General features: G+C 31.1%; 13 protein-coding genes and 1 non-coding gene across 18 annotated transcripts; 8 read left to right on the top strand and 6 right to left on the bottom strand.

Moving 5' to 3' along the window:
• Positions 1 to 14,664: 14,664 nt before the first annotated feature.
• Positions 14,665 to 15,327, bottom strand: LOC113874162. Its single transcript, XM_027512383.1, has one exon. It carries the CDS (start codon positions 15,325 to 15,327, stop codon positions 14,665 to 14,667), a length of 663 nt encoding a protein of 220 aa, XP_027368184.1.
• A 1,236-nt stretch (positions 15,328 to 16,563) lies between these two features.
• LOC113848656 lies at positions 16,564 to 16,670 on the top strand. The gene has a single exon (XR_003501920.1). It is a non-coding gene; the product is annotated as a small nucleolar RNA R71 (small nucleolar RNA).
• A 20,367-nt stretch (positions 16,671 to 37,037) lies between these two features.
• Positions 37,038 to 38,389, bottom strand: LOC113847319 (lon protease 2-like). The gene has a single exon (XM_027476335.1). The coding sequence runs from the start codon at positions 38,203 to 38,205 to the stop codon at positions 37,414 to 37,416; it is 792 nt and encodes a 263-aa protein (XP_027332136.1). The 5' UTR covers positions 38,206 to 38,389; the 3' UTR covers positions 37,038 to 37,413.
• Positions 38,390 to 38,755: 366 nt separating this feature from the next.
• On the top strand, positions 38,756 to 41,413 carry LOC113847042 (thioredoxin H1-like). Its single transcript, XM_027475881.1, has 3 exons — positions 38,756 to 38,930; positions 40,790 to 40,912; positions 41,034 to 41,413. The coding sequence occupies exons 1-3, from the start codon at positions 38,841 to 38,843 to the stop codon at positions 41,187 to 41,189; spliced, it is 369 nt and encodes a 122-aa protein (XP_027331682.1). The 5' UTR covers positions 38,756 to 38,840; the 3' UTR covers positions 41,190 to 41,413.
• A 764-nt stretch (positions 41,414 to 42,177) lies between these two features.
• Positions 42,178 to 47,699, bottom strand: LOC113874387 (beta-galactosidase 5-like). The gene is made up of 18 exons (XM_027512610.1): positions 47,305 to 47,699; positions 47,078 to 47,173; positions 46,847 to 46,959; positions 46,659 to 46,725; positions 46,466 to 46,558; positions 46,124 to 46,267; positions 45,875 to 45,963; positions 45,640 to 45,745; positions 45,452 to 45,539; positions 44,934 to 45,052; positions 44,658 to 44,822; positions 44,336 to 44,514; positions 43,975 to 44,084; positions 43,769 to 43,878; positions 43,527 to 43,637; positions 43,320 to 43,433; positions 43,027 to 43,229; positions 42,178 to 42,724 (listed from the first exon to the last, which is right to left on the bottom strand). The coding sequence occupies exons 1-18, from the start codon at positions 47,473 to 47,475 to the stop codon at positions 42,580 to 42,582; spliced, it is 2,223 nt and encodes a 740-aa protein (XP_027368411.1). The 5' UTR covers positions 47,476 to 47,699; the 3' UTR covers positions 42,178 to 42,579.
• A 9,386-nt stretch (positions 47,700 to 57,085) lies between these two features.
• LOC113847883 (GTPase HflX) lies at positions 57,086 to 70,158 on the top strand. 2 transcript variants are annotated; one of them, XM_027477191.1, is made up of 13 exons: positions 57,086 to 57,741; positions 57,823 to 57,962; positions 58,533 to 58,649; positions 59,792 to 59,906; positions 60,422 to 60,559; positions 60,805 to 60,900; positions 61,023 to 61,136; positions 61,498 to 61,566; positions 61,755 to 61,825; positions 61,941 to 62,034; positions 68,915 to 69,043; positions 69,358 to 69,447; positions 69,603 to 70,158. In XM_027477191.1, exons 1-13 carry the CDS (start codon positions 57,364 to 57,366, stop codon positions 69,699 to 69,701), a joined length of 1,650 nt encoding a protein of 549 aa, XP_027332992.1. In that variant the 5' UTR covers positions 57,086 to 57,363; the 3' UTR covers positions 69,702 to 70,158. The 2 variants fall into 2 exon arrangements, with proteins under 2 accessions (XP_027332992.1, XP_027332991.1); XM_027477190.1 differs by having other exon boundaries at positions 57,259 to 57,741; positions 69,358 to 69,957.
• A 2,351-nt stretch (positions 70,159 to 72,509) lies between these two features.
• Positions 72,510 to 74,449, top strand: LOC113847887 (peroxidase 9). Its single transcript, XM_027477196.1, has 4 exons — positions 72,510 to 72,767; positions 73,027 to 73,218; positions 73,789 to 73,954; positions 74,037 to 74,449. Exons 1-4 carry the CDS (start codon positions 72,510 to 72,512, stop codon positions 74,447 to 74,449), a joined length of 1,029 nt encoding a protein of 342 aa, XP_027332997.1.
• A 1,494-nt stretch (positions 74,450 to 75,943) lies between these two features.
• Positions 75,944 to 79,287, top strand: LOC113847885. The gene is made up of 6 exons (XM_027477192.1): positions 75,944 to 76,558; positions 76,751 to 77,022; positions 77,118 to 77,272; positions 77,861 to 78,123; positions 78,460 to 78,522; positions 78,711 to 79,287. Exons 1-6 carry the CDS (start codon positions 76,139 to 76,141, stop codon positions 78,957 to 78,959), a joined length of 1,422 nt encoding a protein of 473 aa, XP_027332993.1. The 5' UTR covers positions 75,944 to 76,138; the 3' UTR covers positions 78,960 to 79,287.
• A 762-nt stretch (positions 79,288 to 80,049) lies between these two features.
• Positions 80,050 to 83,573, top strand: LOC113847886 (26S proteasome regulatory subunit S10B homolog B-like). Of its 2 annotated transcripts, XM_027477193.1 has the most exons (10): positions 80,050 to 80,309; positions 80,470 to 80,589; positions 80,852 to 80,988; positions 81,139 to 81,300; positions 81,471 to 81,557; positions 81,649 to 81,735; positions 81,819 to 81,956; positions 82,559 to 82,750; positions 82,825 to 82,923; positions 83,041 to 83,573. In XM_027477193.1, the coding sequence occupies exons 1-10, from the start codon at positions 80,210 to 80,212 to the stop codon at positions 83,113 to 83,115; spliced, it is 1,197 nt and encodes a 398-aa protein (XP_027332994.1). In that variant the 5' UTR covers positions 80,050 to 80,209; the 3' UTR covers positions 83,116 to 83,573. The 2 variants fall into 2 exon arrangements, with proteins under 2 accessions (XP_027332994.1, XP_027332995.1); XM_027477194.1 differs by lacking the exon at positions 82,559 to 82,750 and having other exon boundaries at positions 80,066 to 80,309; positions 83,041 to 83,453.
• Positions 83,574 to 83,751: 178 nt separating this feature from the next.
• LOC113847888 (transmembrane protein 136-like) lies at positions 83,752 to 89,002 on the bottom strand. Its single transcript, XM_027477197.1, has 5 exons — positions 88,701 to 89,002; positions 88,445 to 88,585; positions 87,791 to 87,910; positions 84,149 to 84,244; positions 83,752 to 84,048 (listed from the first exon to the last, which is right to left on the bottom strand). The coding sequence occupies exons 1-5, from the start codon at positions 88,917 to 88,919 to the stop codon at positions 83,890 to 83,892; spliced, it is 735 nt and encodes a 244-aa protein (XP_027332998.1). The 5' UTR covers positions 88,920 to 89,002; the 3' UTR covers positions 83,752 to 83,889.
• Positions 89,003 to 94,010: 5,008 nt separating this feature from the next.
• On the top strand, positions 94,011 to 97,503 carry LOC113848199 (protein YeeZ). The gene is made up of 8 exons (XM_027477603.1): positions 94,011 to 94,195; positions 94,283 to 94,375; positions 94,472 to 94,550; positions 94,667 to 94,745; positions 95,688 to 95,727; positions 95,820 to 95,954; positions 96,155 to 96,292; positions 97,165 to 97,503. The coding sequence occupies exons 1-8, from the start codon at positions 94,023 to 94,025 to the stop codon at positions 97,439 to 97,441; spliced, it is 1,014 nt and encodes a 337-aa protein (XP_027333404.1). The 5' UTR covers positions 94,011 to 94,022; the 3' UTR covers positions 97,442 to 97,503.
• A 1,117-nt stretch (positions 97,504 to 98,620) lies between these two features.
• LOC113846035 lies at positions 98,621 to 102,718 on the bottom strand. Of its 3 annotated transcripts, none has more exons than XM_027473843.1 (6): positions 102,270 to 102,710; positions 101,592 to 101,664; positions 101,136 to 101,471; positions 100,447 to 100,478; positions 99,381 to 100,337; positions 98,621 to 99,247 (listed from the first exon to the last, which is right to left on the bottom strand). In XM_027473843.1, the coding sequence occupies exons 3-5, from the start codon at positions 101,464 to 101,466 to the stop codon at positions 99,393 to 99,395; spliced, it is 1,308 nt and encodes a 435-aa protein (XP_027329644.1). In that variant the 5' UTR covers positions 101,467 to 101,471; positions 101,592 to 101,664; positions 102,270 to 102,710; the 3' UTR covers positions 98,621 to 99,247; positions 99,381 to 99,392. The 3 variants fall into 3 exon arrangements, with proteins under 3 accessions (XP_027329644.1, XP_027329646.1, XP_027329645.1); XM_027473845.1 differs by having other exon boundaries at positions 98,804 to 99,247; positions 101,622 to 101,664; positions 102,270 to 102,718; XM_027473844.1 differs by lacking the exon at positions 101,592 to 101,664 and having other exon boundaries at positions 98,804 to 99,247; positions 102,270 to 102,718.
• A 2,490-nt stretch (positions 102,719 to 105,208) lies between these two features.
• On the bottom strand, positions 105,209 to 106,420 carry LOC113847135 (bZIP transcription factor 11-like). Its single transcript, XM_027476025.1, has one exon. It carries the CDS (start codon positions 106,028 to 106,030, stop codon positions 105,539 to 105,541), a length of 492 nt encoding a protein of 163 aa, XP_027331826.1. The 5' UTR covers positions 106,031 to 106,420; the 3' UTR covers positions 105,209 to 105,538.
• A 29,087-nt stretch (positions 106,421 to 135,507) lies between these two features.
• Positions 135,508 to 138,082, top strand: LOC113874161 (fatty alcohol:caffeoyl-CoA acyltransferase-like). The gene is made up of 2 exons (XM_027512382.1): positions 135,508 to 136,084; positions 137,147 to 138,082. Exons 1-2 carry the CDS (start codon positions 135,653 to 135,655, stop codon positions 138,080 to 138,082), a joined length of 1,368 nt encoding a protein of 455 aa, XP_027368183.1. The 5' UTR covers positions 135,508 to 135,652.
• The last annotated feature ends 6,097 nt before the right edge of the window (positions 138,083 to 144,179 follow it).

The following is a 144,179-nucleotide window of genomic DNA, read 5'->3' as shown; positions in this document are numbered from 1 at the left end:
CATACTTTCTCAGTAAATTCTCAATGGTTTTATTGCAGAAGTGGGTACCCTGGTCACTAATCAAATCTTGAGGTACTCCAAACCTACAAAACAAATGAGTACGCACAAAATCTGCAACCACTCCTGAATCATTAGTTCTTGTGGACTTAGCCTCTACCCACTTAGAGACATAGTCCACAGCAAGCAAAATATATAAGAAACCAAAGGAAGGAAGGAAAGGACCCATGAAGTCTATACCCCAAACGTCGAATACATCACAGTATAAAATGGATTGTTGAGGCATTTCATGCTTCAAGGTGATTACCCCTGTAGTTCTTTGGCATCTCTCATATATAGAACACATTTTCCAAGAGTCCTTGAAGATTGTAGGCCAATAAAAACCTGCATCCAACACTTTCCTTGCAGTCTTTTGGGGCCCAAGGTGGCCTTCTACAATGGATGCATGGCAAAAATGCAAAACTGATGCAGCTTATTCCTCAAGAATGCACCTCCTAATCACTTGATCACTACAGAACTTCCACAAATAGAGGTCATCCCAAAGGTAATGCTTGGCATCATTCTTGATCTTTTCCCTTTTAATCCTTGGTGCATCAACTAGAAAAACTCCTGCAACTAAAAAGTTTACAATGTCAGCAAACCAAGGCAACTTTGAACTATACAACTCTAATAGTTGCTCATCACGGAAATCATCTTTTAGAGGAGTGAGTTCAGGGACTCCCTCTATCCTGCTCAAATGACCTGCCACCAAATTTTGTGTTCCACTTCTATCCTTTATCTCCACATCAAATTCTTGAAGTAGAAGTATCCACCTTATCAGCCTTGGCTTCGAATCTATCTTATTCAAAAGGAACTTAAAAGCAGAATGATCAGTAAACACTACAACTTTTGACCCTAGTAAGTATGATCTAAATTTATCTAAAGCAAATACTATGGCCAATAGTTCCTTATCAGTTGTAGTATAGTTACACTATACAAGATCCAAAGTCCTAGATGCATAATAAATGACATGTGGATCCTTACCAAACCTCTATGCTAAGACAGCACCCACAACAAAATTGGATACGTCACACATGAGCTCGAATAGGAGTGTCCAGTTTGGTGGCTGAATGATGGGAGTTGTGGTCAGGCTGTCTTTAGGCAATCAAATGCCTCCTTGCACTTGGCTCCAAACTTAAAATAAATATCTTTCTGCAGTAACTTGGAAAGAGAAAGGGCTATCTTGGAAAAATCCTTGATAAAGCGCCTGTAAAAACCTGCATGGCCAAGAAATGCACGCACCTCTCACACACAAGAGGGGTAAGAAAGCTGTGAAATGACATTAAGCTAGCAGGATCTACCTCAATTCCCTTCTCAGATATTATATGTCCTAAGACTACCCCCTGCCTAACCATAAAATAGCATTTCTCAAAGTTTTGAACAAGGTTAATCTCTATACATCTTTGTAAAACTCTATCCAAGTTTCCTAAGTATGCAAAAAATGATGACCCATATACAGTGAAGTCATCCATGAAGACTTCAATACAATGCTCAACATGCATCTTTGAAATGTACCGGGAGCATTGCAAAGCCCGAATGGCATTCTCCTATATGCAAATGTACTGAATAGGCATGTAAAAGTGGTCTTCTCCTGATCCTTAAGAGCTATGCATATTTGAAAATAACCAGAAAACTCGTCTAGGAAACTGTAGTGAGACTTACCTGCCAGGCGCTCCAGCATCTGATCAATGAAAGGTAGAGGAAAAACTCTCCAACTGTTCTGTACTCTAGTGGACAAGAGCTCATCCTTCTCAGTCTTCACCACTGTAATCCTTGACTTTTTGGGCACCACCTGCACTGGACTCACCCATGTGCTATCTGATATCAGGTAGATGATGTCTGCCTAGAGTAGCTTGGTGATCTCCTTCTTCACCACCTTTAAAATGATCGGATTTACCCTCCTCTTAGGCTGTCTTACTAGCTTGGATCCCTCTTCCAACAAAATCCGGTGCATGCACAGGGAAGGGCTGATTCTAGGGATGTCAGCCAAGGTCCATCCAATAGCCTTTCTATGCTTTCGAATCACATCAAGCAACTGTTCCTCTTGGTCCTCATCAAGCTCAGTGGATATGATCACAGGGAGCTTCTCACCTACTTCCAAGTAAGCGTACTTTAGATGCTCAGGCAAGGTTTTAAGCTCCAAGGTGGGAAGCTGTTCAACTAAAGGAAGTGATTTAGCACTCTCATTTGAAATGATCTCTACAACATTTAAATCATAAAGGTTAGATTCAACTACACTTGTTGTACTCAATGAACCACATTCTATCCCTTTTGACTTTTCAATGTCATTAATGTCAGAAGTTGCAGAATTTATATCTAGAAAATCAGAAATACAAATATCACACAAAGATGAATTAGTACAATATTCACAAATTTTAGTATCTATGGTATCTACACAATCAGAAAAATCAAAGAAAGAGTCTCCTAAAAATTCAACAAAACTATCATCTATCAAGCTATCAAAAACATCAATGTGAAAAATTGAGTGCTCCTCAGGTGAGTGCTTCATAGCATCCAGTATATTGAAGCGAACCACACTATCTCCAAACTCTATAGTGAGAGTCCCAGCATGCACATCAATCTTGGTCTTGGCTGTCCTCAAGAATGGCCTCTCCAAGATGATAGGTGCAGCTCCTTTTATTGGCTCTTCTTCTTGCATGTCCAAGATGTAGAAGTCAGCAGGACAGGTCAAGTTATTCACTCTCACTAGAACATCCTCTACAAGGCCAGCTGGATTAGTGGTGCTCTTATTTGCTAGCTGGATGATGACACCTGTGGGCTGCAATGGTCCAAGAGACAAAGATGTGAAGATAGATAAAGGCATAACATTAATAGATGCACCTAAATCAAGCATGGCATTATCTATCCTATTGTTGCCTATAATGCAAGGAATAGTAAACGTCCCTGGATCTTTGCATTTCTCAAGCATGGAAGTTTCTGCCTCTCAAAAAGGGCTGATACATTCCTCCCCATGTTCACTTTTTCATTACCCTTTAGCCGCCTTCTATGAGTGCACAAGTCCTTAAGAAGTCCTTAAGGAATTTGGCGTACTTTGCGATTTGCTTGATAGCATCTAACAAGGGGATATTGACTTCAACCTTTCTGAAGGTATCAAGAATTGCTTTGTCAACCTCTTCTTGCTTCTTGCTGGGCTGAGCCATTCTTTGAGAAAAAGGAATAGAAATAGATCTCTCTGCTTTGTCTACCACTCTTGGTTGATATGGTGTGGGCGTAGGTGCAGGCTGCTCTTGGCTCTTAATCTCTCCTCCTTCATCTTCTACAGCTAGAGTGCAACTAGGATTCTTCTCCTTAGGCATCTTCGGCTCTTGCATCACCTTACCAGATCTCAAGGTAATGACACTCACATTCTTTGGGTTTGTTATAGTTTGTGCAGGGAGATTGCCTGAACCTTGAGATTGAAGTTAATTCAGGGATGAAGCAAGTTGACCTATTTAATTCTCCAAGGTCTTGATACTTGCTTGAGTCTATTGCTGGAAGGCCTGACTCTGTTGTTGGAAATTAAGATTACTCATAATGAGTTGCTTCACAAGGTTTTCAAGGATGAGTCACTCTTTTGAGGTGCAGGAGCCAGTGAAGAGGATGCTTGATGGTGCTGTTAAGATGAAGATGATGGATGGTGATGTTGCTTGGCTGGATATGGCTTATTTTAAATGGTTGTCGGTTGGTTGGCTAGAGCTGTGATGCTGTGCATTTCCTCCCCACCTTAAGTTAGGATAGTTCCTCCAACCAGGATTATATCTATTAGAATATAAATCCCAGCTCTGTTATTGTTGAGACTGCTGAAAAGAAAATTTATTAGCAGCATAAGCTTAAGGATTACCTTCCAAAGATTCAGTTTCTTGCAATGTGGAGCAACTATCAGTGAAGTGATCCGTAAATGAACAAATCCCACAAAGCATGACTGGAATGGGTGAAGGCGGAGGTGTATATGCAGCAGAATTCTTTTGGATAGATGCTAACTGTTTTACCATAGGAGCCAACTCATCTAGCTTATGCTCCAGCTTGTGTGAATCTGAAGTTTGAATTTCATTGACACTCCTGGACATGATGGAATTTTGCCTTGTAGCAAATTGTTGAGAGTTAGCTGCTATATTCTCAATAAGGTTTCTAGCGGCTGCGGGAGTCTTATCAACTAGGGCTCCCCCGCTAGCTACGTCAATCATGCTCCAATCCATTGGGTGTAACCCCTTATATAAGTATTGGATTAGCAGCTGGTCACTTATCTGATGATGGGGCAGCTAGCACATAGTCTCTTGAAACACTCCCAATATTCATACAAACTTTCCCTCTCCAGCTGCCTAATACCACATATTTCCTTTCTTATTGAGACAACCCTTAAGGCAGGGAAAAAAATTTTCAGGAACAATCTCTTGAGGGTGTCCCAACTTATAATAGAACTAGGTGGAAGATAATACAGCCAATCTTTAGCCAAATTCATAAGAGAGAACGAAATAGCCTTCAATTTCACATGCTCTTCATGCACACCTTGTGGTCTCATTGTAGAGCAAACAATATGGAATTCCTTGAGGTGTTTATGTGGATCTTCACCTGCAAGACCATAAAATTTAGGCAAAAGATGGATTAGGCCAGTTTTAAGAACAAAAGGGGCATCCACATCCGGGTATTGGATACACAAAGTTTGGTAAGTCACGTCCGGTGCGGCAAGCTCCTTAAGTATCAGGTCATTTTCTGCCATTTCTAAAGGTTCAGAATTTAAAGAATGCACAGAAGAATATCTAGAAGATGGAGAAGATGGTTCCTCAGTATGTACAGAGTTTTGTCTATTTGTCCTAAGGTTCCTAAGGAATGTCCTATTAATTTCAGTATCTAGAGGATATAAATCTCCCGGATTTGATCTGATCGTTCATTAGGAATTAGCTATGGGAATTGAAAAGAAATTAAATGAATGAGGTAACTAAAGTACAGATTATGCAGGAAACTACTATGCAGAAAAATTAAATACAATGTGCAGTGAAAATGAAACAACAAGTGTGCAGTCCTATTGATTAAATCCTGCAGAATTATGCAGCAGAAACAGGGCAATTGTGCAGCAAACGAAAATGCAGTGCAACAAACTATAGTGCAGAAATTAGAATTCACAAAATGCAGAAAACAACAATTGGTTGTACCTAAATGCAAGATATCTCTACTTACCTATGAAACTACAACGATACTAAAGTATTCACAATGCAAAAGTTCAAAGAGAATTCACTAAACATGCAGAAAACGAAAATGAAAATAGAGCAAATATCATGTTTATGAAAAAATCAACACCAATTTTCCCCGGCAACAGCGCCAATTTGATGATTGCATTTTCATGTTTTGTTAAAAAGATTTATTGCAAATCCTCATCAAAATTTAAACAAATTAATGTAGTACTAGGGTTACCCTAGATTGTCTCCCATGAACATTGGTTATTAATCTTCATTAAACATGTTGAAGGTATTAATTGAACAAGCAATTAAAATAGGGGGTTTTGTGGTTTCAAAACAATATAAAGAGCAGCAAGCAAACAAGTTTAATTAATTCAAACAATAGAAAGCAGCAATCCTTAGTTCATCCACATAGATTTTATCCTCATTTCACTCAAGATTTAACACCCATCCTCTCTCCCATGAATTAGGTTAATTTAACAAGCAAAAATTTAACCGTATGGTCCTAGTGAAATTACGCAATTTGTTAAGCTCTAATCCCTCATCCCAAGATTACACAACCTTAGAATTAAACCTAGGATTAAGCAATCCCTAGTTTAGAATCTCTTTAAAATGAACTAGGGTTAATTAAGCAATGTCCCCCTTATTCACCATTAATTCAATTCAAGAGGCAAGGAAGAAGTAATTCATGAAAAGAAAGGAGTTATATTATCATTAAAATCAAGGAACTCAAGAATCCATGTGAACTCACTAAGGATTACACAAAAATTTAGCCCTCCATGGAAATGGGGGTCAAAAACACAGTTTGAAAATGCAGAAAACTCATTGGCATTAATGTGAAAGTAAGAGAAATGAGAAACCAAACCTTAGGTTGGACCCTTGGCTGTCACCCAAGGTTACCCTAAGCTCTGAAAAATGTCCTAATTTTGTAAAGAAGAGAAAAGGTATGAAAAGTGTAATAGCTCTTTACCCTAATTTGGCAAAAATCTATTTATACTAAGGTTGGCGCCCTCCAAAGTGATTACTGTCATTCTTTCATAGTAGACACGCGCAACATCAGTTAGGTTTTTCCTTTCTGTAGTGTCCACTATTAACTTTGATAGTAAACACTCGCAGCACTGGTACATTTTTTGCTCTCTAGAGTTGTCACTATGAACTTTAATAGTAGCTACGCGCAGCACCTTCAATTTTGCACGCTCTGGAGTGACTACTATGAACTTTCATAGTAGTCACGCACAGGCTTATTGGATTCTGGGCTGCGGTAGTCGTCACTTTTAACTTTGAAAGTGAACACTTTGGTCCCTTTGCTGGAAGTAGCTTGCTGTAGTGGTTGCTATCAATCTTGAAAGTAGTTACTTTCACCTCAAATTCCACAAAATCCAATAATTCTTCAAAATAAGCTTGGGGATTCCTGCCACATTATTCAAATGATCAAAACATGTAAAATAAACTATCTAAACTAATGTAAATTAACCAAAAACTATGAAACCTATATTATTTAGCCTAATTGAAATATTCATCTTATTTACACTATCTAAGTCTATTCTTTTCTATAAAAAGTAATAAATGATGTATAAAAATTTAGTAAAATGTGGATTCATCAGTCTGCACAAAATATCACAATTGTTTATCAATTATTAGGTAAAATTCAATTAAAACTGAGAACTAGTAAATATTTAAAGCATAAGTGTTTACAACCAAAGCTTAATCAAAATGTATTTAACAATTGCAAATTGCAAAAGTCTTGTGCCTAAGTAATATTATTTTACAAAAGATGAAATGCATAACAAAAATTTTAAATTCCTAAACTACTCTTCTTCATCCTCATCCTTTGAAGTTTCCTCTTCTTCTGAATCATCCTCTTCTTCATTTTCTTCTTCTGCCTCTGCTGGTTATGGAAAGTGAGTCTTATAAAAGGGAGGGTCTTTGAATACTGTTGATCTGAGACATTGAGCATTCTCTTCCACTTCTGGTCTATTATATTGTTCATCCTTGGTCATTCCCAGCTTTTGTCCAATGTTTATCAAAACACATTCCAACAACATTATTCTGGCTTTTAAGCTTCCATGTAGCTCATTTTGTCTTTCATTCAATGAGTTTTGTCTTTCAGCTAGAAATTCCACTCGATCCTTCATTCTCATTGGATTTGCTTCCTCGAACTGTGATGTTATTGGAGCTACTGATGTATAGGATATAGTAGCATAAATTTCTTTCAGTTCTACTACTGTGATTGAAGGGGTTGCTCTAATCCTTTCTTGATAATCACCAAAATTTACTCTACAACCTCACACAACAAGGTTATTAATGAAGGAAAACTAAAGAGTCCCTTTTTCTTTTCAGAATATCCAAAATACATCCATTAATTACTTCTACATTAATGTACATTTCATTCACTATAGCAAATAAGAGTTCAGCTCTCTTTACTACTAATGTAGAACTATGTTTTACTGGCATGAAGGAGCTGAGTATAAAAGCACTCCAGACTTTGGCAAATGGTAGGAGATTCTTTGTAGTTATGCATTTTGATTTTTCTCTTATGTTCAACTCCCATTTGGTCCTTAGTCTGCCAATTCTATGTAAAATCTCATAGTAATCCTTGTCCTGAATAGCTTTGAAAGTGCTGACATCTTGCTGTCTAGGTTGTTTTTGGACATTGATGTTGAGAACCTTATTAATGTTGGCAGCAGAAAAATCTATCATTACTCCCCTGACCATAGTATGAAACTTAGTAGTTGCTCTCCCTTAAAACGCATGGCATTTGCATAAAATTCTTGAGTAATTTCCTTCCATCCTATTCCAGCCAATGAACTAAAAGATTCCTAACCTCTTTTCTGAAGTTCTTCTTTAAACTTTGGATAGTTGTCTTCAGCAATCTCAAAAGCTCTGTCTTGGACCACTTTCCTCCTTAGGATATTAACTTTGAAATAATTTTCATGAGCTATACTCCTGAATCTGGGATCATCCTGAGATGCGAGTCTTAAGGAAGAGGCTACTCTTGCCAATCTGCCTCTCTTAGTCCTTGGAGTCCCTCTTGAAGTGGTTGCTCTTAGAGTGTTGGTGGGAGTGCTTGCCATTTCTCAAATATCTGCGAGAAAATTCAGTTATCATGCAAAACACAATCTATCCCATCATATAAAACACAGATACATAACAACTATAGGGAGACAAGGAGCAATTGTATCATGTTTGTTTAACGAAAATTTGTCAAACTCAGCTTTTTATGGAATTCTAATGCAAAATGAAATTTCCATGGTATTCAATTAAACCAATTTCAGTAAGATAGAATTAACACCATACTTTGAAGATGCAAAATATAGATGCAAAGTACTATTAATCATAGTAAGGAAAAATTCTACTTGTACTTTCATCAAACACATAGTATCCTCATTAATGCACAACAAACTCAAAATCAAATTAAAAAATTCCCAGCTTTCAGTTTTAGCACAGAGTATCAGTACAATGTAGTTTAATCTAATTAGAAATTTCAGAATAAATTTCTCATTCAAATTCACTTACTACAAATGTCACGACCCCTTTTTGTAAGGAATCGAGAACATTGTTTCTACATCACATACTTATTTAAGGTAAATAAATAATAGAGAATATAAGTATAAAATTCACTTCTCATTCAAAATAAAACAAAGTTTCTTACAACAAATATCCAATAAAACAACACAATATTACATTTAGTTCATAATATTCAAAATAGCCAAAATTATACTACGTAGCTCCCTTTACATGAGGTCTCAAAATATAAGGAAAAAAGACTTTGATGCAATATTACTCGAATTCAGCTTCTAACATTTCTCCACTGGCCCCTCAGCCTGTGAAGTAGATGCAACACCTGCTACATCTGCTCACGTACCATCGTACGATCATCGCAGTACACACGCACACAACGACATAGAAAGAAATGCAAGGGTGAGCTTACAAAAATAAAATAAAATCATATATATAGAGCAAAATATTTCTCACAGCAATAGCCCCATGCATTTCCAGCCCATCTAATGCACAGCATGAAAACGGTTTCCAACTGGTTTCACAGCCTAAGTAATCCAGGAGGAACCGAGCTGGTTCAGGAGCAACCCATTCCGGTATCTGGATCTAGACAGCACAGCACAGCAGCTCAACATGAACTTACCGTTACACGTCTACCCACCTAAACATGTAACTCAGCTCTATAATGATGCAAAACATATATCTCAGCATGATGCACACCGCCAAAATTATTTTAACAGTTCAGCTAAGGCAAGTTTATAATAGATCAGCCAAAATATCAGCATTTTAAATCAATTAACAGCAGTTACAGCTTAGAAAATAGCTTTTATTCAAAAGATCTAACAAAATCATATCAAAACATCTTGAAATAGCATATTAAACTGTTCAAAACGTAGTTCATAGGTTAAAGTAAACTCCTCTTACCTCAAAATGATGATTCACACTAGATCTACCGAATATTACTTGTTTTAAGTAAGATTCACCGAAGATTTGGCTTTAGAACGGAGTTTCTCCTAAGAACACTATGAACTTCTATGAGAAAGAGAAGAAGAAGAGAAACAAACGGTAAATCTAGCTTCAAACTTAAAGAAACTTACTTCAAATCCCTCAGAATAGACGTAGAATCTCAGATCTGGCAAGAAATCTAAGTTTAGGAGGGTTTAATATGAGAGAAAATGGTAGTATACGGCCTTAGAACCTTTGAGAACCTTGGAGAGGAATGAAGAAATGAAAATTTCGTGTGAAGCCCCCTTTTTATAGAAAATTTTCAAAAATTACTGTTCATCGCTGGAATCACTGTTCACCGCCTTGCTGTTCATGCCAGAAACACTATTCAGGGCACTATTCACGCCGAAAAATACTGTACACGCATACTATACATGCACTGTACGCGTATGTGACGTAGCCATGACGTCATGATGATGTCACTAATGACGTCAGCAGTCACTGTACATACGCAGTTTTTTACTGTTCATACACGGTTTGTACTGTTCATACGCAGTTTGTACACAGTTTTACTGTTCACAAGCAGTTTTATTGTTCATTGACACTGTTCATACGGTACTGTTCACTTTTTGTTTTTAAAAACTCCATCTAAATCTATTCCAATACCAATTAATCCTTCAATTAACATTTAACAAGTAAAATATTATAGATTACTCAATAATAAATCACAAGCCTAACAGCAAAAGGATTATTCATGCATTTATTCATAATGTAGCTATGAATCTTCAACTGAAACTATCAAATTAAATAAGAATCTAGCCACATTGTCCCTTAATTGAATATTCAAATCAACCAACTCAGAAATTTTTTTATCAATTTCCATATTCAGATTTTTCCCAAAAATCTACCCACAAAGAACCCTATCATAGATTGAAGCAATGGGAAAGAAATTACTTGGAATAGAAGTATAGAGAGTGCAAATCTAAACTTGCCAGAGACAGAGATTCACTTGATCAATGTGCAGAAGTAAAGAATCAAAGGGGAAGAATTTTTCAAATGGGAATTAAGAGGAAAATATGAGTTCAGGGTTGTAAAGGTGTGTGCGTGATCACTCTTTTCTAATTATATAGCCACACGAATGCATGTGACCACTTTTAAAAGGAAAAGTGAGCGTTCTAAGGGGTAATATGATGTGCGTGTTCACTATTTTCAATCGTAATGAACGTTCCAGAGAGCAAGTCCCTCTTTGGCTTTTAATTTGAGTGCACGTTCTCACTATTTTTGAGAAAAGTGATAATGCCTTGTGCGTGACTACTATTTTCAAAGAAAGTAATAACGCGTAACCCTTAATGTCTTATTACTCATGCGTGTGACTACTTTTTCTAACCAAAGGAGTAACACGCAAGCTCTTACCTCAATTATGCCTGCGCATGATCACTTTATCCAAGAAAAGTGATTGTTCCATAGAGAAGTTCCATTCTTGATCCTCTGCATGATCACTTTTTTTAAGCAAAGTGATTATTCCAGAAAGCAACTTCTTTTCTAGGTCTCTACGTGGCTCATTTACTGAAACATAGTGGTCACTTTCATTTATCAAAACTGTTTAAAGCTCACATACCTCACTTATTTACTCATAATCCTTTCAACATAACACCTACAACACAAAACTTAGATTGTTCAAATATATTCACATCAAAATACAAAATTATGCATAATTAAAAGAGATAAAAATTTAAAGTTATATAGAATCAAAATCAAAAGTGATGAAAAAGGTTCAGAAATATGAGTTGTCTCTCACAAAGCGCTCTTTTAATGTCACTAGCTTGACATTACATGTTTCTCACTGCTAAGAAACCAATTTGATACAAAAATTGTTTTTGTTGACTTCTTCTCATTGATAGATTTTTAGCCTTTGGCCATTGACTTTAAATTCTCTCCCTTCCTTCTGGTCTTCAATTAACACTGCACCAAAAGGAGAAATTTCTTTTACCATGAAAGGTCTGGACCATTTTGACTTAAGCTTTCCTATAACTAGCCTTAGTCTTGAGTTAAATAATAGAACAAGCTATCCTGGTTTGAACTCTCTTTGCATAATGAATCTATCATGAATTATTTTAGTCCTTTCTTTATATAGTTTTACATTCTCATATGCAGCTTGTCTAAATTCCTCCAGCTCATGTAATTGAAGTATCCTTTTTTCTCCAGCACTAGTCAAATCAAAATTTAACCATTTGGTAGCCCAATATGCCTTTTGTTCAAGTTATACAGGAAGATGACATGTCTTTCCAAACATTAGTTGGTATGGTGACATACCAATTGGTGTTTTGAATGCAGTCCTATATGCCCACAAATTGTCATCAAGTTTCCTTGACCAATCCTTCCTTCAGCTATTGACCACTTTTTTCAAAATTTTCTTGATTTTTCTATTGGAAATTTCAACTTGTCCACAGGTTTGAAGATGGTAAGGAGTTGTTATTCTGTGTTTAACTCCATACTTTTCTAGAACAGATTCAAGATATTTATTGTAGAAATGGGATCCTCCATCACTTATCAAAATTCTGAGTACTCTAAATCTTGCAAATATGTTCTTTATAAATGAAATCACAATTTTAGCTTCATTTGTCCTGGTTGGTATAGCTTCCACCCACTTAGACACATAATCCACTACTACTAATATGTATTCGTGAGCAAAATAAGTTGGAAAAGGTCCCATAAAATCTATCCCTCAAACATCAAATAACTCCACCTCTAAAATGTTGTTCAAAGGCATTTCATGTCTTTTAGAGATGTTTCCTTTGACATTTGTCATAGCTTTCTACATAAGTTTTTGTATCTTTGAACAATGTAGGCCAAAAGAAACCTGCTTGTAAGACCTTACTAGCAGTCCTAGAACTTTCATGATGGCCTCCATAATCTGAATTATGGCAGTGCCACAAGATATCAACTTACTCTTATTGTGGAATGCATATTCTCAACAGATCATTTACTCTAATTTTGAAAAAATGAGGATCTCCTAAATGTAGAATTTTCTGTCATGAAGGAATTTCTTTCTTTTTTGCCAACTCATTCTCTTTGGGATGTGCTGAGTGGCCTTAAAGTTTGCTATATTAGCAAATCAAGGTAATTCTTCCATAGCTAGCAGTTTTTCATCAAGAAATTCCTCATTAATGTCAAAGCAATCAGACTTTAAAGTTTCTAAAAGTATACTAGATAGATGGTCTACAACACCATTATCTTTCCCTTTCTTATCTTTGATTTCCAATTCAAATTCTTTGAGCAGAAGAATCCATCTTAACAGTCTTGGTTTAGCATCCTATTTAGAAAGCAAATATTTTAAAGTAGCATGGTTAGTATATACTATAACCTTAGAACCTATCAAATAAGATATGAACTTAACGAAAGCACCTACTATAATTAGCAGTTCTTTTTCAGTGGTTGTGTAGTTAATTTGTGCAAAATTTAGAACCTTACTAGCATAGTAAATCACATGCAGCTTTTTATCTTTTTTCTGTCCTAATACAACACCTACTGCATTATCACTTGCATCACATATTAACTCAAAAGGTAGAGTCCAATCAGGTTTCACAAGTATTAGAGTAGAAATCAAATTTCGTTTTAAAGTAGAGAAAGCATGCAAACATGATTCATCAAATATAAATTCTGCATCTTTCACAAGTAAGTCACTAACAGGTTTAGCAATTTTAGAAAAATCCTTAATAAACCTCCTACAGAATCCTGCATGGCCTAAGAAATTCCTAATTCCTTTTACATTCACGGGTGGAGGTAATTTACTAATCACTTATATTTTAGCTTGGTCAACCTCCATCCCTTTCACGGAAATCTTATGGCTAAGCACTATGCTTTCTTGAACCATAAAGTGACATTTTTCTCAATTCAACACCAAATTAGTGTCTTGACACCTCTGCAAAATAGTAGACAAATTAGATAAGAAATCATTAAATGAATCTTCAAATACAAAAATATCATCCATGAATACTTCAATGATTTTCTCAACTAAATCAGAAAAAATGGAAAGCATACACCTTTTAAATGTGGCTGGAGCATTGCAAAGCCCAAAGGGCATCCTTCTATATGCAAATATCCCAAATGGACAAGTGAATGCAATTTTTCTTAGTCAATTAGATCGACAGCAATTTGGTTATAACTAGAATATCCATCTAAAAGCAATATAATGCATGACCAGCTAACCTTTCTAACATTTGATTTGCAAAAAGTAGTGGAAAGTGGTCTTTTCTGGTTACTTCATTCAATCTCCTATAATCTATACACATCTTCCAGCCCGTAACGGTTCTTGTAGGAATTAATTGATTCTTCTCATTTGGTACCACAACCATTCTCCCTTTCTTAGGTACCACTTGGACAAGACTAACCCAACTAATGTTTGAAATGGGATATATAATTTCAGCATCCAATAATTTCATAACCTTTTTTCTTACCACCTCTTTCATGGAAAGATTCAGTCTTCTTTGAGGCTACACAATAGGTTTAAAGTTCTCCTCAAACAAAATTCAATGTTTACAAAAAGTTGGGTTGATGCCTTTCAAATTCGATATACTTTATCCTATTGCTAACTTGTGTGCTCTCAAAATCCTCAATAACTTCTCCTCCTCTTCCTCCCTGAGTTCATTGCTAATAATGACTAAATTTTCATAATTTTGGTTCAGAAATATATATCTCAGGTAAGAAGGTAACTGTTTGAGTTCTAAATTCTAAGTATTTTCTTCTTTCACTTCCTTTTTCAGTTCTTCTTTTACTAGTTTTTCTATAAGGGCCAAAACTGGCAAGGCTTCCAATTACTACATATACTCCATGAGATGTTCTTCTTTGTTCCTAACAGATTGGAAACTACCTAAAACTATAGTTTCTCTCAACATAGAAACTTCATCAAATTTATCAAAATGATAAGGAGTAACAAGAAAATCCAGTACATCAACTCTCATACACATATTATCATCGCTAGGATACTTGAGTGCTTCAAAAACAATAAATATCACCTTTTCATCTTGTAGTTTAAGCATGAGCTCACATCAATAAGAGCTCTTCCAGTTGCAAGAAATGGTCTACTCAGAATTAATAGTATGTTCGTATCCACTTCCATATCAAAAATAACAAAATCTGCAAGCAAAATAAATTTGTCAATCTTAACTAACAAGTCTTCTACAACTCCATATGGATATATATAAGATCTATCAGCTAATTGTAGTGTAATGTTGGTTGGTTTCACTTCTTTTATTCCCAACTTCCTTATGATAGCTAGAGGCATGAGATTAATGCTTGCCCTTAGATCATATAAAGCTTTTTCCACAGTGCATTTTCCAATTTCACAAGGAATGCTGAAAGATTCTAAATCCTTGAGCTTTTGAGGGAGTTTTCTTTTAAGAATAACACTGCATTGTTTAGTTAATGGTACTGTCTTGTCATGTTCCAACTTCCTTTTCTTAGATAGTAGCTCCTTCATGAACTTGGCATAAGATGACATTTGTTCCAATGCTTTCGCAAAAGGAATATTAATCTGCAGCTTCTTAAATACATTTAAAAATCTCTCAAATTGCTCTTCTTGTTTAGGATTCTGCACTCTTTGAGAATAGGGTAGCCTTTTGTATTTTTCTGTGTCAACTGGTCTACAATCTTCCTCAAAAAATTGCTTCTTCATTTTTCTCTCAGAATTAAAAAAAGCTTCATTTTCTTAATGTTCTCTTTTTAACAATTTGAAATTCCCTTGCTATAAATCTCCCTCTACTCTTCCTTCCTCTGTTGGACTGTTAACTCTTTTTTCTATAGGCTTTGGGCTAGCTACCACAGCTCCATTTCTTGTTGTTATGGCTTGGCACTGCACTTTAGGATTAATCACTATGTTGTTAGAGAATCTCTTCTTATCTCTATTTGTTAATTGTTCAGCTAACTACCCAATCTGAGTTTCTAGCTTCTTCATGGAGGCTTCTTGATTTTTGAAGCTAGCTTAAGTGACTCTCATAAACTGCAGCATAGTCTATTCCATCTCATTCATTATTTCACTCATAGGTTTTGGAGAATTTTGAGTTCTTTAAGGTTGAACAGAAGAATTTCCTTGAAAAAATTGTTGTTGTTATAAAGTTCCTGCACTTGAAAAAGGAATAGATAAATTAGTAATTTTCACAACTGAGTTTTGAAGGTTTTATTTGTAAAATTGTTGACTTCTACTGGTTGGATATTGAAAACCAGGAGGAAAGGATTGCTGAGAAAAAGACAGTTGTTGTCTTTGATAATTTCACACGTAGTTGACCTGCTCTTGTGGTTCTGGTGCAAATATATCACACGCACCATTAGCATGGTTGGCTTCACAAAAATCACTGATTAGTTGAGTGTTTGCAATATTTCCAGCTTGTAAGTTACTGATCTGAGTTTTGAGGATTCTATTTATAAAATTGTTGACTTATATTGGTTGGATATTGAAAACCAAGAGGAAACGATTGCTTAGGAAAATATTGTTGTTGTCTTTGATAATTTCCCATGTAGTTGACCTGCTCTTGTGGTTTTGGTGCAAGTACATCACATGCACCACTGTCATGGTTGCCTCCACAAAAATCACAGATCTGCTAAGTGTTTAAAATATTTTCAGCTTGTAAGCTGCTGAACTGCTGAGTTAAAGCTACAATTTGCTCAAAAAATAATTGATTTTGCAGTTGGTTTTGTGCAAGAAAAGTCTATAGTTTTAGCTTCATATCCATTATTTCTTCCAGAATATCTTGAGTTAGAATTCTGATACATAGAGGAAGTCATCATCTCAATAATTCTTTGAACCTCTTCTAAAGATTTAATGTTTAAGGAACCTCCTGCAGCTGCATCTACCATGGTTCTGATTACAACATTCATCCCATTGTAGAAGGTTTCTAGCTGCATCCACTCTGGAATACAGTGGTGTGAACATTTTCTCAAAGGTTCTTTGTACCTTTCCCAAGTTTCATAAAGTGATTCTACTTTTTGCTGCATAAAAGATGTGATTTCTCCTCTCAGCTTGGCAGCCTTTGATGGAGGAAAATATTTAGTTAAGAATTTATTCACAAGATCTGTCTATGTTGTGATACTCCCTTGAGGTTGTGCTTGCAACCAACACTTGGCCTTATCTCTCAAAGAGAATGAGATTAGCCTTAATCTTATAGCATCTTCACTTACTCCATTCATCCTTATTATGTCACATAACTATAGAAAATTAGAGATATGCAAGTTAAGATCATCAGAAATTCCACCAGAAAATTGGTCCTGTTGTACTAAGTGGAGCAAGGCTGGTTTGATTTCAAAATAATTAGCTTGGATGGTAGGTCTAACTATTGAAGAGTTATAACCTTGCATATTTGGTATTGCATAATCTCCTAATCTTCTCATTCTATTTTGTTCTGCCATTTTAATTTCTGAGGTGTCTATTCTAGAGGTGTTTTCTATGGAGGCGGAGTATATTGAACATCTATGAATCTTTTTAAAGAATGTGTAGCTTCTAGTTCACTATCTCCTCCTAAAGAACTCTCTGCTCTAACCTCTTTTCTTAATCTTCTTAAGATTTTATCTATAACAGGGTCAAAGACAAGAGTAGCCTTATTTTTATTTTTGCCTCGTATATACAGCCAAGATTAGATAAAAGTAAGAAAAAGTAAAGAATCAAAAATCTACAATATAACAATGCAGAATTTCTATCAACAAAAAATGTACAACAAAAAAAATTGAATACAATTCTGATATTGCAGAAAAAATAAGAAAACAATTGCTCAACCTAGTTATCTTCTCGTTACTAATGATATTGAAATTAGTTATTCCCTGGCAGTGGCGCCAAATGTTACTTTCTCATAATTTGCAATAAAATTAAATTCAACTAGCAAGTGTACTAGTATAGTTGTAGCAAGTTCTAAAATTTTGGAATCAAAGTTGAGTCTCAAGTATAGTCCTCAGGGAATAGTTTTCTCAATTATCACTTCACAATTCAACAACTAATTGAGTCTAACATAATTTGAATGGAGTTTGTAACATTTGGAAGCAATTTAATAAGTGTGAAAAATAGAAAATATAATAGAACAAAAGCCACAAATTTTGTATTAAAATAGATGTATGAAGCATAGCTAGGGGTTTACTTCACCAAAATTTCAATATTAACTCAATCATGTTCTGAACATTCAAGCATTTGAATTGATTGACAATCAGTTTCACATATTATTAGTTAAAGGTTAATTCCTTAACTTAATGACCCTAACATTCAACTCAACCACCCTAATCCCTTAGGTGTGATTCAATTAAGTGTTGCATTAAGAATTAGGAACCATAAAATTGCAAGATTAAGATGACTTATCCCTAAGAAATCATAATCTTGATAATTAATTCAGATCTGAGAAACAAATTGAACTTCCATTGATAAAGGCTTATCTTTGTTTGGTCAATTGAATTTGCATCCAACAACTACTTTATTAACAGAATTAACTACTCAATCCAATCAAATACTCAAAGTTCAGATCTAAAATCAAATCATACTTCCATTTCAGATCCATAAATTCCTAAATACAAAGAGTTTAGAAAGTCATTACAAAGTGAAAGAGAAAGAAAGAGAAGAAGGAGATAAGCAAAGAATCATCTTCAATCCAATCTTCAATTTGATTCCTCAAGATATGAAGCTTGGTGTTTATCCCCAGTCTTTCTCTCAGACTTTCTCAAGACAAGAAAATGGCATGAAAATGAAAAAAAAAATTGAGAAAAGATGCAAAAATTATGAGCTAATCTCATATTTACAATTTTTCCGCCTTTCAAGCGTGGTTACTTTTATAACATAAAGTAACCACGCAGAAGGCTTTCTGGTTATCTTCACAGCTGGAACAACCACTTTTGTAGACAATAGTAGCAACACAAAGATGAATTGCCTCAAATATCATACGCGTGTTCACTTTTATTCACGATAAGAGTCACACACAGCTTATTTTCTGGAATGCTCTCTGGAACGATCACTTTTATTGACAAAAGTAAAAACGCGCAGCTTGTTTTGCTAGAATGCTCTCTAAAACTATCACTTTTATTGACAAAAGTAACAACGCATAGCTTGTTTTGCCCTTCGATCATGCGCGTGTTCACTTTTTTCAACAATAGTTATCACGCGTAGCTTATTTCTTTTACCCAGACTTGCGCATGTTCACTTTGCTTCAAAATAGTGATCACGCGTAGTTGATTCCTCTTACCCCAGTTCTGGAACAATCACTTTTATTTGTAATAGTGATCACGCAGAGCCTTTCTTCATGGGCGTAGTTACTATTGTTGGAAAAAGTGTTAACGTGCAGGATAGCCTCTGAACTTAAGCTCTGGAGTGATCACTTCCCTTGCAAAAAGTGATAACACCCAGCACTTAGCTTCATTATTCTTTGCTCTGTGTCCAAAATTGCTATTTTCTTATACTTTTTCTCTTGATCCTCCAGCCTTATGATCTTAGCTCAAAGTTTCCTCTAAAATATGTTCTAATTAGTAACTTTTATACAGGAAATTCATAAAATCTAAACAACTAAGCTATTTAGAAAGAAATTAAACATTCTATCATTTTTATAAGTTTTCCAGCTTTCTCAATCATATTTTCTATACAAAATGTATTACAAAGTAAAGTAAAATATGAATTTATCAAGCTCAATATGTTTAAGTTTAAGAAAGTAGTGAACGAAGATTTTGAGCTGCTAGAAATGTAAAATGTTATGTTAAACCAATGTAATTAACAATGTTTAAGAAATTAGTTGTGCATGTAAATTGATTTTCTTGTAAACCATTATGAAAAAACAACAAAGAATATATGAAAATAGCAATAAAAGCTTAACATAAATAGTACCAAAGCTTTCTCATGGTTGCATTATATAAGCAACAATATTTATAAACACCCCTGGTTTCATTCGTCATTATGCTAGAAAACAGCAATATTACAACACAAGTATAAATAACAACAACACCTTTTAGCAGCAAAAAAAAAAAGGTATCACAAGGGCTATATATTGAACAAAATAAAGCCCTATACAAAATAAACCCTAAAGCCTATACATTATTATACATTCCATATGATGTTCCTTAGATGCTGCTTAGATGGCTCCATTGATATTGTAGTAAGTGCATGCAGACTTGGAGTTGTAGTTGGTATATGCATACTTGGATGAATAGATAGAGGCATTGGTGTGTTCATCACTTATGGCCTTATAGGTGGTGGCCTAAATGCAAGACTTGTAGGAATTATACTAGGAACATCATCCTAAAAAAAATAAAGATATTATATAAATAAATGACAAACTAAAACTGGAAATAACATTAGTAACATGAGTTAGTTCACAACCTGAAAGGGTTGTGTTTGTGTCTTTGTATACGGATAAGATTGAGTTAAATCAATTTTAAAAAATGCATTCTCATGAGGTGGTGCAGGAGATGCAATCTAAAATTTCTTACTTTTTCTTACATCCCTTACTTATGTGTCTTTCACCTCCACAGGTAGAGCACATAAATTTTGGACACTTCCTCTTCGTTATATTAAGGTTGCCTCTTCATTTGCATCATTTCTTCTATTCCTTTTTGGCCTTCTTATTCTCTTTCTCCTTATCTCATCAGGGTTTACATGCATCAAGACACACATAGAATCTTTCAAATTGTGGTGAAGAATTAGGAATAGAAATCACACCCAACTTCATAGTGAATTCAGGGTTATTCTTTTTCAGCTCCCCACTATAATCCCACAACAACCTATACTACTTCTTCTCATCCCTTTCTACTATTGCCCTAACCTATTTCATTGACCTCTATAATGTTGCTTTACTCAAATGAACCTCACTTTCTTTGAATGTAATCTAATGCCTCCCATTCCTTCAGTGTGGGATTTTTTCTCAATTTTCTTACAAGCTTATCAGTGAGCTACCTTCTTTATTCTTATTTGATCTAATACAAGTGTGCTTCCCCAACAAAAGTTTTACTTTTGGAAAATGTGGGTTACATTGTTACAAGGGTAGTAAACACAACACTTGTAACTAGGGTTCTTACACTTTGCTTTCTATAAGTTTCATTTTTCACCAATTTTATCTATCTTTCTATTTGAATTGTGTAGTCCCTAACACCTTTCTTAAAACTTTTTATAGTTAAGAATTCCATGGATAATTCTTACTACACATTACCAAATGTTGCATTATCATTAAATTGTGGCTAAACACACTTGTTGTTACCTTCATCATCGAAGGTGACAAGTGTCTTTATTTTCTCGGAGATCCATGAGTTGAGGTCACCACCATTATTTGTTATATGCATATTGTTGTTGTTTTTTTTTTTTTACTTTCAAAGCAAAATTTGTCTTAAAAAAGAGTTACATGCATGTAAATAGGATCACAAACATGAGAAAACAAGAGAAAAGAAAGATGGAGACAAAGTTAGGAACAATAAGACCACACACATTAGTAAGAGAGACCATAAATGCACCAAAATAATTTTTTTATGTAAAGCATGATTAGAAAAATACCACTATTACCTTTGAATCTCAATGTTTCAACCCTCAGCCCTATTAACATTTTGCTAAAAAAATATAATGATCCAAATACGAATGATATTGGGAATAAGATTGGTGTTAAGATTTCTAATTTGGTTTGAGATTGAGGGTTCGATGAAAAAGAGGAGGGAGGTATAGACAAGAACGTCGGAAAAGAGAAGATAAATGTCAATGATGAATAATAGGATTTAGGGACCAAATTGAAATGAAATTAAAAGTAAAAATGAAGCAAAATTTACAATTTGCCACATCAGTGCCACATTAGCATTAACTACAATGCCATATCAACACTAGTTAAAACAAATTAATTGGAGCAATTAACATAACAAAATTTCAAATTTCAAGGACTAAATTGAGATTTTTATAATTTTATGGGTGAAATTGATTTCACTATGTAATTTCAAGGACCAAATTGATACTTACCCCAATTTAAGGCATGTATTGAATGAGAAATTGAATACAAAGGTCTTATTTGCCTAGATGTTGAAATGCAAGATATGAAGGTGCTTTGAAACATCAAAAGACATCTGAAGAGCTTGAAATGCAAGATAGGAAGTATACTAAAGAGTTAAACAAAGAGAAGAGTGTTCCTACAGGTGAAGATTGGGACTATGTAAGCTCAATCTTACCATTTTTGTAGATTTTTTATAAAGTTATTCTGTATATTTCAGGTTCAGCTTATGTGACAAGTAACAAGTATATGTTAGAGGTCCTTGGAATTGGAAAGAAAATCAACCAAATGTGTCATCATTCTAAAGCTGCAAGAAAGAAAGAAATGGCTATAAGAATGAAGAAAAAATTTGTTAAGTAGTGAGGAAATCTCTACAATCTAAATATGTTGTTGTTTATTGTTATTGTTTTATACCCTATATACAAATTGAAGTTCATAAGATGGTTGATTTCTCAAGCTTTTGATGTTAGTGACACAAAGATATTGAATGAGAAATTAGAAACTTGTTTAGAGTATTTTTTGAGGAATTCAAAGCTAAGGAAGTAGGATCTCAAAGTGATTCGCATGAAATGATATTGAATGATAATTGTTATGGCTATAGTAAATTTTTTCAAGGTAGTAGTGATGATCGTTATGATTATAGTTGACTTCCAATCCTTGCAAGAATTGCAAGGGAGGTGTTAACAATACTTGTCTCCACTATAGCCTCTGAAATTGCCTTTCATACTAGAGGAAAGGTACTCAATTCTTATCACACTTTCCTAAAACCTAAAATGGTAGAATCACTTTTTCCACCCCCAATAAAGGATATTTTTCACCATTACTTTTAAATGAGGAGTTTGAAGAGCTTGAGAAATTTGATTAAGGTAAGAAATTTCATCATGTTATTATTATCTATCTTACGACTTGATAAGTAATTACTAATTAGGTATATTTTTTATTTTGCTGAAATGGTTTCTTTGCGTGATATTACTTTTATAACCTCTATGGCGCTTGACAATGATTAAAGATTTTTTGTTTTAGTAGTTTCTGTTAAATTTTATAATTTTTATATTGAGCATACTACACTCATTTTTATTTGAATTTTAGTAGTCTATTATTATTATTTATATGCATCTTTGATATTTCACTTATGCATTTGGTTTCCTGTTGGTCATTCCTCTATTGCTGGTTATTGTTTGTGCCGAAGTGTTTGTTGTCCTCATTTATATGTTTAATATTGCTTGATGAATGCTTTCAAATCATGCATAAAGATACTTTGGTCAAAGTGCGACTAGAAGCTCATGCCTCTTATTTAAAAGTGGTTATACACATTCCTTGTCTTAACATTTATTTTTAACTATGAAGTACTTATATGAGTTTTTTTGTTGATATGAATATACTTGGACAATAACTCATGTACAACTTTATTATCCAAATCTAAATATTTCCATTATTTAGAATTATGAATATACTCTTCTCTAATAATGCACTTCATATCTTCATTAGTTAGAAGTACAAATATAAATGCACTTCTCTTAATTATCTGTTAATGCAGTGTTTAACAAAGTCCTCTTCACTAACTATTAGCCTCCACATTCTATTTATTCCTTAAGATGATCTCCTCATATCTATTTTTGTTTTTGGTTCTATAATCTTTTAATTTTAAAAACTTTTATTTTTCATCAACCTTTAGTTAGAAAGGTGCAGCAGTGGAAATTTGCTTGAGGTTTTAATTTTAGGGGGGTTGCATGCTTTTGAAAGAGGTAAGAATTATAATACATTTAAAATTTCTCACTTTTTTCAACATAATTCCTTCTGAAATGCTAATTGATATGTTGATGTGCATATGGAAGTTGCTAGGTTGTCAACGACAATTCTTGCAAGCGATTTCAAATTCCTTGAACATTTTGTGGGTACATAGAAATTTGTTATGGTGTCAAATATATTATTGATGTTCCTGCTTGATTTTCAAATTTGCTTTTGGTTCTTAATGCTACCATTGACTCTAAAGATAAATCAACCTATCTTTTTTAGCCTGCTCTATATTTGTAATGATTTTCGATGTTTGATTTGTACTCTTTGAAGTGAAATTGTTTTAAAACTCACAATTAAAGAATGAATTTTTTTTGTTTTATTTCTTAGAGTGTAAGTTTATAAACTTGTTAGCCAATGTTGTCATTCCTTTGGCTACATGGTTCTCATGTTTTAGTCATGATGCTGCATTTTTATTTTTATTTTTTGTGCAAAGGACATATCAAAGAGCTTTACTCGTGTTAATATAATTCTTAGGAAGTCATTAAAATGTAGTAGATAATTTATATGTCTTATCATGATTCATCAGTGTTTTTTCATGCATTTTCTTTTACAAAAATTGAATTACGATGACCATATTTTATAATGTAGAAGGCGTGGACACAATTCAATATGCATTGGGAAAAGTTCACGTTGACACATTATGGGAAGTTTTTCATAAGAATAAAACTAGTTTTGATCAAAACTAGATTAAAAACTGATTTTGACAAAAATCAGATTTAAAATTGATTTTAAACCATATCTAAATTTTAAACTCAGTTTTAAATTGATTTTAGAAAAAATAAAAGAGATTCATTTAAAATTCAATCTATATAATTCGATTAAAATAGATTTCATTTTATTTTATGTAAATTCAATTCACGCTTACCTCTAATAATTAGCAATATCATTTCACCATTAATTATATCTCGATAAAAATATTTAAATGCATGTTAAAATGTATTATATTATGACTAGATTTATTATTAACTAATTTGATTAATTGACAAAAATTTGTTTGAGTGTTAAATCGACTAATTACTTTATTCAATTGATAAAAATAGATGTCCAGGGGAGTGATAATTCATTGGCAACATACGTCTCTTGAAGTTAATGGAGTCGCTACTGAATTGACTAGGTTAGGTCATAATTTTTTGAGAAAAATGTAGGGATTTATTTATATCCTTTTATAACATTTAGACATTTTGACAAATTCACGTTTAGCAAAAACAAAAAAAAAAGTAAGAGAAAAGGGCTTTAATCAATATTGCAATCTCAAAATTGATACATTAAAAATACGTTACAGACTTTGGCCTTCTATGGGACTTACAATATAATAATAGTTTTAGAAAATTAATTTATGAAGAAAGCATAAATATTGGATTTTATAAATTGTTAGTCACCACTTCTATTTGTGGCTTTAGCTTAATCTAATATTTTAATTACAATAACTATAAATCCAGTTCTTGTTGGTGCTAGTGCAAAACAAATATAGTAGTGCATAGTGCAAATATGTGGTGTTTGTAGAACAAGCATAGCAAAGCCAATAGTGTCTGCAAAATGTGCTTAGCAAAAGTAATGGTGTTGGGTTGTCAGTAATAACATTGCAAAATATGCATAACAAAGGTAGTAGTGTTAAGGACTAAAAAAAAAGAGCAACTATACAAGTACAAACGAAAGAGAGTAACCGAGGGGCTAAACATCTAAAATCTAAACATTTTTTCCCATCTTTTGCTTATTTTTTAGTGACTTTAGTTTTAACATTTATAAAATTAGTAAAGTTGGCAAATGGGTCAACCCTCACTTAATCTAAAGAGCCTATATGGCTAAGTGGGTTACTGTTGACCCATAGATAAGCCAAATTTTTTAAAATATCAAATATAGTTCAAGGTTAACACCAAAATCTCTTGATGAACATTATGTAAATAAGAGAAATTAAATTCTAGCAACTAGTATACTTACCTGCATTTTGTATTTTTCAACTTACAAAGATGATCAATCATAAAAAGTTAAAGTTAATACAAAGACTAAAAAAATAGAGAGATATTCATCAATTCAGCTAAATAATAATCATTCTAGAAAATTTTTAAATAAATAAATTTCATAAAAATGGGAGTAATAAATTTTCATTAAGATGTTTTTCCAATACACAATTTCAATAAAGTATTTTAAAATAAGATAGATTACAAAATTGAATCAATCATTGCTACAAGACTTAATTAATACATTTCAATTCCAAAAATAAATATTCTATGTCCTATAGCAGTATCATCTATCCCTTCACTGAACCTGGTGCTGATGGTCTTAGTCACCTAAAAATAAATGTAAGGGTAAGTACTGTACACTACCAAACACACACAAATATAGAGACTCATCATGAATGCTTCTACACATTTCCAACACATTTCAAATCATTCATCAACAAACATAAAGTAATAATATCATTCTTATTCATTCTCAAGTGCGCTCACTGCACTATCATACAATCCATACACACATGTGCGCTCACTGCACGTAGTCACGCTCAATGTGGCATTGAGATCACAATTTTCTCATGCCCTCAACCTCAAGCACTCACTCAATTTTACACCATGGATGGTCGTCGAATAGCTCCCACTCCACGAATATAACATGTGAAATACTAAGCCCCCTAAGCAAAAGTGTTAGTTAGAGGTCGAGTCAGGAGGAGAGTGTGTGGCTTGTGGTACACTCACGCTCACTGTTAGTGTCACCATCACCTTCTCTTCTCCAAAGTATTTTTACTGCCCCCATCTTCCACACCCTAGTGTATCGCTGAACCATTCATAGTTTTCCAACATTTCAAACACAACCACAATCACAATTGACATGCCATTTTCACACATATTCAACTATTTCATACTGTTCATCATCAACAAATGGCATGCAATCACAAATAATTACCCATATTTTCAATCACATCTTAATATTCACTTCCAAACATGGCACATAGGCCCACATTCAATTAAATCACACTCAAACATCAAAATTTCATAGAAACCTACCATAGGCAAGCTATTCCATCACACACATGTCCAATATTCATTTCATCATGCTCAATCAAGAATCTTCTATCAAAACACGCCTATCCCTACATTCTATCTCAACCACATTACATTATCTTTCGATATAAATAGATTAAAGATACAAAGAGATAGGGTAGAGTCTCTCGTTACCTCAAATGAAGACCCAACACAAAATAATAGCAGAAAACGTTCCCACACGGTACTTCATCCCTAAAACATGGGAAATCTCCATGAAAACTCAAGAAAACGGAGAAAGGAAGGCAAGACCAAAACCCTAGCTCATAAAACTTACCTCCAAACGTCACATACACCACCTCAACCTTCAATCTTGCTCACAAACAGCCATGGAGGCAGTTCAATAAGTGGAATAGGGCTAGGAATGAGAGAATCAGAAGATAGATGAAGAGAAAAGAGTGGGAATGTGCTTTCCAAATCCTAAACCCCTCAAATATCCTTCTGGTCGCGACATTCTCTCATTGCAGTGAGCAGCCCTTCTCGCTATAGCGAAAATCTCAGAGGAAACTTCACCTTGATTTCTGCAAAATCTCATTATAGCGAGACTGCACCCAGAAATATACCCCTCTCTGTTGCCTTCTCGCTACAGCGAGAGGACTTTCGCTACAGTGAGAACACAACTGACGTACTTCCTTCGCCTTAGGCACTTTTGCTACAGCGAGAATGCCTTTGCAGTTCACACTTAGCCTATTTTCAATCTAGCTCCAATCATACTCAACAATTTTAGTTCAACCACAAACCAACATATACACTTATACTTATGGACTTATCCATATATATTTCTACACGTGTATTCACATCATTATCATATAAATCAAACATAACAACATATAGCAATTCACATATATTTATATATATTAATAATCAAATAACATTACCAAGTTTTAGGGCATTACAGTCTTCCTATTAGAAAATATATTTTGGAGCAATATCGTTCAGCTCGCAATTTTCTCGCTACAGTGAGATATACCAAACAATGGAACCCTTATGCTATCTGTCATTTTTGTTGCAGCGACTACCTCCTTGCTACAACGAGCGAGCTCCAGAAGGCCTAGTTCTAGATGACCCATTCTTGCTACAGCGAGATGTCCTGCAGTTCAACCTGACCCAAAATCCTTGAACTCACACAACATGCATTAACTTTGCCTAGCAATCATAGAGCATGCACACACTTGAATTCAAGTCATTCCATGCCATTATCAACATATAACAATGCATTCAAAAATACAAAGACGTCATATTTAAATAATTACATCATTAAATCAAAAAGAAATAAGTATACCCCAACATAGGCCTGACAATTCTCCCCTTAAAAATAAATTTTCATCCCCGAAAATTCACTCACCAGAGAAAAGATGGGGGTATTATTCTTTTATCTGATCCTCCAACTCCCACGTCGCATGGATTTGCCCTTGAGCTCCTTAACTCGTGTCTTCAAGGCGTGCAACTGGAAGTTTGACTGATAAGTCATCTCGCATCTGCACAACATCCGATTCGATTATATAAGATGGATCTAAAATGTACTTCCTCAGCTGCGACACGTGAAAGATGTTATGCAGTCTTGCTAAATGAGGTGGTAATGCTAATTCGTAGGCTACTGTATTAACATAACTAGATAAGTGGACTCCAATCTTTTCCACTTGCTCATGAGCTAATTACTAATAATATGAGATACAACATATGGTTTATCACATCAACTAGAATTCTCTTAGGGGACAAACCCACAGAGTTCACATTCAGTACCTGTATGCATTTAAGAACCAATTTCCTGCCTATTTAATTCCATCCAAATAAAAATCAGAAGATAACTGATAACATAAACCTGGTCATATAAATAATCTCATAATTATCCAAAGTAACCATAAATTATCCAAGAATCTTAAAACACAATCCACGACCATCAGAGTACCAAAATAAAATATAAGGTATCAAATTCTCCACCCTATAGCAAGCGGAGTTCTCTAGCAACGGGCAACAAAAGAAATGACTATTTAGTAATCATGACTCCTTGGAAGGGTCCTTCTCTATCTCCTCGGTATCCAAAGGATCCTCTTTAAATTAAGCTCAACGTGGAGAATAAGACAGAGAAAGGCCATCTTCAAGATCTGTGACCACTAAAAGAAAATGTCCAACACCACAACATATTTCAACAAAGGCAAAGAAAAGAATGAGTGAGATATATTTTCAAGTAAATATTTTTCAGGAGAGAAATAAAACAAAGTAAGTACGAGCATACATCACATTAATACAGTTGTAAGTTTTACAATCTAACAAAATGCAAGTCTGATTACATGATGCATGATTAATGCAAATGATAACTCTTGGTTTGGCAAAATTTCATTTTCATGCTTATGCGACTCTCGATCCATAACAATCCTATTGTTCGGAAGTTGTTGGGAGTTTCACTAGTCGGCCTACATTTTGCATGATGATGGGGACTCGAACCTCCACCGATCGATCTAGCTCGACCAACATAATAAGCCTCAGGAGAAAGTCAAGATAAAGGAGCATCGCGTGGAGACTCCCAGCCAGAGTTCCGGGGCCTAGGACACTCATAGGGCTATTGGTAAGTCATCCAACTCTATTAAATCCCCTAGAAGTCAAGGTCCTCCCTATCTTTCACCAACAGCAGTTATAAAATAACCTCGTGACTTCCTTCACAGGGGAGTGAGAATTAGCACACATTTGCCTTCTGAATAGTCATACACACTTTCGGAGTTTCACTCCCTTAATCAGGCACACAGGTGCTGGCCAAATTTAAGATTTCACATGATTTCATCAACTATTCAGAGCCACATATATATAGAGAATTGGCAAGTACTTATATCTGTGTCTCAATTCACTTTCTCTAAGTGTTCCAAGCTCACTAGCTTCATCTCTTTCCTTGAGTTCCAATCATTACTCGACTAGAGTTACACTACTCATTTACTTTCAAAAAGAAAGAAAACAAAGTTTTCACAAAGGTTTACTTTTAGTCATTATATTCAATTATTGAACTCAAGATCGAAGCTTAAACCATGGCCAAACTCCTTAGAGCGCATATACTTACGTACCAATTTACTCTCAGTGTATTATCACGCATTTTCCACCCTCAAAAGGCTCAAGTTCACAAATGGTGTCCACTCAGCCTGCATATGCCTATATGCATTTTCTTAGTGCTTTACACAACATATGTGCCAAACTATATATTTTCAAAGAACACAACATAGAAGATATTCTGTTCAAATACACAAGACATATTACTCATATTGCACATTTCAATAAAGCATCTCGTTCAATTGATCTTTGGTTTTCAGCAAGCTATGAGTAAATAGTTCACTTAAAATAATTCACAATTTTCACAAAATAATATTTACTCAAACATCAAGTGTAAAATAATTCTCAACCAAAGATCGAGATTCGTCAAAATCAAAATATACTCATAATTATATTTTAAAACATCAAAAGTCTTAAGTAAATATTCAAAAATGTCAACAGGTAATTCAAATAGCACATGTCTCCTAATATATGTGTTCTAGACCTCAGGGTTAAGGGACAACCCTCTTTGATTTATTTCCTTTTCTACTGCTTACTTGAAATACCTCCTCCCCCTTACCTTGGTGAGTGAGGTAGTCCGCAGGTTATTTTTCTTGGACTTCCCGATGTCTGAATCTGCAGTTTTTTAGTTCGTTGTGTTCCTAGTTCAGAGAGGAGTCTATCAAAATCCTTTGAGCCAAAATGGCCAAGAGCTAGTATTTTAAAAAATTCAGAAACAACCATGCACTTATTGCAGAAAATCAGAAAACTTCATATTTGCACAATGTTTGTAAAATTAAGCGTAACGAACTCAAACGAAGTCCAAATCATGATCCGCAAATTTTGTTAGAAAGCTAAGATCCTAAGGGTCAAAATAAACATTTAAAAATTAAGTTTTCATGCACAGGAAAGTGCAGAAAAATCAAACTTTACTATTGTTCACGCAAATTTTTCAGCTTTGCACCATTTTTGTAATTCATTTCGTAAGGTATTCAAATGAAGTCCAAAATTAACATAAAAATATGCGTTGAAAAGATGTTTTCATGTAGTTTATGAAGATTAATTTTTCTGGTTGAAAAACTATGTACAGAGGGCATAAAAATTATTTATTTATACTGCTTCTGCAAAAAACATAAAAATGAAGTTTCTTACGTATTCTAGGCAATTAAGGGGGCAACCAATATCGGATTTGAGCTCAAGATATACCGTTGGAAAGATAACTCTGCATGGAACACATAGGGATGTTGCATGTCAGGTTTTGGAGATCACAGAAATGAGAAAAATGGTCACCTTTGCTGCTGAAACACTGAAAATGTAGAACAAAGAGAGGTCTCACCATTTTCACTATAACTTGTGATTTTGATGTCCATTTTGAGTGAAACCAATTGCGTTTGAAAGAAAATTCCATGAGGATCATAAAGGAATGATTGCATGCAAGGTTCAGATGCCAGAAAAATAAAAATCAGTCTCCCTTGTCGTTGTAACACAGAAAACGCAGAAAAAGGGGAGGTTTTACCGTTTTCCTTGTAATTCAATGATCCAATGTCCGTTTTGGGTGAAACAAGTTGGGTTGGAAAGATTTTTCACTGCACAAGGGCTCAACAAAAAATGTTCAGATGGTCAAAATTGACTCACACAGTGGCTGGATGCAGAAAGCTTCATGCTTTTTCATGAAGGAGGTGTCATGGAGAAGAAACTGTCCAAGGTTTTGGCTGTGGATGGTGGTGATTTCCAACACAAAGTTGCTGTAAAATGAAGAGGAAAGTTGGGAGAGATGAGAGAAACGGAGAGTGAGTGAAAGAAAACTTTACCAAAGGAGAAAAGGATGCATGACTTGGTTTTGCCACCTATACCATGCATGTCCGTAACAAAGAAGGTGGAATTGCCACCTATGTTAAAATCATGCAAATTTTGAACTTAGTAGGACTTGAACCTAAGCCCTCTAAATGGATAAGACTAGCCTATCTACCATTAAACCACCTTTGTTGGTGTGTTAGAAAATTGGAAATCAATTATACTTAAGAGATTGTAAATAATTCAAAGTATTAGAAAATCTCATCTTTCAAAAATAAATCAAACATGTATTCAAAGACAAATTATTTTAACGAAATAAAAATAAGCACTTTTATCTCAAAACTTATTTAATCAATATCGTAAAATTTTGCAAGATGTATTGAATTATCTTTGAAAAAGATTAAACCGTGCTAACATACATGAACATGGAGAGAGTAAAAATTAGGATGTTACAGGCGTTGCTTTGTAAACATTAATTAAACAATACATACAAATATCATGTGAGGTCTAAAAGCAGTGTAATGAAGTGCTACAAAGAACTAATCAACTTGGAGGTCAATGTTTTGTGTTTCTAACAGATGAAAGGTTGTTATACCAATCTTGGGTCCTATACCATACCAATACCAAGACAGACTATAGAAAACCATATTGATTCAGTAGTAATCATAATAGAATTATAGCAAAAAATGCAAGTATTTCTTTTAGTCCTTTTACATTTTTCTAGGCCTCAATTGGAGAAAATTGTTGCTTTTATTTGGAGGCCAACATCTCAAAAGTTAAAATAAATAAAGGTGAAGCAAAAAATCATCTCATAAATGTCATAGCTATTATTATCTCGAACTTATTGCAATGGTTCTGCACACAACCATTCAAATCATTGCTAATAGGGACTGTGCTACCAGCAAAAGCACTGCCTGCAAAAAAATGAAAGTGTTGAAGTATTTTGCAAGTAGAATTCACAAGAGGAATGTAACACCCCTATTTTTGTTATTTATTAATTTTGTATTTTATATGAATTGTTAATGCATGTTGTTTGAAATTAGAAGAGTTTTAGGTGTGTGAGTTGTCAGACTTCTCGCTGTAGTGAGAAATGAGCGTCCAGAATTAGACTCTCTGACACTCTCTCATTTTAGCGAGGAGCTCTCACTGTAGCTAGAATGATAGACAGCAAAAAGGAAAAAGTGTCTGGTTTTTTCGTTGCAGCGAAAGAGGTCTCGTTGTAGCTAGAATTGACTCGTTATAGCGAGAATGTCGTGAGTTACGAGGTATTTAAGAGTTTTCAAGTTGAAAAACTTGGATTATAATCCAAGTTACGATCCCCTCCATTCCCTTTAACCTCTCTTCTCTTTTTCTCAAATCCAAGCTTGGGATTACACTTTTCTTCCTCCTTGGTAAGTTCTTGAAGCTTGGTTCTCCATTTCTTTGGTTATTTTCTTTTTTCCCTCCTCTAAATAGGATCTCTTATTATATTTAGGAAGAACCTAACCTTTTGAGCAAGATCTCTCTAAAATCCTTCACTAAACTTCTATTTCAAGGTAAGGAGAGCTTCATCTTATTACTAAGAATGTAGTATATTTGTGTTCATGAAAATATTGTGATGTAGTACATGATTATGAATGTATACTTGATTGAGCATGTTCTGTGGTGTTTGATAATGTGTACAATCCTTGTTTTGAGTGTATATGCATGTATATTGTGGACTGAGTCTGGGGTGACCAACCCTCGGCAATGGTTGATTGATATATGATGTAGTGATGAACTTGAATTAATAAAGAAATAAAGGGATGAATAATATGATAGTATATAAATAATGAGTTCATGATTTAGTAAATAATGAGTTTGGGCCATAATGACTAACGAGAAGAGTAAATCCATAATGAGAAATATAAAAATGAGATGGAAAATATGGAAAGAGAAATGAAATGAGGAAGGAACACAATAAGGACAAGTATAGATAGTTCAAAGGTACATTGGGGGTGTGGAAGATGGAGGCGATTGAGAAATCCTGAGGAAATAAGGGTGGTGGATACTTTTTCTTGAATTGTGCATAATAAATGAGAGTAAGAGCACCACAGGCCTCATACTTGTTTCCTAACTTAAACTCTTGACCATGCTTTTGCTAAAGGGGGTCAAGTTAGCACACATTGTATCTGTGTAGCTGCGGCTATTCAACAACTATCTATGGTAAGGAAGACTTTGAGGGATCTCAGGGGCAGTGAAAGTGTGAAATAAGAACTCTGAGTGTTAATAAAAAGAAAATGTAATAAACTAGATAACTAATGATTGTTGCATGCATATAAATAAGATTGATTATTGTATTACCTTTACTTATATTGTTTGATGTAATTGCGAATATATGCTTGGTAATAAAAATAGAGACTCGTCCTTACATAAATCTTTGAGGGGACCAGGATGACAACACCCAGAGAGCGCATTAGGTTCATCGATAGCTTTGTATAGTGTAGGTTAAATTATGTATTTAACAAGTACCATAGATTTTTCTATTTTATGTTAGCCTTACATGTTGATAATGTACCTCATAACATTATTATGCTAGAAATGAAACTATCCTATAGTGTAACTTTCGACTTCGCTATAAACAACAGAATCTGCCATACCCTGTGTATGTACCTTTATCAAGGCATAATTAGAACCCCAGCAGTTGTGACCTACCTGTTCACATATCACGATCACGATCACGATCACCATGGAAGACTAACTCAATATACTTTTGAGCAAATTATTGGTAGGCAAGCCACTACAAATTCAGGCGATCGTTATCTCGGATTGAATGATGATCTCAATTTCGAAGACCTTGCGGTGATAGAGGGATGGCATGGAGATGACTAGTATCTTTTTCAGTCTTTTGGTGGATAAACTTCTCATTAGAACTTGTTATATTTTATATCTTGTAAATGAGTCCTAATGTATTTTGATATATATTTTGCTAATATCAACCTCTTGTAAACTCTTTAGAACAACATATATATATATATATATATATATATATGTTATTTTACGTTTTCTTTTTGATTTGTCTATTCCTATTTTTTGCCATTTAAATTTTTATGAGTTGATTAAAGTATTACTAAATGTTTCAAAATTTTCACATGTTGTATTTAACTTGCAATGAGTTTAATCTAAATATTCCTTTCTAAACTCCAAAATTATTTTCTTATCACATTAAAATAAAAATAAAGATGTTACAAGGAAAGCTTAGTTTGGCAGAAAATTAAATTTCAAGAAAGTCACTATATGAATTAAACAAAATATAGACACATCTAAAATATAAACAAATTGTTGAATTTAGGGTTAAACTTACAAAAGCTATTTTCTCTTGTAAGGTTGCAAAATTGTGTTTCGGTGTTAGAAGTTGGAGAATTTTTGAGTTTTAATATATCAAGAGGAAATAATCCATGGGTTAGCCTTAATCCTGAGTATTCTAGCCCACTTTATTTATGGGATTGTATAGGTTATAATTAAATAGCCCTGATAAAAGACATGGTCAATTATAGAATTTTAATGATTAGTCCATGAGTTTTAATCCCATTTGACAATCTAGAAATTAGGAATAATATAAATCTAGAAATTAAGAATAATATAAATTAGCAAGTAGCTCAAACTCCCTGCACTAGACTTGCTTCAGGTACAAGCTGAAATCGGTTAAGTTAAAAAAAGTTGAGTTTATTCGGGCTTTAAATTTCAAAGCCAAAGCCCTATACTTTAATGGGCTTATTCAACATGCTAATTCAACCAAACTAACCTATTTTGTCATCTTTACCACAATAGTTACTAGTATAGCACACTACCATAAAATTGATCAACCATCTTTAATCATAAAGCACCATTGGATATGCATCATCATAAAATAATACATTACTAATTCTATGATTTATGAAAACTCACTCATTCTTTTCATTTTGTTTTTATAGTAATTTGGATTTGAAGTTCAATCTCTGTTCATACTTTACCCTAACACAAATGATCATGACACTAAGTTCAAAGAACATTAAATGCCCATAATTATTTTAAATTTCACCAAAATCAACTTGAAACGTGTTTACGTCAACACAGACAAACTCTTAAATCCTCCTTATCTACAAAAAAAAAAAAAACTAAAATCTCATTTTAGTCCCTAAATAGTAAATGTCAAACATTTTAGTCACTGAAATTTTAAAATTGTCACATTAGTCACTGACTTTTATTTTTATCTATCATTTTAGTCTTTCGAGTCACACATCATCAATACACAGTAATAAAATGTTAATATGTCATGTTAAGTGACACATATGATTGATTGCATGATAAAAATAATATCGTATACAATATGATACATTTTTTAAGTATTTTAGTCCTTAAGATTGTCATTTTTCAAGGTTGATTGCATAAGATAATCTATTACTAATTTTGTGACATGTAAAAAAAGCTTTTTTTTTCATTTTTTGTTTAATTATTTTGATAACTGAGTCTATACTTAACCTTAACACAAATGAATATGACATTAAGTTCAAATAACGTTAAATGCCTATGATTATTTTAACTTTCACCCAAATCAACTTAAAATGTGTATACCTCAATATAAACAAACTCTTAAATTCTCGTTATCTACAAAAATATTTGTTTCATTGGAATGTAGGATTACTAAGAAAAAAAAAGATAACATTAAAAGTAATAATTTTTAATAATCTTTTAAAAGGTACAAATAACTTAATATTAAATAAACTTTAAATATAACAATTATTTAATTTGAAATGAATAATGTGTGTTTATGGCAAGTGAACTAACATGAGAGTATATTAAACAAAAAAAAATGTTAGATAGTTTTCACAATAAAAGTAGTTTTCTAATTATAGTAGTCATTAGTCTTCACACTATGCATTTTTGTAACATGTCATTTTAGAGTATTTTGAGATAATTACTTATTTAAGCATTTATTAAATAAATTCTATTTAAAACAATGACTTATATAAGAGAATTTATTAAAATAAACTAAAAATAGCTTCTTTTAATAAGTTATTCTAAGAAATTTATTAAAAAAAAACAACTTATAAAAGTTATAAGCTATTTTTCATAAGTTAATTATTTACAAGCTTTTTTAATAAGTTTTTAGTCTTAAACAATTATTAAACACAAAGCTCATATAAAATACATTTTAATTCTCAACTATTAATCAAATCTCATCTAAATTCAATTTTTAAATTTAGGTGTGAATAAATCTTTATAATAGAAGAAAAAATAATAAAAAAATATAAACAAAATTTTTCTATAAATTAAAATAATTTATCTTTAGATTTTAGAAAAATTAATTAAAATTAACTTTTAAAAAATAAAAAAATATATAAATTAATTTTAACTTATACATTGAGTTTAATTTAAATACTTACTTGAGAAGTATTTTATACTTTTTTTTAAATTAACGATTATAATTTTTTTACTATATTAAAAATTAAAAAATACTGATATTTTTTTAACTAAACTATTAATTTTACTATTTATTAATATAAAATTAATAATAACGATTGTTATACGTGTAAAAAAATATATATTTTATCTTTAATTTATAAATATTTATTACGATACCATAAACTTAAAAAAATATTTTATATCTTTTTTAATTAATGATTATAATTTTTTAATATATAAAATATTAGAAGATATTATTATTTTTTTAAATTAAATCACTAACATTATTATCTATTAACATAAATATTACTTAATTTATATTACTTCTTAATTTCTGTTCTCCCTTATAATTTGTTATTAAAAAATTTATTCCTAGTGTTTAAAAAAAGAGTCATAAATTTACATTCATTCTGATTTCCTAAAAGAAGAATTTTCCCCACAATTCAACAAGCCGGCCTTCCAATCAACCAGTGATTGTCAAAATTTAGCAAAATATAGTTAATATGATCAACCCTCAAAGTAAAATACAAATATTACTCTCCTCCTTCATTGCCCATTGCAAAGGTGTGTAAGACATCTAGCTGGAAGGATGAATAACTTGTTTTTTTTTTTTTCTTTTGGAAATTGTATATTGTATAGTCCAGTATACACACAACAAAATCAAATAACTAAAGGGGACGATTAAGCAAGCAAAATAAATTAGGCATAAAAATTTACAACTTGTATTCCAGGAAATCGAAATCAAGAAGAAGGAAAGGCATCTTTCACAGCAGAGGCAGCAGAGAGGTAATTAAGTGTGTTCTTCAAAGTCTCTTTCTCCCTCTTCAACCTGGTGGCAGTGTCCTCCAACTCTAACAGAGCCTGTTGCTCTCTGGGTGCACCCTCGAACGTGCTTCCAACAAAGAAAGAAAACGGGGTAGGAAATAGATTCCTTCTCAAATCCCCAATCTCTTTCTCTCCCTTCCCACCCAATCGATTCGACAGCCGAATCACGTCCTTCATATAACTCTCCACCTCACTCGCCAAACCCTCCACGTCCTCTCCCACTTTCTCCGAAGGCCTGTCCTCAAGCCACGTCACGCGCCCCACAAGGTATGGTTTCGTCCGTACAACGTTGCTCACTCGAAACCGTTCCTGTCCCTTGCATACCAAGAAAAACCGGTCGTCAACGAGACGCTCGTGTTTGACCACTTCGCCCACGCACCCGACTTCCGCGGTGCCCGAAACGGCGTCGTTGTAGATAACCCCGAATCGTAGGTCGGTGTGGAGGAGCGTGTGCATCATGATGCGGTAACGGAACTCGAAGATCTGAAGAGGAAGGATGGCGCCGGGGAAGAGAACCAGAGGGAGAGGGAAGAGAGGGAGCTCCACCATGTCCTGGTGCTTGTCGGAGAAAGAGGAAGCCGAGCACCGGAGAGAGTCCAGGCTCCGGCGACGGTGGAACAATGATGGTAATGTGAGTGTGTTGATGTTTAAGCAGTGGGTATGAGATAGAGAAGCAGAGGGCACGAGCTGTGGCATTGGGAATGCCATTTTTTTTTCTTTTTCCTTTCCTCTATTATCACAAATTTAGAATAATGGAAACAGAAAATGCATAGTGATTTGTTACTTTACTAGTAGACTATGAGTAGTTGGTTGTGTGGTTAACGTGGTCGTGGCCATCACTCCATCATTGGGTATTTCTTGTGGGAAGTTCTACGGTGATGTTTGGACTTGGGAGTGTGACTGTTGTAGATACATACATAGAGATATGGTGTGTGAGATGCGGGTCCTGCGTTTCGCTTGTCATTAGTTGTCGCTTTCGTAATTGGATAGAGAGATTGTGGAAATTTTGGTGGTTCTGAGGGGAAGCAGGACTGTGCGGTTTAGGATGTTCCACGTGGAGTCCGAGACCAGGATTGTGAGCTTCGAGGCCCAATGTCACAATGGGCCATTTTCTCATTATAGGTGTAAGCCCAGATGAATAGCCCTAATAGAATTTATAATTTTTATTCGGTGACGTTGGTGCGAAGCACGCGTACTAGTTATGATCTCACATATTAACAGGAGACAGATAAAAAGTGTACGTGTGAAAAACCAAAACATAATAGTACTATATAACAAACAGGGACCTTTGCCTCGCTTGTTCGTGCAAGCGAAGCTAAGCGAACGAGAATAAGATTCTAACTATGGCAGCAGAGGAAGGACAGGTCATCGGCGTCCACACCTATGAGTCGTGGAAGGAGCATTTGGAGATGCAAAAAAACTCCAAGAAAGTGGTACATGCCCAAACATCTTCTTCCTTTCTTACTAGTCTTTTTCAGATCTCTTCCATTTCATTTCCCCTTCATTACTTTAATCGGTGTGGATTGCAAAACTACAAAGGTGCGTTTGCATGACTTATTCAAGACTTAAGCTCTAAATAGCTTATTTGGATACGTTATACCATATTACTTTAAGTAATTATTCAATAACACTTTTTTTAAAATAGAATTTATCTTATAAATTAAAAATAATTCAAATTATATTTCTAAAATAGATTGAAAAATAATTATGTGATTCATAAATTATTATTTATATTGATTATTAACTTTTTTTAGACAAATTTTAACAAATTTATTAAAATAATTTATAGGAGTTTTAAATTTTTTGTATGGTGATCATAAGCTATTTCAGTCAGCCAAGCCCCTAATCAGGGGCTTATGGCATCTTCATTACTTAAAAAAAATGTAAAGTTTTTTCATATATGGATGTGCTGTGCTAAAAAAATTACCACTATTGACACGTAAAGATGACCAAGTATCCTTTGCTTCTCTTGATAAAGCTTTTTCCATGGCTATCATTGATACTGCCTTGAAAATATGTTATACATTCTGTTACTAAATTATGTAACGTCAATACCAAAATAAAAAACGTCTAGATTTACATTTATGTCTATACTATATTAATTATATTTATTGCAAGTTTTTCTTTTAGTCTATTATTTGACGCATTTTGAACTTTGGATCGCATTGGATCAGGTCAAATATCTCTTTTCCAAAATGTATTTAAGTAATAAAACAGAAATATAAGTTTATTTAAACATTTTATAGTTAAATAGATTGATCCAATCCGAAAAATTAAAATTTCAAATAAGTCGAGCCAAAAAAAAATCAGAATTAATTCGTCTTAAAGTTTAATATTCACATTTTATACCCTAGTCTCCTGTTTTGTGATAGATGCATGTGGACACTACTTATGTCCAAATACATTTCATTCTGTAGCATAGGATTGGCTGAAATTCGAACCCATAATAAATAGACTCATCCACCTTTCTGAATTCTGATGCTAATCGCATTTAACAGTTTAATATTACTGGCAAACATGCCAATCGCATTTAACAGTTTAATATAAATTCTATCAAAATTAACGTTATCAAAATCTAAAACAATCGTGCACTTTGGTAATAAAGTGTCTGTCTGGTTTAAAGTTTAAATAAAATTAATTTTAAACTATTAAATACTTCTTTCAAAATGTCTTTGTTAAAAAAATGTTTTAAATTATTATAAAATGTGCATTATATATTTTTATAATTTTGACATAATAAATATTTTTATTTTTCTTACAATTTTTTTAACTTTAACTTCTTAATATATGTCTTTTGTCACACATAAAAAAAAAACGATTTTTTAGAATATGTGTATATGTAAGAGGATAGTTCAAAATGAACAGTGGGACAAGGTGTCGTTGCTGCTATATAGACTCTTACATATCCAAATGCTATTTGCTCCTCAAAAAAAACTTCTATATTACCTCTTCTGCAATTGTAAATTGGTAATCAGCTTGACAGGTGCAAAATGTTAACTGTACTGTAACTTTATTTTGTTGTTTGAAACGACAGTTTTGCGGCATAATGAATACCCTTCTTTGAGCGTATTTGCTTAAGAAAATTTTATGCCTTTCAATTAATTTTTTCCGTTCACATAGATCTTTCTTTTGAGTTTAATTTTTGTTGTTATTAACATTCTCATCACAATTCACAACCCTTTACTTGCTTTGATTCCTATCTCATTGAATGTGATGTACCATGATCGTCTCTTTTTAGTTTTTACTAGCCCTTTCCTCCTCTGCTTTAGGATAATGACATTACATTTAATAGGTTGTGGTGGATTTTACTGCTTCCTGGTGTGGTCCATGCCGTTTTATTGGTCCAATTCTAGCAGAGATTGCTAAGAAGACACCCGAAGTCTTATTCCTCAAGGTGGATGTGGATGAATTAGAGGTAAGCATATCTGAATCTTTGTTATCACATTATTTATTTCATTTATAATCTTATAAAAAGCCCATGTTGACTATGTTTTTACATTTTACTAATAATTTTATCATTGCATTTTTGTTTTTAGATTGTTGCTAAGGAATGGTCCGTTGAGGCTATGCCAACCTTCCTCTTCTTCAAAGAAGGCAAGCTTGTGGACAAGGTTGTGGGTGCTAAGAAGGAAGAGCTGCAACTAACAATAACCAAGCATGCTACTGAATCTGCATGTGTTGCTGCTGCTTGAAATATCAGCTTATAATTATCAAGAATAACACATTAACATTTCCGAGTCGGTTTATATGTTTTTCTCTATGGCTATGGAGTCTAAAGAACATGAGAGTCCATGAAAATAAATTGTTGCATAGTGTACTTCAACTGGTTTTTATTTGTATGATTAAATGTCTATTAGCAAGCAACTTGTATTAGAAAATGAATCATCTATGGATACTATAGTCGTGAAGAATTTCTGTAGCCACTCTCGTGTCTATTATTACTACTATTTAAGAGGATTTTATATAAAATATTACTGTTATAAGAGGGAGAAAAATGTTGCGGACAAAATGCATTTAAATACTTAGAAGTAAAAATATATTATGTGTATTGTACTTTTTTTAGTTTTGATGATATTAATTCTTAGGACTTATTCTAAGTAATTAAAAGTAAAAATAAAAAATTTCTAGAAAAATTTTATTCTTTTATATATTTAATTTTATAAATGCGTTTTTTTTTTAATTATTTATAAGTTTTTAAAATTAACACTAAGTGAGGCTTATAAAATCTTTTTTTTTAATCATTGCCGTGGCAAAATTACTTGCTGTGATTTATTTTTATTTTTTTTGCTAAATATCAATATTTTATTAAAGATATTTGTTGTCATTTTTTTATAGGAAGAAAGAGGATAGAGCTTTGGGTAAATAGAGTAAGACTAGCAGTTACCATCAGTGTTGATCAAATTATAAGAGTATTTTTAATATTATATAATCAACTTTTTTACCTTTTCTACAACAATAATAAGATTTTTGCTTCTACAGCTGATTATAGAATCACGTTTTTGAGTGATATACTCTGAAGCGAGGCCTTTCAATAATTTTGCAAAATAAAGAATAATGGTAAGCTGTATTGTAATAGGCAACCACTGACTATAAAATCACTAGAGTAAAAAGAGATGGTCTCTATGAAAATTGATTGATAAATAAGATATTTTGATGATTAAAAATAGGCAACCACTGACATATTTGCATTGTATGTATTGAAATAGACAAATTACACGAGTGAATAAAAGCACAAGTCTGAATTTTGCAATTTCTCTCTTCCCGTGTATACATATTGATACTAACTCCAAAGAATAAATAAAAATCAACTTGGCCACACCTTTTGTGTCATTGATGATGGTCCATCCTGATGCATGATCAAGAAGAGGAACCGTAGTTGACCACACCAATGATTGAACCAAACTTCACATAGTGAAGCTTAATTATGGCAAAGTAACAAATATTAACTTATTCCCTCAACTTTATCTAACAATGACAACGGAAGCCAGAGAACTTCACAAGTGAACATACAATATCTTATTCTTTTATAACTATGGCCCCATTGCATTTCTTCACAACTTATTCTTTCTGATTCATGTTCCTTCAGTTCTTTGAATTGAGTTTACTAGTTGCTGGTGTATGTATTGTCCTCTTTAGCAGAGATATTTTCCAAGGATTCCCACCCAATTCCTCAAAAACTACTATCAAGTTCTTTGTTGGCTTTAACCATGACCTTGGAACATGGTACCTACAAAATTCCAAACAGAAAAAGGTTAAGTCTTCTCTTCCATAGTCCAATTTACAGAGAGTAATTTTATTGACCCTGGATCTTGCACATTGAAACATTCAACTGTGTGCATTTGTGTGGAAAATGTTTATCTCATTATCAATAATCTTAAATAAAGATAGATTAATACTACTAATAACCAAAAACACAATGACTTTGCATAGAGGTGTGTGATTTTGTCACACAAACAGTTGAAGTGAGTATAATTTTCCTTAAGATAAGAATGCAAAGTTTGAGCTAAATCTTTTGTAGAAAAGTAGTACCATCTTTGGGTAGGTTGTCCACAGCCAAGTTGGCACTTTGCAGGCCGATATGTTCCGGCATAGCTGCAGGAATTACAGGCACCCTTTGCATAAACCATCCAATATCTTCCTATATTCTGTCCATTGATCCATACTTGACCCTTTCCCATACTGCTCAGGTCCAAAGCCAATGGTTCATTTCCACCAGGTGTATTGAAATAAGCCTGAAGGTTCCATGTTGATGGTAACTGATAAGCTTCTCATTATATGATGCTGAAAATGTTGTAATATTATAAACCAGTAACAACTCTTACCTTGTGCCATTTCAACTGTGACTGGCCTGAGGCTGCTAGTGACTCTCTGACCCAATCAACAGATGAGACCCCACTGGGAGACACCAAATTCATAGCCTCTCCTTTTAGGCCAACCTGTTTGTTTAGATACCATGATTACAAAACATTTTATCCTCCTGTTTAACGAATCCTCTATGTATACTCATGTTAGATTTTGGTGCATCAAACCTGGTATGACCATTTCTGCCAACTCAAATCTCTCTGTCCATGGTCAAGACCATGAAGCAAAACTGGACCAGTGATCCCAGTCTTCCAATTCTCAAAATGGAATCCAACATTCTAGGAAAAAGAAAAGAACAAAAGCAATGAATAACTAGCCAAGTATATGACAACTACCAAGCATATTGAAAAACTCAAGAAGGGCAAAGAGATGATCAAGTGCAAATTGGAGTTGCAAGCAAGGTACTAACGGCTAATCCAACAGCTACACTAAGAAGTGCTATTTTATTAGTTCCAGCACGTAGGTTGATAGGGCCATTAAATGTGCAACTTCTCTGTTCGCTTGTCCCAAAAGTGGATCCTGGAAAAGGTAATTAGAATCATCTTATCTTGGTTGAACTTGATTCAAATTTCAATCATTTTGCAAACATAAGCACTACCAAATTTAACCAAGAACCTGAAAATTGCCCATTAATAAACACATGCACAGCGTCGCCTGCAGAATGCACACTAATGCTGGGCTTGTGCCCTCCTCTAAGAAACGATTCTGATGAACTTATGTCAACACTGTGGCATGCAAACCGGAAAAACCAGTAAGATTTCAAATCTGAAAAACAGAAAAGAAGGGCACAATTCAAGAAAGAAAAATTTCTTCTACCCCACTAAAGGGAAAAAAAAATTTGACTCTGCATTGTCTTATAATGCACACTAATTTCTTGCTTTATTTTTATGCTAAGCAGTAACCACTCAAAAGACATTGAGTTCATCTGATTGTTTTTTGAAAATCTAGAAGATAATACATATATTGAGTAACTTACCTTGTTATATACCACAGATAATCACTAGTGTCTCTGGTAACATTGATCTGTTCTAGAAGTCCAGAAGCTGTTATCCTGGAACTTTCTTCTAGAGAAGATATATCTTCTTCATAGGTCTCCCATGAGAACAACTTAGAATTGCTTGGCAGCATTTGTATCTGTGACGCTTGAAACCTCACCTTCATGAAAGCATAACAAACCAATCAATAATTTGATACAAAGGGCAAAGTTGATAAGAAGAATAACTTGATAGAATGGAACAACAATAGCTTCCATCGCACTTAATTAAGATAGATTAAAAGGACCATTTAAATATTCTTACTCTTGCAGTGTTAAATACATCTGTTTTACAATCAGGGAGGATGCTTATGGACCAAGGAGGCAAGTCATAGTGCCTGTTATTGAAGGTCACTCTAGCAGCAGAATTTGAATGATAGTTTGATAGAAAAGCTGCACATGTTCCGGTTTTTGAAGAGAATACATGAGCCTGGAATGTGACTAAGACATGAATTATTGTTGTTACTGTTAAAGTAGTTTATCTTAAAAAGATATGTAAGTAGAAGAGGTTAGTGTTTTATAACAGAGGCAAGTAACTGACCTGCTCATACGCTCCTAGTGATGTAACTGTGGGATCTGAAGAAACCAAAGCATGTTCACAAAGCTTGATAGCTTTATGAAGGTCCTTCAGATGACCATACTTAGGTTCCCTGATCAAACCTGAACACAGTCAAGCACTGCATTACAACTTGCCAAAACTGGTGAGGATGTAACATAATAATAATATAGGACAAAACTATCTTCAAATCTTTAACAAGTGAAACAAAATTCAGTCTTATTTCTAATATTAATAGATAATAGATAGATAGACAGATAGATCAGAAGAGAGTACAACAATCAATTTTATTCACAAGCTATGTGTATGCATCTATTTTTTCTTGAAGAGTTATGGTTATGGGGCACTATTTCATGTGCTTGGTTGTCAATTTAAATAATAGGACTTTATAGCTAAGTAAATTACAGCTAAACGTTCTAGATAGATGCCTAGTGAACTCATTATGAAAACAAAATAAACAAAGTATCTTCCCAGTATGTTTTTTGAAAGCATAGTTATCTGACCGTATTCATCAATTGGAGCATCATAGTCATAGGTTGTAGTAATGAATGGCCCTCCAGCTGATCGTCCAAAATTAGTTCCTCCATGGTACTAACATTGGTCATTAATCACATGAGTACTACTTACATATATAAGTCAAGGCAATGTATGTTTTGTTTAATCAAGACATAAGTCATTGAAGTAGACCAACCATGTAATAATTGAAAAATGCGCCACCCGTCTGTATGAAACGAGCAACTGCAAATGCTAGATCCTGAACTGGTCGCTGGTAAATTGGGCCACCAAATTCTGTAAACCTAATGGCCAAAAGGAATAACAAAAAGAGATAAGAACAATAAGAACAAAAGGGCTAAGAATTCAGACAACTTAATCCAAAATTTCACAACTAACTCCAAAAGCAATACTACATAGTACATAGAGCTTACCAGCCACTCCAAGACTCAGTCCAAAGTTTAGGCTTGTATGGTTTATTTGGAGAGAAATAATCACAGTAAAAGCCATTGCATGCATTTATCTGGTGTGAAGAATTGGATGGATCATATTGGACCCTTAATAAAAATCGAATGATAATGAACTTAAAGAAAAAGGAAAAGACTATTATTGAAGTCAATCCCCAGTAATAGTAGAACAACTGAAGTAAGTGAGTAAACCATCTAAGAGTTAAAATGGCTAACCACTGGATCTGGGGCATCATCTTGCTTGCACATCACCCAGGGCACACCTGTATCCAATGCAACAGCCATCTTTGCAGCCCAGTTTGTGTAGGCATGACCAGCAGTTCCGAGTGCCCTCTCTTGTGGTCCATACTCATTCTCAATCTAGAAATTACACACAAAGAGTGGAGACAAAGTTAAGATTTTATCTTGAAGTTTTGGTTTATTCCATGAAATTGTGAGAGCCAGATCTACTCCTTGATTTTTTATCTGGAAAGGACAGCAACAAACTTGTGGGAGACAATTTTGAAGAAACATTTCACCTATTCACTTATACTTAAAAAGGTGAAAGGAACTACCTACCTGAGAAAGAATGATTGGACCACCCTGAGACTGAAATAGCTTTTCATTCTTCATCATCTGCACTAATTTCTGAGTGAAACCTTGCATTGCCGCCTAAAAGTTTTAAAAAAATAGGGATCTTTTTTCAGGGTAAGATCCTTCAAGACTTGAGTAAGCAGAGACTCAGAAACTGAAATTGAAATTAAAGTTCAACCTTGAAAGGGCCATTATCTGTTCTGAAGCTGATACCAGGAACATACTTCAACCAAACCGGAAATCCTCTATACCATGAAAGAATCTCAATAACCATTCACACTAAGAAACCAAACACTAATTTTTTTACCGATATCTGAAAAAAATTTTAAAAAGAAATCCACAAAGGAAAGTTGAAGCTGCATATACCCAAAGTTCCACTCAGCACATATATAAGGTCCAATGCGGAGATGGACATAGAGCCCCACCTTCTGCACTGTCTTAATAAACCGTACCAGATCATATCTTCCTTCAAAATTGTACTGCAATCCAACATCATAAAAATAACAAAGAAACCAAAAAAGAAAAAAAAAGAGTGTGAGGTGGTAGCACGTTAGATAAGAATTTGAAACTGTATTAAAGAAAGATCCAGAGTAATACATTGCCAGGGGATGGTTCATGAACATTCCAGAAGACATAAGTGTCAATGGCATCAAGACCTCCATCTTTGGCCTTCTGAATTAGATCCTCCCACATCTGCAACAACACACATTTCAAACAAACGGGTCAGAAACGCATGAATCAACATGCTTCAAAGACAAACTCAAATATAATATGCAAAAAAGAGAAAAATAAATAAAGGTGAAGAAAAAGGAAGACATATATACTTCAGGTGTGCTTCTGGGGTAGTGAATGGAACCAGAAATGAGGATTCTCCTTTGGCCATTGATGATTATGGCTTTCCTATCATAGGTGACACTGCAATGGATCAACTCAGAACCCACAAACAAAGCCGTTAAGACAAGTATCAGAAGCTTGGAAACTGAGTTGGTTTCCATAGCTTCTTGCTTTCCCTCAGAACTGAATGGAGGGAAAGTTTTGAAACTATATAAGATAGAGAGAGAGAGAATGAGGTACGGGTTTGAACTTTGAACTTTGAATCTGATCTAAAACTGTGTACATGAGACCATTGGGTTTTTGTCTGTGATTCTTCTGCAAGTAGTAGTACAACTACTACTGCGAGTTCCACACATGTCAGGGAATTGTATTTTACTATTTTTGTTTTGTTTTGATATTTGGACTGTTATTGGGGGCACTTACAAGAACATCATTTGTCCACCTGTTTTTGCTTCTGTCTGACAGTAAGAGCTACAAAAGCTCTTTCTTTCTTTTCCTTTTCTTAATCACTGGCTTCAAGTCTTCAACTTTACAGCAACCACATATACAGCAAGTCAAAAAATAATAAATTGAAAGTGTTGCAATGAAGAAGATCATCATTGTGTCCTTCCCCCATTCACATTACAGTTTGCTTTCAGTTTAACAGTGATAAATCTCACATTCGATAATGTGGGGAATAGTAGACACGTAAAATTTATATATGAACAGAAAAAAAATTCTATCGTAATCAAGTAATTAAGTTATAGGACTGAAAATAATAATGTTTTTGTCAGAAAAAGATAAATCTTTTATATTGGTGACAAAAAGAATACTTATTATATCAAAGTTTTTATTTTTTTTGGAGTTCATAACTTACATGCTCTTCGTATATAAAATAAAAAACTGTAAAATGTATGTCTATTTTATAATTTTAAGTATCAAATACTTGAAAGAACAACTTTTGTTGCAATCAACTATCCTATCCGTCTATAAAAGAATAAATAAAAATTACATTGTAAATTTTTATCCTGAACAAATTTATGTAGTTTTTTTTTTTTCCTGAACAAATTGATGGAATGTTTCAATAACTGTCAGTACATTGAATATGTTTTTTTTCCTTTTGGATAATAATGAATGTGCTTTTCTTATCCTTGAAAACTACATTCCGCTAGAATTTCATATTGCCAATGCCAAATACCTACAACTTTTGTTATGAAAAAACTAATTCTTTAATTTATCTTTTAAAAAAGGTTAGGTTTTTTATTTTATTTTATTTCTCCGCGATAGTGCTAGCAGACCCGTACCCATTGTGCACCATATTTACTCCCTGCATGTGCTATGTAGACCCATGCCATGGCTCATTTGTGGGTTGTGGATGACAATAGCAATACCTTTAAGTTTATTATTCCCACGACGACAAGTGTTATCTTCTATGCGTGTCTGTTCTGTTGTGTATGTTCGTGATGCCCTTGTCTTGTGGGGTTTAGGATTTGCTTCCATGTGACATGATATTTCATATTTGTGCTCTCGTGATTTTGACATTTTTTATTTTCTAGGGTAAATTGATATGCATATTACTTTTTATAGATAATAATGTAGTGATGTTTTAGTTAATTTGTCAAATTAATGTACTACATTCAGGTGATGAGCTGTACATCTATTCTTTGCCTTTTTTTCTCCGGAAAGAAAAGGGTATATATACATATATATATATATATATATATGGATATTAGCTTTTATTATAATGGAATGATTTTATAGTTGATGTGTCAAATTGATAGATTATGTATAGTGTTTATAGGGATTAGCTGCTCTGTATATTGGACACGTTTTTTGTGACACTTTTGATAACGTAAATAATAGTATTAAAAAACAAAGTTTAAAAATTAAAACAGAAAATCCCTTTTATATGAGATTTTTATTTGTATAAACTTTTAAAAAAATTCTAAATAGCATTTTGGGGTTTTTTAAATTAAATAATTCTAAATTTTAAAAACATTTTTTGATTTAAAAACATTAAAAATACCAAATAAATAAACTATAAGAATAATCAAAAGGAAAGTACAAGTGATGGGCGGATATTTAGAATTGAAAACAAAATAGTATCATATACTATAATTTTATTTAATTTAATAACTTAAGATGTTGCTTGGATTTATTCAAGAGATAAAAGAATCCTTGTCTTGTTGTGAGCGAGCTACAATCTTCAATGCCAAGCAAGGTGGTGAGAGTTTACAAATGTCATCCCAATCTTCAAGATAATGGGAGTTCCAGGTAGGATGTGTGGGCATGCCTAGAAAATTTGCCCCCTGTCCTGTCAAAGGGTTGTTTCTTGTTGTATAAATCTTAATTAAAAGTGAGATAGTTCGTAACGATAGATGTGCATAAGAATTGGAGTAGGATCCCATATACCCTTTGTGAAACCAGTAGCCTCTTAAAAAATAGGATTATCATAAGATTAATAAGACCTAAGTATAAAGTTAGATCAAACTCATTATGTGTTCCTCCTAAAACACTTACAAAATTTAACAGAAAAAAAAATCAAATAACATATTAAGTTTAATTATATAAATTTCATTAAAAAAATCAATGATACAATTTATCATGATTAAATTATATCAATAATTATTATATGTGGAGTCATTTCTTAAAATAAATGACTAAACCCTCATTATTTGTTTCTGAAATAGCAAATATCAAATACTTTAATCTCTAAAATTTAAAAAATGCTACGTTAGACTCTGACTTTTATTTTTATTGAACACTTTTAGACTCAAACACGATTAATAGGTAACAACAAAATGTTTATATACATGATATGTATGCTTAATTGCATAGTAAAAAAAATAATGTATATAAAATGATATATGTTTTTATTTTATTTTAATATTTAAGATTGTCACTTATTAAATATTTTAGTGTCTAAAATTATTACTAATAAATATTTTAATTATTGATTCTTAAAATCTTCAATTTATTCATCCTTTTTCTTTTTCATTTTCTGTTATCAAAACTATAATTAATGGCTACTATATGCATTATTTGTAACGACAAAGTTGCTGTCATTTGTTTTCTATTAACGTTCTTTAATATTTTTTTTATGATGAGACAAAGATAAAGGCAAACGGTGCTTTCTTATTGTGTGATATTAACTTCAAGTTTAATAAGCTGCCTAGTACATTAGATTTGAAAAGAGTTCCTTTAGATGTATTTCCTGAAGAAATTTGCACGTTGCCCTTCTTAAGGTATTTGTGTTTGAGAAATACCAAAATCATAGAGCTTCCAAAGTCTATTAAAAATTTGTAAATGCTAGAAATGTTAGACATCAAATACATCTTGATTGCTAAGTTACCTCACAAGATATCAATGTTTCATTAAAAGTTTCATCATCTTTTAATTTCTCATTGCCATCAAGTGAGAAAAGATAGAATACTTAATTTTGAAAAGGTAATAATATATTTGAATTATGAAGAAGATGATGAATATTATATTTCATTATATGAATCGTGTGGTGTTAAGGTAACATGCAATATTAGAATGTTTGGTTCACTAGGTGTGCTTCTTTGAAGTACTAGAAAAGAATGAGTAGATGAAAATCTGAGGAAGTTGATCCAATTGAAAAAGTTGGGTTTAGTTAAATTCAGAGAGGAATACTGAAGTGACTTTGTCACTAGTAAAATGTAAATGGTGGCTGACACTTATAAGAAGAATATAAGTAGATAAAAAGTTATAAGAATAAGGACTAAAATATTTTAATGGTAGCAATCTTAAGAATTAAAATAAAAATATATATTATATTACATGTAACATTAGTTTCACTACATAATCAATTATATATGTTACTTAAATATTTTATTATTGTCTAATAACAATGTATAAGTTAAAAAATTAAAATATCTAATAAAGATATATTTTTAAATTAGAATATCTAACAATTATAGTTTAAGAGAAGAAAATAAAGTTTAGTTTAAAGTAAATATAAACTAACAATTTTTTATCCTACCATCCCAATGTGAAGGAAAAAGTATAGATATTAGAAAAAAAAGTTACCTAATTTAGTGAGTGTGCAGAGAGTCATGAAAAACATGTTAAGATTTCAAACTCATGAGTGAAACAAACACCAAAGCAACCCTCCACCAAGTTTTGTGAGAAATGCTTTTTATTATTTTAATTTTTAAAAAAATGTAAAATATTAGTATTTTTAATTATTAAAAAGCTATTTTAAATAAAAATTACTTAAAAAAGAATAATAATAAATATATAAATATGATAACAAATACACATATTTTTGTGCTTTCTGTGTTCAAACAAAATTGTAACACAAAATTATTTGGTTTAAATATTTTTTAAATCCTTTATATAATACTGAGTTTTAATTTAATCTATACAAAACAAGTTCTTATTTGTATATGGTTTAAATAAATCTTTCTCTGTAATTATTCCTCTTTTTAGAATCAATTTCTATTATTCAAAAATTGTTAATATTTAATTTTTAATATTTTTTGTTTATTTAAAATTATTGAAGACTACATATCAACAATTTTTAATAAAAATTAATTCTAAAATAATAATATTTGTAAAGATCAAGATCTTATTTAATATATGGAAACATATTTTTAATTCGTTGTTATTGTGAATCTGAATTCGTTTCAATTCCAGTGGAATTAGACAACTCAGTTTCATTTTCACTTAAAAATAAAATAATTTTTTTTTGCAAATGTTATGAGAAGAAAGAAAGCTAAGATTGCAGAAGTACAGAGGGGAGGGCAGAGTTAGGTAAAAGAAAGCAGAAAAATTGACATGAATATGCTTTGAAGTATAAAACTAATTAAAATTAAATATCAGGTATAAAAATAAAAAAATTATAACATCTTTTATTCTTACACAATATATTTATTTTCAATTTAATTTTTATAAGGCTATACTATATATAACTCAAACATGATGTTATATATATATATATATATAATTTTAATATTTAAATTTATTTATTATTTTCAAATTAAGATAATAGTTTTGTAATTATACTTTTATTTAAAAATATTTTATTATAAAAGATTTAAAAAACTAAATGAGTGAAAAAGAAACTACCTACAAATAATTGGAAAAAAGTGACAAAATCACTTTAAGCTAATAATTGAAAATAAAAAACACTAGTACAAATTCAGTAAAAAAAATTATTAATAACTACAATTTAGTTACTTTATTAAACTATGTCATTTTTTAAAATAAATTTCTTAAGTAACTAAAATGTCTTGTGAAACTCGAGTTGAATCTATAAAAGGTAAAGAAAGATATATTTGAAGCAAATCGTTGTTCATTTTCCTTCTATTCATCTGCTAGGGATTCTAAACTACAGAAATTAATAATGATCAGTTAGGATGTACTTTTCTTTTTCGTAGTTTTGTCTAATTAAACCCTTTCTTCCCATAGCAAAATGCTTGGCTACTATTAGTACACTGTGATACATGTGCAGATGCTAGATGCCATCGTTCTGCATTTTTTTCATTTTAATTTTGGTGTCTCTGCCAAAGAAGAAACAAACATTATTTTGGAGTCAGAACAAACAAAACTTATGCTGTTCGATGTGGAACCTAATTGAATGTTGACTTTTATTTTCTTCCAAAACTGAGCTATATATCACCAGGGTTACTTTAAATTTTTAGTAGCTGGCATCACGTTGGTGTCTATACCTAATTAAACCTTTTGGTTTGTATAATACTTTATTTAATGTATGTTTAAAGATATAATATATATATATATAGGAAATATTTATAAAATTTAATATATTAATAATATTAAACATTATATTTTTGATAAAAAAAATATTATTTATTTTTGGTATATATTTTTAGATATGTATTAAAAATTTGTTCTAATAATTTCAAAAAATAAAATAATAAAATTAAGGTTTTTAGTCCTTCAATAATTTTTTACAAAAAAATCGTTTGAAATATATTAAAAAATAATCACATTTTTTAATAATTTTTTTAGAATTCTTTAAATAAATTTTAGTTAGCATTTGTCTAAAATTAATTGGCAACTACTGTTAACTGCTATTTAATAGCTTCTTCCTTTTTCCATTCGTAATTCAAAGTACGATCAATTACTAAATATGCGTTAGTTATAGCTAGAAAAATTCTTACCCTTGATAGCAATTTCCGTTTTCTACGTCTTTTTAAGTTCTAAAAATAACTATAATGCATGTCTTAAATTAAAGTTATTAATTTGAATTATTAAAAACAAAGTTTATATTGAAAATTAAGATGAAAAATGTACGAATAATATTTTCCAAACAATTTTTTAACTTTTGCTTCCAAAATCATATGAAAACATTTATTCATTAACATCCTCTTTTATAAAACTATCCGATATTAATTTATAACTTGTAATATATGAAAAACAATCAAATAAGTTATATTCTTTTTACATTATTTAATAACTTATTATTTAATAAATTAATTTAAAATCAATAATTAAATTAAAAATTCTAATCATATAAATTATATTTGCAAAATTTTATATCAATTCAAAATTATTTAATATCTTGTTGTTATACATAAAATTTATCAATGTATATTTATAAAATATGTAAAAATAAAAATCATTTGATTGTATTTTTATAGTTATTTCATTTTGATAAAATTTCACATAACTAATTAAAATAATATATAAGTATAATGTAATAATTAAATAAAAAATATTTTGATATAAAATTATTAATAACATAAAAGTGAGTTTAATTTAGATATAATTTGAATCTTCTTGTAATATATTATTATCTCAGGTCCTATTTATAAAAAATAACCGTTAAATTTTTTTATTTTAATTATAAGAAATAAATACTTTTTTAAATGTATTAATCATTACATTTATTTTACATCCTTAATTTTTTATAAAGCTATATTAATTAAATATTCACTTAATTTTTTATACAAGTCAAACACTTAATATTTATTATATATAACTGTTTTTAATAAATTAATTGGTTGATTTTTAAAACTGGAGGGGAGGTAGCATTATTTTGATGAGGGGACATCTAGTTTGTCCCTCTGCAATATTCTTCTTTCCACAGTGCTCGCCAACTAATGCAACTGCTACATGCTTTTATGGATGGGATGCTTCATTTCCTTCTATGTCGGTGCGGGTCATTTAATTCCCATGGATGAGATGAGGGTCTATCATTGTGTATCCCATGCATGCATGTGTGGCAATGTGGTGACCATAGGATTAACAGAGTTAGTAATCATTAGCCTTACCACTCACTAATTTATTTTTTATCGACAAACTTTTTTGAAAAGAGGGATTTCAATATTTCCATTACTTTGAGCACGGTATTGAGATTGCGACTCCTCCCTTATATCATTGATTAACTTGGTCAAGGCCAAAATAATATTTGAGAGAAAATTTTGAATAAATCCATTTTAATCCCTAAAAGTGATTGAAGTTCTTTAAATTTTAATTTTTAAAATTAATAATCGGTCGATCATTCTGTTCTTATTGTTAAATTTTTTTAATTAATAATAAAATGATAATTTGTTATTAAATGATGTATGAAAGTCAATTTAAATACAAAATAATGTAAATTTAGATTTTTTTTATTTTCTCTTTTTTTCATCATGTCTTTTTTTTTTCTTTGATCACTGTATTGTTAATTTATTTTCCAATAATTTCGGCAAACTTTGCATTTCCCTGCAATCAAAATAACTTTGTACTGCAAAGAAGTGAAAATGAGGGAGAAGAATGTGAAGGTGAAAAAGACAAGAAACACATAAGAATGAGAAATGAAAAAATTGTTGAGAAATGAACGTTATTGTATGATTTGTTAAAGAAAAATAATATGTTATGAAAGATGAAAAAATAGAAAAAAAAGAAGAGATTTTACTGTTAAAAATCTCAAAAATAAAAATAAAGACAAATTATTTATAAAGAATTTTAAAACATCGTCATTTTATATTTATAATAAATTTTTACGTGTTATAAATTATCACATTGTTAATTTTTATATTTTTAATGACAATAACTAAATTAATTAATAATTATTAATCTTAAGGACTAATATTTAAAAATTTAATTTAAAATTAATTTAAACGGTATTGTATATTTTAAAGACTAAAAAAAAAAGTTTACTTAAAAAAAAATATTAGCATATTGACTTGATTTCTCATCAACTTATAGTCTTTTACATGTATGTTGAAAAAACACTTTAAATTAATTAGCGCTTCACATTTACATTTTTATTTTTAAAAAATATTTTGTTGTGAAATTGTATATGTTTATATTTCATATTTTATATACAGTTCTTACTCCTTTGTAAATAATGATATTTTTTTTTATTAGCAAAAAAATGATATAATTTCTTTTGAAAAATTCACAACGCAATAAACACTAATAACGTTTAGACACGTGAACGTTTTATAATTAACCTTAAAAATATATAAATTTGTTGTTTTCGGAGTTCTACTAATGATTTGAATGATTATCTCATATAATAACGATAGAGAAAGCTTAACAGCTAGGGCTTCACTTTTTCATTTTTGCTTTTGCTTTTGTATATTTTTTTTCTCTATAATTATTTGATTAGGAAACCTGCTGACCAGCGTCACATGTTTTGCTGAATTTTAGCAAATTACCTCTCTCCATTGCCGACAAATTGTAAGTACTTGTTTGAATCTAAGTCTCTCTTAATTTATATAATAATATATAATATTGTATATATATTTTTAATTATACAGATCACATTTTATTTTTAATACAGTTTATTTTCCTATATAAATCTAGTACTAGAAATTTATTTATTATCACTTTTTGATATTATTTTCTTGGAGCGTGTGTCGTGTGATTGATTTTGCATCATCATCTCTCAATCGTGCGTTATTTTAACTCTACTTAGAATAGTTTGAGACGAATGTATGATGTATCTGATCTTCCTTTCTATGGAGTTTTGGACCTATCCCTTCTCCTCCTTGTCCATTCTTCTTGAATATATTTAGTAGATTTTCGATTTTTTTATGGAAAAAATACTTAAATATGGTATTTTGAAAAAATTATAAAAATATAAAAATCAACAATAGCATTTTAGTATTTTAAAATTTTTAATCATTTTTTAAAAATTGTCATTAATACTTTTTATTTCTAATTTTCTATTTTTTTAAAATTTTCATTAAAATTTCTTAATTTTTTAAAAAGATTATCATTGATTATTTTTAATCTTTTATGACGTTTTATTATTTTATTTTTGCCTTTGTATAAAAAATCGTTGAAGATTTTTAAATCTCATATTTTATAGATGTTTTTAAAATATTATATTTTAGTATATATTATTTTTAAATATTATATAAAAAAAATCCAATTTTAGATATATTTAATTATTTTAACTATAATACATACATTAATAAATATATTATTATTATTCACAAATTAACACTACGAGAAAGAAAAATGGAGAACAAAATGGGCTGAGTTTCTCATCAATCCAAAATCACAATCATAAACACATGCTCCCCGAAATTGCCCGCATCCATTCCCTTCCTTATTGAGTCATCTATTAGGTCAAAAAAACATGTAGCCCAAGTTAGCCGAAAACTAGGTGAAATAAACATCCCTTTTACTTTATTTCTTATGGAAGAGTATCTCATGGCTCCACATTTCAGGAAAAAAAAAACATTTGGGATTAAAACTAAATAAAAGAACTAAAATAAAACAATTTAAAAAAATTAAAAAACCAAAATCCTAATGTTAGCTTTCTTAAATTTATGATAAAAGTGAACTAAATACAAGTGACAATATTCGGAAGGATAATTTTTCCACATACAACTGTTCTACCTGACTTAAACATTATTTTCTTCAATGGAGGATAGCACATGAAAAGAAAACATGACGAGACTTATCCGGCATTGTTGACACATTGTAGGAAAGTTATTTTCATAACTAAAACTTATGATATTAAATAAGACTTAGGACGTGTGGCTTAGTTAAATGGTAGTTCGTAATCCATAAACCTTCAAAACTGAAAAAAGAAGAGAATTGTGGCGCAGTAAGCAGAGTTAGAAAAGAAGCTGAAGAAAGAGATGAACGGTGCATGCCTCTACGGTTCGGTGATTACCCCATCATCCCCCTCTCCGGTACTTCAACAACGCTATCATTATCTCCATCCACCAATCCCCATTCGCCCCTTATTCCTATCCCCTCTCACCACCGCAACCCTCACCACCTTCGTTCTACAACGCGACGCTGCAGTTGAAGTCACGTTCCCTCCTCACTCCGACGACGCCGTTTCATCGCAAAACGACACCCCCGCGGTTCAGTTCGAAACTCCGACAGAACAACACAACCAAGATGCAGCTTCGCCACTTCTTTCACAAGAGAAAGGAACGAAACTTAGAAAGAAGAAAGAAGAAGACAACGTCGTCTTCGATAACCGCTACAAGCTTCGCAACGGAAGAGAGGTCCTCTGTCCTCTTTCCTCTCTCCTTTCGTTTCAATTTTCAATTTCGGTTTCTTCGATTCTGATTATTCGCTATTTAAAGGTTTTTGAAGAAAAAGCCTACCTCGTAGGCGTTGAGCGAAAAAGCGATGTTCAGGATTTTGGTATAGAAGAGTCTCTTAGCGAATTGGCACAATTAGCTGACACTGCTGGATTATTGGTTGTTGGGTCTACATACCAGAAGTAAACAACTCATAAATTTTTTGACATAGTTTGAAAATGAAGTTATGTTATTGTTGCATGTAAATGTTATCTCAGTTTACCACGTCTTACTCCATTCATCGAATTAATAGACTGTGGCTACTACTGATTCATGTGTACCGTTTTTCCCACACTTCTCTCTTTCGTTGTGCTAACAATTATTTATTTAGGGATTTCGTTATGATTATTGTTGCTTTACATTAAACAATATTGTTTACGGGCTATAAACCAGCAACCCTATCTTTCTTCTCTATGAGAAATGAGAAATTTTAAGGACAAAACTTATAAATAGTACTATAGGTGTTTTTAGTGTTGTTATCCAGTCAAGGTTGGAACATCTCGGTAAGTTGGATAGTGAAGGTGGCACACATTACTGAGATGAAACTTTAATCTTGATTTGAGAATAACACCAAAAGCACCTATGATACTGCAACTAAGTTTTGTCAACTCCAAATTTTAATTGCTATAGTACACATATTTTGTTTCCTTTTTTTGTTTTGAGATACCACATTGTTGGTTGACTCAATTTCTGAATTCCGACAAATGGTATAGGCTTACTTCCCCAAACCCTAGGACGTACATTGGCTCTGGCAAGGTTTCTGAAATCAAGAGTGCAATTCATGCACTGGGTGTTGAAACTGTTATCTTTGATGATGAGCTGTCGGCTGGGTAAGTGCCCTTTTCCTTGTGCAAAACATATATGCCATCCACATGTGTGCCTCCTGTGAAGACCAATTTTGTCCATGCCACCATTTAGTTTATTGACATTGAACTATTTCATTTACTCTGAGAGTGCTTTGTCCCCAGAACTGACCATAAAAGGGCAGTAAAAATCTGACGAAATTTGATATTCTTGCTGGCTTTCATTGGAGATAGTTGGAATTAAAATCTTTCTGTTCATTTAGACCAAGGTTGCTGTGGAGGTTCTGTTGAGAACTTGGTTTCTATTATTAGTGACTATGATGATTCTACCTTTTTGATTTTTAGAGAGATGGTAGTCAGCTACCTTAAACCAGCCTGTAGGTTTCATATTAGTTTCATTCTTTAATTGATCCAAACTGTTTCTGATTTATATTGCTTTAATTCTACTAGGTGAGGCCAGCTACATAGATCAAGCAATGTCATTGAGTTCAATCAAATCAAATTCTTAAAAATATTATTTATTTCTAGATCTCTTTTTATAATTTTTTCTAAAGTTCTTTTGGTTCTTTCTCTATTATTTTTTTATCAAACTAAAACTTATGTCATCCATTCTTCTCACTAGTGCCTCCAGTTGCTTTCTTTGCATATAATCAAACCACTTAAAACGATTTTCAGTTATTTTTTGCACTATAGTTGCTACTATATTTTTTCACATATACAATCATTTCTTATCCTATCGTTTCTCGTTTCACTTAATATTAACCCAAGCTCAAATTACAACCTAAGACTTGAAAATACGAAAACAGAGTCAACAAACTCTTGGAAAATACAAAGTTACTATGGTAACTACTTTCTAACTAATAAATTTAATTCATTATGAACTAGTAAGTTGTTTAAATATTAAGAACATCCCCAAAACCAAAACTAAACCCATAAAACTGTGACATGTTAATCTTTAAGCTTGTGATTGCCTGATACTAGTACATCCTATATGCTTATACTTAGCAAAAATAATTGTTATAGTTGTTCTCTTTCTCTTCTTTGTTTTACCTTGCCGTGATTATGTGAGACAACTGCACCAATATTCATTAATTTTTTATCGTCACATTGCTGCATAAGGATTTCCACCTTGGATCTCACATGAAATTACGGGCCTCTGCTAATTCTAGGCAATTGCGCAACTTGGAAAAGAGTTTTGGTGGAGATGTGAGAGTTTGCGATCGAACTGCCCTCATCCTTGATATATTTAATCAGCGAGCGGCTACACATGAAGCATCTTTACAGGCAATTATAAATTAGAAAGAGGTTTCTCCAGTAACTTTTGTTTTTATTAGGGTATCAGTACCTGATCCACTCAATTGAACCATAAATGCACAAGGGGACCTTTCTATGAATTTTATGTTTTATATTATCATTGATCCCAATCTTTAATTTTAAATATCTAAGATCATAAGATAAAAAGATAATTATTTATTGGTCATTTACTCTAATAATTACATGACCAGCAACTTTTTTAATATCATATATGAAAAGTACATAAGTATGATTAAGTAAGATGATAATATATAAAATCTATTGACAAAGTACTGTACTTATATTTCAATTAAGTGTGACATGTTGCCATATATTAGCCGATAATTTTGCTAGAGGTACTGGTACCCTTTAAAAGCAAAAGGAACCGTTGAAATCTCCAAATTAAAAAAGCTTATTTTCTATTTGTCTTATTACCAGAAGCAGCTTTGCCAGGAGGAGAAATTTGACTCCCTTTTCTGACTATCCTAAGGTCTTTCTATATCTAGGTTTCATTAGCGCAAATGGAATACCAACTACCTCGTCTAACAAAAATGTGGACTCATCTTGAACGTCAAGCAGGAGGAAAGGTGAAGGGAATGGGTGAAAAACAAATAGAAGTGGACAAGCGTATTTTGCGTAACCAAGTAAGTAAACACTACTGTAATCATCAAATTTATCAACATTTCCATGAAAATCTACTACATTTGATTGTATCAGTGTGCTTGTGCTAGTGTAATACTATCAAGTAGATAGATACATTGTATATCCAAGTGGTAACCTATTGGTCACATATATTATTATACATTTCTCTGAAAGTTCGCTGTTATTTCTGATTTACCTCTGGAATCTTAGTTTTTCTAAGAAATATCTGTTGCCTGAGCTTTGACAGATTGGTATTCTCAAAAAAGAGCTAGAATCAGTTAGGAAACACCGAAAGCAGTACCGTAACAGGCGTTTCTCAGTACCTGTGCCAGTGGTATCCTTGGTTAGTTTTTATTATTATATTGGTCCATTTATTGTTAGGGTGATATTGCCTCTGCATTTATACATCATGGTAATGTATGCCATATAAATGATAACTTTATAATGCTTTTGATAACATTGAAGGTTGGTTACACAAATGCTGGTAAGAGTACACTTTTGAATCGACTAACTGGAGCAGATGTTCTTGCTGAGGATAAATTATTTGCAACTTTAGATCCAACTACAAGGAGGGTACAGGTCAGTCAAAATATACCAGGAGAATTTCCCATTTTTTATGTACAAACAATTCATTGGTTTTAGATTGTTGATTGCTTTCAACTGTTGTGCGTATGCTTCTTATTTGTAATGAGATTGAGATATCATGTTCAAGTCTTTTACTAATTAAGGAACTAGTCCAAGAGCTTATAATTGTCCTTTACCTTGCTGCATGGTCATTTGCTGTGTTTACAGATCGCAGTGTACAATGGCTGTGGGATGACTAAAATTTATCATTTATGTTTATTTTAATTAAATCTTAATTTGCAGGAAAATGAATCTTGTGCAGTTTAAATTCTAGTTATTTTAACATGCTGAGCTTTTTTCATTTGCTTTCATCCAGATGAAGAATGGAAAGGAGTTTCTCCTAACAGACACTGTTGGTTTTATTCAGAAGTTACCTACTACACTAGTAAGAAAGATAGCTTTCTTACTATTAATTTTTCTCTTGGTGTCTGTCTGTCTGACAATAATTTTGCTTTTGATATATTGTATTTCTTTTAAAACATGATTTACTATCAACTTAACATGTTGCTGTTAAAGCTAAGCATAAATTAAAATTATGAAGTAATGACCAATGTCATTTCCTGCTTTCTGTAGGTTGCTGCCTTCAGAGCTACGCTGGAGGAGATATCAGAGTCTTCACTCTTGGTGCATCTGGTTGATATCAGGTTATATTTCAGTAAAACTGCTGCAAGAAACTTTATTTTTAGGGAAAAAGGTTGTTATTAAAGCAAGTGATGTTGACCTACACCCTATTGCATTAATTATTTTCCCAAACTGCAGTCACCCCTTGGCTGAGCAACAGATAAATGCTGTGGACAAAGTTCTGTCAGAACTAGATGTATCATCAATTCCAAGATTGATGGTCTGGAACAAGGTATTGGTGTATAATGTTGTTGGTTTTCCTTTTCTGAAAATAGTATATATTGAGTCTGCTCATTTCCCTTTATCTTTGTTGATTTGTACAGACATACGGCATTGTCTTACATCTCTGTTCTTCTTTCAATTTATTGGTTGGTTAGGAATTTGGTTACATGGTTTTCAGGACCTTGGCCTATTCTAGATTTACTTTATTGACTGATACATTAGGAGCAAGACAGCTTTTAATTATTGTCAACAGTTGGTCAAGGAAGGTAACATGCAAATTAAGAATGTGAATCCTTTTCAAGCCTGTTGTCAGCTCCTGTATGTGGAGTGACAAAGGAAGAGTGGGATTGAACTGCTTTAACCTTACTTGCCATTCTGATCTTGCATGATGTTCTTGCAAGTTGCAATGACAGTGAATGCAGATATAACATATGTCTTCTTGTATTGTAAAATTCATGGGTTCAAAAGGTGGTACAGCTATACGTGTTGTCAGTAATAAGAGATCATCAGACAATCTGTATTGTTTCTTGGCTTCTCTACTTCTCTATAGCATAAATAGCTGTCAGGTCAATGACTTAATCCTGCATGAAGGTGATAGGAGACCACCTATATTCAGGGTGTACAAGAGGAAAGGTATGCGAGATGCAAGGGATAATGATTAGGAAGATTTATTAGTTAGTTAGAGATAAGGTAGGAGGAGTGAGAACCGTAATAATAGGAAGTTAATTAGGGAAGTTAGGATAGTAGCAGGAATATTAGTAGGAAAATCTGTTGGTTAATGCACTTTTAAATAATGGGAGGGAGAGCAATGGGAGGCATCGGAGAGATCACTATTGTTGGAGAGTATTGGCCTCTCGAAGAGCCATCTTTGTATTCTGTTTCTCTTTCCCTAATTTCTGGTTATCTCTAATCAGAATCCTAGGGTTCAATCAATAAAAGGTTGATTGTTTTTCTTATTTATCCTAGCCTGATTACCAGTGTTTAACACTGGTATCAGAGCTCTGATCTTTGGAGCTGTGGGTAGGAAGAATTCTGCTGCGTCGAAACGTAGATGGTAAGAAAAACCAGAGTGCGTACCTCAAAGACAGGAATGGAGACCTGTGTAGAAGCAATGGAGAGATTGATCGAGACAGTGACAGAGGGTCAGAAGGCCCAGGATGCATGAATGCGCAGAATCGAGGAACTCCTAGAGAAATTGGCACCAAACATGAATGGGAAAACAGAGGACCATTCGTGGCGCGAAGAAAGGAGAACTCCTGAGGGCTCTTACGGGAGCGGAGCTGAGGAGAGGTGGCGTCGTCTGGAGTTACCCATCTTCTCCGGAGAGGATGCGTACGGATGGCTGTGCAGAGTGGAGAGATACTTTGCGATAAGAGGGGTTAGTGATGAGGAAAAGAAGAGTGCGGTGGTCATAGCCTTGAAAGGGAAGGCCCTATACTGGTACCAGTGGTGGGAAGGAACGGAGGAGGACCCAACGTGGGAACAGTTCAAAGAAGCCTTGCTGGAGCATTTCCAACCCTCGGTGTTGCAGAACCCATTCGAGATGTTGATGGGGCTCAAGCAAACCGGAACGGTGCAGGAGTATAGAGACCAGTTTGAGCTTTGCATGGCACCTCTGCGAGATAAAGATCCTGCGTATCTCAGGGGAATCTTCCTGAACTGGTTGCGGAGAGATATACAAGCGGATTTGAAGCTGTATCCATCCGCTACGCTTAAGGAGGCTATGAGGAGTGCCCAGGCCATAGATGAGGCAAACCGGGCCAAGGCTGAAGAAAGCTGGACTCTGGATGGGCGAAAAGGTAACAATCCATCGAGGCCCAATAAGACCTTAACGCCCAAAACAGTAGGGAACTCAACAAAACATGTTGTCAGGGGAAACTCTGGAGGAATCAGAAGGATTTATGGACCCGAGTTGCAGGAAAAGCTTCGAAAGGGCCTATGTTTTCGTTGTGACGAGAATTACAGCCTGGCCACACATGCAAGAACAAGGAGCTACGGGTGATGCTCATGGCGGAGGAAGAGGAAGAGAGGCATGATGAGAACGAAGGCCTATAGGGAGAGGATGACGGCCAACTTCAAACCATGCAGCTGTCCTTCTACTCCATGGATGGGTTTACAACCAAGAAATCGTGGAAACTCTGGGGAAAGCTGCAGGATAAGGAGGTCATCGTGCTAATTGACTGTGGGGCCTCTCACAACTTAACTTTGTTTCGAGGAAGTTGGTGAGCGATTTCGGGTTGGAGATAGAGGACATAGATCCTTATACAGTGGAGGTGGGTGATGGAAGGAAGATCAAGTGTAGAGGGAAGTGCAGCCAGCTCGAGATGCAGCTCCAGGGAGTTTGGATTAAACAGGACTTCTACCTGTTTGATCTGAAAGGAGTGGATCTGGTGTTGGGTTTAGCTTGGTTAGAGAGATTGGGGAAGATTAGCATAGATTTTCAAGAACTAGTGCAGGAAATTCAACAAGAAAATGGAGTGAGTAAAATACGTGGTGATCCTACCTTGTCAAAAGGAAAAGCTTCTTTCAAATCAGTCAAGAAGGCTCTGCAGAACCAAGGGAAAGGCTATTGGCTGGAATACTCACTGCTAACCGGGGAGCAAACAAATGAAGAGGAGGTGCCTGAAGGAGTACAACAGGTCTTAGCAGATTTCGAGGAGGTTTTCAAGCTTCCGGAAGGTTTACCACCGCAGAGGAGTCATGATCATGCGATTCACCTGGAGGAAGGGGCGGGGATTCCAAATATTAGGCCTTATCGGTATCCTCACTACCAGAAAAATGAGATTGAAAAGATGATTGAGGAGACGCTTGAAGCGGGTATCATAAGGCAAGCACCAGTCCGTACTCGAGTCCCATCTTGCTAGTCAAGAAAAAGGATGGTGGGTGGCGGTTTTGTGTCGACTATCAGGCCCTTAACAAAGTCACCATAGCTGACAAATTTTCCATCCCCATTATTGATGAGCTGCTGGATGAGCTAGGAGGCGCCTCTATTTTCTCGAATCTGGATTTGAAAGCAGGGTATCACCATATTCGGATGAAGGAGTCTGACATTGAGAAGACAGCATTCAGATTGCACGAAGGGCATTATGAATTTCTCGTTATGCCCTTTGGATTAAAGAATGCTCCATCCACTTTCAAGGCACTCATGAATGAGGTCCTCAAACCATACCTCCAACGATCTGCTTAAGTATTCTTCGATGATATTTTGGTTTACAGTAGCAGTGAGCAAGAGCACATGATGCACCTGTAGGGAGTGTTGACAGCCTTAAAACACAGCAAGCTGTATGTTAATAGAAAGAAATGTTTGTTCGGCCAGCAATCCTTAGAATACTTGGGACACATAATTTCTAATAAAGGGGTGGCTACAGATCCGCAGAAGGTTGCAGCAATACAGCACTGGCCTGTTCCCCGAGATTTGAAGGCTCTAAGGGGATTTTTGGGACTTTGTGGTTATTACAGGCGTTTTGTGAAGGGTTTTGGACTGATAGCTAAACCTCTCACCTTGCTACTCAAGAAAGACAGCTTTGCTTGGGGAAAGGATGCACACGCTGCTTTTAATAACTTGAAGGCAGCCATGATTCAATTACCTGCTCTAGATGTACCTGATTTCTCTAAGAAGTTTGTGGTGGAATCTAACGCATCAAGCAAGGGGCTTGGAGCAGTTCTGATGCAGGAAGGGCGTCCTCTGGCCTTTTGGAGTCAACCCCTTTCCAAGAGAGCCCAGAAGAAGTCAGTATATGAGTGGGAATTAATGGCAATGGCACTAGCAGTTCAGAAGTGGCGGCACTACCTAATGGGACACCATTTCACCATTCTGACAGACCAGAAAAGTTTGAAATTCTCGACTGATCAAAGGTTATGGAGTGAAGACCAGTACAAATGGATGTCTAAACTCATGGGATTTGATTTTGATATCAAGTTTCAGGCTGGAAGGGAGAATAAAGCTGCAGATGCTTTGTCTAGACAGATGCAATTCGCTGGCCTTTCTATTCTGCAACATGAAGACATTGAGGAATGGGCCGAGGAGGTATCCAGAGATGAGAAGCTGCGCAAAATTCTGGATGATTTGCTTCATCATTCAGAATCACATCCTGGTTATGAACTTAAAGGGAATCGGTTGTATTTTAAAGGCAGAATGGTGTTACACAAACAGTCCCCTAGAATCCCAGGTCTGTTAGCATAATTTCATAGCTCTCCTACAGGGGGTCATTCTGGTTTCTTTAGGACCTACAAGCGATTGGTCAATGTGGTTTATTGGGAGGGCATGAAACGTGACATCCAGGATTTTGTGGCTGGTTGCGATTCTTGCCAACGTAATAAATATGACACGCTGTCTCCTGCAGGCTTGTTGCAGCCCCTACCCATTCCCCAGCACAGTTGGACAGATATATCAATGGATTTCATTGGGGGCCTCCCTAAGGCAAAAGAGATGGACACTATATTCGTAGTGGTCGACCGGTTAACTAAATATGCTCATTTCATTGGCATCTGTCATCCTTTTACAGCGAAAGAGGTTGCAGCAGTTTTCTTAAAAGAGGTGGTTCGTTTGCATGGTTTCCCGTCATCCATAGTATCGAATAGGGATAAAATCTTTCTCAGCCAGTTTTGGAAGGAGCTGTTTCGCTTAGCCGGGACACAATTGAAGTTCAGTATCGCTTACCACCCACAAACCGATGGCCAAACGAAAGTAGTCAACAGGTGTTTAGAAGTGTATCTACGTTGTCTGACAGGGGCAAACCCGCGAAGGTGGCCAGATTGACTAATGTGGGCTGAGTTTTGGTTCAATACAAATTATAGTGCCTCAACGAAGACTACGCCTTTTAAGGCACTTTATAGGCAGGACCCACCTATGTTGTTAAAAGGCACCACTATACCTTCTAAGATTGAGGAGGTTAATAAGTTAACTAAAGACCGAGATGAGCAGCTCGAGAAATTGAAGCAAAATTTGCTGCGGGCTCAGGAGACTATGAAGGTTATGGCTGATAAAAAGCGGAGGCATGTGGAGTTGAAGGAAGGGGACTGGGTGTACTTGAAGATTCAGCTGTATAGATTGAGATCTTTGGCCAAGCGACCCAATGAGAAGCTGTGACCTCGATTCTACGGGCCTTATCAGATCACTCAAAAGCTAAGTTCAGTAGCTTTTCGCCTGCAGCTTCCTGAGGGCTCTCAAATTCACCCTGTTTTCCATATTTCAGTCCTCAAGAAGAGTCTCAAGTCTGACTGCACACCCCAACCACTTCCACCATGCTCTCTGAGGAGTATGAGCTGCAAGTACGTCCGGCAGAGGTTCTGGAGACACGCAAAACTGCTCAGCACGATTTGGAAGTCCTCATCAGGTGGCATGATCTACCCGCACATGAAACCAGCAGCACAGATTCAGGATCAGTTTCCTGACTTCCACCTTGAGGACAAGGTGGATCTTTTAGGGGGGGTATTGATAGGAGACCACCTATATTCAGGGTGTATAAGAGGAAAGGTAGGCGAGATGCAAGGGATAATGATAAGGAAGATTTATTAGTTAGTTAGAGATAAGGTAGGAGGAGTGAGAATCGTAATAATAGGAAGTTAATTAGGGAAGTTAGGATAGTAGCAGGAATATTAGTAGGGAAATTTGTTGGTTAATGCACTTTTAAATAATGGGAGGGAGAGCAGTGGGAGGCATCGGAGAGATCACTATTGTTGGAGAGTATTGGCCTCTCGAAGAGCCATCTTTGTATTCTGTTTCTCTTTCCCTAATTTCTGGTTATCTCTAATTAGAATCCTAGGGTTCAATCAATAAAAGGTTCGTTGTTTTTCTTATTTATCCTAGCCTGATTACCAGTGTCTAACAGAAGGTTGTAGGCTGTCACCAAATTTAGCGTTTGCTTTGAAGCAAGGGTTTTGAATCACTCAGTCCTTCTAATTTTAATAGAAATTCATTTTTGGCACTCAATTTATATTGTTCAATTTACTCCTCAAATTTTGGAATTTCAATTTCTTCCTCTGAATTTTGAATATAGCAAAATTTAATCTTTCAAGTTTCACAAATGGGTTCTTTTTTGTATTTCTTTATTGATGCATTGTTACATTTAATAAAAAGACATAATTATATCCTTGTTAATTATAAATTATTTCTGTTACCTTCACAATATTAAAATTAAAATCTTTCCTACAACCATATAATTTGGAATGTAATTGAAGTATTAAACTCACTTTTGTGGAGAACTAGCGTAAAAACTTTTAACAATTTAAAGCAGAGGGGTTAATTGAATGTATGGAAATTGTTATGATTATAAAACTATTTGTGTGCCTTCACCCAAAAGCTTAAACTTTTGGGATAATTGATTTATGATATGGTGTGGTCAAGAGGTTTATTATTGCTACCCCCGTTCTAAGAATGAAAAGAAGTTGAATTTCAGATATAGGTGGGTGAGTCAGTGCATTGGGGCATGTTATAACTAAAAACCCATTTGTGTGCTTTCATTGAGCTGCTCAAACTTTTGGGATAATTGGTTCATTACAGAAACTAGAGCGAATTACTTTTACTCTTAGAATGTTTTCCATACATTTAATTTTTTTTAACTTTTTATTGATGTCCTGTTCATGAGATGTTGGAATACAAGTCAAGAAACCAAGATGCTTTAAAATCAATTCCAGGATTTAAGGGACTTCTTTTGGTTCAAAATTATTTGTCTTCTTAAAAATTTCCTTGATTCACAGCAATGAGATTCTTCTCATAAACTTCGCATAAATATGCTGTGTAATTCTATTTCTTTTTTATGTTGGTCACCCATGCTGGTCCTTTAAGAGGACTGAGTTCAATTTCTCCCTTCATCAGCAACCTCCCAAAAACAATTTTACAGCATGAACTCCAGTTTAAGCATTCTGGTGTATATGACATCTTGTGGCAGGTTGACAAAGCTAGCGATCCCCGGAAAATCAGGCTAGAAGCTGAGAAAAGAGAAGATGTTGTATGCATATCTGCTTTAAGTGGTGAGGGCTTAACAGAATTTTGTAATGCAGTTCAAGACAAGCTAAAGGTACAAAGTTGAAACCAAGCTGCGTAGTTTAAACGATTTTTCTAAAATGTGTCCAAGGCACATGTTAAGAAATCAAGAATAGTAAGTTTTTATTGAAGTTTGTAGCATTCAATGTTAGTAATTCATTATATTTTGTGATATCTTGTTATTTATTTTCATTAAAATCTTACTATATATAAGTTCTTATTGTATGTCATTAAGCACATGTCAGAAAAATCATAATTTAAAATATACCTTTTTACTTTTTGGTAACATGTAGTCCTTTTATTTGAACTATTTACATTTGCTAATCAAGTTCTATAATTCTTCAACAGGACTCCATGGTTTGGGTAGAAGCTTTGGTCCCATTTGAAAATGGGGACCTTCTCAGCACCATACACCAGGTTGGAATGATTGAGAAAACTGTAAGTAGCCAATCAACCAATTGTCACCTGTTGATCAAATTCTGGAACTGGTTTTTCCTTTCCCTTTTAAACTGGCGGACTTTACGTTGTTTATCATGTCATGGTTTTTCTGCTTGTTATTGTTGGATTTCCTTACATTTTACTTTTAATTATAGGAATATACAGAGCAAGGGACATATATCAAGGCACATGTGCCCCTGCGTTTTGCAAGAATGCTTACACCCATGAGGCAACTGTGTGTTTCGCGATCTTAACTTTCTTTAATATATTTTATTTTTTAATAATGACTTTCTTGAATATTTGCCATTCGCTAGTGCAGAAAATAGTTATTATAATTTTTCGTCACATCTGTTTGAAGCAATGGGTTAACTTGCAGCATAATTTGTACATATGTATGTAATTATTGAAATCATGTTAGCAAGCCCCCGAAGATGGAGACGCTATAGGATGGCAATTATAATTCTTTGTTAAGATTTTAAATATTATTTAATTATTAAGGTAGCATATTCTGCAAAATTCCTAAGCTATTAGAAAATTAGGAATTTTAATGCTGATCAGGAGTAACATGAACAACCACCTGATGTGGTCCTACTCTCCACTGTCTACAATACAATAATATACTGTAAATGTGTGGGCCAACTGTTCTTTTGGGGGAAAAAAAGAGGAATAGTATCTCTTTTCAAATATACTTATACGCCAAAAAGAAAAATTAGTAAATTACTGTCTCCTTGTCCATGTGTTAAGGAATTATATTGTATAAATTATAAAACTAAAGCTAGTTAACGCGAGATGTTTTGGCATGTGCAGTAAATAGCAGAGATTACTTATAACTGGGGGTGGCAAAATGATTCATGTATACATAATTCATTCAGTCAATCTGTCCATACTTAAATTCTATTGAATCTCCTTCTATAATGACAACATAACTAATGATTGGATGGATTACTTTAGTGGATGAATAGTTAACGTTCATTCATTTTTATTTTCATTTTATTGGATCACTAAATTATTAAAAAAGGATTACGGGTTAATAAAGTTATTTCTGCCACTTGTACACCGTTGTGTATGATCGAGTGACCTTTGCAGTTGTTATTGTAACTTTGCAACCCTCTTTATATCTTTCCTGTGAGGAAGAGATGAATATTCTCACACAAGGACAAGAATACGAAATGAATGAAGTAAGACGGTTTTAACTTTAGGGAGAGAGTGAGAAAGAGAGAATAAAATATCCAATGTAATGGATGATAAATTATTTTTGACCTATCCCTTGTAATTCAACTCAAAATCCGTCTAAACCATCTATTTTACCCTCCTAAGCAAGTATTTTGTTAGTTTCATGGGCGTTTATAAAATATAGATAAAATTAAGAATATAATTTTTAAAATTAAGAGGAAGTTGATTCTTTAATGTTATTTTAATAATGATTTGTAAGTATTTTACTGTGTAATGTTGTCAAAGAAATTTGAGTAATGATAAAAGAAATAAAAATAATTAAAAATTCTTGCTCTTCAAAGAGGAAAGAGTATTGATTTGATAAAAAGAAACAAAATGACTCATAAAAAGATAAAGATACCTAATTATGTGAGAAAAAGAATTATATTTTTATATTAGACTTAAATTTTATTTTTAGTTCATATAAAAATACAATGAGTTTTATGTAACTCCCATATTTTCTTTCTTGCTTTTTTTATCTACGACTTCTTCAAAATTTTGTTGTTAGTCTTTGTGGTTACTGTCTTACTGATGTAGCTAAGAAATATTCAACAAACTCATCATCCATAGAAGTATGTAATTGTCATGTGAAAGCAAGCCTGGCAGTTCAATTGGGGTTCAAACGATAAAAAAAAGTATATGATATTCAGTTAAGCAATGCGCGTATATAACAACCGAGAGTAGTAAATAATCTATCAGCCATCACGATACACCCGTTATCAAGATCTTCTATAACTTCAAATAACTCCGAAAGATCTCTGCCTTTGAACAAAATATTAAATATAAATGTATAAAAATTGTAATCAATGGATGAACAACAGCATGTACTGGATCCATATCCACTTGTATACTTGGAATCATGTTCGTCTTTCTTTCTTATATCCGAAGAAGAAACAGAAAAACACAACAATCTAACCGTAACGCGGTGTCCGTAACTTTTGAACAGTAGATGAAGACACTGTAGTGTCTTATTTCAGTTTTTCAACGCGTAAAAGACCTTTCATATCATTACCACGCGCCAGCAATAAAATGACTCAGCTTCTTCAGCTCCAAATCCAATAATAATGCCCAAGAAAATAAATAACAAAGGAGGGATTTTCCGTGTTACAATATCAATACTTGTCCATTTCTGCACTGTTCATTTTGTTTGATTTGAAGTTGAGCTAAAATGATTTTGAGCTAGGAATGTAATGGAGATTGAGATACATATACAAATTAATTTTTTGGTTTAGAACACAGCTTAATTTAGAATAACCTTACGCCAATTGATCCAACAACACTTTTTTAATTAAAATGTGCATTTTTCATTGAAAATATATATATATAAATTGATTTTGTAACTTTAACATCAAACATTTAATCTGTACACATTCTACTAATGCTCAATTCTTATTTCTCGGTTGAAATTGGTAACTTTATGCTACTACACTTTTAAGCTCAATTATGCTATGATTCTTCATAAGCTGTAATGCGACTTCTGGCACTTGAATCAAGTCTTCATCAATATAAGGCCAATTTATCCATAACACATAATAAAACCATTGGGGGGGGGGGGGAGTTCCAGATTGAGCTTATTTACGTCATAATAATATATCAAAATAGAATGAATTCTGCACTGGTTTGATCTGGTCTAGGAGCAGGTAATACTGAACCACTCTCAGAACTAAACACTTTGCATCAGAAGCGATGCAAGCAACATGTTGTTTGTTGAAATAGTCATGCCTTCATCGCACAATAAGAAAGAGAGAGAGTGGCTTTATCTTTTGGGCAGTATAAATATCAAACAAACCAATCCATCAATACAACATACATACAATCATCAACTCAGTTGAATTGTAACACTGGTCAACATGTCTTTCATCAAAGCGAATCTTTTTGTAGTAATAGCTTTCCTCTCATTTATACTCTCCAAGGCTCACCCTGGATTCCACTTTGGGTGGAGTGGTCATCATGGGGGAATATCTTTTGGTCTTTCACCTCAATTCTATCAGTTTTCATGCCCTCAAGCTAATGACATTGTCATGTCAATGTTGGAGAAGGCCATTGCTAAGGATATCAGAATGGCTGCTTCTCTACTTAGACTTCACTTTCACGATTGCTTCGTGCAGGTGAATCAATAACACTAGTCAGCAAGACCTACAGGAAAACAATAGCAATAATAACATTAAATAAGATCAAGTTCGTTTCCAAAATCAATTGCGAAAATTCTTATTGTTAGTACAATAACTTGTCTTAATAATAGGCCAACCCATGTAAAAAATGTTCTGACCATATTCTTAATTGACAGTGGGACATCTTAACATAATTTAAATTGTCAAGGGTTTACATTTCCTTGATTTTTTTTATTTTTATTTTTTGTGATGACAGGGCTGCGATGCATCGATTTTGTTGGATGATAGTGCAACAATAGTGAGCGAAAAAAACGCTGGACCAAACAAAAATTCTGTCCGAGGTTTTGAAGTGATTGATGAGATCAAATCTAAGTTGGAAGAAGCATGTCCTCAGACTGTCTCCTGTGCAGACATTGTTGCCCTTGCTGCCAGGGGCTCCACTATTCTTGTGAGAAAACACTCACTCCTCCCTATTATCTACTTACTATGCATGTTATAAATATATACAAGTAATTTAGCACTTCTCAGAAGACGGACAAGGATATCTTATTTTTTTGCGCAAACTAGGTATGTAGTTAGTGTTTATTTATTTAAGCAAATTTTTTTGCTTAAATAAAAATGAAAAATACATTAACTGAAAGACAGAATGACTATAGAAAATTCTGATCCTACAAATCACATCAAACTCTCGCTAATTCATTATATTGAATTAACTATTTATTAGTTTTTAAAACTCTTTACAAATATTCTATTACCGGTGTATCTAATATATGCATCTAAAAATACATCTCAAATATAAAGAGAATGCTTAAAAATGTGTTTCTTCACAAATGATACAAAAATAATTTTATATTTTTTTAACTCATGAAATTTCATTAGTTCCATTCATTGCTTATTATGTCACACTCATTATTTCATATATCCTAATAAATTATATTCAATAATAAAAAATATATTAAAAAGAACGTTTGACCAAAAGTATGCTAGATTTTGAAATTTATTAACTGTTTTGAAACAGAGTGGGGGACCCAATTGGGAGCTTCCATTAGGTAGGAGAGACTCAAGAACAGCAAGCCTTAGTGGCTCAAACAAAAACATTCCCCCACCAAATGCTACCATAGAGAATCTCTTAACATTTTTCAAGCGTCAAGGCCTTGATGAAGTGGACCTTGTTGCCCTCTCAGGTTGAACTTCAACTTCTCATACCATGCTATTAGTATTTCTTAGTAACGAGTCACAGCTTTTTAACACTTTGTCATAATGTAGGTGCTCATACCATTGGGGTGGCAAGATGTGCAACATTCAAGCAAAGACTATACAATCAAAACGGAAACAACCAACCAGATGAGAATCTAGAAAAGTCCTTTTACTTTGATTTGAAGACGGTGTGCCCAAAATTTGGTGGTGATAACTTTATTTCTCCCTTGGACTTTGGCTCCCCAAGAATGTTTGATAATACCTATTTCAAACTTGTACTTAAGGGAAAAGGGCTTCTTAATTCAGATGAAGTGCTTCTTATGGGAAATGTTAAGAAGACTCATGAACTAGTCAAAAAATATGCAAAAGATGAGAGTCTCTTCTTTGAACAATTTGCCATATCCATGATCAAGATGGGGAACCTCCGTCCTCTCACTGGTTTTAATGGAGAAGTTAGAAAGAATTGTCGTCGGGTTAATTAATTAATTAATTAGGCAACATTGCTATATTTATGAGTCATTAAGTGTTTAGTTATGTTATAATACTTTTTCTTCTGAAGTTGACATGCATGGCATTATATAATTACCTACCAGAAAGTAGAAAAAGAGGAAGGATTATATAAATGTATTTAATCGTTGGTTGTTATTAATTAAGAGTGTTTGAATTATGTTGCTTCTATATTAATTTGATAAGCCTCGTGTTGAAAGTTATTGTCCAATGAAAGGACTTAACATAAATGTTGATTTTAAGGAATTTGACTCCTTTTAAGATAAGATAATCATGAAAAAAAATGATAAATTCATACTTTTTTAAATCTTATTTTTGTAGCATTAAATCCAATTTTAACAATTGAATTAGGCATATTTCAACAGTTTAATTATTAATTAATTCTTGGATGTAATATGAATAAATTTTGAAACAAATAACAGTGGATGGATAAAAAAATATTATTAGTCTATTTTAATTATTCAAAATGTGTTAAAAAATCTAATTCATCCATAACTTATTTAATAAAGATTCATTTATCCAACTTCTCCATTTAAAATATATTATATTATATTATATTTTTTATAAAAAAATTTAATTTGCATACACTTTCAATATTATAAAATAAAGGATTCATCTTTAAATACTTATGTTTAACTAATACATTTTAAACTGCTTGATCTAATATATTACAAAATATTATAGGTGGTTCATTATCCATCTAATAAACAAATGCTGATAAAACTAATTTATTCATTCATTTTAATTTTTATAATTAAATGTGTTGGTTAAATTTATATATAGATATATTAATGGTGAATAGATATATAAATTGAATTGTTACTCCTAATTAAGTCATATAATTATGTACATTTTATGGAATACAATTATGTTTTTTTAAGGGCTATTAAATTTTCCCTAAAATACGTGTCTTGAAATAAAGAATAATAAGAATAGTAAACAATACATATAAAAGCAAAAGGAATTATATACATATGAATTATGACGTTAACCATGGAAGAAGATTGATGCTAGATGTTTGATCTTTCATCATATATTCAATTAATTGCTTGTATTTCCGATGTTATAAAAAAAAATACATTTGTTAATAAGTTTCTTAAGTGATAGTAAAAACTTTTAAAAACCTGATAATTAAACAATACCTAATATCCGTTAAGTAATCAAAATAATTTATAAGTATTATTAATTATTAATGAATAATAAAGCATCGTAAAAGTTATAAAAGAAATCGTAAAAAATATTCCTAGAGTGTTTGTTCAAGAACAACGTAAAAGAATATAAGAAAAAAATTTAAAATATGATTTCCCACTAACTTGATCGCTAACTAATGAAACAATTTATCAATAAAGATTTCTATAGACAACATGATAAATCAAGTATGTCTATAACATTTATTTTTCGAAAATTAACATTCCACTTGTATTAATGCTTATGGTTAAGATATAATATTAGTGGACAATAAGGTGGCACTTGGGAAGGTTCAGTTAAATTATAAGGTACTGTGGAGAACTCTGAATCTGAAATTCTGAATCCAAATCGGAATCTGAAGCTATGAGACGAATAATAATTTATGATTTGTATTGTTAATTACTTGTAAGAGCAAAGAGTAAACGCAGAAACCCTAGAATGCGAATTTGAATTGAATAGAGAGGTTTGGAAGCAAAATGGGGAAGCATTCGCAGGCATGGTTGGCAATGAGGAAGAAGAGATGGCCGTTAATGCTAGTGGCACTCTTGTCCCTCTCCACCGTCACCGTTCTCTTCATACGAACCACTTCCGATTCGTGCAACGGTAACTCCCCGCCTCAGGCTCAGGCTCAGGCTCAGGTTCGGCATTTGGAAGAACCTCAGGCTCCGATTTGGTCATCGTCGCAACCAAATCCTCTTGAATTCATGAAGTCGAAGCTTGTTCTGATGGTTTCTCACGAGCTTTCTCTCTCCGGTGGACCTCTTTTGCTTATGGAATTGGCTTTTCTGTTACGCGCCGTTGGATCCGACGTCGTTTGGATCACTAATCAGAAACCTCCTCAACCCGACGAAATCATCTACAGTTTGGAGAACAAGATGTTGGACAGAGGAGTACAGGTAGTTCTTAAAAATTTTCAGATTTGTTATCGTAATGAATGCATTCCAAATTGCACGTTTAATGTTATGAGAATTTTGAAGAATAATGTTAGAAAAAGGTACATTACATACTGATTATTAATGTATGAGAATTTCGAAGAATAGTGTGTTGTATACGAGAATGTGATTGTGATTGTGTTTGGCTTGTGGCAGGTGTTGCCTGCGAAAGGCGAAAGGGCTGTGGAAACGGCTCTAAAGGCTGATTTGGTAATTCTGAATACTGCTGTGGCCGGGAAGTGGCTTAATGCAGTTCTCAAGGAAAGAATTTCGGAGGTTCTTCCAAAGGTTTTGTGGTGGATTCATGAAATGCGAGGGCATTATTTCAAAGTGGAATATGTTAAGCACCTCCCTTTTGTTGCAGGTGCAATGATCGATTCACATACGACTGCTGAATACTGGAAGAATAGGACTAGGGAGCGGTTAGGGTATGATTCGGTTTTGTTTTGGGTTAATGTGTTGCTGTGTTCACTCTGCTACTTTGTGTTGTGTTGTTAACTGTGTGTTTGGTCTGACTTTGTAGGATTAAAATGCCTCAAATTTATGTAGTGCATCTTGGGAATAGCAAGGAACTTATGGAAGTTGCAGAAGATAGTGTGGCAAAGAGAGTTCTTCGAGAGCATGTTCGGCAATCTCTTGGAGTGAGAAATGATGATCTACTCTTTGCCGTCATAAATAGTATGATCTCCCTTCTTGATGTTTATTAACTGTACACATTTAATATGCTACTGTTGTTCATCGGACTCGTTTTTGTCACATGGAATGCATGCTCTGTTGGCAAGTTCATTACCTGATTGGCATCTTTCGACTTTTAGAAGCGATTTTCTTTTGTTGAGAAGGGGAACAGGGAGATATTGATTGACCCAAGAGGAAGAGCTCTAAAATTAGTAATTAGCTTCACTTTCCTGGATGATGAATTTAACGTTTATCATTTTCCTTTAGAAGTATTTGTTTTAGAATAACTTGATTCATTATATCTGTATGTCAAATTTAGTTTTTCTCATTGCAATGTGGATTAGATAGCTAATCACAATCATAAATATATTTCCTGGATGTGTATATATGTCAAGTGGGAGAGCATAGGGTTAACATATGTTTATTATATCACTTTTTCTAATGTAATATGTACTAAATAATTATATATTTTTATAGTGCATGCCAATTATCCTCCCCCCCCCCCCCCACCAGGGTACATATTCCTTCCATACATTTCGACAAACATTTTACCAATCGGTATTTTAAGCACCAGAGATCATATAATTGCAGGTGTTTCACGTGGTAAAGGGCAGGATCTTTTTCTTCGGTCCTTTCATGAAAGTTTGCTCCTCATCCAGGAGAAGAAACTTCAGGTGCCATCTTTGCATGCTGTAGTTGTAGGGAGTGATATGAATGCTCAGACAAAGTTTGAAATGGAGTTACGTAAATTTGTGGCGGAGAAAAAAATCCAGGATCGTGTTCACTTTGTAAACAAAACCCTAGCGGTGGCTCCTTACCTGGCTTCTATTGATGTTCTTGTTCAGAATTCTCAGGTATCTTACAATAATATGCCCACTAAGTTGAGCATGACCAGAATATGCTTTTTATTTGATTGTTTTGCAAAATGGAAGTTGTTGCCTGAATTATTAATCTTGCTTCTCATAGAAAGACTTCATTGTAAATGGATGTGTTTCTAGCTTCTGTAAGTATCAATGCAAAGTTAGCAAGGGACCTGAAGATAGATTTCATACTTGTCTTGAGGCCCTGTTTAAATTTAATGCCTCATACTTCTATAAACTAACAATAAGTTTTACATTGCTACTTGGATTTTTCTCATGAATGCCTTGAAATAATTTATGAAGTTATTCCTAAATTTCTCTTCATATCAGGCACGGGGAGAATGTTTTGGGAGGATAACCATTGAAGCAATGGCATTTCGCTTGCCTGTACTTGTAAGTATACATTGCCTTGACAATATCTCTTTCCTCTTACATTTTTTTTGGGGTTTTAAATTTAATTTCCTTTAGTTGTGTCAAAATTCCAATTTTCCATCAGTAGGTCCATTTTGCTATATATGCTACTTTGCTTTCTTTATCCATTTCTCTCTCTAATATCTGTGATGTTGTTTGAATAATCCCAGGGAACTGCAGCTGGGGGCACCATGGAGATTGTGGTAAATAGGACAACTGGTTTGCTGCATCCCGTTGGAAAAGAAGGTGTGACACCTCTTGCAAATAACATTGTGAATTTGGCAACTCATGTTGAGAGGAGGCTGACTATGGGTAAGAAAGGATACGAGAGAGTGAAGGATAGGTTTCTGGAACCCCATATGGCACATAGAATCGCATTGGTTTTGAAGGAAGTGTTGCGGAAGGGTGGCCATAATTAAATTAACCAGCTTAGGTGCTTCGCTGTTCTGAAACTGTAAATTAATTCTACAGGGGAAAAGAGAATTTCTTGGTGTGGTCACTTGTATACTTGATGTCATATGTACCATTTGTTGTGGGAAATTGGTGGATGTATAGGGTTGTGATGTGATTATTTTCCTCGCTTTGGACGCTTCCTGTCTTGACGAACAGTAGTACTTTTTTAGGTAGTGTCTGAGTGTGACAGGCAGTAGCATCCAAATACAGAACTGAAACCTTTTTTCTTTGGACGGGTGAAATTTTTCATCTTGTCTGACGGATATATAGATTGAATAGAGTGCATAGTGCAAGTGAAAAATATGCTGATTGAAAGAAAATTAGGGAGCATATCACATTCAACTTTAACATAATAAGCTTTCACAAAACAAAAAAAGAAATTGTTTGGATGACAAATTAAAAAATGATGACTAACTTTTATGTGTAAATTTGAATGCCAAAATGGATCGCATTGATTTGATTCACCAGTCATTTTGATTCTTATGTTTACTGATATCTATCGATTTTAAGGAAATACATACATGGTGCGTTAAGTTTCACATTGCATGCCCATGTGGCATGGAAATCGTGCTCATCTTTTAAGGAAGACGAGAGTAAGACATATTTGCCAAGGATTTTTACAAACATGGGCCGATACATCCAAATTTGTGAATTGTGCATTCTTCCTTGACGAAAAATTCTGTTTCATCAAGATATTCTATGGCTAGAGTCTCGTGTTATTTTACCCTAGTCTTGTGTGCGTAAATGAAAGAAAAATACAAGAGGATAAATACAAAGAGGGGAAAAAGGAAAGTGAATTCTTCAACCAAAAAATGTGTAGAACAACAATTTTTTAGCATAGAAAGAAAGACGAAATTTAAGCCACGAGTCCATTGTGTTAGACTTTGCGTTCTCGTTATTTTCTATCTTTTTTAATAATAAATTTATTCATTTTCTTACCTATTTTTTTTCTCTTTATTTCCTATTTATTTATTTATTTTATTTTCTTTATAAAAAATTACTTATTAATTTCACACTTCCGTGATTAAAAGTGAGATATCCCGGGGTAGTTCGGGCATTGCGGTAAGATTGAAGAGGTTCCGCAGTTAAGCTGCTCTTTGCTTCATTGTATTGATATACATATTCGTTCAGCGCTATAGTTTCTACACTACTCTCTGCAGATACAAACTTGAATCTCATCGTTCCATTTTTCGATTTGAGAGTGTAGCTAATAACAATGACAGATGCTGAAGACGCCACTCGGCGCCGTACTGCGGTTGCGGATTACCGTAAGAAACTTCTTCAACACAAGGAATTGGAATCCAGAGTACGATCCGGTTCGTTTCTCAATCTCGCACTTGTTCCTTTTCATTCCCTTTTAATGCTAATAATTCCCCCTTGTTTTCGTTTTCACCATTTTATTATTATTATTATTATTCGGATTGATTAGGGTTTTATTATGAATTGTGATTATTTGGGTTTGAAACGGAATTGCAGTTAGAGAGAATTTGCGAGCTTCAAAGAAAGAGTTCAATAAAACAGAGGATGATTTGAAGTCTCTTCAAAGTGTTGGCCAGATCATTGGCGAAGTTCTTAGGCCTCTTGACAATGAACGCTGTAATGATTCTGTGCTTTTCGTTTAATGTTTTGATTGATAACATTCTATTCAATTTCATAATGTTTTATAATATAATATATTCAGATTATGTACAATGGACACTGTGCCTCACCCGTCACTGATTCTGGATTATGTTATTATAATAAAATAATTTGGTGATGTAGTGACTCCTTAAATTGTTTTCTGTTTCCTGCTTGGTTGATGCGAACTTAAGATTATAAGAACACTAGTTATTGTATGTTTTTGTATCTGCTATCTCAGTGATTGTTAAAGCAAGCAGCGGACCTAGGTATGTGGTTGGCTGCCGCAGTAAAGTGGATAAGGAAAAACTGACTGCCGGTACAAGAGTGGTTCTTGATATGACAACGCTCACTATAATGCGAGCTCTTCCACGTGAAGTATGTTTTTTCAGTTTATTCCTTTCAGATATTTATTTGATGCATATGATGTTCAAGTTCCTGTTGGGCTGTCTGATTTGTTTTCTTTCTGCAAATCATCTGCTAGTTTTTCATGGCTGATAGTCAGTATGATCTATCTTGAGTTGACAGGTTGATCCGGTAGTTTATAATATGCTGCATGAGGATCCTGGTAATGTCAGTTACTCTGCTGTTGGTGGTTTATCTGATCAGATAAGGGAATTGAGGGAATCGATTGAATTACCTCTGATGAATCCTGAACTCTTCCTTCGAGTTGGAATTAAACCCCCTAAGGTGATTACCTTTTCACCACACTATTTGGTGGTCCCTGACCTCTCTTAGAACAGAAATGTGTTTTGGCAGCATTGCCACCTAATTATCTACAATTTCTTTTGGTGGAAGTGTATTTTGGGGAGCCATGATTTATAATTTTGATCAGCATCTTCTCAATTCTCATCTGCCAGGGTGTTCTCCTTTACGGACCTCCTGGTACTGGTAAAACGTTGTTAGCTAGGGCAATTGCCAGTAACATAGATGCAAACTTCTTGAAGGTCAGATTTGTTTCTTTTCTGAATTCTTTTTTGTTTCGAAGGTTCCCTTAATCTTTAAATATAATGTAACTTTCGGAACATTTGGGTGTAGGTTGTTTCGAGTGCAATAATTGATAAGTACATTGGAGAAAGTGCCAGGTTAATACGAGAAATGTTTGGGTATGCACGTGATCATCAGGTAGATTCTTATGTGAAGTTCCATACTATATGTTAATATTTTCTAACGGAATGTAATTCTAAATCTCCAATTTGTTTGTTAAGCCTTGCATCATTTTTATGGATGAGATCGATGCCATTGGTGGTCGTCGTTTCAGTGAGGGAACAAGTGCTGATCGTGAGATTCAAAGAACACTAATGGAGTTGCTTAACCAACTTGATGGGTTTGATCAACTTGGGAAGGTATATCATGCTTTGCAACCCTATTAATTTAATTTGTAAAAAAAAACAGTTGCATCCTTTCCTTATGAATTCAAAGGATAAGGAACTTCATCCTACTTTTTTTTCCCCTTTTTGGTGGGGAGGCTAGTGGATGGTGGACCAATGATAAGCTTACAGAAGAAATGCATTTCACGTATCTTAATTTTCAGGCAGTATTTTTTTTTCAGTGTCAAAGTTTGCAACTTTTCTTGATGTATTAAACTCCCAAGATGGTATAATGTTAACAAATGAATTCTACACTGACCATTTTTCAAGCAAAAGAATGAGTGGCCTTTTTTCCATTAGTACTAATGAAATTGTATTGTAAGGCTGAAATTTTTGAGGGGATTTCTCTGCATCAATTTTGTGCAATATTTAAGGTGCAGCATATTTAGTACTAACTTCATTCATTTATGTGAGATATAATTCAAATGAAATGTTAAGCATATCAATCTTTCTGATTAATGTATCTTCTGGATATGGTGGTTGATATTTCTTAGAAATATGATTGTTCAGGCAAATTGCAACGGTTGGTTGATAACAATTAACAACACAGCGGTCTGAAATCTGAATGCATGTTGTAGGTTAAAATGATAATGGCAACAAACCGGCCTGATGTACTTGATCCTGCTCTCTTGCGTCCTGGAAGATTAGATAGAAAAATAGAAATTCCATTGCCTAATGAACAATCAAGAATGGAAATTCTCAAGATTCATGCTGCTGGGATTGCTAAGCATGGTGAAATAGATTATGAAGCTGTTGTGAAGCTTGCAGAGGTCAGTCCTGTTTGGATTAGTTTCGGTATCCAGTAGGTGCATGCTTGATGTGTTTTCTGTTGCAAATTGCTCAGGGATTTAATGGAGCTGATCTTCGAAATGTGTGCACGGAAGCTGGAATGGCAGCAATTCGTGCAGAACGTGATTATGTGATCCATGAAGATTTTATGAAGGTGGGTTCTTTCTTTGAGGAAGCTTTTTTTTTTTGTGTGTATTAATCATGTTCAAAGGGATTACTGGTCCATGACACTTCCAGGAAGAATAATTTGACTTGTTTCTTTGGTTCCTAGGCTGTTCGAAAACTGAATGATGCAAAGAAACTTGAATCTAGTGCTCACTACAATGCTGATTTTGGCAAAGACTAAAAGCTATGGATATATGTAGGCAGTACTTCTTTTGAGCCCAACATACTTCATGCAATTTGGTTAAACTCATACGGACAGACAAGCAGTCTCTTTGGGCTAGCATTGTATTATCTGAATTATGCAGTTGGGTCAGGTGGAGAACTTAATGGTAAGGGAAGGTAAAGGGAAGATGTCCGCTTGAGTTATTTGCCAAAACTAATTGTATTGATTTTTATTTTTTTTTGGGTTTTCTTTTGGATTATGTTTACATAATTTATGTCACTGATCTTTGAATTTGATCTAGAGTTTGTGCATCTCCCCATTTATTATTGAAGACTGCTTGTTAAGTCAATCTGCGTTGCAATTTTCATCTATAAATTTGAGTTGGTGTTTAAGCTAGAGCAATGATAAGTTTTATTAGTTGGAAGAGGGGGAAGGGTCGCACATAATGCTACTGAACAATATAATCGTTGAGTTTGAATTTCAGTTTCACCTCTTTTTTGGTCAATTAACCACTACTCAATCCAGGTAGCTAAGCAGTCATTATAGCTTTGTCGCCTTGATCTGAAGTGTGGTAAACTTATAATGTCATAAACTCTAGCCTCCTTATGAACGAATTTTGCCCACTATATATAGCGTAGAAATAATGTACGGAATAGATGTGGCCCAGGTACACAAAGCAATCAAATTCAGCTGTCAAACAGCTGCAAAATAACATATACTTAATTCAGTGACGTCTCCTTTTATGCAGTCTCTTTGATGTGGACAGAATGTGAAAATGTCAAACAGAGAAAGCTAGCTATGTCGCAATTTTGAGTTAGTCGACTTCCTCTTGATATTGGCTTGTTTGATGCCATTCTTCGATGTTGTTCTCTTGGTTAATTTGTGTTTTACCATTCTTACGATTTTGAAGAACCAGAATGCACTTACCAGCTGCAAACTCAGTCCCATAGCCTGTAACAGTGGAAAGAATTAAGCAAATGTGGCCCAGAAAATAAAGGAAGATTATATTTCTGAAAATGTTTTCTCTAAAGGAAAAGCTTACGAACTATACCTTTATGAGAAGTGGGTTGTTGGCAGATAAAGTTGCATATGTGATAAACGGTCCGATCAACATCCTAGCAAATGTAAATATGGCAGCAAATAGGATCTGTGCCATTGCGTCAAACCCAGTTTTTAGCGCACTTTGAAATAATAAATGTCAATTATTTTCAATCATAAATGATTAATCTTATATTACATATTTCCTTCGATCCTACTAATAAGAGTCAAGTACTTAATTCATCAAGACTAACAAAATATAATTGTCATAAATTTATACTTGGGTGTATTATAAATTAAATGAATGAATACATTTACTTTTATGGATAAAGAATGGGCACTTCATTGACACAAGCTTTACAATAAATAAAAATATAAAATGAACTTAATCATTAATGCATTTTAAAAAAGTTTTTATTTTTTATATTTAAAATCGAAAGATTTTAGTAGTTGTTTTTATAAATAGAACTTGAGATAGTATTATTTAATATGATTTAGTACGTTAATGGTAAGGAATGAAATAACATCTAGTATGTCATTTTAGAAGCATAGGTTAAGTGCTGTCCAGCGACACTTTGCGGCACTAGACTTTTAACTTTAATGTTATAAAGATACTCTATTTTAATGTTTGCTCTATAGCTAATCTGTAACTAATTCTATAATAAACTACTACATTTTTTAAATTCATTAAAATTTAATGTCACAACACGAATAAACATTGTGTTGTTTTTATAATGGCTAAAACATTAATGCTAGTTTTATATAAAAAAAATATGAATTCATAAATTAATGAGATGATTAGCTTGATTTTTAAAAAAAAATGCCAACTCTCGTATTTAGACATATGAATTCTGAAGTTCTCATGATTTTAAGGAGGAAATCGTGCTATTTAAATTGGATATAATAGGGTAAAATGAAAAACATGTAGAATGATTACAATTACGTTATACTTAATGCAGTAAGGTGAATGTTTGTTAATTTAATTTTAATAATGTTAATTTTGTAAAACTAATTTTGATTAAAAGTGGATTTGAAATAAAGAAATTTATTTTTAAAAACTTTTATCTTACAAATAAGCTTGTGATAAAGTTTTGAAATTTGCAATCCATTACAAAAATTATATACATATATATAGCTTCTAATCAAATATATTTTTTAAAATAAAATAAGGTTAAATTATACATTTAATTCTTATGGTTGACACACATCTATAAATTAGTCTTTGTATTTAACATAGTTATGTTTTAGTCTCTTTATAAGTTTTTTTTTGCTTTATATTTTTGTCTCTGCCATTATAATGATTAAAGGAATCAAATATCAACAAAATACTTGTGTAGGAACTAAAATGTTGGTTGTTTTAAATATAAAAATTAATATGTAAGTTTTTTTTAGACATAGAGATTGAAATATAAGTTTTTTTTAAGTATAGAAACTAATTTGCAAACATGTGAAATATAGAAATCAAATATGTATTTTAACTAATTATAATTATAATGTTAAAAAAGTTGCACAATTTAAACTTAAGTATCTTAATTAAGTATTTTTACAACTTTTGTAAGAATCAAACACTATTTAAGTCTATTTTTTTATATGATATATCAATTTTTATAATATATTTAAAAAATTCTTTTTCATATGAGAAATGAAATATTTATTATATTTGAGGTATAAAATTTATACTATTACTTAAAATTTTAGACAACAATTTTATTATATAATGAATTCATAAATTTTCTATCATGATATAAATAAAAAATTCTCATATATCAATTAAAGATCTCATTAATTAGTCATTTTACTATTTTTTCTATCAATTAAATATAAAAATATATCTAGACGTATCTAGTTTTTTTTATCATATTATATTGACTCAATAAAATTAGTATGCCTAAATAACTTTTTAAACTATAATAAAAAGTCTTTGTCATATGTGAATTATTCTTAGAATTTTATTAGTTATAATAATTATTTTTTGATTGATGTATGTATTTACCAAATCAATAAATTTTATTAATATATATGATAAACCCTAAAATCTTAAATCATAAACTTGATTTAAATTATGAATTTTCGGTATTTTTAAATTGATTATCCTTTTATGACTTAAATACAATATTTTTAGAATTTAGTTCCTCAAATGTTAAGATTGTAAGATTTAGTTATTGTCATCAACTTCTCTTTTATTAAGTGTTGAGTTAACTGATAAAAATTCAGCTCATTACTTTCACGTTTATGCCATGTTATTTAATTTTTTAAAATATTTTAAGCTTAATTATATTTTTAGTTCTTATAAATGTAGCACGTTTTATAATAAATCTTTTATAAAATTTTTTGTTAAGATTTAATTCTTGAAATGTTAAAAAGTTAAAATTTAATCACCGTTGTTAACTTCCCTTCTATCAAGTGTTGAGTTGTTTCATAGAAAATTAGCCTATCATTACCACATATTGTCATGTGATTTAATTATTTAATATTTTATTATTAAAAATTAATATTTATAAATAAGTACTTGACATATTTTAAATATTTACTAAAAAAAGTTTTCTAGAACCATCTTTCTAACGCCTTTTTCTCTTTCTCTCCTCTTTTCTCGTTAGTTTTACGTGTTTCGTCAACAAGTTATATGCATCTACGTTGGAATTCTCAACAAGATGTATGTCCTCTAACTCACCGTCAAGATGCTTATTGAACTTTTCAAGTTTAAACAACGAAGGGGAGAAGATAAAGAATAAAAAAAAGGCATCAAAAGGGAAGGAGATTAGGATTCTTAGAGATTATTTTTATAAATATTTAAAATATGTTTAGAAACTTATTTAAAAATATTATTTTTAAATAATAAAAATTAAAAAAATTATTTGATGTGACAATGATGTGAAAATATCGAGATTCAACATCTAAGAGAAGGGAATTGATCATAAAAACTAAATCCTAACAAAAAAATTTTATAATAACTTATCACAAAATATATTACATTTATAGGGACCAAAATTACATTTAAGCCTTATTTTATTTAGTAACTCATTTTTAATATTTTAGACAAATTTACTAAACATCTTTTATTTTTTTTCAATTTTTAGTTAAAATATACTTTTAATTCTTATAGTTAATACTTATATATGAATTAGTCTCTTCATTTAAAAAAAATATATTTTAATTCTCGTATAGGTAGTTTATTTTGTTTTAGTCTCTATTATTATAATATCGTTAACACATTTAGATAGGGATTAAAACAAAAGCAATTTCATAAATTGACTAAAACGTAACTTTTTTAAATATAAAAATTATTTTGTGTATTAGTGTGTACTATAGAAATTAAATGTATAATTTAACTTAAAATTAATTTTTACTTGCGTTATATTTTATACAAAATTACGTTTATATTCTGAAAACATGAAAGAGTACTGAAAAAGGTCCATCCTAGGCAAGAGTTTAGTGTGCGGCAAAAGTGTTGAGAAAAGAAAATAAATACAAAAATATGTTTGATTTTTATTTTTAAATTAATTTTCTGTTTAAAATATAATATAATTTATATTATATTTTATTTTTAAAAATAAAAAATGTTTTTAAAATAAAAATCAAACATGGTTTACCTTTCTTCTCACTTAAATACAATAATAAAAAATGAAAAATCTGGTGCAGCCTAAGTTTTACTTACATCAGCAGCCAAATTAATGAGGGTATCCCTATAACCAAGCTCCTTTAAAAGCTCCCTTAAATGCAAAAATGGGCTTGATATCTCTGTTATCCATATTGTCGCCACCATTTCTGAGCCACACTGTACACAAGATAAGCCAAAACCTCACTAGCTAATCATGAAATCCCCTCACAGAAGAACACAGAAAATTAGAGTAATAGGTGAGCAAGATTTTTTTCCCCTTCTTTTAAAAAAGAAACAAAAGGGTGGTATTGAAAATTGAGAAAGAGCTGCTCCAAAATTTTATTGGCAGTCTAGATAATCAAATACTCTGATCCACCTGTTCATGGGAATTTGGAAAATTTATTTTCTATCTGGAACCACCACGTTTCTATGGTCTCAGCCAATCACCATGTGATTTATGGTCATACTTTATAATTAATAAAAAAATATTAAAATTCTATCACATGTTGCGTGATGGTTAACTAAGACCATTGATACATGGTAATTTCAGATTATCTAATAATTTGTAGAGAATTGAGAAAGAATTTATATTATTTAAATTGGACTCATATTTCGCATCCCAACATAACATACCAAAACATGGTGCTGAGGAAGGAATAGAGTGCTAGAATATAAATAAGCAATGAAATAATAATTTGAGTGATTAACTACCTTTTGATAGCAAAGACCTGCTCCAAGTCCAACAATGCTTACCAAATGGTGGATGGTGTTGTCTAGATTCACTCTTTCATCAAAGTGACAACAAGCTAGATCATAAATGAGATATGAAAGGCTCACTGCTAGAACTTGCATCTGTTCATATCATAGTTCAAACATTCCACTTTTAATTAAAACACCAAAATTCATAGCAATGTTGAGGTTTCCCTCAAATTAGTAAGTGAATTCATTTAATATTTTAATCCAATACCTGCAGAGGAGAAGATTTTGAAGCCATAGGACAGATTGGACACCTCCAATCTTCAACAGAGAGTGAAGCCAATGTCACAGCCAAAGTTGCATGGATCGTAGACACAACGCGGTTGCAGAAATCAAAAGAGCGTTTGGGAAAGATTCTCCTCACTACAACAAAAGTTGATGCCCATGAAACAACTCCAACAACAATTGTCTTTTTAACATAGTCTTCCATTTCTCTATACCCTTTGACTACTGCAAAATATGTGTTTCAAACGAAGTTCTAGCAAATGCATTACCATATAAGCATCCACTAATTAAATTGACAAAAAAATGTGACACATGTACTCATACATGCAAACATTTATATATGCGTGTGGTTTAGAATTCACTAGGAGAGGACCCAAAGAAATAATAACTTGCATTCCATGTAACAACCCCCAACCAGAAAATGAGTGAGGTAATGGAGTATCACCAAATAGAGATAGGAATATGGACTTGTCAGCAAATTATTACCCAACTACCAAATTTATTATATGTATGCCGAGACAGATAGATGAATGAAACGAACATTAATTATATATATATATATATATATATATATATATATATACAAGGCAGTATTTTCTTACACCAGTATAAATTTAAAAATTCTTACATTCAATCTGAGCCTTTTATTTAACTTAAATTTAACGGATTATAATTTATTACTTTACCGGTCATTAGATTTAATTTAAATGAAAGGCTCAGATTAAATGTAAAAATTTTTAGACTTACACCAGTATAATAAGATCCTGCTCCTATATATATATATAGAAAATAATTTTTTCATACTAGTTTAAGTCTAAAAGCTCTTACATTTTTTTATTTAACTTACATCTAATGGTTAATAAAATAATAAATTATTATCTGTTAGATATAAGTTAAATGAAAGATTTAAATCGAGTGTAAATTATATATATATATATATTTGTGCTATAAGCGCGGAATCACGTTACTTTTCTTTTGGAGTTTTCCACTTTCAAGTTTCAATTGACGAATAATTTGAAAAAAATTCTCACCAAATATATATTAAAAAGGAAAATAAAGAGATAGAATAAATTAAATTATGCATTTTAATATTTTAAGAAACTTTATTCTAATTTTTCAAAACATAAAATGCATAACTTAATTTTAATTTAGAGATTGATTTATTCTCTTATAAGTATTTGGAAGAAGTTTGTCCAATAGGCAAACGAAGAAGTAGAATAACAGACATGTATGAAAGTAATTGAAAACAGGTTTATCTAAGTTATCCTACGAAATAATCAGTGAACTAATGAAATCTATTATATTAAAAAATATTGTATCAACTTTTTATAGACAAAATCTCAATATGTATTTATCAAGTAATGTGACTTTGACTAACCGATTGAACACGTGCCCCAATTTGCTTTAAACTTTCTAGTTTGGTTCGAGCTGGTAAGTTATGCGGCTCGTACTTCCCCCTATTTATTGGTGGCCGGTATGAACCCAACGGAAGGATTTACACTGAAGCCAAACTAAAATGAGTTGGTAGGCATGATTTTGCAGATTAAGTAACTATAAATTCATGTTGAAAATGCAAAGCTACAATCAAAGGTTAAAAGAAATGTTAACACATGTTCTTTTCACAAAGAAAATGGTGTTGAATTGTGTTCAAAGACAAGATTATTATAGTAATCAAAATTGTATTTTAAATATTTAACACAATTACACTTTCTACTGCAGGTTAAAATAAGAATAAATCTTTTATCAATTAATTTATGATATAGGTGATCATTATACTTATAGGATGAATAATTAGTTTTGAACTTAATTATGAATTATTGTTTGGATTTATAAAGCATAAAAGAATGAATTATTGTTTTTTGAAAAATTGTGGTGAGATGTCTCTATAATTATTTAAGTCTCCTGTGGGTTGCATGCATTCGTCCGTATCGAGTTTTAATAGCTGTTAGGGAAGGAAGGACGCAATAATTGAAAGAAGAAGTAATTAAAATTTTGTTTTCTAAATCACGTAAATCTTTATAAGAGGGAATCTAGTTCAAGTAAGCTAAATAGTATAAGCGACGAATTTCAAGTACAATGTTTAAATCTTTGGAAATTAAATGTATAGCAGCTATAAATTCTCTGGTTCTTCTTGTATCTCATAAAAGAGAAAGAAATAATGAATCCTCAAAAATAGTGATAGGTCTTGATACAGTAGCTTTTTTATTTTGATGAACAATAACTACATACTTCATTTATTTTAAAGTAATTATAAAAAAAATATTTGACAACCACGTTGTAATAGTTTCAAATAAAATTAAAATTTTCAAATAATTATGCAATATAGAGAACAAACTTAATCTCACAAGAACATAAATTCATTCTGCTCCAGTTTTAAATATGCAATAATGGTTAAATTGAGGGTTTTATAATTTTTATGAAATTAAACAAAAACATAAGTAAGCAATAGAAATTGAATTACAAAAACTATGCAGTAAAACAACTTGAATTAAAGCAACAAATTGAAAGAAAACGAAATCTAGTTAAAACCCAAAATACTAAAATGAATTAAACTCAGAAAAAACTAAACTAAATGCAAGGAAGAACAAATGCAAATTAAAAGAATGAAGGTAAATTAAAGCGAACAAAATTAAAGGAGAAACAAACGCAAACGAAGCACGAATTAGGATTGAAATCGAAACCACAAATATGAACTAGGGTTGCTATACCGAATTTGCCTAAATCTTGAATGTAAAATAAATCAATCAATCTTACACTTAAGAATAAAAATCAAATTCAATCAAATTATGCATGCACAAATCTTAATCAAGAATTGTAAGAAAGCGAAGAGACACTCAGAACGATCAATTGATCTTACAATCCACACTTGAGATGAGATGATTCAGAAATTCAACCACCTAGTTGCTAATCGGAATACGAGTAAAAATCAAATTGAAAATCATAGCAGAATCACAAATTGAATTGTGTGCAGAATATGAAAAGAGATAAGTAAACGACAACAAAAAAAGTTTCTTTTTCAAAAGCTAAAAAAGTCTTACAAAACATGAAATTATGAAAAAGAGGAGAAGAAACCTAAAGTCAACCTTTTGACCCCTATATATACTGGTCTTAAATGAGACGGAAATAATATGGGTCAAGGCTGCCGCAAGTAATTACAATAAAAACTTCAAATAAAAATATTAAATATAAAAGCTATATTTTCAGTTTGAACTTCAAAAATTAATAAAAAATAGCTCCAAACTCTAAACAACATGATCCATATGTCCAAATTGAAGCCCAGGAAGTCAGGAATTCATTGCAAAAAGAATCAACCAAAAAGAAAATCTACAAAAAAAGTTATGGCCAAAATAGTGAACAAAAATTAAAATAGAGAAAAATATAAAATATAAAGTAAAGATAACAAATATTTATAAAAAATTTAATTTAATGTAAGAAATGCGAAAATATGCTAAATGAAAAAAAATAAAGAAAGAAAATGTATTTTGAAAGATGCAATAAAACTATAAATGTAAGTACAAAAATTTAGTCATTAATGTTGCATAAAAAATCTGAAATATTTTGATTTTTAAAGAAATCTAAGCTAATTTTTTTGTATTTTCCCTTCTTCATAATATCTCATCAACTAATTCAGTAAAACTTTTCAAAAGGGTAAGGATAATTTAAAAAAAAAATTAACTCTATTATTTTTTAGTGATAAATAGTTTTAAAATTTCTAAAACATCTAAAGTGACAATTATTTTAAAATAAAAATTACCTTTTTTAAGATATCACTTATTGTTGAGTGAAATTACAGGTTCATGTAATTGAATAATTTCTACTTAATGTAATTAATAAGCTTATAATAAATTTTCATCAAATAATACATAAAATATTAATTAGTTATCACTAGCTGTTATGTTTAAAAAAAAATTGAAGTAAAATCATAATTCCATATAATAATTATATGAAATTATAACATAACTAACTTAAACACCTTTTCAATTTATAGTCAATATCTTAAAAAATTTAATTAATATGGGTTTAGTCAAAAATTGTTTTCATTTAATTTAAAATTAAATGGTTATAACAAGAAATTTAAGACAGTTTAAATAAAATTAAGAAGAGAGATTCAATTTAATATATGGAGGTAGATATTTTTTTTATTATAATGGATAATTATTTTGCTTTTTTCTTAAATTTTTACTACTAAAGTTATCAAAGTAAATATTTTAATATTTTTAAGTATATTTTTTATTATTAATTATATTTTTTAATAATTATAAAAACTATAAAAGTATTACTTTTAATTTAATAATTATACTCATTTTTTTGTAATTTGTATTAAATTTCAGTGAGTTTGTTAAAAAATATCTTTTTCACCACTTCTTTTACAAAAATTTCATTTTAATCCATAACTTACAAAACAACATTCATTTAATGAATTTTTATATAAAATGAAAAAATATAAAATGAATTATTTTTAGAATATTAAAGATTAAAATAAAAATTTTACAAATTCATAATTTTTTCAAAAGACTAAAAGGGTATTATTTTAAATTCACATAACTTTTTCAAAAGAAATAACAATAAGATAAATTACAAATATGATTCTTTAAATGCTTTTAATATTATTTATTATTTAAAATTAAGAAGTCTTTGGTCTATAATTTTTTTAGTTCATGAGAATTGCTTCATGTGTTTTCTAAGAATTCTTCTTCTTACGAATGTTAAAAGATATTTATTATATATGAAATAGTCTTGAAAATGTTATATAATATTTTCTGCCAATATTTTTATCTTGTGTTTAGTTTATTCTTTTAAAAGTATGCTTATTAAAAATTTTAAAAATTAAATTAAAAAACTAAAACAAAACTTTTTTTGTTATAAAATATTTAAAAATAATAGTGTCTCATGAATAAAAGGACTTACATTTACGTTACCTTAAAAATAATAAAAAATTGAATTTATAAAAACATTTATGACAAAAAAAAGTGTGAAGATATATTTGTATAGAAAGATAAAAGTATATAAAAAAAATTAACTTCATCAATTATATGTTTATAATCTTAAAAAGTAATAACACTGTATATGATCCTTCTACTTCATAAAATTATATTAAAAAATAATTTATTTAATTATAAAATCTTCAAATAATACTTGATTATTGTAACAAAATAATACTAGAAGCTTCAGATATATAAAAAAAAAGAGATATCATAAATCAAGTATATCTAAAAATACTAACAGATATAATCATATTTTTGTAATAATTTTTCAAAAAACTTTTAGAGGAAAAATTTCTCTCGTGACAGTGTAACCGGATTTTGGCATGGAAATTGGTCACAAAGGAGGTTGGGCGATTCCTCTCTACCCTGTTCATGTTCCGAAGAGATTTGGTGTGTCAGTTTCGTTAAGTCCAACGTTGTCTGAAAAGCGCATCTTCATTTTGGGTATGGGATTCGTGGGTCAATCACTTGCACGCAAACTCCACAACCAGGGATGGTTAGATCACACAACATTCTTCAATATTTAACTTTCTCACTTCAAAGTTCATACCTTTCTTACCGTTGAATTAACAATTATGGGCAGGGTCGTGTCTGGGACATGCACAACCCATGTAAAGAAGCAGCAGCTTCAGGACATGGGCTTTCATGTTCACCTCTTTGATGCAAACCACCCTGAGTGAGTCAATTGCTAGTTTTGTATTTAAATTTTCTTTATTTAAAATACAAAACACAAATTATTATGTGGGTTTTGATTTGATTTGATGCTTTGCAGTCTGAGTATCCTACAACTACTGAAAAATAACACTCATTTTCTTGTTTGTGTCCCTCCTGTTGTAGGCATTGGTGACCCGGTATGAATGATTTTACTGTAACAATTGTTATGTCATCATTGATCATAGCATACTGCATAATTTTTTTGCAGTCTCTGGTAGCTTCCCTTTTCTACTTAGATTTTATTGATTTGTAGATGCTTCAGCATGAGGAACTTATAAGAAGCTCGTTAGTCAATGGGGATCTTCAGTGGCTTTGTTACTTGTCTTCGGCTAGTAAGTCTTCGTTCAAATTACTAATGAGTTTAATTGTAATAAAAAAACGTTACTGTTTTATGCTGTCTCTTTTTCTTGTTTGATAAATGTAAAAGCTTTTCTTGCTGGCATTAAATTGCAGTGCCACAGTGCTTGTTGATGTTTCAAAGTCCTTCATTCTTAAGAGACATTTGGAAGATCTTATGCGATAAGAACAGCTTATAATTCCTTTAAACTCTTTTTAGAACTTATTTTGATTAGTTTCTTAATATATCTTATCAAAACAAACTCTTTTTAACTTATTCTAATTAGTTTTATGGTTAAATGTATGACATGAGCCCTCATGTAATAAAAGCTTTTTAAATAAGCGCTTAATTAAGTAGTGTTTCCAAATGTACTATTATAAGTTATTGCAGTTATAAACTCGAAAGCATTTTTAGCTGCATGCTTTAAATGAGAAGGGGGATACTTTTAAGATAGTTTTGCTGATCAAGAACTTGTTATTATTATATAAACTTTTTCTGTTAAGTTGATCTTACAGGAAATTCATAATTTGCTGAACTGGACCAATTTAATCTGTCAACAGCAGTCATAAGCTTAACTATTTGTTTGAAAAACAAAATTAGTTTGATCGTTGTTGAATGGATTGACCTAAGGTTTGTTAGATTTCTTTAAAGCTAGCGATGAAGATTTCATGTCAATTAAAAGCATGTAAAACATTGTAAACATAAAAGAAGCTAGCAGAATTTAGCATATGCATAAAGATAAGATAGAATTGAATTCAGACATTTAGTTGCCATACTTCTTAGATGATTTACTTAAGGGATTCTAGAACTCAAATTTTCCTGCTACAAGTCATGTGGTCTGGTTATTAGCCGATTCTCTGGTTGTTAGCTGCGTAGAGACATTTTTGTAATGCTTTCAAATTCAAATATGATGACAGACGCACTTTCTGTCTAGCAGGTGTCTATGGAGACTGTGACGGTGAATTGGTGGATGAGGAGTAAGAGTGTAACTAAATAAATCACTTGCCTTCTGAAATTTCTGAAACTAGTCTATTAGTTGGCTCTTAGTATGTTCATCATGCTGTGACAGTTATCCAACCAACCCAGAAAGTGAGTCAGCAAAATTAAGGTTAACTTCTGAAGAAGGCTGGTCAAATTTGGCTCGTTATCTAGGGATCTCACCACTTTCATTTCGATTGGGAGGTATCTATGGCCCTGGGAGAAGGTACCTACCTTTTGTTATTGTAATTTGTCTTTCAAGTAATGTTTCTACTATCAGTTTCTTTGTGGGATCTACCATTCACTAAATGCCACCTTGAGACTCTTATTTGGAATTTAAATTATAAATTTGGGTTTTCTTTACATGTAACTTACCAGTCAATTTAGTATATATATAATTTGGCTTCAACATTTCTTTTGTTTTAGTGCCATTGATACAATAATCAAGCAGAAGCCCTTGTCAGATGGTCAGAAGAGGAGAAAATACCAAAAATATACATCTAGAGTACATGTTGAGGACATTTGTCAGGCACTTATGGCTACTCTAAATGCACCTTCCCCCTCGTGAGTTTCTGCTGTAACTAACTTTCTGGTGCATACATCACCCTTCATTCTGAAATGTTCCTAAACTAACTAGGCAAAAATTTCCAAGAGTAAAGCAACCTGGAAGGATTATCAAACAACATATTCCACTGTTCTAGTCCTCCACAGTAGTGGAAGGTTAACTGTTACCAATACGCAATACCATTAAATGCTTATGTGGCTTAAGAAACACAGATCCCGAATTTTAGATTTATTTCAATGCCTTCATCATGTGTATTTACTTTTCTTGTTGCAATTTAAAAACAAAATTGTATGTTATAAAACATATGAAGGGTTTGCATGCTCAGAAGACATGTAGAATATTTTGCCAAATGAAGCAACACCTACTCTAAATTCTCAGGCTGGAGGCATTGACTGAGGCTGTTTTCCAGCAAACATAGATCTTAAATTGTAGATTTATTAGAATTTCTTTGTCATGAGCATGCAAACCACATCAACTACCGTTTAAAGTACACTGATAGTATCACAAATGCACAGGACAGACTGGAATTTATAGACAGTATTGTCTTCCTTCATAGTGGTTGTGTATGCTAGTTTATTTCTTATGAATTATAATCCTTTTCATCTTTTGTTGATGCATACTATCATCCTTAATAAGAACAAAGTGGACGAGCAATTCTTACAGGAGCATAGTGCCTATGAGAATATCCAGTGAAAAACCCAAGATGTATTAAAATAATAATGAAGTATGAGTTGAAGCTATTTTAATATTATCTTGAGTTTTTATTTGGTTGTGTTTATAGACACTATGCTCACCCAAAGAATTGCTTAGTGAACAAATAAATGTGTTTGGTTCATTGATTGTACTCTTGGGCATGTCATTTTCATTTCAGGGAAGTTTACAACATCGTCGATGATGACCCTGCTCCACGAGAAGAAGTATTTGAATATGCAAGAAAATTGGTGGAGAAAAAATGGCCAGGTTTGAACTTACAAAATGTGGAGCAAAAGGAGTGCTCAGTTGTAAAAACAAGAAATGCAAAGGGTGAGAAGCGAGTGTCAAATGCCCGAATGAAGAAGGAACTTGGGGTGCAACTACTTTACCCTCATTACAGGTTAGGATTGCAGAGTATAATTGACCATATTCAGAATCCTTTATTTTGTGATTGACCATATTTTGATCAATGCCATGTCTGGTCAACTTATTATTCATGTCACATATTGGTAGCGTTAAATCCTGGGCGCACGCCATTGTAATACTTCCTCAAATTGTAGAACTTGAAGTCAACTCTCCAAATATTGGAGGATAAGTATTCCTTTCATTTAGAGTTTGGTAGAATTGAGACGAATATTAAATTAATTTGAATCATATATTTATATTAAAACGTATATGAAAGTATGAGATTTTATTTTTGAACTTTAAAACAAATGAGGAATTAAATAGTTCTAATAACTAATAAGAAAGCAATTCTGAGGTAGTTCTTCCTTACACTCTTCTCCATCTTTCTTCTGTACAATTTACCGACTCCTATCATTGTCTTGTTAACAATATGAAATTAACAGTGTCTTAACAATATGAACCCCGCAAGTGTCTAATGTTATTTAATTATTAATATTTATATGCGTACATTGTGCATTTGGATAAAATGTTATCAGGTGAACAAAGCTAATTATATTCTATGAAATTTTTTTAAAAATTCCCAAGTTGAATTATTCATGAAACATTTAATATTATTTAGCAAAAGAGAGGTATTGTTGAATACCTCATTGAGTTCAATATTTTCTTTTCTTCCTTCTTTCACCGGCATTTGAACCCAGAACATTGGGTAACTGTATTCGAACAATCACCACAAAGACCACAAATGCCGGTGTACTTTCGATGCACTCTTAATCGTAAAATAGTACAGACCCAAGCTGACCTTTTTTTTGGTCAATAAGCTGACTTTGTTAACGCTACATTGTGCGGCCAATTTGGACCTCCCATTACTAAAAAGGATAACAGTGTAAAAAAAATTATTCTAGAAAAGGTTTTTATAAAAATTAGTTTTTAAAAGAATTGCTTTTTTTCCATTTTATTACACATCAACTAAAAAGTTTTACACAGTTCAAACAAATTATTTTATGATTAATTTTATATTAACATGTTAAAACATTAAATTTATTATATTTAATTAATTATAATATAATTAATCATCTAAATATTTCTTCTCAATTTAAACAAAAACTACCACTTTAACATTTCAAAACATTTTGTGCTAAATATTTATATCACTTTCAATGTAATAAATTTATTTTTTAATAATAAAAACTTGTCAGATGCTTAAAATAAACTCTCTTAACAGTTTACGTCTAAAGCGACTCCTTTAAGACATTTATATATTGATGGTTCATAAGCAAGATTCAATAATTAGTATTTTTTTTTCTATCTAATTTCTTCACTTCGCTTTCTCACCATACCAATAACAACCACAAAAGAAGGAAAGAGAAAAGGTAATGGAGTCACAAGCATTCAGCTGTCAACAACCAAACGAAGGAAAAAGGAGTCGCCAGCTTTCATACTTAACTTCAAAGCATCAGATTGGAGGTAACATTTATCAATTACAACATTCGGTGATCCTGCCTGACAAATGATAATCTTTAGATTCGCCTTGTTCTCTCTCTCAAGGGCATAACTCCTTCCACTTGACTGAACTAACAAAATTATGTCATTTTTATATTCATTGAAAATATAAATACAAGGGGGTAACACATTCTAAGTTTCCGACGTTGGGACTTTTATGTCTGAGTTTAGAAACCTGTCGCTGGTAGCACGTAGCAGTCTGCCACTGTTAGCATAAATATGTGAAGCATCTTCACATGTATGGATACGTTTTTTCTGCCTCCTTGTGCTCGTCATTGCTTTGGCTAAGCACCATTTGCCACGGGAAGTTATATTCATACAATCCATACGGAACCACATCAACCTGACTGGAGTTTCTGGTCAATAAGTGAAAAATAATTAATTTAAAACATTGAAAATTATCAGTAGACTACACAGAAAATATTACATTCTAAATTGATGGTTACTACTAACTACTACTATAATAATTAGAGCGTGGCTGACTCTTACAGCAAAAGGAACTCAATCTTTACGATATCTTGCCCAAAAGCCTTTCTTCCTGGCAGAATCATTCACAGATAGCGATCGGCTCCACTTGGACCCAAGTGAAAAGTGTCGCCTCAAGAAGGGCTTTCCAAATGAGCTCCTCGCACTGGAGCTAGGCTCCATTTTTGAAAAATTTCCTCTCAATTCAGTATCTTTTTGGCGATCAAAAACATCAAAATCACCATCAAGGTAGCTATCAACTACACGGTTTCTGGATATCTTGTGGTTCTTGGCCTTTATCTCTGATTCAGAACGATGACCTTTTCTGGACAACTTTGTCAAGTGCTTATCTCCAATCATACAAATTGGACAAGTTGGATCATACCTATCTGCCTCTGGTGTCATAGCCTCTAAGCACTCTGCATGATATGCATGACCACAGACCAATACAGCAACAACTGAGAGGTCGCCATTGGCAATAAACTTCTGGTTGCTCCATGTTGATCTCTCAGTCAAAAGCTTTGAGCAAGCCCCACAAGATTGTAGATCCATGGAGGGAGAATACGAGAACCTGCTACTGGATCCACTTATCTTGTGACGACCAGAGCCTAAACACTCACTATCAAAAGACCACCTTTCCCTTTGGGATGAGGCCACCAGCTCAGAAAAGGTACGCATTGACCAGCCATCAGATGATCCGCATTGGGATCCAGCTGCCATTTCATTGCTGCAAGTAGAGAGTACAAATGATGGCCTTCCTTCAGAAATTGAGTTGTCTGGTGATTTCAGACCCATAATCCTACTATCAGAAATCTGTCTCAACAGTGGGTGTCCTGGAGATCGATGTGCCCATCTTGTTGGGGTAGAGTTGGGAAGTTGATGATAATTATGATTAGGCAAACGATCTGCTGTAGGTGTTGAGAAAACTGAAGGTATTGAAAATGAAAGATTTGGAATTGAAGATTCTGCTGGATTTTTTACCTAAAGAGAAAAGATAGATTATGTGTGAGCCCAGTACTACAGTAGAAAACCTAAAAATCAGATTATGCACCACAAAGCTCATAGTTCCAATTCAGTTGCTCAAACTAACCACTGTAGAAAAATTGCTTGACATGGACAGATCTGCAACAAGCACGTAGAGGAAGAAGAAAGAAAAATCAATGCCAAACAAAGAAATAGCAACCGAGTGCAAAAATGAGAGCATCAAGAACTGAATGTTAATAGCAACATCTGGGACAATTCAACAAAATAAACCAACTTTGAAAACCTTATACTGGAAGGGAAAATAGTAAAATAAAAGGCAATGAACAAGGCAATATATAAAGACCCTATGCGTGCAAGAATGGAACAATAATCTAAAGAAATATACCCACCAATCATGTCAGAAACTGTTGTCTTGTTATTTACTTAAATATTGAATATCATCATCGTTGAGCCTATTTGTTGTATTCATCTTGTGGCTTAAAAGTAAATGTTGCTGGACTTTCATTTTGGATAATCATACTCAAAGGGCTTCAATGACAAGGTTGACTAAGGGTAACAGAGGAGTATTTCACATGGGATAATAATTACTCCACAATCACACAAAAGGTTCACACAAAAAAGAGACAGGATTTCCACAATTGTAATAGCATCCCCTTATATGAATCCAAAATTAAGAATCTAACCTCTCCAAAAGAAGGGGGTTGACGAGGTCTAAATGTATTAACTAAGACCCATCAAACATTGTGCATATGGAAAAGGACAAAAGAATAACAGAGTTTCAGGTTTAGCATTTACCAGAAGAAGGGGTCATCAGATTTGCAACCAATGTCTCATCAACTGGGGACTTGAGAGAAATGGGAGTTACAGAATTCTCCAGGATGCTTCCCCCATCTGATAAATTACCTCTTTCAGAACTTAATGAACCTTTAAACTCCATGCTTACATTTCTACTGACCACCTGAGATGTGTGACAGGAAGGATTCTCAATTTCACCAGCAACGCGCCCCCGACTATCCCATCGAAAACTCCATGATGGTGAGCATACAACATCTCTATGCAAATTTTGACCTCCAGTTCTGTTAGGGATATTAGAATCCTTTACAGCAACACAACAAGCCGATCCCATGATAACTGTGTACAAACATAATGGTCAATCTAAATTACTGGCACAACACAAAGACTAATTGCTCGGTACTGCATAGACAAATTCAACACTTGCATATAAACTTTAAAAAAAATCCAACAATATACCAGAAAATTGTAACAGAAAACTCAAGCCACCTCAATTTCCAGCGAGGGACAGTAATCCTATTCCTACTTCCTCCTGACAAATAAACAAAAAGGAAAGATGATTAAACCGAGATTTCAAGGCAACAAGTATTCAAAACCTTCCAGAGGCCCAAGCTCTAGACAAAGAAGCACTCTCCAAACTTCAGATTCTGATGCTCTAACAAATCAAATTCAGCGAGCATTCCATCAAAAAGAATTTCTATTAATCGCATACACCTATAATAAATCAAATGCATAAAACCCTTCGAACAACCACCACTGTGATTCACCCGTGAACACAAGTAAAGTATAGCACAAGTAGTCAATCATGTAGAGAACTAGTTCAAGTAAATGATTTCCATATATAGAACACGATACAGCAATTATGAGCCGCACACACAAGCACCGTGATTATTCACAAATCAAGAGCCAACACTGAGAAATAAAAACAGCTAATTTGGTTCCTCCCATTTGAATGACTTCCAAAATCTAAAAATCGCAAAAATAATTAAAAAAAAAAATTACCTCTCACGAACCTCAAAAGCATTTCTAGGGTTTCGAAACATTCTAAAGTCTAGTCGTTGATATAAATATATTATTAATTATCATTAAGCAAACAGCGAAATAGAAGATTAAAGAAGAAACATGCGCGAATCTTACTCCAAAACTAGAAGTTGAGAGAAAAGAGGGAAAATAATTCGGCACTGGTCATCGTCTTGCTGTTTAACACACAAACAGAAAGGGACGGCGCTTTATATAGCAAAACGTCGCGTCTGTTTTACTGTTAAAGCGTCGCGTCGCAGAAACACAAACCGTTATGACGGAGTTAGGGCAGAGAGAGACCTTTGGAAACGGGAATGGTGCCCCTATTTCTATTTCTATTATTTCTATTTCTATCACTGTGACTGCATCTTCTCTTCTCTTTTTTCTTCTGCTTCACTTTTTCCTCTTTCCCCTCTCTGCGTTATTTGCTTTTAAATAATATTATATTTTTTAAAAATGAAAAATGGAGGTTGAATATAGTAATAAGCAGTGGATGAGAATTTCATGCTTTATTTTCCACCACGTGGACCGCACTATAAGGTCACATGGATACAATTTCATTATGATAATAATAATAATAATAATAATAATATTCTCATAAAATTCAGCAACTCTGACCGTGGAGAAACCATTGACTATCCATGATTCCAACAACGGTGGTCAATTTGTGCTATGCTCTCTCCCTACGACTATGACCTTTAATACCATTGCAAACCTACTTCAACTTGATTTTTGTGTGCATCTGTTCAGAAACAAAATGCTTTTAATATGGACCACAACGCTCACCAATGAATGTGACTTTCACATTGTGTTCAATTTAATTTCCTTGCCTCATTTGGGTTACTCCACCTTTTTAATTTTACAAGTCAAATTGCAATTTGCACTTACTATAATGCCTTGGCTTTGATTTTACGATACTTTACGATTAACTGATCATTTATAAATGTTTATCTTAAAGTCGGTTTTGTTACATGCCAGCTTAGAGCACAACAAACACCATTTTCGTTAAACTTGTTAAAAATCCATTTTACTACAAAAATTAATGTATATTTAGAGATTCATAATATGAATTTATATAAAAAAAATTATTAAATTTGATGCATTTTAGACATTTGTTAAAACAATAATATGGTTTATTAAACTACTACGACTTCTTTCGGTACATTATTAATATTATAAATTGCTCTGGCGTTGTGAAACGGATATTCTTCTTTTTGATGCTGGGTTCAACGAATAAAAATGTCAACACCAAAAGTTTTGAACTTCTCTATAATTTCTTCGTGTCTTTAATATTTTTTCATCAAACATTATTATCATTATTACAAAACGTTGAAATAGGGAAAAGCTAAAAATGCAGATGTTTTTCACTTTTCATTTCCAACGAGTTTCAGATACTCTTTAATTTGTTGTTTTATAGTTAACAACTTTTTTCCTTTTGAAAATTTTCAGTTATAATGTACCTCTGCTTATTGCTTTTTCATTATCCTAACTGAAAATGAAATCCGAATTGAGGAACATATAGTATCAAACTGTACACCAAAACCTAGTATGAAATAAAGCTTTTATAGTAAAAGACAGTGTTAGTTCAATATTAAGTTGCTGTTTGTTAGTGTTTTATTTAAACATTTTTAATTAGAATTAAGAAAAAATTAATCGTTACATTGTATAACTTCAAAAAATATTTTCTTAAAAAATATATTAAAAATAACTTTTTTCGTATTTTGAACATCTGCATCAGAATTACAAGAAACAGTAATTATAAAGAACGAGGAATGAATGATAATCCCAAAGATACAGAGCCCAAACTAACCCAAGTTTGTCTTAGTATGATACTAAAAGGCCGATTGCAATTGGGCCCGTCGGCTGCAACAAATTAAATTCCACAAAATTCTTTAAAACACATGTTAAACTTGTTTTTTGGACAAAAAAAAAAAAAAAAACATGTTAAACCTGTTTAAAATGATTGTGTTAAATAATTAGGATAAAGAAACTGCAGTTCTTTCACCATAAATTAATATGATTATACCTTTTCGAGGATTCATGTTTTCCATTGTTTCACCAAAATGCCATTTGGTATTTTAGTTGGAGTAACGGGTCAAACATAGATTGCAACTACAAAATGTAAATTTCAATTAAAGAATTCCGTCCTATAAATATAAACTCATTTGTTTATCTTTAGCCGGAGGAAACGTGTTTGAACTTCACCATGTACAATTTTTATTTATTTTTTATTTAGCGACAGGTACAAATTGTGAGAAAAAATTTAATCTTGACCTTTGCATTTATAAACATCTAATGGTCTCTAACCTTAAAAAAAACCATTTTATTTATAAAAATATTTTGTTGCTATTTAGATGAAGGGATGAGAGTGAAAGAGATGTAGGAGTTTTTCTTTTCTTGGAGTGAATGGTTTGACTTTAGTGATAAAGATGGTGATAATTAAAGAGTTTGCTTATTTTATTTAGTTTTTATTTTTATTTATGTATCTTAAGTGAGTAATGTTGTATCAGCTTTTAAAGATTGTAATTTTCCTTATTCACTCTTGTGTAAATGTCATGCCTGAATAATCTTGTTATCTTTAACTAAAAAATTAAAAAGATCAAGAAAAAACGAGAGAGAATAGTATAATACAAATACAGGAAGTGTGGATAACTTTATTACTATATTTATGTTTCTATAGATACTTTTATTTATATATAATAATTTTATTTAAAGTACCCTTCTTTTGTGTTTATCAAACTAATATATTAAAAATATGTAAAATTTAATTAAATATGAGTAATAATAGATATATTCAAGTAACAATGAAATTACAAGGAAATAAATACTTTTTTTTTTCAGTCTGGGAGAAGCTTTTTTTATTTTAATCTTGCATTTAGCTTTGTTTTTCATCGCTGCTATTTTCATACATGCCAGATTATCATGATATGCATACCTTTTAATTTTATTTCTTTTTTAAAACACAATTTTACAATTTATATTTATATGAACAACGAAAAAAACACCTTTTTGGTAAGAACCAGAACCATCCTTACATTTATAAAAGCACACCCATAACATTCATACATACACTAATAATATAAAAAAGAAAAAAGCAGCAAATGCACTTACACCGACGTCCATTTTTCGAAAACATTGGACAGTGGGACCTAACAGCAGAACGATGCCATGCCACTATATAATATTTCATTTAAGCATTTATTGCAATTTGCAAGTTCTGCCAATCTAATAATATCCTAACAAACATTGCCTCACCCAAGGTACAACAACTCCACTAATGTATTATTTTCCCTTACTCAACACTCAATGATTCTAACATGACGCAATTCCCAACAGAACACTAGTACAATACAAGCTAGCATATGTACTTTTGCCCCTTTTAAGATTCACCACTGAAACATATCTGCAGAGGCCACAATTGGTTGGTTAAGATAGGCCATGTTGATGGGGTTCATGAAATTATTATTATTATTGTTGTTGTTATAATAATTATCAGCATAGCAATCGTTTTGGTAGACCCCTGTAGTTGTTGTGTTGATGAGGTCGATGATATCATTCAGTGATTGAAGACTTTGGCTAAGTTCACCGACCTGGGCCCTCAGAATGCAATTCTCAGCCTCGACCTTAAGATAGTGCTGTGTGGTGACGTTCACCCTTGTGAGTATCTCACTGTTTTGCTTACAAAGCATTTCCACTTCAGCAATGAGATCATCCATGTGCTTCTGCTTTCTCGCCCGAGATCTTCTTGCTGATTCACGATTCGATTGCTTTCTCTTATTCTTTCTTTGATCCATCAGAAGCTGAAAGTGCAAATCCTCCTCAGACCCAGAACTTTGAAATTTCGTGCACATGCTGGAGTTTCCACTGGATGAGGCCATTAAATATTTACACCAAAGACACTCACCTTATATGCTCGAAATTATTTATGTAACTTTGAAATTATAAAAATTAAGACGCAAGACCCCCAGGAAGACTAATATAGATAATTATTAATATTATTATTAGTACTAGTTAATCATATAATAAAAAAGTGAAATGAAGGTAGGAGAATTATGAGAAGACATAGAACCAGTAAAGGAAAACAACAGAGAAAGATTGAACTAAGTGGGTCCTGCGCCTGAGGGAGGAATTGATCATAAACCCGGAACGAAGGATTTCACTGAGGACTGGAGACATGAATGTCAAACATGAACTTGTATATTTAGATATATGTTCGGCATCAAGATTTAAAGGAACAAGTTTTTCTGTTGAAAATTATCATAATAATCATTCAAGAAAGAAAGAAAGAAAAATGATGCATGAATAAGAAATGTTTAATTAGAAGGAGAGAGAAGAGGAAAGGTGATGGGGGGGAGAGGAAGAGAGGAGAAGAGGAAGTAATAATGGGAATTGAAAGAAGATTTATAGGCAGAGAAATGGGGATTGGGGGACAGTGAAAATAAATTAAGAATGGAAAATGGGGTGGGAAAAGCAAATGGCATCGGAATATCCTGTAAAGGTTTTTTGGTGGGGACTGGGAGAGAGCCAGTGGCATCCTTGTTTGCTGCTAAATTATTTATTCCCACTTTTTCCTTTTCTAATTTTAATAAAGTAAGCAGAGGGATGACATGTATATATAAGAGTGAGAGAGAGAGAGAGAGAAAAATAAACGTTAAGGTTGAATAAAAAAATTAAGGATATGTCAATACAAAATAAACTATTTATCATTGACGGATCCACCTGAAAATATAAAATGTATATGTTCAAAATTTAAACAATAAGAAGATTTAACTGATGATGTAATTAAAAAATAAAATAGAAAAAACAATATAAAACAATTATAAAAAATATATATTGAAATATTTATATCATTTTAAATTATTTTTTTTTAAATGTTAAAATATTATTATGTGAGTTTATTTTCAGAACAAGTTAAAGCTAATTTTCCATTAATATTTACCATAAGAATTTGTTTGATCCCACAAAACCCACCAATTCCAGCTGGAGGTGGTGTATTTAGGGTTAGGGGTACTTGAAACTCAAGTTTAAATTATATAAAAAAAAATAAGTTTAACTTATTTATTTAAATTAGTTAAAATTAAAATTTAATTTTGTCTTGATTGAAATATATATATATATATATTTATAATTTGAATATTTTTTTCTTAATTTAATATTTAATAAGTATTTCATGTTAAAAAATAAAATAATAAAAAATTTAATTTTGTCTACACAAAAATGAAGATTCAAAATAAAAATTTTAATTATAAATTAGTATATTTATTTAAAAATATGTTTAATTACTTGTTTAAAATACAACTCTTAAAAATTAAAATTAGATAAATAATATATACACACATAAATTATTCATATGTTATCCATATCAAGTTTGCAAAACTAAAATTTGACTAATTTAAATAATCAAACATAATTTTAAATTCAAACTTATTTATTTAATTAAATAAATAAATTTAGGCAAAAATTTACTAAGTCAAATTCAAATAATTTACAAGTAACTCAATTTATTTACACTCTTACTCAAATTATCATGTGTGGAATAATATTAACAATACCTGTACCTTTTTTATTAGGTGAGTTTGTTAAATACTTATTAAAATATTTTTAGATATTTAACAATAAGTAAACTTAAATAAAAAGAGATGAAACGGAATTAAAAAGTATTGAATTGCTTATATATTCAAATGTAAGAATCGAGTTATGTATTTAACTTATAATTTTATTTCATTTTAAAATTTTCAAATAATTTTGAAATTTTAGAATATAAAATTTTGGGTAAAGTTTTAATTACTAAAAATTGAAGAGAAAGTAAAAATATTTTTAAGATGTCCTCGTCTACATACAATTATTCTTAAGAACAAATTAACGTGTAACACTTTCTAAATGTAAAAGTAGAGGATTATTATAAATGTATAAATAAAAATGCATAATTTAACCATAAATTAGGAATATAAACATGGTTGGTGATGCATCTCTTTTTTAGGCATTAAAATTTATCATAATAAATCTTCTAGTATTTTGTCTCAATCAAGATATATTGATAGAATTCTAAACTGATTCAATATACAATTTTTTAAATCTTTTGTTGCACCCAAAGGGTGAAAAAAAATTTAATGCTCAATGTAGTGAAATGATAGACATGGAAATTTATTATTATTATTTTGTTGTTTGCAACCTTATACATGCTTAAGTTTGTACACATGATATTGCTTTTGTTGTCTATGTATTTGGGAGATAAAAGAGTTTAAAACTCATGTCGAGCATATCCCTAAACCTATAGTTGTTGATCCCTTAACAAAAGGCATAACTTTTAAAGTTTTTGTTGATTAATAACCCTGTGGATGTAATAAAGTCTGTTTGATGTTTTAGATTGGTGGGAGTTTATTCTTATAATTTGCAGTGACTTCATATTTGTAATATTTTAAGATATTAATAATATTTGAGACATTATTGAAATAATAGTTATTGTTGACGCTGTTAATGTCATATATATTTGTTTTATCTAGTTTAATTGTTATAATTATTATTGTATATGCATATATTATGATGGCATATTGTGGAGATATTTTGGATCCAGTCTTAATCTTCTTGTTTTAATAAGATTTATTCAATCTTAGAAAACATCTCAGGCAGAAGCTTGAACCATTTGTTAGGAAAATTGCAATTTGTTCATCCTTTAGCATGTTGTTTTGTTGTGTTTTTCCATTTGTTCATCTTATAATGTATGATATCATTGCTTTATCGAATATGATTTTTTGCATTGTTAAGATGTTTATAGTTTGTGTTGGCTTATTTTGACATTTTGTAGTGGACACATTAATATGGAATACATTGGTGTTTTTTTATTTATGTTGTCCAAATAGGAGAATGTTGGATATTTTATGTGTAGAATGACATAAATTAATTTTTGTTATAACTTTAATTTAATTCTAGATTAATTGGATGCTAAAATATTGAACCATGTTGTTTAGCCCACATTCTAATTAATTATTGTTATTAAACTTATTTGTGATAACTTTATTATTAGTGAATATGATTTTATGGTTATTGGGTTGAGTTATAATGAGTAGGTTTGGTCCATCGTAACCACTTCAGAGTAATTATTATCGATGATATAAGTGAAACAATTGAAAGGGTGATAAGATGAGTTTTTTTTTCTCATTGATCAAAGAAGCACTATAACTAAAAATTTGCAAATTATATATAGATTTATAAATAAATTTTTGAAAGGTTACCAATAAATTTTTTTATTACAGACGAATTTATATATGGGCTAAACTTGTCTATAATTTTCTTGTCGATAAATCAATATAGACAAAATTTTAAATTTGTAAATAGAAAAATTCATATGAAATGTTACAAATGAATTTATAGACAAGTTTTTTTTCTTTGTAATTAACAAATCAATTAAAGATGAATTTTTTGGTCGGTAATGTTATAGACAAAAAATCTGTCTATAACATTTAATTTATTTTTTTAATTGTATAATTATTTCTTGTTGTTCTTAATTATCACAATAATTTATAAATATTAAAAAACTGTAAAATCAAAATTTAAAATTCAAAAATTTTAAAAATATTAAATTAAAATGGCATTACAATTCAAGAAGTAAATATCTAAAGTAATAATGTGAAAAATAAAATAATATTTATCAGGAGTACTTAGTGTACTTAAATGCAGACCATGTCCTCTACCTCCTCAGGCACAAGAGAATGACATCCCCAATGATAGATGAAAGGAACATCAAGTTTATAAAGTACCCCCTCCATGTCATAAAGGCGGCCTTTATAAAGCTCATCCACCGTCTCTGACCACATAGTATTCTCATCAATGGACTCTAGGTTCTTAGTAGATGCAGCCTCTAGCCTTTGAACATAGTCATTCTACAATTGAGGACATATAATTATATATCAACCTTGAGAAATATTTTTTAATATCTTTAATTAAAAAAATATAATGTCAGTAACTATACTTACATATGTAGCTTGAGATTGTGCATCAATCAACTAAGTTTTATCTCTCTTACAAGTGTGTATCTCGTTGAACACCTGTCTATGTGAAGGTGCTCTCTTTAGCGACTTCTCCTATAATTCCAATTAATAAACATCTCAAATTTAATTGATAAATTGAATATCATAAAATTTAAAGTAAAAATAGAAATCACTAATCATGTTGGCCTTAGTGCTAGCGAAAGTAATAGAGCCACCAGTCTGATCCTTTTATTGGATGTCTTGTTTGTCTTACTGTATGGAGAGATTTTGAAACAAATTTGTACACCAATACTCTTGTAAGATATGAAGAAAGTGTTGTGTTATCTAATCTGCAGATGATAAATCCTGATAGACTTTAATGTACATTTGTCTTAATCACTTTGTAGTGCATCTTCTAGACCTTGAAAATCATCTTTTTATCCCAAGAGGAATGAAAATATTTCTCTACATAAATAGAAATTAATTAAGTAAAAGAATTAGAGATCTAATTAGACTTAAATAAATTAATGACTTTTTTAAACTTTCAATCTTTGAACCATTCCACTTTTGTATCATTAGGCACTTTAGCAAAATTGGTATAAGGCACATCATACATATTTTTAATGGTATCCGTTACCTATGGATACAAACTGAACACACAATAAAATAACACAATTATAATAACATTCATAATAAATAAAATTTTGTGCGATATTTTGCGCAATATGAAAGGTGGCTTGATGATAAAGAATTATTGGTTACCCAATTACATGTTATCTTGAATTGTAATTGGATTAAACCATTTATTGAGTAAGTATTTAATATTATATGTATATCTATGTATTATTATTACACTAACAATGATTATATCTAATCTAACTAAATCTATGACTAATAGTATATATGTTCAAACCTTGAGCGATGAGTATGGAAACCTTAATAATTATATTATTGACAAACAAATAGAAGCTGATTTTTCATGGTGGTTTCAAGAATATGTAAGTTTTATTTGAAATTTATTGACATAATTATTTTTTTATTAGATTGGTCATATAAATATGTATATTTTCATTATGCTAGGTAAATAGTAATTGTCAAGTTAAGTTAAAAATTCTTACTTATATGACTTAGCAAAAGGACTTATAAGGGCAGCAAAGTCATGACTTATTTATTTTGTTAATGGTTACAAATTTACTCATTGTGACATTTATGACACTATTGACTTCATTTTTAGTAATGCAGCTGTTGTGCTCCAAAACTGTAACATCTTTATAAGAAATCTCCAAACAAAGTAAACACAATCATTGTCCTAGATTTCTTGGTTTTTGCATTAAGTATGGTTCTTGTATTGTTTATCAAGCACGTTCCCATTGAATCAGAATAATTACTATTACCAAGACTTACATATAGATGATAAATTGCCTTGTTATTCTTGTCAGGATTTGTATAAACCATGCAACCACATCACAACTCCTTATTGATTTACAAAATTTTTCTATAAATTTATTTGCAAAATTAGTTGTATAAAGTTTTTTTTTTTTGTAAATTTTTCTATAATTTTTTCTTAGGAAAATTTTCATTAATAAATTTGTAAGAAATTTACTTATGGAATTTATTGCAAATTTCTTAAAAAAATAAAAATACTTGCAAAATTTCTCAAGATTTTTTTATAATTTTTTATGAAAAATTTATATGCATATTTTTTTTGCAAATTTTATTAGAATTTATCTACAGATTTATTTGTATATTTTTTTAGAGATTCTATTGTAAATTAATTTTGCAAGAAATCATATGCAAATTTATTCCTATTAAAATTTGTAGAGAATTACCTTTAGATTTTATTTTTTGCAGAAATAATTACCCACAAGAATTTTTCCTGTGACAACAAATTTGCAACAAAATTTGCATGAAATAAGTTTTTCTGCAAATTTTTCATAAATTTTTTGCAAAAAAATCCTAAAATTCTAGTAGTGTTTTCTACAACTTCAAAGTTAATAATAAAAGTTCAAAAGCAAGAAGTTATGGTAATAGGGATTGTTAAAAAAAATGGAAATTTCATAGGTTTGTTAATATCAAATATTGTGGATCCAAATTAATACATACTAATTTTTTAAGAGAAAAAATTTTAATTTATTAAAATAAGAAACTTACAATGTAATTTAAACATTATAAAAAGTATCAGTTATCCCAACATTTTTATGTAACTTGTCTTGTATTATTATATTATTGAGTGTTTACAATCTTTTTGTAATGCTAAAATATAAGATAACAATAGTTTATATAACACTACGTCAGAAAGGAGATGTGAGAGCGATTCTATTTTAAATTAGAGAGCGTTTAGAATTATACTAAAAATCTCGTGCTATCTAATGTATCGTATTTAAAAGAGGAAGATGAAAAAAGCATAGAAGATGAAGAGAACTTGTTGACGTGAAAAAGACGAAAAGAACCTACAGAAGTAAAAGAGACCAACTTTGTTAGCAAGACAAAGAGCTAAAAGATTTATTAGTTGAACGTGCTTTATTTATAAAAGTTAAAGACTTTAGAGAACAATTCTTTATTAAGCGCTTTCTAAGAATGACTTTAGAGAGTATTTAATAGAGAACTGCTCTCTTACAAGTATAGTTGAGCGTGCTTTATTTATAAAAGTTAAAGGCTTTGGAGACCTATTCTTTATTAACCGCTCTTTAAAAGTAACTTTAAAGAGTGGTTAATAGAGAATTGCGGTTAATAGAGAACTGCTCTCAGAAGTATAGATTTGAGAGTGATTAACATAAGGTTTTTAAATATATTGTTACAAAGTAGTTTTTACTATCCGCTATCTAAGTTAGTGCTCTAAAAACTCATTTTTGGTGTAATGTAATCAATGCAAAATACATTCAGTCATATACATAAATTCAAAATCCTTTGTTCTTAAATGGAAAATATTTGGTATAAATCATTAAAATGAAAATTTTAAAGTATTTTTTTTATATTTAGAATATATTTTTAAAACATGTATATAAAAAATAAACGATAAAAATAATAACATATAATATTAATTTATATACAATATACTTTTTAATAGTTTAAATAAAAAATTATTCGTAATGTAACTAAAACTTCTAATTTGTGAAATTTTAATGATCTTGTATAAACAACTTAAACCAAATAAAAAATTTTCTTTAATTAAACGTGTCTCCAAATTTGCTGATTTTATTGAGAAAAAAAAATCAACCAAACAGTTTTAATAAAGTGCATAAGCTAGCAAATGGATATGGAAATAGCAAAACATAGCTCATTGGCAAGTTGACACGATCCTCGCTTCTTGACAAGACCCCTCACTCTCTATATTGGAAATTGTATTACTAAAATATATAAAATATATAATGATTATTTTATATATTTAGAGGGCAAGTAGTTTTAGGAAGCATATGTAGATAAGATTAAAAAATAAATAAAATAGAAATAATGATATATAATAATTATACGTAGCATTAATTTAAGTAATTTAAATTATGAAATTCTTCTAAAGTTACTTAATATCATCTAAATCTACTATAAATGGCTTGAATTTATCTTTAGGTGGTGTGTTGTGTTATTCTAGAATTTTTTTATGAATATTGTACTTTAAAAATTTATATTAATAAAAAAGAGTCACATGGTACAAATGAAATTTTTTTATAATATATAATTTATTTAAAATTATACTATTTACTACCTGATCCTATTATTATTATTATATAATGCATATTAAATTTTTTATTTTATTTTTTATAAAATTTTAATTTCAAATAAAATATAATTTCTTTTTATTATAAATAAAAAAATGATATATTAATTTAATAATTAAATATTCATAATAATAAATATAATATTATTATTTTATTTTTAAATTTTAATTACGTGTTAATCATATTCGAAGACTTAAATACTCTTTAATTTATTTAAATGTAATAAATATAATAATTTATTATTTAAATACATGTTTAAATATTAGTACCTTAAAATTTTTTTATGAGTACCATTGAATTAACTTTTTCTTTTTCTTCACTTCCAACAACTACAAACAATCCTACACCATTATCAAAAATAAATTAATGGAATGTGATTAGCATGTTAATTAATTATTTGGCATATCATATACTTATAAAATGGTCATGTGGTGTTGCATCTTTATTCTCGGCTGATGACTTTTGGAGAGACGTTTCAGAGCATCAAATATATACGCTAGTTATATAATATGTTCACTTGCTAAAGATCCCCTATGTAGAGGTTCAGTCAGGTTGCATTACATATTTTGTCAAATTTTTTTTTTTCATTATATATATATATATATATACAGTGCTTGCATATCTAATAACCAGCCATATATATCTTAGATAGCTTGTTGTTCGACCATAACATTACTTAGCGGATGATATGGAAGCATCGATTCCAATTTCAACGAAAGCACTTCGATTCCTTAACGCACGCAGAACTCCATGTCTTCTTTTGCATGTGAGTGCTTGTTCGGATAAGCATCAAAAGTTTTCAAATTAAGTTGAAGACTTCTTGAAATATGTATTTATATTTGAATCAACAGGTAACTTTTTGTGTTGAGAAACAAAAATACGTTGAATAGGATAAAGTTTACATTATAAATCACATCGTTTTAGTTTATTTTTAAAATAAAATAAATTTTACAAAATTAAGTTAATTTAAAGTCAACTTTTCCAGATGCTTGTGCAAACTCACCCTAGGTTTATTTTGATATACCATTATAATAAGAAATGAAGGCTAAAAAGGAGTTGGTATCGATTTTTAGGAGTGGGGTTGCGATATACATATGAAGGTTCACCTCAATTATTGTTGATAAAGTGTAAAGTTCTGAATTAGTGTTTTTGATATTTTGATATATAGTTGATAGAAACCTGACATAAGAAGTGGAAGATTTGAATCCTGAAATTAAAGTAGAGTTCCATTTGTAAGCAAGTTGGTGAAAAGCTGCTAAATTGAGTGCGAGAGTGTGAGGAGAGAGCGAGAGCACATGTACAAAGGCCAAGCCTAACAGTATAGAATCCGATAGTGTCCGTTTCACACCCTAGGTTGCTATTCCACGCTAAAAAGTTTATGTCAACTCAATTTCTTTTTGCACTTTTTTTTACGCGCATTATTAGATAATTTACTTGATAAGAATAATCAAACTAATTATTAAATTAATTATATATTATTACATAAAAATAATATAAAAATATTTTTCATTTTTTCAATTCATAGACCTTGCAAAGCACATATTGTTCTCCTCTAATTAAACATGTTAAGTACTTACGGTTATATTATGATATTTCTTTGAATGCAAAATCTATTTTGCTCCTCAAAGTCGACTCAACAAACATGGGAACCTACAGCTAGATTTTAAAATGAGATTTTTTTAATAATGAAAGAAATTAAATTAAATTCAAATATTTAATATAATTAATATTTTTAACAACAACAACAACAATAATGATAATAATATTTAATTTGAAAAAACATTATTAAACTTTCATAACGAAGTTCTTGTAACATTTCTTTGTTTATATGATGATATAGCCAATTTAGTTCATCTTTGTTGGGTTATTATTGTTCCTAAATAAGATTTTTTTATTAATTTTGGTTTTTCAAAAATATTTTCACACCTGAATTATTAAGATTATTACATAACCATTATATGTATTTGTAAAAGGATTAAGTTTTAAGATTTTGTTTAATTAAGTCTGTTAATTGCAACAATATTTTTCATTTTAGAATTTGTAAAACCAAATCTTATCTTATAAATTATAAATAACACCTTGATTAAATTTTTAAGGTCTTGTTTGGATGGTTCAACTTCAGTCTTGAGCCGCCCTTGTTAGAAGTTTAAAACATCGAATCGAATCGAATCGACCTTTAAGCGAAAGTTTCTATCGTCTCATATATATCACTTTTTCTTCTCTTGGAACAACACCGTATTTTATGGGACAAAGTTTAGGTATAATTTTTAAAATATTGTTAATACTGTTTATTAAGTTAAGTTTAAATTTTATCCTGATATATTATGATGATATTAAATATAAATATTTTATTAAAGTAAAATTTTAATTATAAATAACACTATATAACCAAAAAAATAATATGTAAATTTATCTTGTTTTATGCTCCATCTCTTGAAAATAATATTATTTAAAACAATTTTATTAATTATTATCTTTAGTAAAACAGTTAAGTAATTAATGAATAATTTGTTTATAAAAATATAACAAGAATATATAGTGATATTTAAGAATAAATTAATAATATTAAATGTTATATTTTTTAATAAAAAATAATTGGTCGATGATTTTGATATAAGAAATATTTTAATATTTTTAAAAAGTAAAAAAAATAATTTTTTATAGTTAATAAAATCGAATAAAATATTTATTCAACTAAGTCATGAGAATGCTAATTTAGGAATAAATAAAAATATTTTTATTTTTATAATTAAGAATAAAACTCTTTCATAATAAGTGGTTATAAAGTTTCAAAACTTTTTATAGCAATTAGCCATAAATAAATTATTCATTGGAAATATGAATAATACTTAAACATATTCATAATAATCTCATCCTAGAGAAAGTAATTTAATTACATATAAAAGATAAAAACAGTCATCAACAACGGTATTTAAAAATATATATAAAAAAATAAGGATTTGTTCAGTTTTAAAAAATAATTTTTATATAATTATTTTGTTTCATATTCTTAAAAGTAATAATTTTATTAACCAATATTCCAAAATATTAGACAAAGAATAAAATTAAAAAAATTTATTAAAAATTTTAAAAAATTAATAGCATTTTTAACCCAAAAAAATCACTCTTTAATTCTCTAAATAGTATTCTTAATTACTAAGAGTATATTTGGTAGTCAAGATAGAATTAAGATAGATAAGATAAGAGGATTGAACAAGAGTAAGATAAAATAAGAACATAATAAGCTTTTATTATATTTAAATATCTAATATTTAATGTAAATTTAATACAAAGAAAGATATGATATAAATACATAGAAAATAATAAAATTAAATTTTTATCTATATTTATTAAATTAAATTTTAATTTTTATGTTATTTTTTTAGTTTATAGAAAATATATAAATAATTTAAAATATTTTAAAATTTTAAAAATATATAAAATAATTTAATACATTTTAAAAATATATAAAAATAAAGAGGAGAAAGATGAGAGAGAGATAGTAAAATAAATTAAAAGTATTTTAGAAAAGATAATTGTTATCCTTTCTTTCTTCTATAATTACATTCATCCAAGAAAGGATAGGTGGCAAGATAAATTAATCTTGTCTTTATAACAACTTAACAAATACTTAATTAAAAACAAATATGATAGTTATCTTATTTTAGTTACCTTCTATCTTCGCTACCAAAAGGATCCTAAAAATAACTTTAATTTTTTTACCATAATTTTATACACACATCTTATCTTTCTCTTTTTTTACCTATTACTTTTTCTCTCGACTTCTCTAATTTTATATAACTTTTTAATGATATAAAATAAATTAATAATAAATATTTATTTATAATTCTTGTGAGAACAAAATATAAAAAGTTTTCTTAAATTTTTAAATTAATTACATAAATGATAAGTGACTGTTCTCTTGCCTCAATATATGAGTAATATAGTCAAGTCATGAATTGTTCCCTTGACCTAACTTCTGAAATAAAAGATTGGTTCCTTAAAAGGGAAATTGTGACGACGTTTTCATGCACAGACTGTTTTTTTTCCACAATTAAAGATTTCCATTTGGCTAAGTTTCTTTCAGAGATAAGTGAAATTAAATAATCCCACGGGAAACATTATGGCAAAAATGATTATTTTATATGTCAAGGAGTGCAAAACAGAAAGTAACAGCTGTGACGGTGATGTGATGAAAAAAAAATGAAAAATTAAATGAGTATAAAATTTGATATTAAAAACCTAAAATCGTTATTATTGCTTTGATATGCACGTAGCCATCAAGATGAAAGAGCTTTCCTGGTGTAGTTTGGCCCCAGACAACAACACAAAGTTTGACCATTGCCATGAAGAAAAGTGACTAGCTCAGCTAGGATCATATTCTGGTGCCAAAGGAATATACTGGAAGTGGTTCTCATTTAAATTCACTATGAACTTAATCAAATCACTGGAAATTGGAATATCTTATCATCCCCACTATATACTTTATTTTCTTACTTCCATTGGCCCAATTCATTAACCTTTTTATGGAAGTAATTTAACATTTGCTACGTACATTAAAATATGTTTCCATTGTATAGGATAGCTCCGTTTGAACCGAACACCTTTAATCATATCAGATACAGCATCCAATTATTATAGCAATAATAAGAAAGAATGTTTCTTTTTTGCGTGTAAAAATTTAATATATTGATTTGAGACACCAACCAAAAAAAGTTGGAAGAATTTTCTCGAAACGACGAGAGAAAAATAATTAAAATTACGTCCATTTTCAATCAAAACATTGCTCGCAGTCCAATAATTGCAACCATCTCTTTATGTTTCTTTCTACACCAACGAGCTCTTCGATGAAAAACATTTGGAGAGAAAAAGGAGACACGTTGTGGAAAAGGGATTGGTGGTCGGTTTGTTGGGCCCATGGAGTGTATTTCCACTTCCAACGAAGGGGTCCCAAATCTACTTTTAGTATTGTTACATCATTCACCAAGAAGTCTCATGTTTGCTTTCATTTTTAGGTTGTACGGAAGTTACATTAAAACCATTTAGAAATATATACCATCAAATAAAGACTATAGGACTTCAAAATTTGATCACTGTGACAAGAATAACCCATCATCCAACCAACTTAAAGTTCCAAAAAGAATTGAAACACTTGTAGCATGGTGTTGAATAATGATAAAATTATCATTCATTGTTCAATGCTCATAGATCATATATGGTTAGCTTACTTCTTTATCAAGTGCACCTGCTTTGACAGATAAGTAGTTGATATACGTAACGACCAAATTTCAGTTTACACAACATGCATCCATGTGCTCTTGCGGTCTGCATAGCAAAAGTGCCATTCACATATGGCCTTAGCTCCTTTATCATCTTTTTTAAGGCTCCGTACCAGCTCTGTGCCTTTCATTCCTACCCCCATTGCAAAAGGGTACCTTGCATTACATTGGTGTTTCCTTTTTACTTTTTCCTTCTTTGAACCCACCTAGTTAAGCTGAATAATTCACTGTTAATGTAAAACTAAAAAGAAAAAGGAGATTTTGAAGTGTTGTTTGAGTCACTGTTTATAAACTTAAGTTTATAAAATTGGTTTTCCTTAAGAGAGTTAAAGTAATTTTTTTTTTAAAAAAAAAAAGTTTGTAATAACTAGTTCACTGAATTTAAGTTATAATTTGTAATACTGATTTTAATGTAAGTTTAGAAGAAAAAAAAATCAATTATATTATAAAATTATCAAATATGCTGATGAATTTTAAATTACATTTACATCATCAAATGTGAGTTTATGAATTTTTAACCCCATTCGAAAATGTACTAGATCTCATCTCACGTGCAAGGAACTTGGCCCATGGACAGTGCTGTCATTTCAATGTTCATGCTGTTTAATTTATGTACTTGGCATACAAAATATTTCGGTTTTGGTTCCCTTCGTTTCCTTAATCACGAAGGCAAATTAATTAGCCCATGTGATAAATGATTAGTAAAGATATATACCTTTGTGGGGCTTAATGTTTCCCGATAGTGGAATTGGAATAGGAAATGCATGGTTCTTTGATTTTATGTTATTGTGCATTTCTTAATCCACTAGGTAATTTGAATAACTGCTCCTTCCTTATTTTCATTTCATGTTGATTCCTCCTAGCTCCATCCATCTGTTCATTGACCAAATTTTCTACAAACTCTCAAATTTTCCAACTTTTATCAACCAAATTTGATCTCATTATTAGTAGAGGTTTGCTGTATAAATTATATAACTTCATGAACTAAGTTAAAGCATCATTTTAAAAAAACTAAATCCACTACAAATTAAATTTTTTATATACAACATACTGAAGCTATATATTAAACTTTTACGTCGAATAAAGAATAGTGATTGAAAATATGTGGAGGCATATGCGTGTATTCCCCGGTTGCACGGAATCTATGAATCAAAGGAAATCGGAAACCATGGAAAAAGCTAAATCAAACAAAGGTAGTCCAAATCTGGCAGCTGAATGGCATGTCTGGATCGAAGGAAGGGAGAAGATGCAAAGAAAAAGTCATAAAAATTATACTAATACTGAAAGAAAAAATAGCTTCAACAAAATGACAAAAGAGACACAGCCAGTCAGCTAACTTTCCACTTTTGTTGTTTGTTGACTAATAAATAAGCACATAGCTTTTTCATCTTTTTCAGGGCTTGAATTATACGAACCTTTGTAAATATCTCATATGTGACTCACTCCTATTCTTATGGCATGATGGCATCCATGTAAGGAGCAGGCTGTTAAAGGTAAAAAGTATGACCCAAAAACTTTCATATTAATTAAAAATATAAAAATGAATAACATATAAATAATACACACACACCCCCCTTAAGTCTTAATATTTTAGATTATTTAATTTACGTATGTAATTTGCTCATAACTTCAAGATCTTTTTGCTATTTTAGTCTCCTCACATGTCTTAATGGACACAAGAAGGAGGGAATAAAATACATCCTCACAAAATTCTGTACAGTGTAAGAGATTTGTTTTATAGTAATGGTTGCTATTCTAAAAAAATGGCAGTAAAAAATACGTATACCAATTAGGAGGAAAGAATCCATGGGAGCACCCGACACGGTTCAAGGGATTTTGGAACCATGCACAGTAGCTGTCCTAGGCAAAGGCACAGAACATTACAAATTAATCTGACCCCGCAGCATTGAACCTCTAGTTCTTCAACATTCTTAATGATGACCCTTCACAAGTAGTATATGTCATATCATCAATTTTTGCATAGAAAAATCGTTTTGGTTGTGCTGCCTATGGGGGTAGAAGTGAGTGTTTGGTTGTGGGAAGGTGCCAATATTTTGACAAATCGAACGTGTTTTATGAGAATTAACTACGCAATCTACGAGGAAATCAAAGACAAATAGTCAACAATACCAATTGATTGCACGAAACCATCCACTAAAAGTCAAACTGTATCAGCACACCCTTGATTTCAGCCAAATTAATTTCTAACTTTTCAAGTTTTTAAAAAAGTTTCGGTTTCTAATAAAATGTTCCACATATGTATTTGGTAAGGGATTCCAAGCACCCGTCTTCATAATAACGAAAAATCATAATTCACATATGTCTCCTCAAGATGGGGTAGTTTCTCCCAATGTTTCTTGAAAAGTCAAAGCTCTTTTTTCAATAAATAAATATGATTTTTCTTTAAAGGACAATTTTCTCAACGAATATTATATAATTTAATTTGATGGTGTTAAAAGAAAATGTTGAGAAGAACCCAAACAGAAAATGTTTTGGGTCAACCACCCAAACTGAAATTATATGCATGCGTGAGGAATTTAAATTGAAAGCCTCTTTTTGGTCAACAAATTGAAAGCGTTTAAAAAATATCGATAGGCCCATTCGAGGGGTTAGCCCAAAATACAAAGAATTGAGCCAAAGTGGGCCTGTCTCCGATATATGGACCAGGCAAAAGGGCCTGTCACGCCCATGCGTCCGCAGCAACAGTGACAGTCACGACTTGAAAACGTTTGGTTGAGTTTTTAAAAAAAATATTTTTTAAGTAAATATATGTTAAAAATAAATAATCAATTTTTAGATGAATTTAATAATTTATATTTTCATATTGAAAATAAAAATAAAAAATTATATGAATAATAATAATAATAATTTTTTATTTATTAAATTTGTATCAGTCTAATACTATTTTTAATTTTTGATTAATTGTGCCAACTGCCAATACAAACTTACAAATATTGCTCCATTGTATATCCTTTTAGAGCTTTGCCAAATTATACGAAAAGGAGTCTTGCAAATTTTGGACCGACAAACGTGCTGCTTGTACGTGATTGGTCAAATAATTAATTAGAAAAAGAAAAAAATGTTAATTTAATGGAAATTATGATAGTCTCAGTAATTCAGTTTTTGCGCAGGAACGAATTCATAGTGTTGAGGTTATTCCTTTTATTGATCAACTTTATTTGTTTATTTTATGTATTAAAAAATAAAAGATAGTTTTAGAAATTAGACTGAACCAATTAATTAATTGGACTAAAACCCGTGAGGTCGTTGGTATATTTAAAAAATATATAATTTAAAATTTTAAAATAAGTAAAGACTTAATTATATATAAAATACTTATACATTTCTATTGTTTAATCATTTATCATAACTTTATCAATCTATTTGTTAAATCGAATAAATACAAATTTTCCTTCATTTTCTGCTGTACCCTTGCAGTTGGCATTTTTACATTATTCATTTTAGGAAATTTTGTAGATACCTTTTTGTACCATTTTAGAGCTTAGTCATTTTCAGCCATGTCCCTGATCACTACATTTTCTTGTGGATATATCTAGCCATACTAATGTCTAACATCCATGCACTATGAGTTATACGTTTTCTTTGATCCCATTGTGGTCTCCACATATATATATCTCAATCATATTTAATGAATTAAAATTAATTTTTTATTCAACTTAAAATTAAAGATGCACTTAATTTCCTTTATCCACAGCACGCGAACAAATGAATGCGGGTTATAGCTATTACTGAACTAGTTTGGGCAAGCTGGGGTGGAGGTGGGGAGGATAATTTTTGTTAATGTGATTAAGAAAAAAGTGTTACATTATTAAACTCTAGGTGATCATTTAGTTTTTCTTACGTATGTTATTTTCCAAGTCGTATGCTACAGTGTTTTTTCCCCTTTGTACTCTTACAAATGCTACTTCCAAATTGGTATGCATTTTGATATGAATGTATTGATAGACTCGTGGACTTACAGGCCAGTTATAATGCATGATACTTCAAAATTTACGAATAACGTGTATCGGACTTTTATATAATTGCTTCCATATAAAAACACTGAAATCTTGGGGGGAAAAAAAGAATATAGCTTAAAAGATAAAGTTAATTTAGAATTACAGTGGAAATTATAATAAAAATTAGAGAAATTTTTAGTGCCACAATATTTAATCTTTTTTTATAAAGTTAAAATAATTGTCTCATAAATTATTTTTTTTAAATAAGTACATAAACAATAAACTTTAAAGTTTAAAAAAGATTTTTTAACCAATATGACGTGAAACCATTGAGACCATTGAAAAATGAAGACGATTAAAGAAAATGTTGTGAGGACCGCAAAGAAATTGATCTCTCAACATTTCAAAGAAAAAAGTCAAAAGCATTGATGGTTTTGTTGTAATATTCAAAATACCTACGATTTTATTTTATTGCATTATAAAGTTTAAGAAAAACTTTTTACCATAAGCATTTTTTTTTCAATCAAACATAACAAAAATAACTTGATTTTGTATTTTCTTTATTTTTTTCATTTCTATGTAAATAATATAAAAAAAATTTGTATTCATTTTTCTTTTTTTCTACCTATTAATTTTCTCCTCAAATACCTTTTGCAACCAAACAAAGGTTAATGATGAAGACAATTATCACCAACAATTATAAATAAGGAAGGCATATGCGAAATCAATGAAGTGATATAAATTTAACTAGACTAATTATATAGAAGGCAATGATAATAAAAAGGTAAACTATCATTTTAGTCTCTAAAACATGCAACTTGACTAAAATTGGTCTTTAAAATTTTAGTTCTTTAAATTAACAATTGTTAATTATGTTAGTATTTTGTTAAGAAATGTTAAAATTAAGTAACGAGTGATTTTTCACATTAAGTGACATGTGTAAATTTATTTTGGTCATAAAATGATGTCATTTATAATTTCTCAAAAATAGTTTATTTTTGTCCTTAACTTTTAACATTTTTATACAATAAAGTGTTTGTAGTGTCTTTTCCTTTCTTCTGCCACTGCAATAACATTTTTTCTTTCATAGTATTTGTTTGATTTCTTTCTATGGCAGTAGTCTTACTTTCCTTTTTTTCTTGTTTGTTTAACCCAAGATCTCATTTTTTCTCTCTTGAACACAATCTAACAAGTTCAAGTTTTCATCAACTCAAACATCATCTCTCAACCACTTCTCTCTTTACCATCACATCCGCCAAAACCACATTCAAATTTAACTTTTTCGTCAACCCACTCTTTAACACCCTTTTTTTATTTATTATTTGATAACTTTTTTGATATTGGGCAATGTTGGAATGTGTTTTAATTTGATTTAATGAGTGTTGGATAAAGGCTTAGTGCAAGGGGTCTCGTTCAGGCGAGACAGGTATCGCTCAAGTGAGATGATATTTTCGAGAGTATAGTATAAAAAAGTTGGGAGAAGGAGTGTATTATTCCTTACTATGTACGTATAAATTATTTGAAGCCATTTATAATTATAACCATACTTAAAGTACAAATGTTTGATATCCCTTTTTGAGATTTATTTTATGTGTGATGGTGTTTTTATGATAATTATTTTGTTAAATTTAGTATAAATAATTGAGCTTGTGATTTGACGTACTGGATGTATAATGGTACATATTAGAGAATGATGGGTGTACAATAATTGATTGTCTGAGATACTTGAGGAATGAACTATCATTCATGTGGAGTGAGTATATAGAAGGTATGTTGAAAATTGAAAAGAATTGGAGACTTGTAAAACAAAGATGTTAAAAAAAAAAAAGGAAAGATTTAAGGTAAAATTTGATGGGTTTTGAAAGTTCTGAAAAGTGTTTTAGAAATTGAGGAATGGAATTGTAGCTACTTTTCTTCTTAAGAAAATAATCTTTTTTACCTTCTTTAAATTCAGGTGGTTTGATTCAAAATTATACCCTTAAATTAATAGTTTTTTTGTATGTTTAAAATAAATATATACATATATATGTATAATTTAAAGGATTTTAATTCATTTTAAAGTATTATTTAAATGAGTATTTTGAAATGTGGTGATAAATGAAAAAGGTATTTGAGAACTATTATTGTGACTGAAAAGTTGAGGAATGTGATGGTGATGAGTCTCTGCTTAAAATTTGAAGTGTATTGAAATTTTTTTATTGTTTTGTAGAGAGAAGAAAATTTCAAAATATTTAAATTACAGAAGAAACTCTACCGGATTGTTGGTGGAATTTTTAAATATATGTTGTTATTGATTGAAAAGATATTTTTAATAGCTAATTAAAAGACTGAAATTAGGTTCATGCATCATAAGCATGTGATGATAGCAGCGTTGAATGAAAAGTATACGAAATCTAGGGGAGACTCAAGGTTAGTCTTAGGGATAGTCACGTGTGATTGAGTTAGGCAAAGGCCAGGGCTCGTAACCCTGTCCAATCGGTTCTCACTGCAAAACGGAACTATCCTGACAGAACTCGATGGATTCTTAGAATCAGTTGAGTTATACCTTTAAAATTATCTGATGAGATAGTTATTGCCAAGAATGGTTGGTGGCAGTGAACTCCTGATCCTTCCCAGAAAGAAAAAAAATGGTTTGGTCCCACATGCATGTGTCAGTACAACAATTAACTAGGTGATGCACAGAATCATACATGGCATGTACATTATGTGTTGAGTTGTTTGCTATTTGCTATGATGATTGTAAATATCTTGACGTGTTTTCTACTGTACTTTGGTTGGAATGAGTTTGTCTTACCTTTTTAGTTGTTATGTGTGTTGTATGTGAATATATTTAGTAGGTGAGGACACAGATGGCCTGACCATTTTACTAGTTCAGCATCACGATCAAATATGATCTTGAAGGAAGATGGGCGCACGATTGGGAGTAGCAACAGTTCACCCACACTGGAATTATTACCTTTTTGTTAGATAGAAAAGGGTCAGGCCTGCGAGCATACCCCATCCCTATTAGAGTACCCGTGAGACTCACTTTTTCATTTTCTCTTGGAGTACAGTTTATGAGACCCCATGTCCCACCTTCTGTCCCTGTATTATCGCCCTCGATATTACCCCCGAATTTTCTTATATCTTTAGGACCTTATGTACTGCCTGTTGTACGACCCAATGTAGCAAACATACCTTTACCCAGACACATCTCTATCTCATCTACTTCCATTTCGACTTCCTCTAATTCTTCTGACTCTCCGGATTCCTCTCATTGGTCAAACACTCCTACTGCTACTGGAAAAGAGAGGACTGCTTCTCAGGTCAGACTTCTTGCCTCATGTAAGTAGGAATCTAGTAGGAAAGAAGTGTAGGCTAGGGACGAGTAAAAGATAGCCTGTACATATATGTAGGTATAATTACTAGTGACTGAGAGAAGGGTAGGTGGGAATCCTTAATCGTTGTTAACTTTTGGAAGAAATGGTATTTTTGATGATCATCAGTTTACAGGGAAAGCCTGTAAGGTCATTTTTTTTGTTGTTGTCTTTGATATCGTGACCCCACTTTATTTTGTATATAATTTAGTTACGTGTATATGTTTAGACAACTGGATGACTGTATATTTTGACATATATATATATATGGACACTGGTGTAAATGGTGTATTTGGTTTCTATTTATGAGAACAGACATAAACTCATATATGTGACATTTTTATTGCTTGATTTATTTTAAGATTATATTTATATTGATTGTGTAATAAATAGTAAGGGTGTCACAATTATCCCTTTTTCTTGGCCTTTAACATGTTTGAAAAAAAAGTACAACTAGTTGACTATTTTGAGCTTTATTGATTTTTTTTTGTTCCTTGCATTAAAATTATAAAATATTTGATGACATTGAGTTTATGAATGAAACAATTGAGTTGTTGAATTGTTTAGAAAAAAAATTCTGCTCTATATTTCTCATGTTCAGAAAGAAAATCCATGCAAGCTGCAAAAGAAAAAAATAGTAAAAAAGAAAAGAAAAAGGGTTACATATGAATGAAAGAAAATAGGAGTAAAAAAGCGATTAAAAGTGAAAATATAAAAATTATTACTCCAAGAATTTTATTTATAAACTTAAATGATTTGTGTAATTGTTTTAATAAATTAACCCTTTATGTATCCTTTTCTTTCATTTACCTCACTTTAATTATTATAACCCTTTGACCACATTACAACCAGAAAAGACCTCATGATTTTTATTGCATTCAATCGACTTAGTGGAGAGTTAGTTTATGGTCAAGCCTAGGTAGTATATTTCTTCCTAGAGGAACTAAACATTCTCTATTTTTGTCTTTATACATTGAAAGAGGGGGTAAAATATTGATGTTTGATGATTAAGTAAGAAGTTATGGAATATAAAAATTTTAAATGCCTTTTGATTATTTGGACTCAGTAATATTACTTTTGTATTCTTCATGTCTTTGTTTTTTTGGGTTTCTTATTTTGATAATATGTTTCAAATTATTTCTTTATTCCTTAGCTAGGACTTTTGCTTGAGGGCAAGCAAATCTCAAGAATGAAGGAGGTGATAAGTCCATATTTTGATGTATTTTATGGTTTATATTTATATAATTGAAGCTTATTTTATTGACGTTTCTCACTAGCTTTAATATTAATTTTAGCAGTTAAGCATAAGAGAACCACTAGTGTATTTTGGGAATATTCTAAGTAAAAATTTGGATATTTTTAGCTGTCCCGCACTCATGCACGATTGTGTTTCGCATTTGATATGGGCGTGCTTCGTTGTCTAGCATAGCCATGCTGGATGAGGGTACACATCCATGCTAAATGGATTTGAGGTCAAAAGTTCAAATTCAAAACTTGCGAGAGTTTTGATCTAGATTTAGATTTGGAGTTTATATAACGATTTCAATGAATGACAAAATCGATTAGAAAAGATAGAGCTCAACTTACCGGAAACTTAGGACACACCTTATATAAAGAGACCTTATGTTCATGACTTGATACACTTTTCTACTTCATTCTACCTTTGTCTACACATCTTCTTCTCCTTCTTGGTTCTAACTTATTTTATCGTTAAGAGTTATTGGAGATCCCTGACAAAGATAACGAGTTCTCCTTCAGAGTCTGAAACGAGTGATTGAGCACCCTTTGGAGAACGATAACTCTTCATCTTTTTTTCTTTTGAGTTTCTTTTGTTTGAATTCTTCTTTGTGTTTATGAATTTGTTTATCATGTTTTCCATTATATACTTTGTTATGGGTAGCTAAATCTATAGCTAGAGTTATGATGGATCCTTTTGCATAATCTATGTGATTTTTACGTTTAATAATAATGTTATTTTTTTTTTGTGTTTGGTTTTATTCTATTGAATTGAATTGTTAATGTTAAGAATTAATCACTCTTAGCATTTCATAATTAATTACATTATAGGCGATCGTATCACATGTAATTAAAAGAACTATAGGATAAAACAGAATAAAATACTATTTAGATCCAATTCCTGTAAAAAATTAATTTTGTTCCTTTTAAATTACTTTTTAGATTTAAACTCTATAATTTCTAATTCGTTACACATTTTTTTCTATTTAAACAATTGAATCGATATATTATTGGTACTTGAAAATAATCTTTGTGGGACAAATACTAAGGAACAATTTACCTTTTATTATTCTAACACTTCTGAATAATTTTTGTGAATGGACTTATTTATAGGAAAATTTTAAAATTTATTGCATCTTATATTATATGTTTTGAACAAAATTTATTTAATTTCTTTATCTTGTTATAAATTATTATGTAATTATAAACAGTAAATTATAGGATGATACAATCTATACCTCAAACTTCCTTGGATCGCATTGCTCCCTTGAACCATCTAACGCCACTCTCTTTGATTACAAAAATTCATCCTTTGACTTCAACAAAATCATTTCCTACTATGTCTCTTTCTTTATTTTATTTCTTTCAAACACTCACCAAAATCTCCACATAAATCTTAGATCTGGTTGTTTAGATGACAAACTTTAGAAGAAGAAAAATTTTGTACAATAAATGTCATTACAAGGGTAGCTAAAAGAAGAAAAAAGACATTATTAAGAAAAAAATAAAATAAAAAGATAACTTTTAAACTTTATTGACTACAAATATTTAAAGACAAAAATGAATTATTCTTAAAAGATTATAAAATTATATTTATTGTGTTTAGAGTAAACTGTATTTGATATTTAACATAATAAATTATTATTTTATTGTTTGTTTTTAATTTCTTTTAATAATAAAAATTAATTATTAATTTTAGGAATTAAAATTTTAAATTTAAAAAATTAATTTAAAGAATATAGTATATTTCAGACATAAAATAAAAGTTTATTCAATAATAAAATGCTGTAAATTTAGCATTCACTTTTAAATATTTACATATTTTCTTTAATTAGATTAAATTCTCTAGTCTTTTAACACTCCCCGTGGCGAATTAGGACAACAATATCGATCTGAGAATAAATTTTTCTATGATCTTGATCGCTTACATGGCCACACATGTATATTTTTTTTAATTATAAAATGTTAATATATGACGCAACGTACTCTGTACCACCCAATAATTTTTTGGATATGGGGAGCACAGAGGGGTGTGGGGTGCACTATATATAGTTCTGGAATTATCTTGTTAATTAATTTGTGCCATTGCGTTTTCAATGGAAATAAAATGCATCTCGTGACAGTGTTGGGTACTTTTAGCGCCGCTGCTTCCATATTCAAAGGGGAAATATTTCACTTTAGAAAAATGTGAACAGAATTTTTATATGTACAGTGGTTCTTTGAATTGGAACGTATATATGTATGACGAGGGAGAATATATTCTACATAAATAAGCTCTGTTTGACCGGAATTGGGTTCACTTGTTTCTCTTCCAAGTCAAAAAAAAAAGAAAAGTGAAAGAAAAGTTGAAAGACTATGATCGAACACTATAATTCAGCTAACCTATGTTGAAAAACAGCCTTTTTTTTTTTTTTTTTTTAAGTTAACTTTTCAAAATAAAATAAAAAATATGTATTTATTTTTATTTAAATTTAAACGTTTATTATATATAAATAATTTTTAGTTTATGAATAAATAAATACTTTCTTATTATATATATATATATATATATATATATATATATATTACTTTAAATGATCTTTAAAGTAATATCCTTTTTGCTACCAGAGGTCGCTTTAAATGATCTTTAACCAATTTAGAAGTTTTTAATTATGCATACACTTTCTAAGTGTATGAATTCATATCCTTTCACGAGCTACTAATAATAGAGTAACTTATCCTTTCTATGAGGGATGTATCCATGAATTAACTATCATGGGATCGAGCTAATTAATATTATTATAGTCGACATTTTTAAATCTTGGATATATCATATATTTATCAAATTTATATGTAATTCTATTTCATATTATAAATTTTCTTAATAGCCAACTTTACAAAGAAATTTATATAATTTTTGCCATGATTGTTAAACATGCTCATCCAATTTTTAAATTGACCAAAGTTTTCATTTTGTTTTGTTGAAAGTTCATTTTATATAAATGCTCTCTTCCATCCGTCCGCTTATAATATATTTTTTCAAGAGAAACTTATAAATGACGTAAGGAATCATGTCTAATAATTCAACACTAAAAAAATGTCATTTACTTACAATAATTTAAAGTTAAATTAATTATTGTTAACATATATTTTTTAAATAAAAAATAAATAAATTTATATTAATAATATGATGTATTATATCAATAAATAAATTTATTAATAAAATTATTAATAAATGTGAGGGAAGAAGAACGATGTGAAGCATAAGGCTAGGTGTAGTGCAATGAGCAAGGGGAGCTGCACAAAAACAGGATAACTAGGGAAGAGCTATTTAAAAATTAAGGTTAATAGTTACTAGGTTACCAAATGCTAAAGGTAGAGAGACACACAATATAGTTGTAAATAATACGTTAGAGTTGTCGTAATAACTAATTTAGTTTAAGTTAATTAAACATCTCATTTTATTAAGGAAATTAGATTTTTAATTAGCAAATTTTTGTTAAATTTTTTTCACAATGAAATTAAAATGTTTTTTTTTATTTTACTTGACATTATTGAAAAGTCTAAATACTTATTAAGAAAAGAAATTAAAACAACACCTAATATAAAAATAAAATTATTTTATTTTCAACCATTTATATCAGCAGAAATATAAGCTTGTAACCTTCTTAAATTGTGTATTAAGACTTTAATAGTTGGTTGATTGACGATACCAATCCAAAAGGATCAACAAATTAAAGTTAAAGAGGGTTAGTAAAGAAAGGCTTTTATGAAGTTTATAAAGACTTTTTATAGTACGAATCAATACTGATTTGTCTCCGTCTTTTGGGAAGCGATTGACCAATCCCAAGCTCACGGGAAAAATAAAAAAAGTCAGAAAAATACGAAGTTTCTCTCGATCGCAGACAAAATCAATTCCATTATTTCTGTTGAGATTTAGAAATAAAGATGAGATAAAAAATTGTACAATAATGTGTTTTTTTATTAATTTTATTTATAAAATTTCAATCTCATTTATAATAAGAAATTTGAGAAATTAGGGAATTGATTTTAAAAATATTAAGATATTTTATTTTAAAAAAACTATCAAAATATTATTTGATATTTTTTTATATACAAACGTATTAAAAATAAATGTTTAAAGTCAAATTAAAAGAGATATCAGCAGTTATGTATTAGGAATCGTGTAGTTTTTTTTAAAAAAATTGTTTTAGAAAGAGGAAGAAATGTTGAAATTCTTATAAAATATTTTTTGAACTATTTTGATTGCCAACTTTTAATTGCGTTTTTCTTCCTTACTTTTTTTTATTTTATTATATATATATATATATATAATAATAGTTATATAAAATATTACAAATATTATGAATTTTTAATTATTTAAATAATATAATTATGATTTTAATATATGCTCAAGAAAATATTGGAATCGGGATACTGAATTCGTTTGTTGACTCGCATTAATTGCTGCACTGCAGTTGCATGTGTGATGATCTGTCCGCTATGGGGAGCAGATACTTTCTGAGTTTTTTTTTTTTTTTTTTCTATTATGTTGATTTCACTATTTATTCTTTTAATTAAACCTTTGGCTAATGTTTCAGTTAGCACATAAAATTTTCTAACTTTTAGATGAAAAACAAATATAAGGGCTAAAAATAAAACGAATTAAACGATGCATTAGTTCTGTATTATCTTCTTTCTTATTTAATTGTCTAAAAAAATGTATTCTTATAAATCTATTTATTTAAAAGTTTAAAATGTGCTCTTAAAATACTGTTTTTCTATAAAAACTTTAATTATAATGAATAAATATTTATATTATTTAAATATCCTTAAAATTAAAAGATAAATAAATAAAGATAAACAAAAAATATTAAAAAAATTTAATAAAATTATGTATATGTATATATATCCAAACAGATAAATAAAAGTTAAAATAATATTTAATTAATAAATTATTTTTACGACTTAATTATAGTTTATAAATCGAAAGCAATCAATAAAAGACTAGAATTACAGTATCTAGCACAAACAAATTCATTGAGTTACGAGATAAAAACAAGATGGTGATTCTAGAATATTGATTAAAAATTTATGAAAAAATATAAAAATATTTATTTTGTGCTTTCAAACACTTTTTTAATATAATTTTTTAATATTTTAAATAAATTATTATTTATTAGTCTTTAAAAATATCATATTTTTTAATTTTAGTCGATATAAAAAATTATTCATTCTAAATTTTTAAAACTATAAAAAATCATAATCTAAGCTTTTAATGAGAGGTTAAAATTATATATATTTTTTATATATAGAAATTAAAAATATTAAAATACTTTAGGGATTAAAAAAAATTATTAATCTGCTTGAATAAGCTCCGTGTCTTTTTGCACTTTCCAGTTTCCAGTCTGCGACTATGAAGTGGGACTGTCGTCAGCGTAACAGCTACGTCCATAATGTGATTGAGCTCTTTACATGCCCAGCGGGGACACCGTTTTCCAAAAGCTTCTCAAGTTTTTAAATATATTTTTATTTACTTTTTATATATAACTTTATTTTATACACAATAACAATTTATTCTTCTTCTACTAAAATCGCCTATATTAACGTCATATAATTAAACTCAATAAAAATTAAATTTTCAAAATTTTATTCTATATAAATATCTTAATTTAATTTAACCCTTAGATTTCGTTATCTAAAACTCTAACAACGGTATTATATCAATAATAAAAAGTAAGAATTAAATTAAAGGTATTTTATTTTATTTTTATTTTTTTGCTTAGATCTATTTTAAAATTATTATCACATATACAATAAATATATATATATATATACGTGATTTTCATTTTAAATTTATTATATGAAAACATAAAACATGAAATAAAGAAGCATTCTAAAAAGGATCTCTTCGCTTCCGTAAAGGAACAAACAAGTGATAACATCAAAATCATTAATTAAAAAATCGCTAGGAGAATTTTAATTTATGACCATTCACTTTTCTTCTTTTTATATTTCATATCAATCAATGGTCTATCTTAAATTTTGTAAAATTTGATGATAGCACAAAAACATAGGATTACTTTTTTTCTTATTATTTCTCTTATGGTTGAAAAAACAAGATAATTGTAGATTCGTAGGATACAGAGAATTGCATTAATGAGAATAGTCAAAATGAGATATGAAGTCGTTCAAGACGTGACACGTTTTATAGCTTAGCTACCAAATTTCAACAAGAAGCAATGAAATCAACGCGTGCATTGAACTATAGTCTACATGCATTTTGAATATCCGTGAAACTACCGCCCCAGTTCAGCTCAGTTCCTATTAATTTCAACAAACAAGGACCACTCCACCATTCCTTTCTTGAGGAGAATTTTTTTCTGTGGTACTCACGTAAACATTTTCTTTATAAATTATAAAAAAATTGGCATATAATATAATATGAGTGACTGGGACTACACCATGCACTCATTTATCGTTCACCAAAAATTTAACACTTGATTTTATGACTTAATTGATAAGATTGGTAAAAAGAGGAACAAGAATCAGTTAAGTGGAAGAAAGAGTAATTTATTAATAAAGGCTTAAATTGCTGCTTACATAATGGTGTTGCAGTAAATATACATAAAACTTACTCTTCCAAAAAATAAATACTTTTTTGGTAACAAAAATAAGTGTTTTAGCTTATTTTTTTTATGTATAAAGTAATAGCTAACATTTTTTATCCATTTATTTTAATATCTATGTATTTTATGATAAGATAAATTTTAAGTGCAGTATTTTTAGTATTATTATATAATTAAAACTAAAACTTTACCTTACTTAAAAATTTATATTGTCACATGTACAAATCCCACTTAGCATCTAGGGAGCGCAATTACTAAATCGGTGAGATGAAAATTATTTAATTTTGGAAAATATGTATGAGTAATTAAGATGGCATAATCTTTAACTATGCAAAAAATTTTCTGGTCCGTGAATTTCACTTAGCGGTGATATTTCTCCATTTGGCAGGAGAAGTTGGGGTGTCTTTCCATTTTTGTCTTACCGAATAAAAGCAATTAGAATATATTCTATGGAAACAATAGTTAAAAAGAGCACACATGATTTATGATGAGCCTGTCCTCACCTTAGCCTCCCTGTGCTAAAAAGGAATCTCATGCTAACCACTCCCCCCTTTATCCAAACCGTAAATTTCAGAATCACCGGTCGCTTCTCCCATTCTTCGCTACAACTATTAAAGTTAGTCGTTTACCGGTCGCTTCTCCCGTTCTTCGCTCTTCTCCCGTTCTTCGCTCCAACTATTAAAGTTAGTCGTTTATATATATATATATATATATATATATATATATATATATATATATATAAAAGAATGTTTTTCTATAAAATAATAAATTTAAATCATAGTAAGCACTTAAAACAATTACATAATTTTATAAATATTTTATAATTAATTAAAACAACTTTTTTTAAAATTAAAAAACTTATAAAAATATTAATTTTTTATAATTTTATTAATTTTAGTTCTTAAAATTGAGTTTAAATATTCATAAATAAAAAAAAATTATAAAAAAAATACAGTTATTTTATTAAAATTATAAAAATATAATAAATATTTATTTTTTAATAAAATTTTATTATTATTAACTATTTATCCTCAATCCTATTTTAAGTTGGCAAAATTCTTTTTTATATATTTTTTCATAAATAGTTTTTTAAAATTTTAACCAAACTTAAAAATTATCTACAAGTATAAAAGATAGAACAGTAGTAACAAAGTTTTCGTACGAACAAAAGCTCTCTTTTGCATCTTAATTCTTACACTTGTCTTACCTTTCTATTCAATCAACTCCCACTCCCACTCCCACACCATAATTTCTGTGTTTCTTTTTCTCTCCTTATCTTCTCTCATCTGCTGTCATCAATATCATCGTTACAATTTACAACTATTTCCAAGTTAAACTTTGCACATCAATTGAAATCCCACGAATTATATACATAGAAAAACATGTCAAAATCTGTGCAAGTCCCAGATTGTTTCTACCCTGGGCCACCAATTACCATACCCCCAAGTGCTCCAACGCCAAAGCATTCTCTCTATCTATCTAATCTTGACGACCAAAAGTTCCTTAGATTCGCCATTAAGTATTTGTATATCTTCAAAGAATCTGTGAGCTTGGATGTGTTGAAGTGTTCTCTGTCTAGAATTTTGGTGGATTACTACCCTTTGGCTGGGAGGTTAAGGACCAGCATTTATGGGGATGATCACAAGCTTGAGGTGGATTGCAATGGAGAAGGTGCTGTTTTTGCTGAGGCTTTCATTGGTTCCACCGCTGAAGAATTGCTTGAATCTTCCAAGGTACCAAACAAGTCATGGAGAAAGTTCTTGTACAAGGTCGAAGCTCAAAGTTTCTTAGATGTTCCTCCTCTTGTGATCCAGGTCAGATCATGTGAAACACTTCTCTGTTTCATTGTCATTCAATTTTCTCTCTTTTCTTTCATTTTCCTATGCATATGTATACTTGAAAGAACTATTTTTCTTAGCATATATAACAGGATAAACCAGAACAAGATTTTCTGTTAATTCTCCCTGATTTAATTATATTCTCTATGATTAATTCATTATTTAATTAATTAGAAGGATTTAATTTAGATTTTTTGTAACGTATATTAAAACATATAATGTTATTAATAAATTAAATTTTATAATTTTTTATTTTTAATAAAAAATTGATATATATAAATCATTTATTACGTGTCTTTGAACTTACGGTGAAAAAATAATTTTAGTAAAATGTGATGCTATTAACTATAAAAAAAAATTAAAGAAATATATAATACAAACTAGTCATATATTTTACCCAATACATGAACTTGATATAGAAAAAAAGTTTACATTGGAATTGGATACTTGCCATCACATTGTTCGAGTAAAAGCTTGAATTTGGGGGAGAAGGTAGGTAATATAAAAAAGTCAAGGAAGTATATTATATTCACTTTAAAACGAAAAGAAAAGTGCTAATCCCTCCTTAGTTGTTACTTTCAGAAACCATGGTTAGTGGTGATAACTACAGACAGGGTGCTTTCAGTCATTGGGCCGCGCATTTCCTCTCCCTCTTTCTCTGTGTTTGTTAATTTTAAATTTGAAAAATAACTATCATATATATTTTTTTCAATAAAACTTATATACTTTGATAAACACTATAGTTTAAAATTGATTCTATTTAATTCTAAATCAAATGAACACTATAGATTTAAACAAATTATAATTATAAATATTATAATTTTTAATAAAAATTTATATTGTTTGTTACTTTTTTATTTTATACTTTTCAACACAATATAAAAAACTAAAATTTAAATAAAAAATTAAGTAAATTTAAAATTTTAGAAAGCCATTAAATATAAATTGACCAGCTTGTTAATAATATGTATATATTTTGCTATAAAAAAATACTTTGTTAATAATTTAAAATATTTAGTAATTTTATTTTTTTTTCAGGTGACGAATCTCCGTTGCGGAGGGATGATCCTGTGCACGGCGATCAACCACTGTCTATGCGACGGCATCGGCACGTCACAGTTTTTACACGCATGGGCCCAACTGACCAAAGACCCCAAAGCGGATTTGACAATCGTGCCCTTCCACGAGCGACACGTGTTGAAACCTCGAGAACCCCCGGAGGTAAACTTCCCCCACCCAGAATACACCAGAACAAAACCCACTTGTCAAGTGGACCTGCTCAAGTTGATGCAGTCGCAGCCACTGGTGGTCACGTCCTTCACTTTCGACCACTCCGAAGTGCTTCGCTTGAAGAAGCAGTGCGTGCCGTCGCTGAAATGCAACACCACCTTCGAAACAATTGCGGCGCATACGTGGCGCTCGTGGGTTAAATCCCTGAACCTGTGTCCCACACTAACGGTAAAGCTCCTTTTTTCCGTTAACGTTAGGAAAAAGGTGAACCTCCCTGAAGGGTATTATGGGAATGGGTTCGTCTTAGCGTGTGCTGAGAGCACGGTTAAGGATTTGGTTGCTGATAAAAACCTGCGACACGGTTTGAAACTGGTGCAACAAGCTAAGTGTGCTTTGGAGGATGATGGGTATATAAGGTCGATGGTTGATTTGTTGGAGGACAAAACAGTAAAAATGGATGTTTCTAGAAGCTTGGTTATATCACAGTGGTCTAGGCTAGGGTTAGAGGATGTGGACTTTGGAGGAGGGAAACCCTTGCATATGGGTCCTTTAACAAGTGATGTTTATTGCTTGTTTTTACCCGTTGTTGGAAATGCTAATGCGGTGAGAGTGCTTGTGTCGGTACCGGAGAGTGTTGTGGAAAGTTTTCGGTATCACATGATGGAGAAAGAGAGTTGGGAAAAAGATGAAAATAGTGATCGTAACACAAACGGGTATCGTGTACAACAACATGGATTGTTCTGATTATTATATCTATGTAAATTAAAGTTGCATTTGGAGCTATGGCTTTGGTGCATATACATGAACGAACAATCTCATTGATATGTTAATTACTTGCATGTTTGAAGTTTTTCTTTTAAAGTCATTTAATGTTCAATGCAATCTTTGTTAGATTTTCAAATATCATGTCTTTAGTAAAAGGTTTTACTAATTAGTAAATACAGGGTATTGATTAAAAAATCATTTTTAATAAATTCATCTTACCTTTTAACCTTTGTTATAATTAGAAGACTAATTTTCAATATGTTATTTAAACATCTAAAAACTAAGTTTGTATACAATAATATATACAATTATTTTTATTTTTCATTTACTTATCTTAAAAATACTTTTTAAAATGAAAAAAATACTGAAAAAATATCTCACTTAATATATAATAGAAATATTTTCCTTTTTCATTGTACATGAATCTTAAATTTGAACTTGAGATCAGATGCTTATTGCTTAAAGAATTGGAATCCTTTCTTCTTCGACCCCTTTGTTGGTTACTTAAGAAAATTGAATAAACAAAAGTGAAATCCAATAGTAAATTTGTGTTGGAAGAAGTAAATAATAATATTATGGACGAACAATTTATTTGCATATTACATATTTGTTTGGTGTAAATAAAACTGCCCACAAAATGGGTGATAATGATTCTTGAAGGTCACATTGGCATTCTAGCGGTAGCTAAAAGGAATAATAGCATGTGGGTGTTTCCTCTCGTTACTCAAGATGAAACACACATATCGTTTTCGGATATTTTTGTAGGTTTGCAGAAACTTTAACGTGTCTTGTCATGCTTCGTTGCACATGACCCAGAAATAAACCTTAGCGGTGACCTTGACGCTAAAATAAAAAGATTCGAAAATACATGGTAATAACATAAAATTCAAACTTTGTATACTACGTTCTTATAAATTATTTACGATTTTTATGACAAATTAATGAGGGGATGCTACTCTCGATCGCTTGCTTGTTGATAAAACCATCCATTGTTCCAATCTTATTCTTGCAGACAATCTAAACAATGATTCCAATGAGTAGTGAGTGGAATAGACTGTGGAGAACTAATCAATTGCATCCGTCTTAAGTTAAGCCAAAATAATGTTCTCATCTCTCATGTTTTTCATTATTATTATTAGGATTTTCTTCAGCTCTCGTTGCCATTTTCTCTAACTTATTATTATCTGTCCCACGTCATTTTCTTTACTCCATGTCTTGTGTGAATGTGCTAGATGCATGGGAATTTCAGTGATGTTTATCCACAAAAGAAATGTTTCAATAAATAAGGAATAAAGACGGGTCAAGTTGCCATTTAATTAATTCAGCTGAATGCTGCTGGAGTAAAAAATAAATAAATGTCCAATCTTCAAATCTTGTTATAATAGCCATACGAGTTAAGACATATCCATATATATAAAACCAACCAAATAGTAGAGGCATAGGATAGGGCAGACACAAGGCATATCGGCTGGATTGAGTATCCGAATCATCCACTCCATTGTGCTTTGCTTTGATTTGATTTGATGATATGTTTTGCACTCCCATCATCTCATTTTTCCAAAAACAAAGTGAGCAATCCAGTTTCCTGTAGACTTTGTGGTAAAATCCATGATCAATTATCTATAGCTCAACGGAACAAAAACAAATTATCGTTAACTTCAATCTTATTGCTTTGATACTACGTTAAAAACTAAACTAAACACACTTTCAAAACTTATTTCTTTGAAGGAGAGTTCTCTAACCCATATAAAGAATATTCTATTTCTATTTTTAATTAAGATAAGACATTAACACTACAATCAAATTCATTAAAAATTAATTTGTTATAAATTAATAAGAAAAAGATGAAATCTCATATCTAATAAGTGGTAAAATTGAGTTTGTACTCAGTTTTTTTACATTAGATAAATATAAATTTTCTTTAAATTTTTTTTAAAAAAAATGTAGTGACTTCCTTTACTTTGAAATGAAGCATCATCATATGCCCTTTTTGCTAAAAATGCTTATACCGAGAACGTAATTCATTAAAGAATAGAAAAGGTGATTTCAGATCAAATGCCGTTCTGGCTTTTGCACAAAAGGGGAAAGGTCCAGCTAATTAATGGTTAGCTTAGTGGCCATTTGTAATATTTGCTTTCCCTTTTCCATATTCTCAAAATATATACATAAATAGAATTAATATGCTACATATTAATAATTTGTTGTGTCTAACACGTCGCTGTTGACACTTTCATACTGTTCGGCTGCGTGGTTTTAGATTATTTGGTCTGGAAAATAGCCAAAGTTGGCGTTGTAGGCTGCTTTGCACGGACCCATAAGGAAAACAAAAGTTGGATTTGTCGCTTATTTTGCATGGATATGGGCCTTATTCTTCTTCATGGAATAGTCTTCAAATAATCAATTTGATTTTGCCCAAAAACAAATCATCAAATTGTTGACTTCGTCATTCTTATAAACAATGACCCCCAAAAAATTCCTAAGGATAAAGGGCGTTTAAGTTCAATTTAAATTATTTTAATCTAATAAATATATTAAACTATAGTATAAAAAATTCATATAGTTAATTAAAAAATAATCCAAACCAAATCAAAATTGCATTCTTTAAATTCTTGACTAAATAAGTGATTTAGTTCTTTAAATTTATTTCTAAATTTATGTTAGATGAATTTAGTCTTCTAATTTTTATTTTTGTCTTAGTATTTAGTCCTTTAATTTTTATTTTTATGATCAAATTAATTCTTTCATTATATCATTGTTAAAAATTAGAGTTTTGAACTAAGTTACCCGTTTAATTTTGTGTACATGCTAGAAAATGTAATAAAATTTTAAGACAAGGGTCATATGTTAATCATGAGTATGATTTTTAAGAGAATTTAAACAAACATTATCAAAAATATAAAAATTAATAGACTAAAGTTTACAAGTAACGAGTTACCAAAAAGATCTAAGGCTTAGATCAATTGGTGCGCTAGGTTATGAAACACATTTAATGAAAGTTTTTTATTCCAAAAAATAGAGATAAAATAATACAAATATAAGAGCATGGTTGGTGACAATGGTGATGTATGGTGGCAACATTCAAAATGGATATACAATTTAATTTAATATTTATTTAATAAATATATTTTTAGTATATTTAATAATATAATTTTAATTTATTTAATAATTTTTATATATTTTTTATAATAGGCTAATAGAGTTTCTTTTAGTAAATAATAAATAAAGAAATTTATAACTTTTAAAATTTAACTTACGTTAGTTCAAGTAAAATTTACCTTATTCAAAGTTAGTTGATTTTTTTTTTCTTTTTTACTCATTATCTTTTAAATGTTTTACATTCATGTAAATTTACCTTAGAAACTTCTTTCATTATTTAAACTAGTATAATTTTAGAGTCTTTTTACAAGTTTTTCTGCAAAAAATCATGAAAATTATAGGAAACATGTTTCCTGTAAATTTGCAGGTTTTCCTTTTTTTGAAAAATTTGTAAGAAAGTTCACAAGTAAATTTCTTATAAATTTATCTATAAAAATTTTCCTTAGAAAATTTGTAAAAAAAAAAAATTTACAAAATAAAAATACTTCATACAACTAATTTTACAAAAAAAAAATTGTAAAATTTTTTTAACTTTATTTTACTATCATCAAATTAATATAAATCTAAAATAATTCATAAAAATAGATAAATATTTAAAATAAATTTTTAATAATTTTTATAAAAATCTTATAAACCAATAAACTACTAAACTTTTGAAACAAATGACCACAATTTTTTTTGTTTATTTTATGTTCACGTATAGTATAAAAATGTAAATTAAAAAAATATAGTCATATGTTATATTAAACATAATATTTAATATTATAATGATTTTTACAATCAAATATCAACATAATTATCATTGTTATCTTCACTGCTGTGTTAAGTGATAGTTGAGAACAAGATGAAAAAAATCTTAAATATTGAATTAAAGCTATTAATTACTTTTTAGTATTACTTAATTCCTTTTTCATTTCTCTATTTTCGCTCAACTCTTTTTTTATATCTGACTTTTCTTGTTCTTGCCTTTATAATAACTCATTCAAATTTTAAACATGACACATTAGACTTACTAGTCCTAACGCTAATAGCATTCTCTATATATAAAATTATCCACAAAAATGTAAACATATTTTTTAATGGTAAAAATGTTACCATCTATAAAAATTTACCATGTGGTGTGGATATGGCATTAGGTAATGCTAAATTGCCGATACATTCATTAAGAGTAAAAGATTATTTTCTACTCCATTAATTCATATTAATGAATGGAGTTATTACTTTTTGAACAACTCAAAATATCTACTACTTGATCATTCGTAATTTAATTGTTCATTTGTTTGTATCTTTCTCGCTTGTTAATTTCTCTTGAGCCAATAATACTAATGTTATATTCTTATAAATAGTAGAGTTTAATCCACTATTTATAATAATTTTATTTGATTTAAACTATTTAGAATTTAACCCACATCCAAATAATTAAATACAAACAAAAAAAAGAAGCATAAACTAAAAGAGAAACTCACAAATTTTGAAGCAGTGAAATGTTTTCTATTTCATGTGGAATCATTCAACTAAGATAATTACCTTGTAAGAATTTGCACAACCAAAATTAACAATTATTATTAAGTAGCAAAATAGAACTGTTGGATGCACCCAACATAAACTTCAATATAAAGAATAAGATCTAGTAGTTATAACTTATATTAGAAAAATTTTACTTTGAAAAATCTCATTTTAAAAGTCAACATGAAGAATGCAAGAACTTTTGCAATAAATGCAATATAAATTGTACACATATGTAACAAGCATTCTAAAAAATAATGTGCAATAAATTAAAGTTGACATAAGTTAAATAGAAAAACAAAAAATATGGAAGAGAACATAGCAAATGAACCAAAGTTGATACATACATTCCCTCCAATTCCATGCAATTCCAGTTATGATGAAATTGTCTCTTAGAAGTTGTTATGAAGAGCACTATAACAGATACATTATCATTAAATAAGCAATATTCTTAAAAAAACATATAGAACCCTCAAATTATCAAGCTTTCTAAGGTTTTAGGTGATATAGACCCTCTTAACTTATGTGATGGCTTGATAAAGTAATATTCTTTAAAATTAAGAAGTTTTGTAGTAAGTTATTACACAAATGCAATCTTTCAAGGAAATTTATACCTAAAAACAAAACATTCTATCCCACTTAATAAAATTCCTAACCTAATATAAAACCCATGAATGAAAAGGGAACAAGAGAGATTAACTCTATAAGGTGGAAGAAATTTAAGACTAGTAGCGATCAACACTAGTAGTAAGAATTAGCTAATACATTTGTTTACCAAATCTACAATCTAAATCAGAATATAAGTGTTTCAGACATTATAAAGAAAACTCCAATAAAGCTTTCTATAAGACTGATTTATTGTATATGTTATCACAAAACTAATGAAATTAGAATATAAGTGTTTCAAATGTGTTATTCTCTTAGTTTTGGATCATACTTCACTCCTTTCCAATGACTATTATAGAACCAAAAAAAAATCAAAAGACACTCTTCAATTTTTAGATTTTCTAATTATACGAGAACTTTAACCTAATTCATTACAAATCTAAATGAATACCATCGAAACTTAATTGATATTTATTGTCTCTCAATGAATCACTAGTGCAAGCAACCAAAGAATTTAGAAAACATGAATAGTGATAAAATAACTTATAGAAGATGCAAAGGAGAACCAAGAGTTGAAGTTATTCATCACACTAAGTTCACAAAATCTCTTTGTTGTAGTTTCTAATAAAAACCCAATGTGTTGAAGTTTAAAAGGATTTACAGCACAATTCAGAAAACACACTTTACAAGAGTGGACAAGATGGGATTTGTACTTGTTCAAAAATAAAAGTAAATTTAATAGTAAAATAAAAATATTCCAAAATTATACATGCTTTCTGCAATTTATCTACAGATTATTTTTATATAACTTAAATAAACTACATTTTAATTATTTCCTCATGCAATTCATTATTGAACTTTTTAAGGA

This window comes from Abrus precatorius, unplaced genomic scaffold (assembly GCF_003935025.1).
Source record: "Abrus precatorius isolate BTA unplaced genomic scaffold, Abrus_2018 Scaffold8, whole genome shotgun sequence".
Classification (NCBI taxonomy): domain Eukaryota; kingdom Viridiplantae; phylum Streptophyta; class Magnoliopsida; order Fabales; family Fabaceae; genus Abrus; species Abrus precatorius.
The sequence above is the reverse complement of the archived record's forward strand: the minus strand, read 5'-3'. Positions and strand labels throughout refer to the sequence as shown.

What these genes read in the sequence shown, in the direction of transcription:
- LOC113874162 (XM_027512383.1), bottom strand. Translation starts at nt 15,327, where the DNA reads ATGAAGAAGCAATTTTTTGAGGAAGATTGTAGACCAGTTGACACAGAA.
- LOC113847319 (XM_027476335.1), bottom strand. Translation starts at nt 38,205, where the DNA reads ATGGCATTCCCAATGCCACAGCTCGTGCCCTCTGCTTCTCTATCTCAT.
- LOC113847042 (XM_027475881.1), top strand. Translation starts at nt 38,841, where the DNA reads ATGGCAGCAGAGGAAGGACAGGTCATCGGCGTCCACACCTATGAGTCG. An exon ending in AAAAAAACTCCAAGAAAGTG is followed by an intron (nt 38,931 to 40,789) that starts GTACATGCCCAA and finishes TACATTTAATAG; the next exon opens with GTTGTGGTGGATTTTACTGC. An exon ending in TGGATGTGGATGAATTAGAG is followed by an intron (nt 40,913 to 41,033) that starts GTAAGCATATCT and finishes TTTTGTTTTTAG; the next exon opens with ATTGTTGCTAAGGAATGGTC.
- LOC113874387 (XM_027512610.1), bottom strand. Translation starts at nt 47,475, where the DNA reads ATGGAAACCAACTCAGTTTCCAAGCTTCTGATACTTGTCTTAACGGCT. An exon ending in GTCCAATCATTCTTTCTCAG is followed by an intron (nt 46,268 to 46,465) that starts GTAGGTAGTTCC and finishes TGTAATTTCTAG; the next exon opens with ATTGAGAATGAGTATGGACC. An exon ending in CACTAGGAGCGTATGAGCAG is followed by an intron (nt 44,823 to 44,933) that starts GTCAGTTACTTG and finishes GTCACATTCCAG; the next exon opens with GCTCATGTATTCTCTTCAAA.
- LOC113847883 (XM_027477190.1), top strand. Translation starts at nt 57,364, where the DNA reads ATGAACGGTGCATGCCTCTACGGTTCGGTGATTACCCCATCATCCCCC. An exon ending in CAACTACAAGGAGGGTACAG is followed by an intron (nt 61,137 to 61,497) that starts GTCAGTCAAAAT and finishes GCTTTCATCCAG; the next exon opens with ATGAAGAATGGAAAGGAGTT. An exon ending in GTGCATCTGGTTGATATCAG is followed by an intron (nt 61,826 to 61,940) that starts GTTATATTTCAG and finishes CCCAAACTGCAG; the next exon opens with TCACCCCTTGGCTGAGCAAC.
- LOC113847887 (XM_027477196.1), top strand. Translation starts at nt 72,510, where the DNA reads ATGTCTTTCATCAAAGCGAATCTTTTTGTAGTAATAGCTTTCCTCTCA. An exon ending in CCAGGGGCTCCACTATTCTT is followed by an intron (nt 73,219 to 73,788) that starts GTGAGAAAACAC and finishes GTTTTGAAACAG; the next exon opens with AGTGGGGGACCCAATTGGGA. An exon ending in GGACCTTGTTGCCCTCTCAG is followed by an intron (nt 73,955 to 74,036) that starts GTTGAACTTCAA and finishes GTCATAATGTAG; the next exon opens with GTGCTCATACCATTGGGGTG.
- LOC113847885 (XM_027477192.1), top strand. Translation starts at nt 76,139, where the DNA reads ATGGGGAAGCATTCGCAGGCATGGTTGGCAATGAGGAAGAAGAGATGG. An exon ending in ACTCTTTGCCGTCATAAATA is followed by an intron (nt 77,273 to 77,860) that starts GTATGATCTCCC and finishes ATATAATTGCAG; the next exon opens with GTGTTTCACGTGGTAAAGGG. An exon ending in CATTTCGCTTGCCTGTACTT is followed by an intron (nt 78,523 to 78,710) that starts GTAAGTATACAT and finishes GAATAATCCCAG; the next exon opens with GGAACTGCAGCTGGGGGCAC.
- LOC113847886 (XM_027477193.1), top strand. Translation starts at nt 80,210, where the DNA reads ATGACAGATGCTGAAGACGCCACTCGGCGCCGTACTGCGGTTGCGGAT. An exon ending in GGAATCCAGAGTACGATCCG is followed by an intron (nt 80,310 to 80,469) that starts GTTCGTTTCTCA and finishes ACGGAATTGCAG; the next exon opens with TTAGAGAGAATTTGCGAGCT. An exon ending in CTGTTGTGAAGCTTGCAGAG is followed by an intron (nt 82,751 to 82,824) that starts GTCAGTCCTGTT and finishes CAAATTGCTCAG; the next exon opens with GGATTTAATGGAGCTGATCT.
- LOC113847888 (XM_027477197.1), bottom strand. Translation starts at nt 88,919, where the DNA reads ATGGAAGACTATGTTAAAAAGACAATTGTTGTTGGAGTTGTTTCATGG. An exon ending in CAGGTCTTTGCTATCAAAAG is followed by an intron (nt 87,911 to 88,444) that starts GTAGTTAATCAC and finishes TCTTGTGTACAG; the next exon opens with TGTGGCTCAGAAATGGTGGC. An exon ending in TCATTAATTTGGCTGCTGAT is followed by an intron (nt 84,245 to 87,790) that starts GTAAGTAAAACT and finishes GCAATGGCACAG; the next exon opens with ATCCTATTTGCTGCCATATT.
- LOC113848199 (XM_027477603.1), top strand. Translation starts at nt 94,023, where the DNA reads ATGGAAATTGGTCACAAAGGAGGTTGGGCGATTCCTCTCTACCCTGTT. An exon ending in TTGTAGGCATTGGTGACCCG is followed by an intron (nt 94,551 to 94,666) that starts GTATGAATGATT and finishes ATTGATTTGTAG; the next exon opens with ATGCTTCAGCATGAGGAACT. An exon ending in ATCTATGGCCCTGGGAGAAG is followed by an intron (nt 95,955 to 96,154) that starts GTACCTACCTTT and finishes CTTTTGTTTTAG; the next exon opens with TGCCATTGATACAATAATCA.
- LOC113846035 (XM_027473845.1), bottom strand. Translation starts at nt 101,466, where the DNA reads ATGGGATCGGCTTGTTGTGTTGCTGTAAAGGATTCTAATATCCCTAAC. An exon ending in TCTGATGACCCCTTCTTCTG is followed by an intron (nt 100,479 to 101,135) that starts GTAAATGCTAAA and finishes TGCTTGTTGCAG; the next exon opens with ATCTGTCCATGTCAAGCAAT. An exon ending in CAAGCAATTTTTCTACAGTG is followed by an intron (nt 100,338 to 100,446) that starts GTTAGTTTGAGC and finishes TTTTCTCTTTAG; the next exon opens with GTAAAAAATCCAGCAGAATC.
- LOC113847135 (XM_027476025.1), bottom strand. Translation starts at nt 106,030, where the DNA reads ATGGCCTCATCCAGTGGAAACTCCAGCATGTGCACGAAATTTCAAAGT.
- LOC113874161 (XM_027512382.1), top strand. Translation starts at nt 135,653, where the DNA reads ATGTCAAAATCTGTGCAAGTCCCAGATTGTTTCTACCCTGGGCCACCA. An exon ending in TTCCTCCTCTTGTGATCCAG is followed by an intron (nt 136,085 to 137,146) that starts GTCAGATCATGT and finishes TTTTTTTTTCAG; the next exon opens with GTGACGAATCTCCGTTGCGG.